Genomic DNA, 144179 nt, shown 5'->3' on the forward strand with positions numbered 1-144179 from the left:
ATTTAAGAGAAATACATGAAAAAACTGGGGAGACCATCCTGGACCCCCCAAAATGAATAATTTTGTTAGCAGGACCATATAGAAGGCTGTATGAGGGCATTAGGAAGGTACTGTAGGTTTTTAAATGGAGTCAAATGGCTGATTTTGTTTCATCATTAAAAGCAGAAAAAAAAATAATGTAATTTTGGGGTACTTTGAGGGCACCTTGAAAAATAAAATATATATATATATATATATATTTAAATTAAAAATATTGTAATTAAATTTGGGGTGCCTAAACTAATGAAAAAGTTGATTTTGCGGTAATTTGAGGCCAATTTTTTTCAGCCACACCCCCCCAAAAAAAACTGACATGCAATTATTGGACTAATTAAGCTAATTGGAAACTTCCAATTGCCTAATTAGTCATTAGGGGGGGGGGGGGGTTGTCCAAGGGGTTCAGCACAGTGTCCCGTCATTTTAACCTTAAAATAAAAATTTTCCTTTCCATCTCATCTCAGGGAGGTGCGTATTGAAAAATGCAAATTCAGTCTCACTGGTTCAGTGTGAGATGCTAATTGGGATTGCAAACTTGATTCACTATACCAATTCGAAGAGAAAATAGCAATTCGCACCGAATTGGACTGACCCCATAGTGCCAGAACCAGGGCCAAAAAAGTAGGGATTTCCCAGAATCGCTCAATTCCCCTTCTGGTAAAGCGGGTACCACCATTTCCTGAATAATATGGTAGCTTGGAACCACTTTAGGCTTAAAAGCAAAGTTTGTCCACAAAACCCCCCGACCATGGTGAAAAATAAGAAAAGGACATCTTTGCAACAAAACAGTTAGTACCAAAACCCTCCAGGTTGAAGAAAAGGCCAGTATGAATGCAGTTTTCCGAGTCAAAAACTGTATCCACGGTTTCCTACGGTTCAAAAATAGGTTCTTGAAGTGACCAAAGCACAAGAACCAAGTCCCCTAAAATGACAGGAAGTTGGATGTGCAACACCCTTGAAGAAAAATCTGGATGTCCGGAATGGATGCGATTTTCCCTTGAAAGAAAACAGAAAAGGCCGACACCTGCACCTTTAAGGAGCAGAGACGAAGCCCCAAGTCCAGAAACCATCTGCAAGAAGGACAGTAGTCCTTGACAACCAGCACACTGAAGGAGAAAACTCCTATTGTTCTCACCAAGAAATATAGGATTTCCACATATAGGCTGTTAGTGCAAGCAATGAGCAAAAGGATTTGCCCACACATGTGACAATGTCCCTTGCTGGTCAGATGACATAGCGGTCTGTTGGTACATTTGGAAGATGGTTGACAGTGGTCAAATGCCAAAACACGGGGTTAGGCAGTGTGATGGTGAAGTTTTGAGATTACATATGACAATATAAAGACACTTTGAAATGATCAATGCAGGCTTGTCCAGCATGTTTATTGAAGGATGCTGCCTGTCAGCCTCTACCAGCCAGTTCACATTCATCTTGAAGGTCAATGTGTTATATTGTTTCCACACACATTTCATAATATTTATATATACACACACAGTACTTTTTTTTCTCATACAGCAGTGCCTAGATATTGTCTTTTGGTCACCTAGGATAGGGAGGGAATGGGCTAGACATATAATTGTTCTCTTCTGAGTCAATGCGTACAAATTTATTATTGACCTTCGGCTATTCAGGTTAGGTACTGTAATCCTGTAGTCCCTGTTATGTAATCATTTGCTAAACGTTTATATGATGAATGGATCAAACGTTTGATTTTTATTCCGACAACGTGTCTATAGCCTGATTTTGCTATTTTGGAAAGTTAAATTGGTACTAAACCTGTAACCACAAAGTGTTTCTTAGAATTTAACAAGAAAAAAAAAACTACATCTATTTACATTCACTTGTAATTTTAATAGAGAAATAATTTTTGGTAGATTTTCTTTGTAGTGTCAGGTATTATGGAGAAACAAAGCCTTTGATATAAATTGTGTGAGTACTGGACAGAAATATTACTAACATTGATGTAGGAAATAGATAGTCTAAAAATATACTTTGCACAGGGGTAAGAAAAAGCTCCGGCAGGGAGGATATCCATCCAAACGTTATCTGCCCATTTTTACCAATCCGTTCCCTTATCTCAGGGGGTCAGCATTACATAGCTGCCCGAATATACAGTGTAATTGCGTTCCTATGCGTACCCCCTACAGCACCTATACATGCCTCTTAGATATGTGCAAAACTGGAATACTCCTAAAAAAAGATTTAGATATTCACAGTAACTGCAAATTCTACACATTAGAGAGTGTAACTAGAGGATCATTTTGGTCTTAAATGTAACACATATTGCTAAGTGAGTTACAAAGACATGGCAGCGCAGTACATGCGGACAAAACAGAGAAGAGCAAATGGCGGTTCCTGCTTTTGGTTAAACATTTAGTTTGTATTTCTTAGTGTATTATCACTGTAAAAAGTACATTGCAATACTGTGTCACAAACATTTTATATGGAGTTGATCAAAATAATTTCTTGTCACTTGAAAAGATTCTGCAAATAAATATTCAAAACATTCCTGAAATCGTTCTATACATTGAAATTCATCTTGAACAAATGGTTCTACTTAAAAAGGATAGAAAACTATTTATTCCCACTTCCTTTCTAAGGAGTCATTTCTAGACAGTGGGGTTAATAGACACAGAGAAAATATATGCAACAATTTCAGCCATAAGACTTGGCCTTTGACAACATTTCCACATCAAATAAGAACATGCTGTGCTGGTCACACACAATTCAAAGGACTTGGATTTATCATGGAAAGCGGAAACGACTGTTTACCAGAAATCCTCATCTGCTTCTCCGGGAGAATGAGCTGTGATACTGGAGAGATAGAGAAAGGATCTTAGAAAAAAGAAAGGAGACAATTCTGACTACTTAGTCTTGTCAATTACAACAGATATACCCTTCATGCAGAGAGCAGGAGTTAGCGATATGGTGGACAGTGAATTTAACAATGTCCCCCCTTTTTTACATGTATGTTTGTAGCGGTATGTGAAGTTCTCTACAGAAGAGCATTCTACACATCAAATACTGCTCTAGAGCTAGCCAAACCACAAACCAGCCAGCTGCCCCACAACTATGAAGCATTCCCACTCACATCCTTTCCTGTTTCTCTGCTCCTAAAATATCCTCTCTTTCAAGGCTAGTAAAATATTCTTTTGGTGGTGGTGGGGAGGTGTATGGCTTAGAGGGGTACTATACATTCTGCAGAAGTGAATGTCTAATATTAGCTTTATGGGAAAAAGGTGAACATTTTAAGGAGGGCATAATTGTTCATTTATATAATACATTTGTACTACAACACCTCTGTTTTAAAAAGGACAATAGGAAATTAGGGGAGTAGTTTGAAATAAAGCAAAGGTGGGCAGCTACTAGCTCTACTCCAATCAGCAGCTGGCTCTCATTTATAGTCGCTGCTTCTTCTGCTCCAGAGACATATGAGTTGTAGGAAGTGAATACAGAGGTCCCGGATATATGGGCTGGGTACCTGCTCAATACCCATATGAGAGGAAAGAGAAAAGTATTGTCTCTTTGTTGGCGCACATAAGAAGAAAGAAAAATAGTATATAAAATTTAACTTTTATTACATTAATGTTTAAAATTCACTGTACCTTTTAAGTGAAATATAAGAACATAAAAAATAAATTGTTGAAACAAAAATATGTTATAAATATCATTATTTTATATTAAATCATTAACAATACTTATATCTCTATGTCTTGTTATATATTCAATTGACCTTATAGTTGAATTTACAGTATTGGTGTATTATATGGTAATCATTAACCAAGTAATATTAATGTATTAGTTTATTAATTAGTGCATCAAACTGGTATGATTGTTATATTTCAATATGAGTACATTACGTGTGCATTAATATATATCCAATCTCCAATAATGTATTATCATCTATTGGATATAGTCTGTAATAATTTCATAAGCTGCTTATCCAAACAGAGGAATTAATTTAGTGCTTAATACAAATATCCTAGTGTCCTCTATAGGAGGATTATTGTCTATCCCGGACTATTGTCACATGGGATCATGTGTCCAGTATCCAATATATAGACACTATCCCTCCATTAGGATAGAATATGGTGAAATTACTTATTATTCCATTCAACATGTATAGGGAATGTGAAGGGTTAATTCACAAAAGTGGATGTAATAAAATTTGTTTTACATCCTACAGATCATATTGTGCAGATAAGTCCCTGCATAAATCCCAATATAATATACTAATCAACAGAAAGATCAATAAACATTCTCTAATAGATATTACATGTTATGTTAATATATTGTAATTAGATATATACATATATCTTTATCCGAGCGTTCCTTGTTGAATTGTAGATACTGCAAATGAACAATCATCTGTTGGGAGTACAGTAATAGCATGTATCAATTATAGTGCCCTCTGTTGATTAATTTACTTTGTGTTGATACAATCTTATATGATGTTTTATATTACCATATAATCAACATCCACTAATAGATATTACACATTTGTGTCAATACATAATTTGGTTCTTAAAAAGCCAAAATGGATTTTATTTGTATATCCCCTATTCAATTATTCGTATTGCAGATCGACAGCTTTTTATTGGGAATGTAATAATAGTTAATGTCAATTATAACACCCCCTATTGGTTTCTCTGCCTTATATTAATGCAGCACTATGATATATTCAAGTTTGTTGTAGCACCCCCTATTGGATAATTCACATTATATTGGTACAGCACCATACATTAATTAGCACATTTACCACAGCACCACCTATTGGATACTTTTGTATTGTTAAGTAAGATTTATGCAGAATTATTCTTACAGCGCCCCCTATTGGATGTATCTGTTGTGCATGTAAAATATTATTCTCTAGCACATCCTGCTCCCACTATGTTAGTTTATATGTTCAGGCTGTTATTTGCCATTTTTAATCCATTATTAAGTGGGATGCAAATAGTACATCAATCGTTTCAGCTTACAACATGAAGCATACGAGAGCAATCAGAATTCTATAGGGCTTGTGCATCTTACAGCGCCCCCTATTGGATGTATCTGTTGTGCATGTGAAGTAGTATTTCTCTAGCACATCCTGCTCCCACTATGTTAGTTTATATGTTCAGGCTGTTATTTGCCATTCTTGATCCATTATTAAGTGGGATGCAAATAGTACATCAATCGTTTCAGCTCACAAAATGAAGCATACGAGAGCATTCAGAGTTCTATAGGGCTTCTGCATCTTACAGCGCCCCCTATTGGATGTATCTACTGCGCATGTGAAACAGTATTCTCTAGCACATCCTGCTCCCACTGTGTTGGTTTATATATTCAGGCTATTATTTGCCATTCTTAATCCATTATTAAGTGGGATGCAAATAGTACATCAATCGTTTCAGCTTACAACATGAAGCATAAGAAAGTAATCAGAGCTCTATAGGGCTTGTGCATACAGTTATTATTGCAGCGCCCCCTATTGGGTGTATATTCTGCACATATAAATTTCACTAACGTATCCTACTCCCATTATACTAGGTTATATACTCAGGCTATCGTTTTGCCAATCCAGTCAATTTTTAATGGGATATAGGTGATACAATAATATAATTAGGTCATGACATAGAGCATGAGAGAGCAGTGAAGACAGCTCACGCCGACGTACGTTTCACAACTAAAGGTTTTCTCAAGGCACTCAATACAAATGGTGATGGATCCGACTAAAAGGACCCCAGCCAATGGCAGAGCAGATGATTTCACTGATACCTATGACTGCCAACAGGTAGGCATAACAGTTCACCATTTGGATGCCAAAGCAGTAAGAGAGACTAATCTCATTATAAATTGGTCAGTATTAATATGTTTACCTTTCATTAAATAGTTTTTCTTCAATGGACACCTCTTCCATGGGTTCCTTGGTAACCTGGAAATTAAAAAATACATGAGATTTAAACACTAGCTGCAGAGATAACTGGCTGATACTTATGATAGATATGATACATAACTGGGTAAGCAGAAGAAACTACTGCTCAGGGCACAAAATATGCTGGTTTCTAGTATTCCAATTTTAGAAAAGCATTGTTGGCCCAACTGTCTGTCAATTGTCATAATTTTCAACTTTTAATCTATGAGCTAACAAAGCATATCCTGTGTGATATATTTACAATAAAAATGGCAAATATCTTCCGCCATGAGACGGGCTGCTCCTTATTGCTGTGCTGGAAGAACAAACCACTTAATATCATTGTGCAAATTACAACTCAAGTTTAAGTCTCATTCATTTTTGCCTGTGCATAGTGGTCAACTTTAATTGGAACTTGGCATCAAAGTTTCCCCCTCTCCAGAAGTCATATGATCAGGACCAACATGTCTAGTTTTACAGATCTCAGTTTTACAGGAATGCACATTAATCATCCACATTATAAAAGAACAATCAGACTAGACGCTGGGCGCTAACTTTGTCAGACTGATCCTCTGCTCCTTTCTGCAGAAGCAACTGCATGTACTTGTCCAAGGGATTTACTTCTTCCGGATTACTACCCCTCCGATTTTCCTCTTGATCTTCAGCAGATGTTTTAGACTCTGCTACTACAACCTAAGAATTACAGAAAAGGAACCAGTAAGGGATATTGTTTAACAAAATGATTTGTGAAAATGGATTGACGGGGATCACACTTGGGCAAAACGCACGTCTGTCCACATGGGGGTCTGTTTGTGCATAAAAGGGCACCCCATCCTCAATACAGCCCAGCTGCTAACCACACTTTCTTCAATTCAGGTACACTCTATGGGGCTGATTCTGGTTGACAGCACAGCAAAAAAGAGCAGTATCTGTGCATCTTGGTAAAACCATGCTACTGCAGGTGGGGCAGAGGTAAATGTGCAGATTTAGATTTGGGAGGGGTGTGTCCAAACTGATATCTAAATTGCAGTGTAAAAATAAAGCTGTCCAACATTTGTGCACTACATGCAAAACCAGCCATTATTTATCCTGCATGCAAAAATAATAAATACATGTATTTGCACCCCTTGTATTGCAACATGGTTTGTCCCAGAAACAGAGCTACTTGTGTTTTTTTGCTTTGCTCCCATCTCAGAATTAGCCCCTGTATCTGTAGTTTTTCCAAGTACTCTCATTAGGAGGATCAACTCAGGAACTCCTACACTGTCCTGACAGCAGATACCTGCACTGCCTTCCACCTGTTGGGGGGTGGGATTAGGACTCGTTCACCCATTGTTCAATGCTATAGTGGACAGAAGCAGCCTTTTCCCATCCAATACACAGACTCTTTATTTCTATCACACAAACACCATTTATATGACATAGTTACAATGTATTGCTATGCTCATATGATATAATGTTTGAAATATACAGGTTGAGTCTCCCATATACAAATATTCCGAAATACGGAATTATTTTGACATGACAGATAATGAAACCTTTGATTTTCGATGGCTCAATGTACACAAACGTTGTCTAAGGCACAAATTATTAAAAATATTGTATAAAGTTACCTTCAGGCTGTGTGTATAAGGTGTATATGAGAAATAAACGAATTTCATGTATGTACACAAACTTTGCTTGATCCACAAAATTATTGAAAATAGTGTATAAAATGACCTGCAGGCTGTGTGTATAAGGTGTATATAACACATAAATGCATTGTGTGTGTATATTGGGGTCCCATTCCTAAGATATTTCATTATAATATGCAAATATTCCAAAATACGGAATATTCCGTTATCCAAAATATCCCTGGTCCAAAGCATTTTGGATATGGAAGACTCAACCTGTATTGATAGAATGTGCATATAGTATACCTTTTTATTGATTGTAATTTTTCAGTAACAGTTATACTTCTCATGTTTACTTGGCTGATGTAATACTGTATTGTGTTACATATTTTTGAGTTATGCAGTTTATATACAGTATGTGCTGATTTTGGACATTTCTGACTGCTGAGGAGCAATTAGCTACATACTTTAAAACTATGGACTGTGATGATGTATTTTAATGCATCAGTGTTTTTCTCATTCATTCTTTCTCTACTCCCCATCACATATTTTGTCACTTTACCCTCACCCACTTTCCTTCTCCTAAGCCTGAGAGACCAATTACAATTTTTGGACTCCCATTCTCAAAGGACTTTGGCCCTCATTCAGAGCCGTACGCTCTGAGCAGAGCGCACGCTCTGAATGAGGGCCGGGCTCCATTTTCATGGAGCGTCCTCCTGGACGCTCGTATAGCTGTGGGTCACCACCCACAGGCTATACGAGCGTGCATTGTGATGGCCGCGATGGTCGAGACCATCGCGACCATCGAATTTGCGAGCCGGAGCCTGCGGTTGAGGTTTTCAACCGCAAGCTCCGGAGTGATTTTGGCTCTATCAGAGCCAAAATCACTCCCACTGACATCACTAGTGATGTCAGTGGGCCGGCTTCTGACGGGAGGCGTTCCCGTGGGAACGCCCCCGGCAGGGAGGCACGCCCACCAAAGGGGGCATGCTGTCAATCAACATTGACAGCACGCCCCCTTTGATCGGACACAACGAGCGAAGGACTTTCCTTCGCTCGTCGCGTCTGGCGCATGCGCACGACGGAGCTCCCTCCGTCGTGCGCATGCTCAGTCCATAACATCGACCCACTTGCGAGCGGACAGCCGCTCGCGAGTGGGTCTGAATCAGGCCCTTTATTCTTTGTTTTTTATAATTTGTTATGTTGAGACTTGTTTTATGCAATTTTAATACATATCTAATACAGGTTATTTTTCACAATGAGTGTCCCGCTGTTAGAGAGTGTCTTCTGCTAATATGCCATGAAGTTTGTTACCAGTACTCAGGACACCTCCATTCCCCTAACATATTACAACTGTATGGCCTCGGATATAGAAAGAAACAAAATAAAATGTCATTACCTCCTGCTGGCAGTCCGCATTCTTAAGGCTTTCAGAGTGTTCTTTATTTGGGTCTTCAGCAGGCTCTTGGTGGTTAATTTGCTTATTCCGCTGTACATTCTTGTCATGGCTGGGGTTGTCAGTTTTATCCTGACTACTGACTAAAATATAAACCAACAGGCTATTACTGTATTACTAGTCATGGGATCATCACACTGGCAATTCTGGCTATCTGTTTGTAATGCATACAAGCCAAGTCTGCTAACTAAATGCATGTGACTGGGATGCAAAGTCGCTCGGTAGGTGGAACATTTTTGTCCATTCATCATCATTAAACAAAAAGGATCGAGGTACATAATCTCTTTAAATAGTAAATTCAGACAGCTGTGACTCTTACAAGTATAACTTGTGGATGAACAATCCATACTTCAAAATGAAAACATTTTTTTAAATGCAACTAGGACGCACTTGTGCTGATTAATTTGATATGTAACAGGACCTGGTGGCTTACTCACGCCAGGCAAGTCGTGCTGTGTGGCATATTGAGGATGGATTTCTAAGGACACCAGACAATGGGGGAGATGTATTATACATATCGTACCACTATAACTCTTCCTGCTTCGCCTCTTTACCAAGGCTAAGCAGGAAGCCCTACCAATGAGATCTATGAACATCTCATCTGCTGGAGTGGTGGAGTGAAAACTCCCCCGTCGGGTGATCCCTGCTGAGTACACAGCTGTGTCTCGCGCCCAGCCAGCTCCACTGGGCATGCGCGGGATCTCGCAAGCAACGCAAGATCCCGAGTGCAGCCCCAGGAGCTGGCAGTACTGTCCCTGCTGTGGTGATAGGGCAACGACTGTCGATATCAATAGCTGCAGCTGTCAGAACAGTCAGTGCAACATCGCTCTCCATATCGGCGCTATCTTGTAGATAGCAGCGCCGATAATAACAGGAACGCATAGCGCCCCTGTCAATTACCGCACAACCCCACCGTAGTACATGAGGGAGAAGTGTATCAGCACACATAACGTGCGCTGATAGCACTTCTTCCCCATATTGACAGTTAATACATCTACCCTTGTGTACCATACAACAGTCAAAAACATATCTGTGCTACTGGATGATTACACAGCCCAACAAGAAAAAAAATAAGAGATATGGTAAGAACTTACCTTTGCTATCCCTATTTATACGAAGTCCACAGGATACCTTGGGGGTATAGGCGATGGTGGAAGTCATCGGGCACCACACAGTTAAATTTCATCTCCCAGGATGCACCGGGGCCCCTCTCCTATACCTTGCCCCCAGGCCAAGCACCTTCAGTTATGTATCAAGCCACAGGAGGAGAAAAAAAAGAGAGAGTAGAAAGTCTAGAACACACAAGGATCAATTCTCATACAGAAGGAGACGGAAAACCGGTGACCAGAGCAAAGCCCATCTGAAGCACGGGTGCGACAGGGTGGGAGTCCTGTGGACCCTACGGACTTCGTAGATATAGAGATAACAAAGGTAAGTTCTTACCATATCTCTTATTTTCTACTGCAGGGTCCACAGGATACCTTGGGGATGTACCAAAGCAGTCCCTTTAAGGGTGGGGATGCTCCTGTGCAGAAAGGAGAATCCGCCGCTCAAAGGAAGCATCCTGAGAGGCGAAGGTATCAAATGCATAATACGTCACAAAGGTATGGACAGAAGACCACGTGGCCGCCTTACAATGTTGCACAGCCGAGGCGCCACGTCGAGCTGCCCATGAGGGACCCACAGACAGAGTAGAATGAGCAGTAACAGAGGGCGGCACTGGAAGGGCCTCATCAGTGTAAAACTCAGAGATCGTCATACGAATCCACCTAGCCAAAGTTTGCTTATTCCACCTAGCCAAAGTTACCACTACCCTTCTTGTGGTAACCATAGAGGATAAACAAGGAGTCAGACTTCCGAAGGGAACTGATACGGTCCACATATATCCTGAGAGCACGTACCACAACCAATGAGGCCTCACCTGCCGAGAGGTCTGGAGAGGAAACTCGACACCACCTTAGGAAGGAACTCAGGGCGAGTCCGAAGCACCGCCCTGTCCTGGTGAAAAATCAGAAATGGAGGGCGACAAGAGAGAGCCCCCAAATCTGACACTCTTCTGGCAGAAGCAATAGCCAGAAGGAACACAGTCTTAGCCGTAAGCTATTTGAGGTCCACTAAGCCCAGAGGTTCAAATGGAGGGCCCTGAAGAGCCCTAAGCACCACAGCCAAATCCCAAGAAGCCACATGAGGGACAAAGGGAGGCTGAATGCGAAGGACCCCTGGAGGAAAGTGCGGATATCAGGAAGAGGTGCAATCCTTCACTGGAACCACACATAAAGGGCAGAGACATGCACCTTCAGTGAAGCAAGGTGGAGATCAAGGTCCAAACCGGCCTGCAGGAAAGCCAAAACTCTGGATATCCGAAACACCTGGGGTCGTACCCTCTTGGACGACACCAATCAAAATAGGCGTGCCACACCCTGCGATAAATCCTGGCAGAGGCAGGCTTTCGTGCTCTGAGCATGGTGTTAACCACAGAGGTAGAAAAACCCTTAGACCTCAGGGGGGATGTCTCAAGAGCCACGCCGTCAAAGACAGATGACCCAGGTCCGGACATTAAGGCAACAGCACCGGAATGTCGATGGAGAGACTATGAAGATCTGAGTACCAGTGACGTCTGGGCCACGCTTGAGCCACCAGCAGGACAGTGCCTCCTTCTTCTTTGAATTTCAGAAGCACCCAAGGAAGGGAGAACGGAGGAAACAGGTATGCAAACTGGAAGGTCCACTTGACCAACAGAGCATCGCAAGTATAATAGACACCAGGGTTTCCATCTTGAACCGAGGTACTCTGAGAAATTTGTTCAGGTACTTCAGATTGAGGATAGGCCGATATGAACCGCTCGGTTTCGGAACCAGAAAGAGGTTGGAATAATAACTCGTTCCCCTCTGGGGAAACGGTACTGGAACTATGACTCCTGCCTGGAGCATAGAGTGTACTAATTTCTGGATCTCCAAGGCCCTGTCCTAGTTTGACTGAAGTCCCGTGGTGGAGAACTGATGAGGAGGCCTTCTGCGGAAAGAGAGGGCGTACCTGTGAGAGACCACTTCCCGTACCCAAGTATCTGTGGTTGTCTGACACCAGCACTGGGCGATTTGAAGAAGTCGGCCCCCCACTTTGGGGTCCCCCAAGGGGAGGCCCGTCCCCTCAGGCTGAGGGTTTATCGTCAGACTTGGCAGCCGGACGTCTGGTGCTCCAAGCCTGCTTCTTGGGCTTGGTAACCTCCTTGGCTCCTGATGGCCTAGGAAAGGACTGAACCTTAGGTTTTCCCTGAGTAGATAGGTCCGAAAAGGACGAGGTCCTAGACCCCGATGGAGTCGGGGCAGACGGTAGACAAGCAGATTTTGCAGCTGCCAAGGTGTCTACAATTTTTTCCAAATCCGGACCAAACAACACCTTTCCACTAAAGGGCAAACACTCCTCCCCTTTCTTACACTCAGCATCTGTTCTCTAAGAGCGCAACCATAGGGAGCGACGTGCCGAAATCCTGGACGTTAAGAGGCTAACATCTAAAGCAGCCTCATTAATGTATGTAGTCGAATCCCTGACATAACCCACCAGTTCTATTTGCTCACTGGTAGCATCCAAAGGGAAAGACGCCTCCAAAGCGTTCGCCCAGTGTTCCATGGCCCTGGCAACCCAGCATATGGCCATAGCTGGCCTGGAAGCCCCTCCTGAAAGGGAATAAATAGGCTTTAAACACACCTCCACCTTCCTGTCCGTAACATCGTTCAAAGAGTACATGGATGGCATATGCAGAGTCTAACTCTTAACCAGGCGTGTCACATGAGAATTCACCTGAGGAGGAGTTTCCCATTTAGAGAAATAATTTTCCTCAAAAGGATAAGCGTAAGCCAAACGTCTTTGAGGTTTGAAACGCTTTCCTGGAGATTTCCAAGCCTCCTCTAAATGATCCACTAATTGATCAGACAGAGGAAAGATTGCAGCGGTGCTTTTAACATCCTCGAAATAGGCATGTTTGGACTTAGCTGCCGGAGGCTCCTCGTCCCCAATCTCCATGGCCACACAGACCGCCCGTATGAGGCCCTGGACATACATTTTTTACTTAGGCTCAGCTTCCCGCTTGGGGGGCTCAGAGTCAGAAAAGTCATGTATCTCCCCTTCATCAGGCGTTCTGTCGTCATCATCATAGTGCGTCGACTGACACGACATAAGTTGTTCTTAGCAGGCCTAAGCGGGAATTCACCCTGCAACATCTGTGTCAGGTTGTGAACCGAAGTAGAGAAAAAGAGTTAACCCAATTAGGCTCCGGAGACACCGGAGAAGGTGTCGGCTGTGGAGGGAGGCATTGCGCCACCATCATCTGCTGGGGGACCCCCTGTATGGGGGTTTGAACTACCGCCTGCTGCGTGAACCCCATCTGGATAAACGCAGGGGGGGCTGCCAACCGTCCCACAATGGTATTCAGAGCTTGTGCAAAACAAACCCAGGGAGGCACCTGTGCAGAAGTAGAAACAGCAGGTGTACATGAAAGGGCAGAACAAGTTGTACATAAGCCCCCATTAAGTACATCTTCCTCCCCAATGCCTGCCTTACATCTGGAGCAGGAATGTAGGAGAGGGGCATCAATCTGTATAGATTTGTCACTCCCAGGCATTGTAGAGTATGGATACTGTATGTGACCCACCACACAGAAAAATACTGTTAACTGTGAGGTAAATTTCCACCCTGACAGTACTGGAACCGTGAGGGCTGTGAGAAGGAAAAGTATAGAGAAAGCAAAATGGCTGACAGAGAAAAGAAAATACAGTCAGACAGCATTAGCATAAGTCACATACAATGCAGAATATCCACCTGCACTAATGGCACTACCATCAACTAAGCAGACCTAAAGTCTGGTAAGTATAGTGCTACATACTCTGACCTTACAGGAGGAGAGGTATGCAGGGGAACCCGGGCTCCGCACCGCTGATGAGACCAGCGTCTAAGCCTTAAGATGGCTGCCGGAGAGCTCAGAGGAGGAGGACCCGAAGAAGGTGTGCTGACACAGCCCGCCAGACAGCAGTGGAAAGGCGCTGTGTGCAGCGGGGGAGGCGCCAGCTGTGCGACAGGAAAGGCGCTCTCCCCTGACCTGCTATTAATCCCCGGGACACTGGAGCTTGTTTGAAAGCTCCAGCCCGACGTCCCTGGTGGTCTAGTGGCAGTGCAGGCTCAGACTCAATGCCTGGCTCAGGGAGCCCCCCTACCCTGGGGATAAATTAGTACTGTGAACCAGCGGGCGTTGCTTACCTTGCAATCCCCGTGATATCCGGCCACAGTCCAGGGATCCCCTGGGGTCCCTGCTAGCAGAGACCCCGGAAGTCCGCCAAGATCCCTGGATCGGTACCGGCGTCTCGGCGCCGGCAGGGTGGCGGAGCGGCAGCACGGACATCTGTTGGACTGTCTTTGCTGACCGCTCTTGAAGAATCTTCTGGGGCTGTTTGAACAGCCCCAGAAGATGTAATAATTTTGGCTCTGTGATCATTCTAGAATATTACTCCTCTGTATATAAGTGATCGGTCACCTAACCAACGGTCAGTCGACAGTTGTCTATTGTGTGTTTCTTGTTTCCCAGGTGTATCTCAAAAATTAGACCTAATCTTGCAAAACCGATGTCATATTCGGAAACAGCACCACAACGTTATCTCAAAATTGCTTAATATGATTGGCAATAAAATGAGTGCTGAACAGTGTTATGCTTGCATAAAAAGCATTATATATAAGTGTGTGTAGATGTAGATAGATAGATATGTTCTAGATCAGTCTTTGTGCTGTTAGCAATGGTATATGATCACCACACTCATTTGGAAGGACACTTTTGTGCCTTGATAAATTGCAGCATGTTTAGCAGTTATACAGGATACTGGCATGTGTTAGAGTATTGCCGCTCTTATTTCACTGTGTTCCACCCACAGAAATCCAAAGCAAATTGACAAAATAAGGATTATTGAGGAATAAAAATAAAAAGTAATGTGGGTGTTATAATCGCTGTATGTATTAGCATTGTTACTTTCTGCAGTGTATTTTCCATATTAAAGAACAATATCTGGTACTCAGATTTCTGTCTGAAACTAGGGAGTATTTTATACAAAGTATATTAAAAACAACAAAAAAAATACTATTTTTATGAGGAAAAAATCCATAAGACTCCACTGCACAAACATATTCCTACTAACATTTAGTATGTTCCCTGTATGACACAGATAGAAGTAATGTATAGGCAGTGACAGAACAAAACTAGGACTATTTTTGGAATCTAAAATGAGACATTGAATATTGATTATGGGAGCATGAAGTTCATGTAACTTACACAAGTCAGGCAGTGAATTAGTTGCCCCTGGTGCATCTGCAGTGACACGGATGTCATGCACATAGTCCTCAGATGGATGAGACCAGTCACTTTCAAGCTGCTCTGGTATGTCCTCCTGGTCTGAGGGAAAAAGAGGAGGGGGGTTAGTTTAACAATGATCCCATTATCTTGTAGGCCAGGGCCTGGCAGAAGTGTCTGGGAATGACTGCGTTCACACACTATGCTGCATTGAGCCCCAATTCTATAATGGCACAAAACTGGAGAGTTTTTTCTTCTTTACCACTTAATTAACACGGACGTCACTGTATGAACAGGGAGTAGTGAAATGTATAGTAGAACTTAAAAAGAATATTGTACATTTGTATTTCTAGCTATTTTTGCATGTCCTAATTTGTTTCTATGTGAAATTATGTTCAGAGCAGGAACACAAAATGTACACTTTACAATTGCTGGTCGGGCCACTTACACTACATCAGCAACATTATGATTGGTTGGTACTTTATCTCTCTCCAAGCTGTGATAAATCTCTTTAGTCGCAACACAATATACATTTGATTGAAACAAACAAGATGTATTATCATGGTGAGGCCTATGAGATTCTCAAAGGAGCCATTTTCTGTGCAATGTCGGATTGGAAAACTCCATTAGAAATGATACCATATTAGTAGTTCATACACCAAGACAGTCTAGAACAGGTTTGCCATTGTGCTTTACTGACGGATGGGGAACAAAATGTAATGGAGAAATCCAAGTTACATTAAACCTACTGATTAAGAATCTTTTAGGTCATTGTAAAATGTTGCTTATAACATTGGAATTCAGACTAAGAACCTCAGTAATACATCATTTATTCTTCATTTCCTGACAAACAATTTCATTGCTGGATAGAAGCATTAAATATTTTGTTTTATAACTTCAGTCATCACAATCTATTATTTGAAACATGACTGTCTCACAAGCATACAGTATATAACAGTGATGTACAGCAGGCGCATAGTAGGACAGTATGAAGTGAATAGAATTACAGTACACATGCTCAATCCGTTTTCCCAGCAGCTGCTGTCATACCATGGAGGAGTGCAGCAGGACCACGGTCTTACTCACTGCTGCCTCCTTCTGGATTCAGGAGGGACTTTTCCCATGTAGCATAATAATATAGATGGTAGAGACAGCAAGACCAATATTACAAGGGTGGGGGATCGAGTTAAATAAAAAGTGTGTTTTTTTTTTTTTTTATCTACTGGTCCTATAAATTTTTAGTCTCATTGTTTTATAGTTCAACAAAATTATTCAACCAGGCCAAACCTGATCCAAACAAAAGCAATTTATTTTGGCTACACAAATACTACTAATACGTGAAACAATATAATTGTATGTACAGTTTAACACTTGTAAAATAAAAGAAAAAAATGATTTTGCAGCGTGCCATATTTACTTACATATGACAAGCATGTAATGTAAATAGTGCTCATGGTATGTAGAAATCTGATGGGGGATTTTTGGCTTGCAAACTAGGATTACAGATAAATTAATGGACAAAATAGGTGTAATCTGCCAGTGTACATACATCAAGCAGTACACTATGGCTTAGACAATACTACTATATAATGCGTTGTTCACTAAGGTACTGACAACTCTAAATGTAGCTCACACAATAAACCGTTTATTACACACATATTTGTGGGTTATGCGATTGTCTTATTATTGTTTATGGTCTCTTTTGGGACATTATGAATACATTTTCCTGTGCTAAGTAGAGAGTTTGTGGTCACTGACATAAAACATTAGTGATTATGCTGAAATATTCCAGCGGTCCTGGATATCATCAAGTAACACTGACAACAGGGGACCTCTGTTGGACCCAAAAGGGTAGTACAACATGTACTTATCCATAGTAACACAACACAGGCCTTCCAGAGACACAGATGTCTGATACATCTTATTTAAAACCGTATAAGTTTGGATTAGCACAACATGGATTTTATCATGTTTCCAACAGATCTGTTTTGAAGTGAGGTGGAAAGCCAGAAAAATGATGTTTGCCATATAGAAAGTGATCGCAGTAAGAGACTGACTTTATGGGGGATTTCTCCAACCAGCTGAAGAGCAAAGGACAAATTCACATAGAAAACGGCTGATCTGGAAAGCTTTGTGTTAGCTCAATAAATCAGCAAATGTTTTACAGATTAAAATGTAGTTATTAGTTCAGGAAATTAGATTGCAGTGACTTCAAAGGTGAACAATTTGCTTTCCTTACACTACACTAGATATACAAGTTCATTGATCAACAGACCTTTAAATGTATGCTATGTCTGTTCTCGCAGTACTGTCCCTCTTTTACAGCATTACAGCATTGCATCTTTTTATTTGTAGCAGCTGTCTAACTGGCAGCCCCAGCAACATCCAAAGACTCTATTAAAAGCCATATTAGATTTAATCCTATTTAGCCCTAAGGCACGTATGCAGCCTGCTTGATGTGAACACTAGGACATCATGTTAAGCTGGATTCGTTTCCTACTACAGATGTGTTATCATATGGAACAAAAAGGATAGGTGTATGAGGAGAGATGCCTGGTGCGATTCACTCGTATCGGACCTGTTATTTTCCTTCTTCACAAAGACGGCATATTTTTCCCTCAGTTTTACGTCTTACCATACCTCCCAACATTCTGCCAATCACATGTGGGACTACTAGCGTGCGAAAGGCGTGTGACCTCTTAGCCCTTAGGCCATGCCCCCTTATGTGTGAAGTTTCTTGTCACACTAGCACCTCAACACCTGCTGGGCTGCCCCCAACCTCTACCGCCACTAAATAGATGTTGTGCAGGAGTACACGCTGCATCCATTCACCGCTGCTCTGACAGAGAGTCACTGGGGGTGGCCCATATTACTGCATAAAAAGTTTGAAGAAAAATGTGAAAAACTGGGTAAAAGACACTCTGCTACAGAGCGTATTAACAAACTACAGCAGCTAGGACTAAAAAAATAAAAACAATGGCTTAGCCTACTTATGAAAAATATAAGAAGTATAGAGATGGACTTCCTTCAAAATTTTACTATTAATTTATGGTATTTCCTTTGAAAAAGCTTTTTATTCCACTGTAAATATAGCAAGTATTAAGAACCCGGAGATAACGTTCCCTAGCAACGGCACATTTTGTGTTGCTGGGCTGTAGCTCATGCAGAGATGGAGGAAAGGCTTATGTCAGATGCCTTGTAGGATATTCTGCACTTCATCAGCTTATATAGCTGCTTACAATTCCTTCCTAGTTCTGGTTCCTTTCTGTTATTTTACATGTAATACAGTTATGAAGTCTTACCTTGTAATGATGAGTCTGAGTGATTCAGGCCCTCAGGATGTATCTTTTCAGGCTTTGAATGGTCGGTTATATCCAAACTCGCAGCAGCTGGCTGGTGAGCACTAGAAAGAAGAAATGAAAACTCGGTAGGTAAAGAATAATTTCCGATACAAGTTACCACAAAACCATGGGCACCACTTCATTCACTGTTGTATGAAAAGAATGCTGGTGGGTCATGGGTCCATCCAGTGTCTGGAATGTATGTGCGTTACATACTCTCCATCTATTGTAGGGATTAGCAAACCTTTTTGTGCTGTATTTACTCTGCAGTCAATATGCTAATAATTGAAGGATGATTGCCTCATAAGCCTATATAATATTGATGTACAGGAGGCAAGGTAGGATAGTCTAAAGTGAATAAAGTTTTGCTATCATTTTTGAAACTATACCAGGAAAATAGCAGACTGTGTGCATGTCATGAAAACATGAATCAGAAGGTAACATATGCAATAACATATTGGTGTCCGAGAAATAAGATAATTTGGATGTGTTGCTAAACCTGGGAAGATGCCCTATTCCGGGTTCCTCTCCAGTATCCGGAACATCACGGCTAAGCATGGGAAGTTGCTGGACTTTAGGAATGGGAGAAAGTCTGTGATTCGGACTGTGGTGTGAAGATGAGATGTAAGAGCCATCATTATCTGTAATGAGGGAAAATATATATATTTAGTTTAATACATAAAATGCAACAATTAGAAGTTTTGATGAAGCACACTGCAATGAAAGCAGCCAGCCAGTAGTCTTATCTCTCTAGGACAAGGGAAACAAATGAAGACAAACGTCTCTTCAGTTGTCACAATGAATATATGTTATCTGCACCATACTAAAGTGCTACTAAATGCAAATTAAATATATGTTATCTGCACCATATTAAAGTGCTACTAAATGCAAATTAAATATATGTTATCTGCACCATATTAAAGTGCTACTAAATGCAAATTAAATATACATATTTACATATGTAATTGTGAATGCTGCTAGTACCTCTTTTATATATCATTCACAGAAATATTCATATAATTGTCTTCTTACCTCGGTGACTTTCTGCAGGTTTTGGCACTGGAGTTGAAGACAGCCTACGGGTAGAGGAGATCTTGGTCTGTGGTGGGGTTATATTTACTTCCGATGGCAATAGTCCTTCATATGTCTGTGTTTTTAGTCTGTTTAAGAGAATATGTTGCTGCGGAGTGAGGTTGTCCTCTAAAAAAGAGACTTTATGCTGCAGCATAGCTGGTTTTGTGCCTAAATAACCTCTACTAGATGGAATCACAGTTTGTGGGTATCTGTCGATGGAAGCAGTCTGGAGAACTCTGTGCTGGTAGTTACGGTAAGCTTCCTCTAAATATTCTGCTTCTTTTTCAAGCTCTTTAATTCGAGCCTTAGTGCTGGCCACAAACTCCAGATCAGAGTCAGGAGAGCTGCTGCCGGTCCTTTCAGCGTAGCGAGGCTTTTGCCCTGAAATGCCACCTGTTTCAACAATAGAATCCATAAGATGTTGGCTTTTGAAGCCAGTTCTCTCAAAAAAAGTATTGGGACGCACAATCTTGTTGGTGGGGAAGTCTAGCACAGAGTGGCTAAGCAGAGATGTCCTGGGGACGCGATACACTTCATTTTCAAGAGCTAGCAAAGGAACAGTCACACAAAAGGAAATAAAATAGAAATATTAGGTAATGTAGTACACGGAATCATTAATGTATCATCTTCTGCAGATTATTACCCTCCAGTTATTATATGATATAGCATGACAAACCGAAAAAAAAAGAAATACCTTCTTATTTATGTTACCTTAAGAGATGGTTCAGGCGATAACTATAACTTTAGTTTTATTTATACTGTTTCAATATAAAAAGAATGAAAAAAAAAAAAGAATGCAGCATATGACACTGCGAATACACTAAGTTTTTGTGCATTTTGATTTGGTGAAAATTTAAAATTTGTCAACACAGACCTTTAACCACTTAACGGACGATTTTTTTTCTACTTCAGGGTCCATAGGGGGCTTGGGGTTATAGCTGGAACAGGATCCATGGGCACCACACAGTTAAGCTTTTAGCTCCCAGGATGCACTTGGGTCCTCCTCTATACCCCGCCCCCGAGCCACAGGCACCTCAGTGTAAGCTGGTGCCTGGCCGGAGTCGGTCACCGCGCAGGGGGGCTGCAGGAGCAGCCCCCAGAAGCTTTTTATTTTAAGTTAGATTTTATTTATTTTTAATCTCTTTTTACTACAGACGGCAGCGAAGGGCTGTCTGTACAGACGCCCACGCTGCCGCTCTGATCCCCGACTGGCGCCGCGACGCCAGTACTGATCTGGGGATCGCGGGGGGGGGGGGGGGGGGGCAGAGTCCGTACTAGCCGGACTCTGTCTACCTCCCAGGACTGCTGCCGGAGTCGCCGGGGATTGAGGTAAGCCGCGCGTCGCTGGCTAGCGGCGGCGCGCGGAATGCCTTAAATGCAGTCCTTTAGCCTCCGGTCCGGGGGACAGACCGGAGGCTGCTGGCAGTGGCGGCGGGCCCCCCCCATAACCCGTGGGACCACTAGACCACCAGGGATAAAGGGGCAAGCGGGAAGCCAGCATCCCTGGGGTTATGGCCAGCCAGGGGAGGAAGCCTTCCCTGTTCAGCGGCTCCTCCCCTCAGCTCAGCGCGCCTTTCAGCACGCAGTCTGGCGTCGCTGAGCTGCAGTTACACGGCCACTCCTCCTCTGAGGTCTCCAGCGGCCATTTTCCCAGTGGCAGCGCAGATCTCAGGGAGCACGCGGACCGGTCCCCCTGTGTACCTCTCCCCTGATTAAGGACAGCGTACACAGCACTATAGCCCTCCCAGACACTGAATCTGGGCAGGTTGATTGTAGTGTAAAGGTGCAGTGAGTATATCTTCCTGCATGGTATGTGACTTTTGCTAGTGCTGCCTGTCTGTGCTTATTTTCCGCTTACTGTCCGCTTATACCTATCCCTTTACTTCTCCTACAAGCCCTACAGGTGTGTGGGGGAGGGGCGTTTCTACTGACCTCACTTATATAGATCACGTATTTGTGAGGTCCGTCACATACAGTTGTGTGCTACTCAGTGCCATATTGTGGGCTGTTGTTCAGCACACCGGTGAGTGCGTTTTACTTCTACCCTGGTGCCAGATATATAATATATTCTGTCATGTCAGACGAGGAGGTTGAGCGCTCAGTGGCTCCGGTGTTGGCCTCCTGTGGACGCTGTTCTGCAGGAGTAGATAGGGAGGATTTGTCACAGGATGGCCTGTGTAGTCGATGCCAGGTGGCTCCTGGCCCATCCAGACCTTCTCTGGCGCAGGAACCACCGTGGGCGATGTTTTCTCAAGTGCTGGTGTCTATTGCGGACCGTCTGTCGGTCCCGACTGCTCTCCCTACTAGTGCGGTGCCCCAGCCGACCATCCCCCATTCCCCGGGTGTCCCGCAGTTATTGCGGAGTCCTCCTGGGTCTCAATCAGTTGGTCCCTATGCGGGGTTGTCTATGTATATACAGGCTTCCCCTGTGCCGCAGCAGCCTGTGGTACCTTTTCAGGCCCCTATGGCGACGCCTCCACCATGGGTGGATGTGCTCTCCAACTCCGTGCAAAATTTGGCGGCCGCTTCCTCGGCTTTTCAGTCAATGTTGCAGACTGACATGCCTTCTAGGATTTCTAAACGCCCACTCATGACACGGGCTGCTCAGGTATCGGACTCAGAGGGTTCCTCAGATGATGGGGAGGTCCCTGATGACACTGACTCGGACGCCTCGGTCCAGGAAATGGATACCAAGTCGTCCATTAATGTGCGAGCACTAGTTAGGGCGGTGCGAGCTATTCTTCTTATAGAGGATGAGGCACCGGTTCCTAAGTCGAAGTTTCCTAGTTTCAAAAAAACTAAGGTGGCTTCTGCGGTGTTTCCCCTGTCGGATCAGTTGACGGATCATATGGCGGTAGCTTGGCAGGCGCCCAGTAAGAGATTCCTTCCTCAGAAGCGGTTGGCTTCTAATTACCCCTTCCCTGAGGCACATTGTAAAAAATGGGAAACTCCACCGGCGGGGGATTCCCATGTCACCCGTTTAACTCGGGGCGCCACCTTACCATTACCGTCGATATCCTCGCTGAAGGATCCCACGGACAGGAAAGTTGAGACTTGCTTAAAGTCTATTTACTCCCTCTCCGGGGCGGTGGCCCGACCGTCCATGGCCATCTCCTGGGTGGCCAAGGCCATTGAGGGGTGGGCCAATGCATTGGAAGATACCTTCCCAGACGACGCTCTGGATGTCCAGCGGGCGTTGTTGGGACAAATGAGGGACGCTGCTTCTTACATTGGTGAAGCTTCTTTAGATGCTAGTCTGCTGACCTCGCGGGTATCGGCTGCAGCGGTGTCTGGCCGCCGATCCTTGTGGTTGCGGTCCTGGAGAGCGGACTCTGATTCAAAGAAGGGTCTGGAGGCCTTACCTTTCAATGGTGAATTACTATTTGGTCCGGACTTGGACAAAATAGTGGACACCCTGGCTAAATACAAGTCGGCCTTCCTCCCTTCGGCGGCACTGCCTGCTAAGGTTCGGAGTTCGGCTTTTTGTTCCTTTCGGGTTCAGGGTAAGGCGAAAGGTCAGTCCTTCCCGAGACAGTCTGCGAGTAAGACTGCCTCTAAACCCAAGAAGCAAGTCTGGAGTGCTCGGCGCCCTTCTTCCAAGCAGGAAGATAAACCTGCGGCCTGATGGGACGGGCCTCCCTCTGGGGGACCTCAGAGTGGGAGGCCGACTTCTTCTATTTGCCCAGTGCTGGCACAATACCACCACGGATGCCTGGGTTCGAGAAGTGGTCTCCCAGGGGTACGCCCTGTCTTTTCGGCACAGACCACCCCACCAGTTTTTCTGCACAAGTCCTTCTCAGGACAGGACCAAGGCGTTACAGGTTCAGGAGGCTATAGAGTCCTTGCTGAAAGCAGGGGTCATTGTTCCCGTTCCTCTATCACAACGTCTCTGTTTCTGGTGCAGAAACCCAATGGTTCTCATCGCCCTATCCACAACTTGAAGTCTCTGAACAGATTCCTCAGAGTTCCCAAGTTCAGGATGGAAACGTTACGTTCCATCATTCTGGCGATGGAACCGGGGGATTACATGGTGTCCCTGGACATCCAGGACGCCTACCTCCATGTTCCGATAGCATCTTCACACCAGCGGTATCTGAGGTTCGCTATCCTTCAACACCACTATCAGTTCCGGGCGCTACCCTTTGGTCTCTCCACGGCACCGAGGGTGTTCACGAAGATTATGGCGGTCATGGCCGCACATCTTCGGAACCAGAATGTACGGCTGCTGCCGTATCTGGACGACCTCCTGTTGCTGGCGAGCTCCCCGGAGGTACTGCTTCAACATCTCCACCTGACGATCGCTTGCCTGCAAGCACACGGGTGGTTGATAAATTGGAAAAAGTCCTCCCTGATTCCATCTCAGCGGATGGTTCATTTGGGAGCCCTGCTGGATTCGCGTCAGCAAAGGATCTTCCTGACTCCGGAGAAGGTCGCCTCCCTACAGCTGCGGATACACAGTTGCCTGAGCCGTTGCCGCCTGTCGGTCCATTCGGCTATGAGAGTTCTGGGGTCCATGGTGTCGACATTCGACATGGTGGAATTTGCCCAGTTCCATTCCCGGCCCCTGCAGGGGCTGATTCTATCATAATGGAACGGGTTACCTCACCGGATCCGCTCTCAGATGCTGGTGTTGTCTCCGGACGTTCGGCAATCTTTGGCTTGGTGGCTTCAGACAGCTCATCTGGTCGAGGGGCGCCCATTTTGGATCCCGGACTGGGTCCTGCTCACGACGGATGCCAGTCTCCGGGGTTGGGGGGCAGTGACCGGCTCTTTGTCGCTTCAGGGTCGTTGGTCAGCGGAAGAAGCACTTCTCCCCATCAACATCCTGGAACTGCGGGCAGTATACAGGGCCCTGCAGTCGTCCGGCCCCGCTCTTCACGGAAGGGCGGTACAGGTGCAGTCCGACAACGCCACCACGGTGGCGTATATCAACCACCAAGGCGGAACTCGCAGTCAGGCAGCGATGTCGGAGGTGTCTCGTATCCTGACTTGGGCGGAGGGTCACATTCCGGCGATCTCGGCGGTCTTCATCCCCGGAGTCCTCAATTGGGAGGCGGACTTCCTCAGCCGTCACGACGTGCATCCCGGGGAATGGTCGCTTCACCCAGAGGTGTTTCAGCTACTCGTGGACAGGTGGGGACTGCCGGAGCTGGACTTGATGGCCTCCCGTCACAATCACAAGTTGCCCGTTTACGGGTCAAGGACAAGAGATGCAGGCGCAAGTCTGGTGGACGCGCTGTCGGTGAAATGGACGTTTCACCTGGCGTATCTGTTTCCTCCGCTATCCCTGCTTCCTCGGGTTCTGCGGAAATTCAAGCAGGACGGCGGCATGCTCATGCTGGTAGCTCCGGCGTGGCCCAGACGTCCTTGGTACTCCGATCTCAGGAGCCTCTCCATCGACGCTCCGTACCTTCTTCCTCAGCGTCGGGACCTGTTGTCTCAGGGGCCCTGCCTTTACCCGGATCTGGGTCGGCTGTCTTTGACGGCGTGGCTCTTGAGACAACCGTCTTGAGGTCTCGGGGCTTCTCCAGTTCGGTTATTGGTACCATGCTCCGGGCACGCAAGCCTGCTTCAGCACGGATTTATCACAGAGTGTGGCACACTTACTTTCAGTGGTGTGAGTCCAGACATTATGATCCTCAGGTGTTCCGAGTTTCTAGGATCTTGGAATTTCTTCAGTCAGGATTGGATCTCGGCTTACGCCTTGCATCTCTGAAGGTTCATGTGTCCGCCTTGTCCGTGTGGTTTCAACGGCGGATTGCAATACTACCAGACGTTCACACCTTTTTCCAGGGTGTTCTCAGGATCCAGCCTCCCTTTGTGCCTCCTGTGGCTCCTTGGGACTTGGCGGTGGTGCTACGGGTCCTGCAGGGTCCTCCGTTTGAGCCTCTTGAGGCGGTGGAGCTCAAGTGGCTGACATTTAAGACGGTTTTTCTCCTGGCAATTGCTTCGGCCAGGAGGGTGTCTGAATTGGGGGCGCTTTCCTGTCGCCCTCCTTTCCTGATTTTTCACCAGGACAGAGCGGTGCTCCGCACTCGTCCTGAGTTTTTGCCCAAAGTGGTCTCGAAGTTCCACATTAATCAGGAACTTGTTGTGCCAGCTTTTCAGTCCCCTGGTCTTTCAGCTGGTGAGACTTCCTTAGATGTGGTCCGGGCGCTTAGAATTTATGTAGACCGGACGGCTTCGGTTAGGAAGTCTGATTCCTTGTTTATCCTCTTTGGTTTTCACAAGAGGGGTTGGCCTGCCAACAAACAAACATTAGCCCGTTGGCTTCGTTCCGTTATTTGTGAGGCTTATGCACAAGAGGGTTTACCTGTGCCAGCCTCTGTTAAGGCTCATTCCACTCGTTCTGTGGGTCCCTCTTGGGCTGCTAGACGTGGCGCTTCTGCTGTTCAGCTGTGTAAGGCGGCCACTTGGTCTTCTATTCAAACGTTTTTGAGGTTCTATGTGTTTGACACCTTCGCCTCTCAGGATGCTTCCTTTGGGCGCCGGGTGCTCCTTTCAGCACAGGAGCGTCCCCGCCCTTAGTTGAACTGCTTTGGGACATCCCCAAGGTCAACCATGTGGACCCCCTATGGACCCTGAAGTAGAAAACAAGAGATATGGTAAGAACTTACCTTTGTTATCTCTGTTTCTACGAAGTCCATAGGGTCCACAGGGCGCCCACCCTGACGCACCTGGCTTCAAATGGGCTGTGTGGCTGGTCACCGGTTTTCCGTCTCCTATTGCTGTGAGTATGGTTTCTTGTGTGTTCCAGTCTTCCTTCTCTCTGTTCCATATTCTCCTCCGGCCTAGGCTGCTTACCAACTGAGGTGCCTGTGGCTCGGGGGCGGGGTATAGAGGAGGACCCAAGTGCATCCTGGGAGCTAAAAGCTTAACTGTGTGGTGCCCATGGATCCTGTTCCAGCTATAACCCCAAGGTCAACCCTGTGGACCCTATGGACTTCGTAGAAACAGAGATAACAAAGGTAAGTTCTTACCATATCTCTTGTTTTTCCCCTGTAAGTATAAAAATGATTTTTAATAATATATTTAAACGTAAAATATTTAGAAAAAAAAATATTATATATATATATATATATATATATATATCTATATATCTATATCTATCTAGGGGGTGTTTTACAACCCCCCATACCCCATGTCCATAGTCCCCCATTATAAAATTATTTCCCACCCCCTATAGGCAATAGACCCCCCCAGGGGTTCATAAAGTCTGAGAATAATACCCCCCACACCCCACCATTAGTAGTAAAAAAAAATAAAAAAGACAAAAATATATATCATATATATATATATATATATATATATATATTTATTTTTTTTTCTAAACCAACCCCCCTTGTAAAAAGACCCTTTTCCTGTGTGCCCCCCCCCGCCTCCTATCCTGTGACCAGTATGTTTTTTTTTTTATTATTTAATCCCCCATTCCACCTCCAGAGTCATATCTCTTGCCCCCCCCACCTCCACTGATGCCCCTCCCATTAACCCCCCAACTGCCATGGGCATATACACTCTCCCCCCTCCCCCATATGCAGAGCGTGTGTCAGGGGGGACTGATCATCAGTCCCCCCTGCTGAAGCTGATCTCTGCACTTGCAGAGATAAGCCAAATCCTCGCACTGTGATCCCCGACACATGCGTCCCGGAGTGTCGTTTGCACAGCATTCTGGGGTGTGATTCTGGAAGTAATGTTGGCGGTCACAGACTGCCACATCACTTCCGGGGGGTTTGGGGAGTTGGAGGAGATCCATTCTGCATTTGTGCAGAACGGATCTTCGCAGCAAAAGCCGGGGAAACAAAGGGTTGGCACGGTCGCATGTGATGCAACGTTGCCAGTTGAAGCACTGCTGGCTGCGGTCGCATCACATGTAACGCCGCGGTTGTAATCCTGCCATTGGAGTGCTAAGTGACAAGATAACTTACAATTGTGTTGAAACTGCTGGATCACATTTGGTGCATTTTTCAATGCACTTAATAACAGGGTAATTTTTACACCCGAGACGATATCTCGATATCTGGTCAACTGCCTATATACAAGGGTGGTTATAATAAATAAGGTAACAAGACCTCTTATTGCGTAAATTTATTAAACTCGTACATATTTCCGTATGATCAATAGTATGGCCTTGGAACAGATTATTTTTCCACATAGTTCCCATACTTGTCTAAGCATTTGTTCCAACAGTACACCAAGGCATCTATCCCAGCATAAAATATCAGTATCAAGTATCAGTATGAAGTGCTTGAAGATGGAAATCACTCAGTGCCAGGTCAGGGCTGTAGGGAGGATGGTCCAGTACCTCCCAATGGTAGCACCCTAACCACTCAAGCGTGCAGTTGGCTGAGTGTGGGCAGGTGTTATCGTGCAACAATGCGACGCCTGTTCACAGCAAACCAGGTAGTTTTCAACGAATTGCCCTCTGCAACTTGCTCAATGTGTCACAATAGCGGTCAGTATTCACAGTATCTCCCTTGGTGAGGAAATAAACAAGAAGCACGCCCTTGTGGCCCAAAAACACGGTCGCCATGATCATCTATGCTGATGGAGTTGTTTTGAATTGCTTTGAAGGTGGGGACAATGTGTGTTTCCATGTCATGGATGCTTGCTTCATCTCCGGTGTCACATGATGCACCCATGTTTCTTTGCCTGTAACAATACACTGCAGGAACTGCACTCCCTCCTCATGGTACAATGTCAAGTGCACAAGAGACAATCCCATCCTATTGGTTTATTGACCGTCTGTGAGTTGCTTTGGTACCCAGTGACACTTTTTCATGAACGATGTTGTGCACAGCACCCACTGAGATGTTCAGTTTGTCAGCAATATCACTAACTTGAATGCATCTGTCCTCATGTATCAGACCTTCAATGCGGCACAAATTGCCATCTGTGGTGGACGGTTTGGGCCAGCCGGAATGCTGCTCATCTTGAATGTCTGTCATGTCATAATCAAACACAGTGCACCAAACTGTGACATGACGTTATCACCATACACTACGACAAGTTGGAGATGAATTTCAGCTGCTGATGTGTCCAGTTGACGCAGAAATTTGATTGCACTACGCACCTCAATGTTTGACCATGTTTCGGCAAGCCCCGTCATCTTACAGTTGATGTGGGACACTATGACTCATTTGAGGTGCTGTCTATTAGCTGTGAGGGGAAGTAGTGGTCTACCTGCCCTGGCATGGCGGGAAATTAGAATGAAAGAGAATGTGAGAGGTCTTGTTAACTTACTTCTTGAACCACCTTAGTAAGTTGCAAAATGTGACGCCAGGATTAGAATTGTTCTTAAACGAGAACTTGCGTTCTTTTAATCATTCTTCAAAGTAAACCATTCTGCTAATTGATTAAATTTAAAGAATGGGGGGTGGGGGGACGACAGCGACGACATCAGTGTTGTGTTACAGGATTCATACATTGTAAAACAGCACAGTATACAATCTGCTGCAGGAAAGCATTCTGTACCATCCATACAATGAAATTAGTGACAAAAAAGATGGATTACAAAGGTAAACAAGCAATAGTTACAAATTAGTGCAGTAAAAGTCCTTATTCTTCAACACATTAATATTAAAACACATGAAGAAGAATATAAAAACACACAGAACACCATATAAAAACATTGTTTTAGCCAATTTCTCTTTTACCTTTACAGTAAAGTACATAGTAAACCTACATCTTTTTGTGAGAGGGGCTAGAGGAGTTGGCATAGTATTGGTCCTCTAACTAGACTCCACACTTTAGGTGGCCTATCTGGGCAGCCTGCGCGTATAGTAAACCTTTTCAGTGTTAAGCATTTGGTTTCTGAAGATTCTTCTATCTCTGCTGCCTCACTTTGTCTGGCAAGGCTGGAGTTACTACCGATAGCTGTGTTTGATCGTATGCTAGGCATCAGGAGTGTGGTATCGGTATGTACCAATTGTGTTGGAACCGATAATATAAAAGCTCTTAGTGAGTGCTCCCATGAAGCTCTCCGCCTAAACCATCTCGGACTTAAAGAAGCTGAGAAAGTTTAGGGGGAAAAAAAACACAAGACTTACTGTCCTGTTCAGTCACAAAACCTTGGCAAAGTTGGGGTTTTCTGTGAATATACATACACTGAGATTGCAGTCTTTAAAATAAACAATACTATGAAACCATGCTTCACTTTTTTTCCTGGAGGTGTGAACCATAAGCCTATAAAAAACATTCTTTACCAGGAAGCGATGAATTATAGGCTATCCAATTATAAAAAAAAAGTCAAACCTTGTTGTGTTTGTCTCAGCTGAAATTCCATTTGCTCTATTTGAGCACTTAGTCTTTTTGAAGATTCCTCACGATTTAACAACTGCACTTTAATGTCCAGACCACGCTCAATCTGCAAATGCCAAGGGTTATACCATCAGCTCATGAACGCATGTTACCCGTCATGTGACAAAGCAAGCTAGGCTATGTAATTTGGAGGGGATGGTTTAGTATCATCATGACTTGTTAATACTTGAATAAAGTTACGCCGTCAACCACACATTTAATTTACATTTTCTTGATAATTCTTATTTGAAGGAAACTGAATACAACAAATAATTAAATTTTTTGTTAAATGCAGGAACTCTATGCGCGCAAACCTGAAAAGGGGGCGTGGCCAGCCAGGGAGGGCGTGTCACCGTAACTTTTCCTAACCGCGGAAAACGGAAAAAGCAGGGTGCGGAGCCCCGCTAAAACAAGCTAGAGGGAACTCTAAAATGGCCAAAGAGGAAAAAAAAGTCTTCCTTTTGGATTCCGAAAAGGACAATCCTATTTTTAAAATTATTATCACATCTATATTCAGAATAATGGATAAGACAACTTCTCTAAAATTAATAATAAACAAACATTCTTAAAGGTATCAAATATTTAAAATCTATTCTGTAACCGACAGTAGTTATTAAAGAAATGGATATACTCATTTCACAGAAGCTAGTGCAAGACACATTTTATGTTAGAAGGTATAGAGCAAATATTGCATTTCATACAGTGTCAATATACCATCACTGACAGAAAGCCATCACATAGGTAAGTTCTCATCATGCCTTTGTCACTTCTACTCATATTAGCATTTATAGGTACAAAAAGACCAATACAAATTTTGTTAAAAATAAGAATACAAAAGAAATATAATAAACTATAAATACATGTAAATGTTGTGTCTTACCTCTAGTTCTAGTTGTTTTTCAAGGATTTCCCTCTGTATTTTGAATTCGTCCTGGTCAAATTTTCGTGCGGTCTCCATCTTTTTTAGCTGTTCTTGAAGAGACAAGAGCTCAGGAAACGGCAGTGATGCTTCTGGATATTGAATAATGTAAAAGTAATCCATTAAGTAAGCTGTATGCTTCATTATAATGTTAGAAAAAAAAAATCAATAAATTTGTAGGTGTTAGCTATCAAGTATCAACTTCCTCATTAGCTACTACAACTCCGCAAGTCCAACAGGTAAGACAACAAGGGTCATTTAGAAACCTCAAAACCTACAGACCCACAATGCTTCTTTATAATCAAAATGCATCTACTTCTATTCTAAATGCATTTCATGCTTCTAACAAATTGAAATAACATCTAGTTATGTAGTATGGCAAATGCTCCAGTAAACGCATATGGTGACACAGTAAAAGCATCATTACATTCCAAAATGAGTCAATGCCTTATTGCCAACACATGGAAAGCAGAAAGACCATCCAGTGTTTCTTCTCTGAGGTCATATATCTAGTGCAGTGATTCCCAACCTCGGTCCTCAAGGCACACTAACAGTCCTGGTTTTAGTGATATCCATGCTTAAGCACAGATGGTTAAATCAAAATAATTAAGGCACTAATTAAGCCACCTGTGCTCAAGTATGGCTATCCTTAAAACCTGAACTGTTAATGTGCCTTGAGGACCGTGGTTGAGGACCCCTGATCTAGTGCATATCCTAAGGCAGAGATTTTCAATTCCAATCCTCAAATACAGGTCATGTTTTCAGGATTTCTTTCTGCAGAAACAGGTGGAATAGTTATTAACAAAACTATATAGTGTTTGAGTATAGAAATCGAGAAAATATGACATGTTGGGGTACATGAGGATTGGAGTTGAAAACCCCTGTACTATGTAGAACAGTGGTGTCAAACTCGGGCCCTCCAGCTGCAGTGGAACTACACATCCCAGCATGCAGTGCCACAATTTTGCTATTAGGGCATGCTAAAACTGTGGCAGGGCATGCTGGGATATGTAGTCACACGAAAGCTGATGGACCACAGTTTGTCAACACTGATGTAGAATATCATGTACCATTCCACCAGGTCTGGGCTCCATGGCTCCTAAACCAACCCCTGCAATCAGTCTAGACTTCCTTAATCACACACCCCCTTTCCCTCAAAAATATAGAGACCACTGCGGTTATTCTGAGTTCTAACACTAATCAGTACATTACACATCTGTAACAAAAGCAGAGCACTTGACTCGAGTCACTATTACTCAGCAAAACTCAAAAAATCTCTGCCTATATATCTAAAAGTAAGTCCAATATGATTGGTATCGCTATAATAACCTGTTCTTCCAAAGTAATTACCGTAATTCCAGAGATTTCTGGACTTTTTCCTATAGTTACACTTCAATGCTAGATTTGTAGTCGATGGTTACCGTAAGTCAACTGATCCTAGCCATTCATTCTAGGTGGACTGTTTCTGCTTTCCATGTAGTGGGATCCTTACTTCCCTACGTAAATTCCTTCCCCCTTCCATATTGTACTCTCATGCATTTCACTGGCTTTATCTTCCATTGGTACTAATTCTGACAATGTTTCTGCACATGTTCTGCCACTGCTTCCCTTTTCTGATGATGCTGCCTTGATAAAGGTCCCAGGTGGCAATGAAATGTTAGTATGTTTAAATTAGTTTGTGTTTTTGGATAATAAACTGGGTCAGCCTGTTCCTGGGTCTAGCCCTGAGAGCGCACCCCAGCAGATGTCCACAATATTAGATGTGAATGCAGGGCCCCGCAGTCATTATCATATTGTTATATATATATACATTTAACCTGCATCATAAGACATGAAAAAGAGTCCTTATACTCTGGTTAACAATCACTACTGCAGTGGTTGGTGAGTTTAATAAATAGCAAGTCTAGTTCATTACTAGTCAGTATAGGGAACACTTGCTCACTTTCTCTAAGCAGTTGATTTTCTCTTTGCAGCTCTTCCAGCTGGTGGTTCAGTAACTTGACTTGAGCCTTAAGTTCCAGCTCCTTTTCCTTTACCAGAGGGTAGTCCACTGTCTCTTTTAGCTTTTCAGTTAAATGGTGATTCTGCTGGGTTACTAGGGACAACTGAGCTTTCAGGGTATCCACCTTTGTCTAAAGGAACAACAACTAGTTAAATGTACAAATATATAGATAAAATGTACACAGGTTTTTAGGAGTCAAGTCAAAAGGAGGTTAATGGCATAAGTGGTACAAGTAAGCTAGTCATGCACATGTACAATTACAGCAGTTTGTATTTTATTTCAGACTAACCAGATCTTGGTCCAATATAGTACAAGGGCAAAGTGTGACAAATGTAGTTATTCAGTAGGTGTAATATCATAACTACGCTATGTTGGCACATGATCAGACCGAAAGGATAACGTGGTCACATAGACAACCTTATGAAAATATACGTTTAAGCTTCCTTGAAAGAAACCGTTTCACTAAACTATGTGGAAAAGTTAAATACTTTAATGCTTGTGGAAAAGTTAAATACTTTAATGCTAAGCAGTATCTTTGTGACCACATATATTTTACTATTATTATTATTATTATTATTATGTTTTGCTTAAATATGAAAAATGTAAAATTTGTAACTGTTATTTTTATTAGTTTTTGAGATGGGCTTACTTTTGGCTATGTTTATAAATAAATGTTGCTGTATTTTAATAATATATCAGTTAATTAGACAAAAATAAGGATTACACTTTTATTTTTTATTAGAATAAGTCACCAAAGATTTGGAAGACACTGCAAATATATTATCATCATGTTCACAAAGCTTGTTGTCTGTCTGACTGGAGCTCACATTTAACGCTAGGTTGAGCAGACACAAAAACAGGTGATTTCTATTTTGTCTTTTCTTTTTACTAAAGAGAATAAATCTGGGTAATTTCAGTTACTCTTGTAAGGTGAACCTGCTTATTATGTGGTCAGTTGGGGTTCCCTGCATATAAATGTACATACTGAATGATTTGCAGTACCGATTCTATGGCTTTCAAGGTTCCAAGGAGTCCTGTATGGGTCATGGCATCCCGAGTCTACAGATGCAGCTATATTTGGTGGCATGTGCCAGCCATTTGTACATTTTGGAAAAAGCATAGGTTTTAGAACTAGAGCACTCTGATGTGTGGCATTTTCTTACTGACTAAAGCACAAACAAAAGACCATACCAGCGCTGACAATCTAACTAAAAAAATTGGGAAAAATTAAATACAAAACAAAGAGTTCCACAATGCTAGAAAACGCAGACCATGGGGTGAACAAATTGTTGTGTTGTATCATGCACAAAATGTAAGGTAGCTTCCTTGTCACGTAGAGGAATTGCCCAGTGGTCATAAGCTTATGGAGAGCTAGAGAAAGGGTTTTATATTACATGCATCAGAATCATGTTAGCACGCGGTTACTTACCTCCAGCTGTTTTGTGCGAGATATGGCTTGCTCTAGTTCTTGCTTCCTCATGTTGATTACAAAGGTGTCTTCGCGTAACCGTGCAGCCTCCTCTGAAAGTAAAAAACACAGTACAGAATAATGATATATTATGAGCTGGTTAAAGCTTCCAAATTCACATAAACACTAACCTAGAATTTTATGAATGGAAATTATACCTGGTACATTGCATTATAAATAGACAACATGAATACCCATTATAAATGTGATATTTATGTAACAGAATGTAATCTGTTTTATGTGTGTGTGTACATATTAGAGACATCAGGAGCCCAGGTGAGGCACTGTGGGCCTGATTCAGAGCCACTCGTTCGCTCCGAGCGATGTTCGCACATCTACGCATGCGTATGGGTCGTAATGCGCATGCGCCAACCAGTCAGTGCGGTCGGAAATCGTGTGTTCGCAAAATAGCGAGTGCCTGCTAATTTAAGTGACAGGATGAGGCGTCTGTGGGTGGTAACAGGGGATGGTGCTTGAAAACGGGGAGTGGAGATCCGAACGCAGGTGTGCCAAATGGTCAAAACGGGCGTTTTAAGGGTGTGCATAATTAACAAAGCAGCGTCATCGACCACGTCACTTGGTTGTCTCTTAGCCTGAACTGTTCGCATGATTGCGGTAGGAAAATCCAACCACAAGCACTGCGAGCAGTTCAGACATCTTTCGATGTACTCGATTAATCTAATAAATAGCGGAGATGACGTAGGATGCGAGCGGCCAGGGGGTGTCTTTACAAAATAGCGAGCGCATGTTTCGTTCGCTCGCTCAGACATAGAGGCGTCAACAGACCGCAAAGAGCGAGCGCTCAATTTAAATAGCCGGCCCCTTTTTCTGAACGAGCGAGCGCAAATAGCGTCCAGCTCTGAATCAGGCCCTGTGTCCGGTGTCAGAGTTAACAGGCACTCTGGTGGGTCTTTTGCTCTCATATACCATTGAAACTAAAGAACAGACCTGCTGTATATGCATCTGGTACCTCCTACATTCGATGTGGATGTGATTTGAGATAGTGGAGATGTATTACAGTGGCACGGATCAGGTCGCTATAGCTCTTCCTCCTTCGCCTCTTTACGTGCTCTGAGCATGGTGTGGACCACAGAGCTGGTGAAACCCTTAGCCATTAGAAGGGATGTTTCACGAGCCATGCCGTTAAAGACAGACGGGCCAGGTCCGGATGTAGACATGGACCCTGAGACAACAGGTCTACTCGTAGAGGAAGTTGAAGAGGAACGTCTATGGAGAGCCTTTGAAGATTGGAGTACCAATGACGTTTGGGCCAAGCCGGAGCTATCAACAGGACTATGTCCCCCTCCTGTCTGAACTTCCGAAGCACTCGAGGAAGCAGGGATATTGGAGGGAAGAGATATGCCAAATGGAAGTTCCATTTTACCGACAAGGTGTCTAAGAAGGCCACGTCGGGGTCCTTTGTTCTGGCTCCATAAACTGGAAGTTTGTGGTGGTATCTTGCGGCCATGAGATCCACTTCTGGAAGACCCCATTTGCCTACCAGAAGCTGAAAGACATCTGGATGTAGAGACCATTCTCCTGCATGCACGTCGTGATGGCTGAGGAAATCCGCTTCCCAATTGAGAATCCCCGGGATGACTGGAAGATTGCGTTCGGCCCATGTGAGAATGCGGGACACTTCTGTTGCTGACAGACTTCGAGTGCCCCCTAGGCGATTGCAGTAGGACACTGTCGTAGCGTTGTCGGGCTGTACTTGTACTGGCCTTTTTTTCATAATGTTCTAAGCCAGAGTAAGAGCTCTGTAGATGGCTCGAAGTTCCAGGATGTTGATTGGTAGCACTGCCTTGACTGGGGACCATCGGCCCTGGAAGGAGTGCTGGCCAGTTACTGCGCCCTGCCCTCGGAGGCTTGCGTCCGTAGTGAGGAGAGCCCAGTCCGTGTTCCAAGAGGGACGACCCTTGTTCAAATGGGAAGTCTGTAGCCACCAGGCTAGGGACAGGCGAACCTCCAAGGGGGAGGCTCATCGTCTGGGATCTGAGCAGATGGGGTAGTCTGTTCCACCTGGTGAGGATCAGGTGTTGTAGTGGTTTGGAGTGAAACTGGGCGAATTCCACCATGTCGAAGGTGGAGACCATTGATCCCAAGGTCTGCATTGCAGAGTGAATCGACATTCGGTGATTGTGGAGCAGTCTGCTTAGCCTGTGCTGCAGTGCTGAAATCTTGTCCGATGTTAGAAAGATTCTCTGAACTCGAGAGTCCGGGAGGGCTCCCAAATGTACCATCCTTTGAGAGGGTGTCAGGGAAGACTTTTTCCAGTTGATCAGCCAACCGTGCATTTGTAGAAAAGCAATGGATACCTGCAGATGGCGGTGAAGAGTCTCTGGGGAGCTGGCCAACAGCAAGAGATCGTCCAGGTATGGGACCATTCTGATCCCTTGACTATGAATAGAGGCTGCCATTACTGCCAGGATCTTGGTAAAGACCCGAGGGGCCGTTAAGAGGCCAAACGGCAGATCCTGATATTGGTAATGTAGATGCAGTGTGGCAAACTGGAGATATTGTTGATGAGAAGGCGCTATAGGTACATGTAGGTAAACGTCCTGAATGTCTAGGGAGACCATAAAATCTCCCGGCTCCATAGCTAGGAATAATAGAATGGAGGGTTTCCATACAAAACCTGGGCACCCTGATAAACTTGTTCAGAAATTTGAGGTTGAGGATAGGCCGATAAGACCCATTGGGCTTCTGAACTAAGAAAAGGGTAGAATAATAACCCTTGCCCCGTTGTGAGGAGGGGACCCGAATTATTACCCCTGAATTCAGTAAGAACTGAATTGCTTTTTGGATCAGCAGGGTCCTGGTTGAGTCCGATGGATGACCTGTGCAAAAGAACTGTTGGGGGGGACGCCTCAGGAATGAGGGGGCGTATCTGTGGGAGACCACTTCTCTTACCCAAGCATCTGACGTGGTTTGATGCCAAAGTTGGGCGAAATGAAGAAGTCGGCCTCCCATCCTGGGAACCCCCAAGGAGAGGCCCGCCCAGTCAGGCTGCAGGCTTGTCCTCAGATTTTGCAGGTGGACGTCTAGTAGCCCAGGCTTGTTTGGCCCCAGGCTTGAAGGTCTTGGCTGCGGTCTGCTGTCGTCGAAAAGACTGACCCCTGGTTTTGCCTTGAGGACGAAAGGACCAAAAGGATGACGTCTTAGCTTTTGTATTATATGCAGAGGGCAGGAACGCCGTCTTGGAAGCTGCCAAAGTAGACACAATTTTATCTAATTCTGGACCAAATAAAATATCTGCCGAATAAGGCAGAAACTCCAGAGCCCGCTTTGAGTCCGAATCTGCTTTCCAGGAACGGAGCTGAACAATACGGCGGGCTGCTACCGCAGAGGCGGATATCTTGGAGGCCAGGAGAGCCATATCCATAGCTGCTTCACCTAAGTAGGAGGCTGCATCTCTACTGTAAGATACGAAGGCTAGTTGTTGCTTTGAAGAATCAGGGAGAAATGTATCTACTAGGGATCTGCCCAACTCTCAATGGCTTTCGCCACCCAGGCCCATAGCCCTAGCAGGACGAGTAATAGTTCCTGTAAGAGAGCAAATGGATTTATGACAAGCTTCTCTACGTCTATCTGTAGTCTCCTTCAAGAAGGTTGCATTATGAATAGGTAAGATGGCATTTTTAACCAGACGTGTTACATTAGAATCCACTGCTGGGGGAACTTCCCATTTAGTGCAATCAGTAGCTGGCAGAGGGCAAAAGGAACTAAACCATTTTGGAATTTGAAACCTTTTACCAGGCATATTCCATGCTTCACTCATGTGATCAGATAGCTGAACGGAGTCAGGGAATTCTGGTAAAACCACCTTTTGTTATTTTTCTTAGGAGCAAGTTCATCCTCTTCTATTGTAAAATGGTGGCTATTTGTAAGGTGGCTCCTCTTCTCCTGACACGAAGTCAGAGTGAGAGAAGTCTGCGTCTTCTGCTTCCCCAGATGATATATCAGAGTCAGATAACGGAGTGGACTGGGAAGATAACAGAGCACGATTACTAGATTTAGTAGGTAAAGGCTTGTCCTTTTGCAGCATTTGCTGAAAAACCATAGAGGTATTAGCCAAACTCTGTACTGAAGTAGACAGTACGTCTACCCATGGGGAAGGCACAGGATTTTTAAGGAGTACCTGCTGTGGCCATCCCACAGGGGGAGCCACTACGGGGACTGCTATGTGGTCTGTAATTTTTGCCAGCATCTGTGAAAAAGCCGCCCAGGGTGTGTCCCGAGGGAGAGACACCGGGGCTGAGGGGCCTGGGGCTGTGTAGCAATTAATACAAATCCTGACCGCCGTCCTCTAGGGCTAAGCCTGCTGAACAGGACTTACATGACAACAGAGTAGGGGCAGCAGCCTCAGGCTGCTTGTTATTCTTTCCCCTGCCAGACATAGCCACAAGAATAGTTCAATACACAGTATGATACAGTGCAGTGAACACCCTGCAGTATGTGTAATATGGCACAATGTAGTGTGTGATAGTCCTCACACTTATATAGAAAAAGTGAGGTACAATGAACCCCCTATACCTTAGTATGTCAGGGTAAAGTAGAATAAAGGGACAGTTATAAACTGACAGTATAGAAATAGGGATTAGCGCTAGCACAAGTCACATACGAACGCAGAAAAACATTACATGTCTGCAATGGGCACTAAAATCAACTACACAGACCGCAGTGGCTGGTAGGATATATCGCTGTATAACCTGCTCCGTGGGAGAAGTGTACAGGGAGACTGGACCCAGCGAGACCTGCCTGCAGAAAATGGCTGCCACGCATCTGAGGGGGTGGAGGGTGAGGGAAGAACAGCTCAAGGATCACCAAGACTGCAGTGGAAAGGTGTCCTGAGCAGGGGGAGGGGCTGCAGGGAGAGCGCCTGTTCCCTGGCCGACGTTAATCACTGGGTGCCCTGGCCATAATAATGTGCCTCTGCGCCACTATATTTTTGCCCCGGTGGTCTAGTGGAGTAGTGGGCGAGCCAGTGTCCACATCAGCGCCTTGGTCTGTCTCCTGAGACCGGAGGCAAGACTAAACCGCGGGTCCCCGCAAACAGGGTTCCGCCTTACCTGTCCCCTGGTTCTGGGCTGCAGTCTGGGGTCCGGGGAGCCTGCTAGCTGGCCCCCGTCGGGGCCCAGACGGGAGTATTTAGCACAGGCTTGGTATCATGCCGCTGCGGAGGGGTGATGGGGTAGCAGCACAGACGTCCGGAGGACAGTCTGGTGCTGCGTGCCCTTTGTAGTAAAAGTAGAAAGTTAAATAAACCATCACATAAAGATTGGGCTGATTAAGCAGCCCTGTTATAGTGGTGATCCTAGCTCCTGCCGGACACCAGTGCACTGTGAACTCCATCAGGTCAGCAGCCTCCCACTGAGTCCAATGGCCATTACACCCCTGGTCAAAAATGGTAGCAATAAATAGTGGGGGTCAGTCAATAAGATGGTACATGTGTACTGTATGTATGAGCAACAGAGAATGATAGAGACATCCTGATTCACAGTATTCACGTATTATCCATAAAGCAAAGTAAAACAACTAGGTTAAAGAAACACAATAGAAGATTTCCTTTAAATTTACTCACCTTTATTTTTCCTCTCATCTTCATTGACTTTCTGAGTTTTCTTCAAATACTCTTCATTTAGTTCATTTTGATATCTAGAATATGAAAACACATGCAGAGAATTGTTTTCTATTATTGTTAATACTGCAAACTAAAGACATTATGAGAAAGACACTACACCCCCTTTATACTGGCCATAATACTAAAGCAAAGGTACAGGTAGAAAAGACTCTGCGACTTTGGAACAAAACGTGTTCAGTCTTGCTACTTCATCAGGCATATAGTCCTCTATATCTGCACTGCAAATTGATTGGTTAGGTGACAGTTAAAGAAGTGAAACTGAAGTAAAAGGTACAGGAGAACCATTTCCTGGTCCTAGAACACCAACATAAAAGATTCTACTAAGGGACCCTTCCTCCCACCCGAAGCCCCTCGGCTGCTATATGCAGCTGTTTTTCTCAGTACTCCTCTATTCCTTTTGTGCTGTTGATGTCGGATTATGGAGATGATAAAACGCCTTCAACTTTTACAAGCATAATGTCTCTCTAGGGATCCTGTTCTTCGCGTGATGTGTCCAAAGTAGGAAATACGCAGTCTTGTCATTTGTGCTTCTAAGGAGAGCTTAGGTTTTAATTCGTTTAATACCAATTGATTTGTTCTTTATGCAATCCATGGTATACGTAATATTCGTCTCCAGCACCATATAGCAACAGCGTCAATAATCTTCCGATCTTGCTTCTTGACTATCCAGCTTTCACACCCATACGATGTTACTGACAAAACAGAGTCTGGTCTTTATATGCAACACAGAAAAACTTCTGGAGGGGTGGTGTTATCAGCGACCACATGCAATCAAGCTGGCACACAGAACTCCGAGCAGCCAGTTTAATGACTACTAAGAGTTCTGTCTGCCAGCAAGCACCCCTCCCTGCACTGCAATGGAAATGGGACATTTGACGGTGGTCCTGCCCCTTACTCTTTGTGTAGGGGACATATACACTTTAAATATCAAGTGCTCTTTACTTAGGGTATAATTTATATAGACTTTCTAGAAACATTATTAGATAGTCAGAGTTTTTCAACTCTGCATATTAATATGATTAGACAGTACTATACTGCATGCTAATAGTTTAAGTACAAATTCATCAAAGACAGACAGAATAGCACTGTACGTCCGGTGTCCATATATTCATTTGATATAGAAGACAGACTATTTACTTTGACCATGCAATAGCTTAAAAAGTCTCACCCACAATCTGGAGGATAGGTGAGGATGTGAATTTAAGAGACTTTGCTTTTAGATGTTTTTTCAGTGTTTCTTTGAAAGCCAACTGTGCCAGACTCTCTATTAAAGTCAGATGGTCTACATGCACTAAACCTCAGTTAGCTGTCCAGGCAGGATTACCAATTATATGTTATAGTGACCACCAGTTTCATATTATTTTTATATCATGACTAAGAAGTATAGAACGATATTGGTCCTGTACATGTAATGTAAGAAGCAAAGGAACCCAATTTTGTAATGTTTCAATCGAACAGCAGATTTAAAAAAACAAAACAAAACACACACAACAAGAACATAGTCTAGGGCTTCTCAAAACCATCTAGTTTACAACCTCTTAATAGCTAGCAGACAACTTCATAAACCTGCTTGGTACTAGATGCCTGTTAATGTGCACCATGTGTTTTCTTTTCTTGCAGCTGCTATTTGTTCTGCAGTGAATCTATTATAAAGCTGAGGGAATTACAGAAATAAAAGTACATTTAATTGTGCACCTCAAAATTACTATTTGAGCATCAGATGTATACAAAGTTGTCTTGTATAGGTAGTAAATTAGTCTTTGGAACACAAGTCTATCTTGTAAAGAATAAAGAGGAACAATTGCAATAAGTAAATGTTTAAAAGTACTACAGAACTGTAGCACATAAACCCTCTAACATACAGGGAGTTATTCTATGTCCACCTGAAGTAGCTCGGTTTGTGTAACATTAATAAATACTTTATACATGTAAACATTTCAAGAGATTATCAGAACTGAAGATCTTTAGGATAAAGATGAGGTGGGGTGGGGAGGGGATGGAGTTCTTTCAGTACACAGCAAACTTCCTATATGTAAACCTATGGACGGTTAATGCAGTAAGCCTCTTTTGGCAGAAATGTTTAAGAAGATAAATTCGCTAATGTTGAACATCTCAAATTCTGTTAAAGGTATGAAAACTTTACTTATATATTTAGAATGCCATGATTTAGATGTGGCATTATGTAATTTAGTTTTACATGTTCTTTAACTGCTTGAATACATGTTTCTGCACTATAATATACAAAAATAAATAGATTTAAAACTAAACGATAAGATAACGGTAGTTTTGATATTCAGGTAAATCGGAAATACAAGCAGAGAAATAGTCAGACCGTAATAGCTCATTTTTGAGCTTCTGTTCATATGTATCTTCAATATTCGTAACTTCCAGCTCTCGTTTCCTGAGCAACTCATTCACACTTTTGTTCTTCTCTTCTTGCAACTTTTGAGAACTAAAATAAAAAAATAATTAAAAAAGTGTTTTGATATCAACTGTATAAAAGAAACATGCACATGTACAGTTTAAAACTATTACTAGAGACAAAATCAGAAATCATGAGGTAAATTCAATTACTAGATTATTTTTCGGGTGGGTAAAATGTGATTTTAATGCTTGAATTGACTCCTGGAATTCTATTAGATCCCGTTTTATTTGCCGAACAATTATCTGTTTTCAGGCAAATACACATAGGATCCGTGATAAATTCAGGGATCCTGTGTGTTAATGCCGACGCCCACCCGAAAACAGATTATTTTCGGAGCCTGCTGAGCTCCTGAAAAGAAATGCCCAATACCTTAGCTATCAGCAGCCCAGCACGTGGGACATGGGAGACTGCTGCCACTGAGCAGCAGCAAGCAGCCTCCTCTCCTCTGCAGACCCCCACCCTGCATTTGCCCCTCACAGCACCGCTGCAAATATTTTTTCTTCTAAGGGTGGCTTGGCCACGCCCTGATAAATGCTGGCTTTGGGGCTAATTGAATTAGGCCGTGGTATCAATTAGCCAGTGGTAAAGTACCGCAGGTAATTGAATTTCCCCCTTAGTGGTAAAAAATGCTGTTCCACATAATATATTTACTTGGGCTCCTTTTGTGCGTCAAACGAAAGAGGAGGGAAGGAAGGTGAGAGTGGAAGGGAGGGAGGGAAGGAAGGCAAGAGAGGAAGGGAAAGAAGGGAGGGAGGGAAGGAAGGTAAGAGAGGAAGGGAGGGAGGGAAGGAAGGTAAGAGAGGAAGGGAGGGAGGGAAGGAAGGTAAGAGAGGAAGGGAAGGAGGGAAGGAAGGTAAGAGAGAAAGGTAGGTAGGGAAGGAAGGTAAGAGAGAAAGGGAGGGAGGGAAGGAAGGTAAGAGGAAGGGAAGGAAGGTAAGAGGAAGGGAAGGAAGGTAAGAGAGAAAGGGAGGGAGGGAAGGAAGGTAAGAGAGGAAGTGAAGGAGGAAAGGAAGGTAAGAGAGAAAGGGAGGGAGGGTAGGTAAGAGAGGAAGGGAAGAGGGAGGAAGGAAGGGAGGGAGGGAGGGTAAGAGAGAAAGGGAGGGAGGGAAGGAAGGTAAGAGAGGAAGGGAGGGAGGGAAGGTAAGAGAGGAAGGGAAGAGGAAGGAAGGGAGGGAGGGAAGGTAAGGGAGAAAGGGAGGGAGGGAGGGAAGGAAGGTAAGAGAGGAAGGGAGGGAGGGAAGGTAAGAGAGGAAGGGAAGAGGAAGGAAGGGAGGGAAGGTAAGAGAGGAAGGGAAGATGAAGGAAGGGAGGGAAGGTAAGAGAGGAAAGACAGACAGACAGACACACACACACACACACACACACACACACACACACACACACACTGGAGGACAGTAAATCAGGGAGTGTAGAAGTGCAGGCAGTGGGAATTTTGAGAGACATTTCATACACTCTGAGCAGCTCCCTCTCTATAGCCCCAGTCTGTAGAGCATCAGTTTTTTTTTTAACTAGGCCCCAAGAACAGAAGAGAGGACAAAAGGGGAAGAGGATGAGGTCCTCCAACAACAGTAACTAAGAAAGTGAGAGTTTCAGAGAGTTAATAGTGGGAATCCAGAGTCCTCCAATGAATTTCCAGAAAATTTCTTGTTAATGCAAATCTAAAAACACCATGTTCTCACATACATACAATTGTGGGACATTGGAACCATGGAGATGTCCAGCTGCACCTAAGGGAGGAGCTGCTCTGAGAAAGATGTGTGCAGAGCCTTCAGTCCTACTAACATCTTTGTATGCAAAAATACAGAAACTGTAAAACTTTATAAGTATGGACAGATGACCAGGTGGCTGCTCGATACAACTGCCTAGTGTGACGGCACTTCTGCCAGATTGGGGTGTCTACATCTGTACAGGTATTTCTGCTCCAATGTAAGCATATCCAATTACTGAAGTAATCCATTTAGCAATACAAGTACTACTGAGGATTGTCCTAAGGCCCCTGACAACATCCAATAAACAAAAGACCAACCTCAGCATAATGTCAGAATATCCTAATTGAGGTGGAAACTGGATACCACCTTAGGCTGAAAGGAGGATTTTGTCTATAGGATAGCCTTGAATTGCACACTGTAGAGAACACCAACAGAAAAGTTGTCTTCCAAGTAAGGAATCACAGCTGTACAAACTCCCAATGATTAAAAAAAAGGGTATGGAAATACTGTCAAGCCTAAGTTCAGGTCCCAGTGAGCTATAGGAGGTACCCTTGCTTTTCAGTTCTCCAACCATGGTACGAAGGTCATGGAGATTGCTAGAATATTTACTTCCACCCAGTGCATTATCGTTTTGGTTTCCTTCATGTGTCTCCTTGAGGTTAATGTATGTAGCCATAGTTGCCCTTTCTTGCCCTGACTACACTGTTTAACACTTTTTTAGGTTCCAGAACACTGATGGAGAAAACCTACATGCTACAGATGATACTGAAGAGCAACAGACCCCAGCACAAAAGGATGACATCCGTCATTATGATTTTCAGCCCCAAATGGTGAATGGTCAATGTGTCTGGGATTCTCACTATAGAGAGATTGCTTGGTGTGTACCTGTAGTTTTAACAAATAAATTAAATAAAAATTAACAATTTACAGCTCAAATGCCTCCACATGTTGTCGAAGATCCCTTTCTCTGCTTCGCACCACCTCAATCTCTTTCAGGAGAGTCTGTCTCTGAGCATATATCTCCTTAGATTCAATCTGTCAACAAAAAGAAAGTCTTGTTAGATTAAAATTAATGTGTTTGCTTAAAAGGAAGCACTCTGCTCAAGTGAGTGCCAGCTATTGGATAAGAACCCACATTTTCCATCACACTGTGGAGCGTTCGCTCGTAGCTGGCCGATTTTCGCCTTCTGCGCATGCGCGAACCAGTGCGAGAGATCGGGAAGTGTTCGCTCGCTGCGCATAGACAGCCCAACAGAGTAATGACAGGAGAAGCTGTTTGTGGGTGGTGACAGGGGCTGGCCATTAACAACGGGGAGAGGAGGTGCGAACGCTGGCGTGCATGAGCGTCTCCACGCCGTTTAAGAGGCGTGCATAATTAACAGACAGCGTCATTGTACACGTCACCTGGTTGTATTTCACACTGAAGTGATCGCAGTGCTTGCGGAAGAATATAATCAACCTCAAGCGATGCGATCGCATCCGATGGTGCTTGATGTACCAATGGTTTCAAGCACTTCCAGAAGATGACGTGTGCAAGTGGGCGTCTTATGAATAGCTGGTGAGCGTCTGCATACACTAAGTGATCACACACCAAGACATAGTGGGCGTGCTAATGCCTTGCCATGCGATCGCCTGCCTTGCTGGGCGTGTGCAGGATTTGCATACGCTGGGTGCGAGCAAACGCATCTAGCGATCGGGTCTGAATGAGCTCCTTAATACAATAGACCTCGTAATATGATCTCTGAGGACAGAGAGTGGACAAAAACTAGAAACACTAATATGAAAGTCTCTTGTTAGGCTTGTATGTACCATGGCAAGAAGCCTACTAATGTCTGGAATTGTGTAGGAGGGATGCAGCACTGTTCTTTCACAGGGAAGTCACACAACTGACATCTGGTTTGTATTTTTGGAGAACGCTGTCTCAGGTGTAGTTTCAGAATATCCCATACAACACCCAAACCGTGCCAGAAAAATGTGCCACACAATATTATGGAACCTAGAGATCCCCTCACTGGAGGAAACAGCTCATGGCTGTACAGTTCTTTAGGTTGGCACCACACATGGACAAGACCTTGTCAAGACCTGGAAGTATGATCCAACTAGATTCTAACCAAATCACCTTCCTCTGGTGCTTGACTGTCATGCATTGCCAGGAGTGAAGTGGTTTACGCACTGTAACCTAACTACAATATCCTGCATTATATTGTTATAGTCTAATGATGTTTTTCTTTCAGAGCTCCAGGCAAAACCTTAGACACCGTTGCTCATGATGCATTAGCATGTAGTTCAAAACTCTTACAAAATCCACCGCAATAATCCCCCCTCTTTCGAAGTCCCTGAGGTCATCTCTTGTAGCCATAATTAAAGGCAACACTAGAAGAGTATGAATCCATCCACACTAATTAGGGATAATGCGCCCGATTCATTAGGGATCGCAGCTGCAATTACTCACGCAGACCCACTGCGAAAATATGCTATTGTTTACAATCACAATGCCGTCGCAGCCTAACATAAGGACGCCCACTTCCCCTTACTCACATCCATAATACTTAGCAAAACAGCGAAACCATTGGTAGCATCCTATCGCAGCCTCACGCACAATTGCATAAAGTCAGACCTTACTCAGAAATTGCTAACCTCTTCGCATGCAGTGGGAGCTCAAGCTGCGTATACCGTCACGTTCAAACGCACTGACACGCCTGCATTTCGCCGATCAACCCCTCCCATGTCACCACCCCCAAACGCTCGATTCTTGTCAATCACTCTGCGATTGCAATGAGAGCTTCGCGCATGAGCACTGCAATGCATACACAGGTGCAGAACGCAACAATCATCTGCCTGCGTGTGTAATTGCAGTTGCAATCCATAATGACTTAGGCCCGATGATAGGGAATAAGAGTAGTTCAACCAACATAATGGCCCATTAACTAAATAAATGTATATAGCACTTGGTTAGTAGCGCTCCCGAGGTTCAGTATAATACAACAGGTAATATCAAATTATGAAGAGGCAAAAGGCAGAACTCTTATTCTGGGGTACACTTCTAGTAATCAGTGAAGTAAAAAATATACCAGATGGCTGGATTTGGGGAAGAAATTAAAGACCCATAGTATATAATAGGCATCATGCTTAAAATGACTGGTGGAGTTAATAGATACTGTGACCAAATTGTCCATTTTGCATCTTAAAATTACACAATCAATCTTGACAAAACTGTGACTGTGATTAATGAACTGTCTACTATTTTGATTTGAGGTGAATTGTTATCAAATGTAGATAACTTGCCTCTGCGATTGTATTACTCACTGCTTGCTGAACTATTGTAACACTGCTAGAAGTGTGTCCATTGCATTTTGCTCTAAAGCATTATTTCATATTGAATTATACTGTGATTTGGCTACTAACAGCTGAATTTGAGTATAATTCTATTTATTGGAGACTATTCATTTTAACTGTTACTTACAGTGATATTTTATAGAGTGATGCATTCAGTTTGTGATTGTGAATAGAAGAGAAGGCGGGTGACCTAATGCTGGGTACACAATGACAGATATATTGGCCGATCATTTGATCGGCCAATATATCTGCTGCCCGTTGGCCAGTGTGTACCTGCGATATGTCCGTGAACGTCGTCGTTCACCGTCATATTGCATTGGCTGCGCTGCACAGCCGATGGACAGATATGTCTGCAGACATATCGGTCCATCGGCAAGTGTGTACCGGCGTTCTGCAGACTGCCCGTACACACACAGCGGCAGCCGTGGGACACGCCCCCTGACCGCCAGGACCTGCAGCCAGACAGAGATGACGGCCGTTCAGTGTGTATGAACGACCATCATCTGCAGATATATGTGCAGATCACTCGATCTGCAGATCTATCTGTATAGTGTGTACCCACCTTAACGCTACACTGTGCCACCTAATCTGGCTTTTAAGATACATTACATCTATTCATTTCTGACTACACATTTTATATTCACTATATCTCTAATAAACTTATAATTGTGCAATTTCACTTCTATTTTTACATCAAAGGAGCCTATTAACTTTGCCATCCATACCTTATCTTAAGTATTCTTTTACAGGTATTTAATATTAAAATGTATGTTTTATTTTCTACTTCACTGAATGGTTTGCAATAAGTGTGCCCCAAAATAAGAGTTCTGCCTCTTCACAATTTGACAATTTATAAGCAACCAGGGCAGACCAGCATTTTGTATACAAGACCCTCATTATGCTGGACTGTTGCTTCCTTAATTATCACATGAGAACACCTTTGTTGAAGCACTCATCACTCAGTTACTGCTTTAAAAGCAGGGACATGTGTTTAGATTTGCCTTTAGCCATTAAGGAGAATGCTTCTATAGTGGTTTTCTACTGTAGTTCAGAATGAGCTGCACTACACTGATGAGTGCAGAGCAGACTGCAACAGAAGCTCAAATCATGCTCTAAAACCCAGAGGCAATGGCCACAGGGTTTTGTTTTCCAGAACTCCCTTTTTCTTTTCTAGAGGCTTCATAAGAAAACAGGTCAAAGGGTTCATGGTAAGTCCTCTTCTGGGGAGCTCTATATCATTTTAGACAGCACAAACTTATTGTCTTATGTGGACAATGCAAGCTATGAAATCAGTTTTGCATCTTCTCTCACTTTAGAGTCTAGTACAGGGCCTGTGGGCCAAATGTGGCCCTCTGTACAGACCACAGTTTGGAGTCTTCGATCCTCCGCTGCACCCCTGTACATGCACCAAGGCAAGTCAGGAGAGCTGTGAGCTTCCTACTTGAAAGACAGGCAGAGCAGAGTCAACAACTACTGAGTCGAAGCAGCCACCGTCTCAGGCATCAAGCCCCTAGGCCGTACCCAACCTAGCCCGGGGGCTCCCATCCAGCAGCAGAGCCAGACACAGGGTGGACAAGAACCAGAGACTGCTTCTGAGGAGAATATGGACTATTCCATGAGGAGGCTAGGGACCTGGGTAGTGAATGGGGCTTTTACCTGAGGGAGGACAGGCACTGGAGGCTGTATGTCAGGTGGAATCCTGTATGATTGGGTAGGGAGCACAAAATACAGGAACAGTATCTTAGGAGGAGGACAGATACCATAACCTGAGGATAATACAGACCACAGTCACTGTCTGAGAGAGGGTATCTGAGAACAGCCCAGAGACTCTCGTCTGCAGACAAAGTCACAACCCCACTGTTTGCATTAGTACAGCATCTCTCCGCAGTGAGTAAAATCGCTTACCTCCTGCTGAATCTGAAGTCTGTCTACAGCATTCTTCTCCCGCGACACTAATCCATCACATTTCACTTGATACGTTTTTTCCAGTTCTCTCCGTATATCAGAAATCTCCCTCTGGGACTTTTCTCTTTCTTCCAATTTTACTTTAGCAATTTCAACATCTTTGAAATGTTGCAACTAAAATAAAAATTGGAATTCAGTTTTACTAACTGGACAGTGTCATTTTTGCTTTCGTTATTTTGTTATGGAAATGGATATTGAATATGAGCCACTGATACAGTAGGCTATAGTGCCAATGTGCCAACAAGATGTATAGCTTTAAGAAAAGAAAACTTGGAGATAAGAGCACACAGTGCCAACATTTTCTTAACCCGTAATAATCTAGGTAGAGATTTTCAAATTTTTTCTATAAACGATCAATAAAACATATCAACACGGATTATTCATTACAAACTAACTTTTGTCTATACACCTCTGGAATTATGAATATGATTGGGAATACTGAAAAGTATATGGTATCTTTTCTGTTCCAAAAGCTTGCCCAGAGACAACATCAAACATAATGGATCAATGTGCTAATACATAAAATGTAGCATACAAAGTAAAATAAAAATCTAGAAATAATGTAATAAAAGAGATATTCACCAAGATAAAACTGACAAGACTTCACTAAAAATCTCAGCTAAAAGGTTTTATACTGTGAAGAGACAATCATAGTATCAAACACTATCTATATGATTTCTTGGTTTTGATGTACTGTAAAGATGCATACACACGTAACGAATTTTTGAACGATTTGTCGATAATGACGTCATTATCGTTAAATCGTTCAAAAAAATTGTTCAGTTTAAGAGTTATAACGATGAACAATAATCATAAATGCGCACTCCCGTTTGTAGTTATCGTTCATCGTCCATTTCAGACTGTCCAACATGACGATATTCATTAAGGGAAGGAACATGGGGCCTGATTCAGAGCCGTTCGCTATTTGCGGTCGTTCGTTCAAAAACAAGGGGTGGCTATTCAAATGATCCGTTCGCAAATTGCAGTCTGTTCACACCTCTAAGTCTGAACGAGCGTGCAAAACATACGCTCGTTTATTTGTTAAAAACGCCCCCTGGCCGCTCGCACCATACGTCATGTCCGCCATTTATTAGATTAATCGAGTACATCGACCAGCGTATGAACTGCTCGCTATTCTTGTGGTTGGTTTTTGCTACCACAATCTTGCGAGCAGTTCTGGCTATAAAATAACCCAGTGACGTGGTCAATGACGCTGCTGTATTAATTATGCACACCCATAAAACGCCCGTTTTGACCTTTAAGCACGCCTGCGTTCGGATCTCCACTCCCCATTTTCAAGCACCTTCCCCTGTTACCACCCACATACGCCTCATTCGCTATATTGCGAGCACATGAATTTCGGCCGCACTGACTGGTTCGCGCATGCGTATAACGATCCGTACGCATGCGCAGAAGTGCGAACATCGCTCGGAACGAGCGTACTGCCGCTAGCGAGTGGCTCTGAATGAGGGCCATTATTCATTACACTTCAAAAAATCGTTCACTTTTTCAAGGGAAATCTGGCAGAAAATAGTTGGTTACAAAATCGTTACGTGTGTATGCACCTTTAGTTACATTTTACTTGATTTACTAATAAGCAGATTGTGTTTATAATATTTTGTTGACTTTGGACAATCACTTAGCATGTGATATATTCTCTTATATACTTTTCTCTGGTAAACAGTGTGGTGTACTGGTACTCAAGGTATGGTGTTGCCGGCTGCCCAAAAGATTCACTAGCCATGGCATTATCGTATATATAAAATTAATTAGTCTGTTTGTTTGCCTGTCTGTCCGGTTATGAATTCGGACACCCCTGCTGATTGGGATGAAACCAACGTGTGGTGGTCCAGTTGGATCCTGGCCAGGATTTAGGGGGGTTAGGGTCCCAGTCGTACGTCCCATTGGTTTACGCTGGGCAGAGCGTTGAGCCGTGGACACTGGACAGAACTTTGACCCAGGGAGCCTGTTCTGGGCCTTCCACTGGATGGATTTGGATGATATCACATAATATGAGTGAAAACTTCAGAGAGCTAACTTTGGATCCTAGAAGATATACTAGGGGGTTGAGGTCCTGGTCGGACTTCCCGTTGGTGTAAGCTGGGCAGAACTTTGACCCAGGGAGCCTGATCTGGGCCTTCCACTGGATGGATTGGACGACATCACATAATAAAACTTAACTTGAAGATATACTATAAATCCGGGCAACGACCAGTACTTCAGCTAGTAACATATATGTTGATCTTACCACAGATGCATTCAGTATATAGCTATAATGGGCACTAATAAAAAAAAAAAAAAGGGGGGGTGTGTTAACTACACTGCGGTTGTAAACATGGAATAGTTAATTAAATATGTTGATAAAAATTACTCCCCAAAAATAGTATATCATAATTAAAAAATATATATATTTTTTCCCTTTCTTTAATGATGTGGAGCACTGTGCTAGAGACTGGCAATGTCACATTGTAGTGATTCTGGTAGAGTGCGCTGTTTCACTGTAGAACATACAAACCTTGTGAGACAGTTCCAGCTGGAGCTGTTCTGCAATTTCTCTGCGATATCCAGAGAGTTTTCCTTCCAGGGACTCAAATTTTGAGCGTTTTGGATACATTTCTTCAAACTGTTCATCAATAAATTTAAGTTTATCCACTATATAAATGAGAAGCAAAGATAATATGTCTATTAATTTAAGGCGAATATAAAAGTGTCATTTCAGAGATCGCTTTGAGTGGATATAAACAAAAATGAACACAAACCAACAGAATAAGCAGCTCCATAGGGTAAGTAACTACCAATGGGTGTGATAACACAAGAAAAATTAGAGATATGGTAAGAACTTACCTTTGTTATTTCTCTTTCTTCGAAGTCCATAGGGTCCACAGGGAGACCTTGAGGTATAGCTGGATCTGGATCCACGCAGTTAAAAGCTTTAGCTCCCAGGATGCACTCCGTTCATCCTCCTCTATACCCCGCCGCCGAGCCACACGCAACTCAGTTGGTAACTAGCTGGCCAGAGGAGGAAAAAAGAGACGGAAGACTGGAGCACTCGAGAATCACACTCACAGAAAGGGAGACGGAAAAACGGTGACCAGTAACACAGCCCATACGAAGCCAGGTGCGTCAGGGCGGGTGCATTATGAACCCTATGGACATCGAAGAAAGAGACATAACAAAGGTAAGTTCTTACCATATTTCTCATTTTCTTCTTCAGGGTCCATAGGCTTCACTGGGAGACTATGGGGATGTCCCAAAGCAGTCCTTTTAAGGGTGGGGACGCTCCTGCGCTGAGAGGAGAATCCGGCGCCCAAAGGAAGCATCCTGAGAGGCAAAGGTGTCAAAAAGTATAAGACCTCAGAAAGTTCTCGATGGAAGACCACGTGGCCGCCTTACACAGCTGAACAGCCGTGGCGCCAAGGCGAGCTGCCCACGAAGGGCCTACAGACCGAATAGAATGAGCTTTAACAGAAATCGGAACAAGCAGGCCCGCCTGTGTGTAAGCCTCTGAGATAGTCATACGAACCCATCTAGCCAAAGTTTGTTTGTTGGCTGGCCATCCCCTCTTGTGAAATCCAAAGAGTACAAATAAGGAATCCGATTTCCGAAGGGAACTAGTCCGTTCCACATAAACCCTGAGAGCACGGACCACATCCAATGAGGCCTCACCAGCCGAGAGGTCAGGTGACCGAAAGGCCGGTACAATAATTTCCTTATTAATGTGGAAATTAGAAACCACTTTAGGTAGAAATCCGGGGCGAGTGCGAAGCACAGCCCTGTCCTGGCGAAATATCAGAAAGGGATGACGACAGGAGAACGCCCCCAATTCTGATACCCTCCTGGCTGAAGCAATCGCCAGGAGAAAAAGAGACTTAGCCGTCAACCACTTGAGCTCCACCGAATCAAGCGGTTCAAAAGGAGGACCCTGGAGGGCCTGAAGAACAACCGCCATATCCCAACGCGCCACTGGGGGAAGAAAGGGAGGCTGAATCCGGAGGACACCTTGGAAAAAAGGTGCGGATATCCAGAAGCGGAGCTATCTGTCGCTGGAACCACACAGACAGTGCAGATACATGCACTTTTAACGAGGCCAGGCACAGGTCCAAATTAGCCTGAAGGAATGCCAAAATCCTAGAAATACAAAACACCTGAGGGTCGTAATTTCTTGAGCTACACCACTGAAAATCGGTATGCCACACTCTGTGGTAGATCCTGGCTGAGGCAGGCTTGCGTTCCCGAAGCATCGTGCTGATGACCGAGCTAGAGAAGCCCTTGGACCTTAAGATGGATGTCTCAAGAGTCACGACGTCAAAGACAGACGACCCAGATCCGGGTAAAGGCAAGGACCCTGAGACAACAGGTCCGGATGTTGAGACAACAGGTCCGGACGTTGGGGCAGCAGGAACAGAGTGTCGATGGAGAGACACCGAAGATCTGAGTACCAAGGACGTCTGGGCCAAGCCGGAGCCACCAGCAGGATCGTGCAACCGTCCTGCTTGAATTTCCGAAGAACTCGAGGAAGCAGGGATATTGGAGGAAACAGATATGCAAACTGGAAGGTCCACCTCACCGACAGAGCGCCCACCAAGCTTGCTTCGGCATCTCTTGTTCTGGAGCCGTACACTGGCAACTTGTGATTCTGACGGGAGGCCATGAGGTCCACCTCTGGGAGGCCCCATTTGTCCACAAGGAGTTGAAACACCTCTTGGTGAATAGACCATTCCCCTGGATGCATGTCGTAATGGCTGAGGAACTCCGCTTACCAAATGAGGACTCCTGTAATGAACACTGCCAAAATGGCCGGGAGGTGGCACTCTGCCCAAGACAGGAAGCGTGACACCTCTGTCATCGCTGCTCGACTTCGAGTGCCCCCTTGATGGTTGATGTACGCCACCGTGGTGGCGTTGTTTCACTGAAGCTGCATGGCTTTTCCCTAGAGAACTTGTCAACTGGAAAGCCCTGTACACGGCCCAAAGTTCCAGAATGTTGATTGGGAAAATTGCTTCGTCCACTGTCCAACGACTCTGAAGTGAGTGCGGACCTGTCACTGCGGCTCAACCCCGAAGACTGGCATCTGTTGTCAGAAGAACCCAGTCCGGGATCCAAAAGGAGCGATCCTTGGTGAGATAATTTGTCTGAAGCCACCAAGACAGAGACAGGCGCACCTCCGGAGACAGCACCGGCATCTGAGTCCTGAGCCGGTGCAGTAACCTGTTCCATTTGGATAGGAACAGCCCCTGCAGGGGCCTGGGATGGAACTGGGCATATTCCACCATGTCGAATGTGGATACCATAGATCCTAGAACCCGCATTGCCGAGTGAACCGACACCCGGCAGCTGCTCAGGCAACTGCGCACCCGCAGAGAGATCTTTTCTGGGGTTAGAAAGATCCTCTGCTGATGAAAATCCAGAAGGGCTCCCAAATTAACCATCCTCTGTGAGGGAATTAGGGAGGACTTTTTCCAGTTTATCAGCCACCCGTGCGCTTGCAAACAAGCAATCGTCAGGTGCAGATGCTGTAGAAGTACCTCCGGAGAGCTTGCCAGCAAGAGGAGGTCGTCGAGAAACGGGAGAAGTCGTATACCCTGACTCCGCAGATGGGCTGCCATGACAGCCATAATTTTTGGTAAATACCCTTGGAGCCATGGAGAGGCCAAAAGAGCAGTGTCTGAAACTGGAAGTTTTGCTGCAGTAAAGCAAACTGCAGATACCGCTGGTGGGAAGGAGCTATGGGAACATGTAGGTATGCATCCTGAATGTCCAGTGATACCATGTAATCCCCAGATTCCATAGCCAGAATGATGGATCGCAAAGTTTCCATCCTGAAATTGTGTCTACAATTTTGTCCAGGTCTGGGCCAAACAATATCTCCCCATTGAAGGGCAAGGCCTCCAGGCCCTTTTTGGAATCAGCATCGCCCTTCAGGAGCGTAACCACAAAGAGCGGCGGACACGGCTGCGGCCGAGACTATGGAGGTCAGTAGACTGGCATCCAAAGCCGCCTCACCAATATAAGCGGCTGCATCTCTCATGTGGCCCACTAAAGATCTTTGAGCCTCAGGAGCCTCCTCAGGGTAGGTATCTTTTAGAAAGGGAGAGGGAAAGTATTGTGTCTTTGTTGGCGCACGTATGGAAAAGATTTTATAACAATTAAAATATAACTTTTATTATGCAAACATTAAAAAATTCACTTCGCCGTCTTAGTGAAATATTCCATGAAAAAATAAAAAATATTGAAACAAACGTGTATCATAAATTATTATTGATATTAAATTATTGATAGTACATGTGTCTCCATGTCCTTATTAAGTTGTGTTTCATTTAGCCTCACATTTGCCTCATACAATTACAATCTCAAATGCACCATGTCTGTTTAATTGTGAACGAACCATTCACTCAGTTAGTGGTGTTATATTGCCATCTATTAAGTATAGTATGTAATTGCACTGTATCAGTCTTATGTTTAGAAAGCAATTGCAACTGATTAATACTACAACATTCACAGCGCCCTCTATAGGAGTAAAGTGTCTGTATTTGTAGAATTTTGTCACATGAGAACATGTATACAATTCTTAGTACAGAACATTATGCCCCCTATTGGAATGAAATATATTCAACCATATAATTGCAAGGGCTGTGTATATTATAGAGATGGTTCATTATTCAGTATTCTTTATTACAGCGCCCCCTATAGGGATATATAAAAATTGTATTGTAGGTACTGTTGTTTCAGTGCCCCTATAGGATTACTAGATTAGTTAATGAGCCATATCTCAATTACAGATAATGGGTATTATCGTATATGGTAGATTGTAAGCTTGCGAGCAGGGCCCTCTTACCCTTATGTATGTCTTTTATGTATGTACGTATGTCTTTTACAACCCAGTATAATGTTAATTCAAATTGTAAAGTGCAAAGGAATTTGCTGCGCTATATAAGAAACTGTTAATAAATAAATAATAATGAAGTTGTGTAACAATAGGCGATCCCACCACAGCACCACCTATAGGAAAATCTAGGTGTATTAGTTATTGTATATTATATAGAACTGCAGTATTAATGTGTTGAGAGCAGCCAACTGTTACAATAGCTAGTTAGTATGGTTGTCACTGAATGCTAGGAATATTTATGGGGTACATGATGCTAGGAATATTTATGGGGTACATGAAATGCACAGTTACGCCATAGATCGCAAAATTGGTCGTAGCTAAAACAGATAATGTGTTGCACAAATTAACTATACCAATAAACTTTGTTTATGATAATATAAGAAGTATTGCGCGTTAGTTGTAACACCTCCTACAGGAGTATATATGCTCTGTTAATAGTTTCCCCTATAGGGCTGCAGAATTTCTTCCTAAATTACAGTGCTGGGTTAATCGATGTGCATTCCACTAATTACTCACAACAGGTTGGTTATCACACATAACAGATGGTCTATTACACAGTCAACTTTGTTGATAAAAATTGTTATAGCACCCCCTATAGGAGTACATCAAACTCAGTACAGTTTAGTAATGTTATTATAGCTCCCCCTATAGGGCTGCAGAGTTTATTGCTGAATTGCAGTGATAAGCTACTTAGTATACATTTCACTTAATACTCAGGCTAATAATGCCAAAATAGTAGTGCAGATGATAGAGAGTTTTGCCTTGGTTCATGTCATTATTTCCACTGTACAATATCCTAATCTCTTGGTACAAAGTAATGGAGGTAACTCATTCTGTCATTTCTATCACAACATAGACAACATTAGCGGCAAGGCCGCACACGCCGACGTACGTTTAACTAACACTTGAAAGAAACATAAGTAACTGTGCATTTCATGTACCCCATAAATATTCCAAAAACTGGATAACATTCAGTGACAACCATACTAACTAGCCAACTGGGTCGTAACAGTTGGCTGCTCTCAACGCACTAATACTTCAGTTCTATATAATATACAATAACTAATACACCTATATTTTCCTATAGGTGGTGGTGTGGTGGGATCGACTATTGTTACACAACTTCACTATACAGGATAATACCCATTATCTGTAATTGACTCATTGACTAATCTTGTAATCCTATAGGGGGCACTGAAACAACAGTACCTACAATACAATTTTTATATATCCCTATAGGGGGCGCTGTAATAAAGAATACTGAATAATGAACCATCTCTATAATATACACAGCCCTTGCAATTATATGGTTGAATATATTTCATTCCAATAGGGGGCATAATGTTCTGTACTAAGAATTGTATACATGTTCCCATGTGACAAAATTCTACAAATGCAGACACTTTACTCCTATAGAGGGCGCTGTGAATGTTGTAGTATTAATCAGTTGCAATTGCTTTCTAAACATAAGACTGATACAGTGCAATTACATACCATACTCAATAGACGCAAAACATAACACCACTAAAGGTGCCCATCCACTACAAGATCTGAAAACGACTGCACGATTACGACATTGTAATCGTGCAGTCGTTTGTCAGTCTGTGATGAGCCTGCACTAAATGAGCAGTCGGTCAGTGTAGGCACAATCAATCATCCGCAAACATGCTGAACCTGACGTTATCGTTGGTTTGTCCAGCATGTTTGCAGAATGATAGATGTCTAAAACTATAGCGGGCAAACGATATATGAACGATAACGTTCAATCGCTCACATAAATCGTCTAGTGGATGGACACCTTGACTGAGTGAATGGTTCGTTCACAATTAAACAGACATGGCGCATTTCAGATTGTAATTGTATGAGGCAAATGTGAGGCTAAATGAAACACAACTTAATAAGGACATGAAGACAAATGTACTATTGATAATTTAATACCGATAATAATTGATGATACTCGTTTGTTTCAATATTTTTTATTATTTTTCCATGGAATATTTCACTAATAAGGCAAAGTGAATTTTGAAAGTTTGCATAATAAAAGTTATGTTTTAAATGTTATAAAATCTTTTCCAAATGTGCGCCAACAAAGAGACAATACTTTCCCTCTCCCTTTCTGTAAGCTTCTATTTATTGTCCTTGGCAGCACCCCCACAGACTGATTTCATATGTGTTATAAATTATCTAATTGAGGCCAATACTTAAACATTTCTTTTGCCCTAAGCCTAGTGCAGAGGTGTCTCCCAAGACCCTTATCCCTAGTTTAATAAGGCATCTTTTAGCACATTGACCCAGCTCTCAATGGCCTTGGCCACCCATGAGATAGCCATGGACAGACGGGCCACAGCTCCTGAAAGAGAATAAATCGATTTCAGGCACGTCTCCACCTTCCTGTCCGTGGAATCCTTCAGGGACGAAATGGAAGGCATAGGGAGTGTAGCACTCTTGATTAGACGAGTAACATGAGAATCTACCGCAGGTGGCGATTCCCATTTCGTGCAATGACCTGCAGGGAACGGATAACTTGAGGCCAAACGCTTTTACGGTTGATACAGATTACTAGGTGATTGCCAGGCCTCCGCCATGTGGTCTGTCAGCTGGTCAGAGAGAGGGAAAACTGCCGAAGTCACTTTTGCCTGTTTAAAATCAGGGTATTTGGATTTAGGGGCAGGAACGTCATCCTCTATATCAAGTATGGATCGAACCGCCCTTACCAAAGCTGGCACATTAATAGTTGATTTAGGTTCCACCTCCCACCAGGGGAATCAGAATCAGACCCCTCAGGCATTTCCCCATCATCTGATGACACGTCCGTGTCTGAAAGTTGCGTGGACTGGGATGACATAACAGGGCATTTAGAAGCCTTCTGAAGTTTTTCACTCCGTAGTATGGTCTGAAAAGCCATAGACAAAGCTGCCAGACTCTGTACTAAACTAGAAAACACATCCACTCAAGGTGGTTGGTCCAGCTTGCGGAAGCCCCTGAAAGGGAATGACAGACTGTTGAGGTACAGGAGGAGACTGCATATAGAGCGGTAACCCCTGATCAGGAGTAATAGTCTGAGGCCCAGGAGTAGACTGCACTAATTGCGGGATACCCTGAGAGGGGAGGATGGCTGGTTGGGGTAACCCCATATGGGGCAAAATGTCCGGGACTGCTAGGTGATCCGCAAAATATAGGCCAGCACCTGAGAAAAAACCTCCCATGGAGGGTCCTGTCCCATTGAGGGACAAGGCAACTGATAGCACCTCACACATAGCCCATCCTGAAATAAGTCCTCCTTTCCAACCCATGCAGGAGAGCAGAATGGGTGCAGCGGAGCGCTCGACCTCCTTGTCAGACATGTCTGACCAATATATATATATATATATATATATATATATATATATATATATAAAATCTGGAAGCGCCAGACTGGGTACCCACAAGTATACAACACACTGGTCGAACAATATGGCACCATGCAGCACACAACCATATGTGACAGACCTCACAAATACTTGAGTTTATATATGTGAGATCAAAGAAACCTCCCTACACACACCTGTCAGGGCTGTAGGAAAAGGAAAGGGTTTCAATGCTAGAATGATGGACCGAAGGGAATCCATGTGAAATATGCGAATCCGAAGAAATTTGTTCAGGTGGTTCAAATTGAGGATGGGTTGAAAGGAACCGTCCGGCTTTTGAACCTGAAAGAGGATTGGCGTAAAAGCCCAACTCTCTCTGGGACGGGGGAACAGGAATAAAGACCCCTGAGGCCATGAGAGAGTGAATAGACTCCCTGAGAACTTCTGCCTTTTCTTGCTGTGTAGGAAGGCCGGTGGAAAAGAACCAGGAAGGCGAACGATGGCGAAATGTGAGAGCGTAGCCTGGGGACACGACTCCTCTGACCCAAGCATCTGTATCCACACTGCTGAAAAAACGAAGAAGCCGGCCTCCCACTCAGAGGTCCCCCGGAGGAGGCTCTCCCCATCAAGCTGCCACTCCAACGTGTGCAACCATAGTAACCGAGTCACCTCTGTGTGCACCGGAGGAAAGTCCTTCCTCCAAAGTGACTGCCCAGCGGCCCACAGCTTTAGTCACCCAAGCTGATGCCAGGGCTGGACGAGACAGAGCCTCTGCATTCATATAAATGGTTTTTAAGAAATTCTCCAGCTTCCTGTACGTCGGATCGAGATGCCGTGCTAGGGATATATAGGAAAGATGACCTAATTAGCCAATTAATGTGGGCATCCACTGGGGGAGGAAACTCCCACTTAGCCCTATACGATGTGGGGAGAGGGTAAAAAGGAACAACACGCTTGGAAACCTCCTAGTTCTTCTGCGTAAAGACGGAAATTCAGCCACTGCCTTTTTAGGTCGGCGCCTTGGATCTAGGAGGTTGCTCCGAGTCCTCCACTAGAAAAATAGCTTTCACTGCCCTGATAAGAGCCTCTATGAGTAATGGGTAACAGAGCCTCCTCTGGGACAGAAGATATCTCCACATCTGAAACAATGGCAGCACTAGCCTCACCATCTGAAGATATCTCTGAATCCAAACCTCCGCCAGATAACGTAGGGGAACTTTCTCGTGGAGCATGTCTATGCCTAGGATCCCTATCCTTATCAAGCATCTGCTGAAAGGACATGGACCCCTGAGCCAACCCCTGTACTGACTGTGCAAAAGTCTGCATCCAGGGTGGTTCAGCCATGGGAAGTTGTGACACAGCAACAGGGACAGTCATGCGGTCTACAAACTGTGACATTACCAGAGTCAGTCATGACGCCCAAGCCGGTTCTTGACTAGAATCCATGGGCGCAACCACCTGTTGCAGGGCCCCAAAGCAACTGACACACAGGCCATCATGCTCTGGATCCTGTGGAGAAATTACATTAAGACACTTATATGCTGTACTCACCCCTGCAAGGGATGTCTCTCAGTGATCAGTAACAGCAGGTACAGACACACAAGTAAAAGTACACTTACTCACAGGCACGCAGACCTCTCAATGCATATAAATGTGGGTTAATTAAGCTCAACAAACCAGCCCAAAGAGCAGGAAGCAACAAAGAATCAAGCACAGCTGCTGGGAGCAGGCTGTCAGAGGAGACAGGAGCGCAGCTTCTCTCTCCAACGCAGGGGCAGGCAATGCTGCAAAATGGCCGCTCAGCGTCTGGGAGGGGGAGGAGAGAACGGAGGATCTGTTTGGAGCTTACTGGCCGCAAAGGGAAAGCGCACCCCAGGGATGGGGTACAGGCAAACAAAGAAGCGCCAGCCCCCCCCCCGTATGGCATAACCATCAGGGAACATGACCACCGCTGCTATGAAGCAGCCCCTGCACCATATAGTAATCCCTGGTGGTCTAGTGGTGAGCGCGGTTTGACCAGAAGCCCCCACCACCAGCGGTCTCCTGCTCTGGTGGTGACAGCCGCGAACCCGTCATTTCACCTGGTTTTTCCCGCTGAGCGCCAGCTGCGGCTTGCGGCTCCACATGTGTGGGAGTCCGCGGCCAAAGTCACTGACCCAGTCACCAGTGCAGCGCCCACTCAGGAAAAACGAAGTTAAAATAAAATTAATAAAATAAACTGCGGGGGACCACCTAAAACAGCCCCCCTATAATCTGGTGCCCAGCAGACACCAAACTCAAACTGAGCGCCTCTGGCTGGGGGCGGGGTAAAGAGGAGAGGAGCCTGGGCTTGTGAGTATTTACACTATTTGGTGCCCAGACTCAACTCCAAGCTATACCCAGTGTCATCCCTGTGCCCCCTAGTGGAGGAAGAAGAAAATATTTTTTCCTAATAGGTATATGGTATATCTGATCCAGAAACCAGTTATCTATGAAGGTGTGAAAACCAGAAACAAAAGAAATAAAGATTTGCTGCTGTTTGTTAGTAATAACAGGCATACAGAAATGGCTACAGAAGGTTTCTTCTTACAAACACTGTGGGGAGTAATGTTAAACATCATACTAAGGACATACTAAAAGCAATGCAAGGTGACGAGTGGAAATATAAAGGTCACTTTTAAATTGAATCACAATGTATTTCGGCATGGTGCTGGTGGAGCTGCTTCTGAGTAGGGAGCAAAGCAAAAAGAAAAACAACAAGTAACTTTGCCTTTGGACAAACCATGTTGCAATGGTTTTAAACAGGGTAAATACTCGCTGCTTTTGCATACAGCCCACACATTCTGGGCAGCTTTATTTTTACACTGCAAATTAGATTTGAGTGCTGACATACCCCTTTCACATCTAAATCTCTCTGCACCATTTAAATCTCACTCATCTGCATTACATCATGGTTTTACCAAGGTACAAAGGTACTTGCTGTTTTTGCTTTGCTCCCAACTCTGAATCAGCCCAGGCATTATATATAATAGATCCCAATGTTGTAATTATAGAATACAAACACAAAAGGGATTGTCAATTTATAATAATAGTCTGACCACAGGGGCGTATCTTTAATGGGTGCATGGCACACGGGCCCCTGGGTCCAGGGGGGCCCCACACCGCACACCCTGCACCCATAGTATTACTTACCTCTCCGGAGTCCCACGTCGGCGCGGGGGTCCGGCGCTTTAAAACGACAGGAAAATGTCTGCTGCTGCCATTTTCCCGTCATTTGCGCATGCACAGTACATGGTAAATGGCCGCCGCAGCCATTTTCCCGGTGATCTGCATGTACTCTATAGACTCTTGGCGCACTCTAGTGCCCAGAGTCTATAACTCCGGCGCAGGCCGCGCACAGCTCAGTGCACTGCCAGCCGCTGGACAGAGAAGAGGGGGCCCATGTCGGAGACTGCACCCAGCCCCTTCCACTCTAGAAACGCCCCTGTCTGACCACTTCATTATAGTTTATTCTATATGGTTTATTTTCAGTTTATGCTTTCGCTCTCTTTCACAACAGAAACAGGAAATACCGATTGAATCTTTGTAGGGAGATGTTGTGACTGTTTGGGTATCAGCATCTCTGCCATCTTTATCCAGGTAGTAATCTATCAGCTCTTTCAGGATTTGTAAAAGGAAACCTATAAAACATAATAAATAACAAATGATTATATTGTAAGTTGATAGGGGATTGACTACATATGTTTTGGGACTGCCCAGCCATAAAACTTTGTTTTCATAGAAGGGACCAACTTCATAACACAAGTAACGTGGTCTATATGTTATGTGTTAGAGTTATCCCCCCAAAGTACAGAGAAAAACAAAAAATGGAATAATCCCAAGGCAAAAAGGCTACTATGCAGCCCCTTGTATTGACTAAGGACTACTAAATCCTCAAACTACAGTACACATATACCAACACTTACAAGATGCAGGCCCTCAGGAGTGTTCCCGATTGGTATTAGGACACAGTCTGCTACAAAAGAATGTCCCAAATTCTCTGATATAGATGGAATAGAATCAATCTCTCTCCACATTTGATGATGGTGGCTAACAATCACCCTCAAGTGCACTAGAAATAGTGTGAAAATAGTGAAAATAGTGTGAAAAGACAGATATATGATGAGTGCTGTTTGTGCCTTTAAGTATTAAGCTTACATCATGCAACCTTGCTCAATACATATAGCAGGTTCTTTACAGACACAGAAAAAGTAAAGCGACAGATGAACAAATGTGACCACGTCCCTTAGGTATTCTGCTTACTAATAATAAACTTGAATCATGGCTCAAAGCAGGTTCTTTTTTCAAAGCACGCAATCCAATACTCCAAAGATCCAGACAAGTCATATAGCGGGTAAAATAATTATTGAACACATCAACATTTTTCTCAGTAAATATATTTGTAATGGGGCTATTGTAATGAAATGTTCACCAAATGTCAGCAACAACCCATGCCATCCACACATGCAAAGAAATCAAACCACAGAGGTCCATAAATTAAGTTATGTGTGATAATGTGAAATGACACAGGGAAAAAGTATTGAACACGCTTAATGAAATTAAATTTTTCATACAAAAGCATTTGTTGGTAATGACAGCTTCAAGATGCCTCCTGTATGGAGAAAGTAGTCGCATGCATTGCTCAGGTGTGATTTTGGCCCATTCTTCCACACAAACAGTCTTCAAATCTTGATGGTTCCGTATGTCTCTTCTATGAACTCTGATCTTTAGTTCTTTCCATAGATTTTCAATTGGATTCAAGTCAGGTGACTGACTGGGCCATTCTAGCAGCTTTATTTTCTTTCTCTGAAACCAATTGAGAGTGTCCTTGGATGTGTGTTTGGGATCATTGTCCTGCTGAAATGTCCACCCTCATTTCATCTTCAGCATCCTGGTAGATGGCAGGAGATCTTTATCAAGAATGTCTCGGTACATCTTTCCTTCAAGCATATGAAGTATGCCAGTACTGTATGCTGAAAAACAGCCCCACACCATGATGTTCTCACCTCCAAACTTCAGTCGGTATGGAGTTTTTGGGGTGATGTGCAGTGCCATCATAATTTTGGCCCCGCCCCCTGCTTCACAATGCATATATTATCGGCATTGTGTAGCGGGGTCGGGGTTAAACCGACGCGATCACGTGACCCCGCCCCCACCACAAGTGCCCGTCACCCGCCTGGCCACTCCCCCTTGTCCCGGCCACGCCCCCGGCAGGTATGAGTATATTACAATGTTTAATAGACCAACATTGATCAAAAACAATAAAAATATGTAAGTAGTAATAACAGAATGATTCACTTCCTACTGGACACTTCCTAATGTACAACAATCACAGTGGACTCAGATGGAGACTCGGGTGTAAGTCACTCTGTGGCGTAGCGATAGAGTTCCGAGGTAGGTGTAGCCCTTCAGCCGAAGCCTTTTGACTAATAGTTTTTAAGTCTATTATTTGTATTTAGCCACAATCATCGAACGTGGAGAAAGACAGAGGGCCTGATTCAGACCTGCTCGCAAGCGGGTCGATGTTGCCCTAGTGCGCATGCGCACGACGGAGGCTGCTCCGTTGTGCGCATGCGCGAGACCCGAATAACGACGGCCAAGCCGTCGTTATGAGTCTCGCACCAAAGGGGGCGTGCTGTCGATGGTGATTGACAGCACGCCCCCTTTGGTGGACGTGCCGGGGGCGTGGCTGCCCAGAGGGCGGCGTTCCTATGGGAACGCCTACAGTCTGGGGCCGGCCCCACTGACATCACTAGTGATGTCAGTGGGAGTGCTTTTGGCTCTGACAGAGCCAAAAGCACTCCTGGGCTTGCAGAAGCGAGACCCTACCGCAGGGTCTCGTCGCAAGCCCGATGGTCACCATGGTCTTGACCATCGCTTCCATCATTTTGGCCGCTCGCTATAGCTGTGGGTGGTCACCCACAGCTAAGCGAGCGGCCAGGAGGCCGCTCCAAAATGAAGGAGGGACGGCCCTGATTCAGAGCGAGCGCTCTGTCAGAGCGTCCGGCTCTGAATCAGGGCCTGATTCTATTTCATTTATAGCAGAGGATTTGGGACATTATATTGCTTCCAACGGTCATAATACTACTCTGGAACACTACTGAGCCCCTGCTTTTTTCATTAATTATATATGTAAAAGTACACAGAAGGTTTGCAATGGAAATAGAAGGGCTTGTATACTCAATTCATAGATTAAATTGTCCATATATTCCTCCTATGTATTTTGTGTAAACTGCTGGATTACTGTATATATATTACATTATTGTTACTGATGCTATACGTCCCTTATCATCTGCTTTGCTCCCCTCTTTCCTATGCTTTTTATAATCTTTATCTACATAAATTAATAAACCAAGGGGAAAAAAGTTATATAAAACGATAAATGGACAGAAAATTATGTTTTATTATATATTTCTAAACATTAAATATAGACAAATAACTTTACCTACTCAAGCTTCTTATATTTCATTGGGTATCCAAAATTAAATTTTTGAAGATTTAAACTAATCACTTTACTCTAACAAGTAGAAAAAGAAACAAAGTAAAAGAGAATTTTTGTTACTCCCAATTAAATACATTTCTATGAATCCATCTGGGAACACTGCTATACCTTGGTCTGTAGAGGGCGCTGTGTCCTTGAGCAGGCACTACCGCAAACATAAAATTTCTTTGCCGACATCTCCTCCCCCTCTACACCCCTCCACCAATCGGCCTTCAGTTTATAGTTAATAAACGCCATAGGAGAGCATGCAACTATCAGAACAACACTCAGACAGAGTGAAAGAAGTGACGTGAATGCAGTATCCCCCAGATTAATTTAGAGAAACTTATTTAACAGCGAGTATCCAAAATCTTCTTTTCCCTTACATCCTATCTGGGGGACACTGCTTTACCTTGGGGACATCTCGTCCAAAACAGACATCTTTAGGTACAGAAACATTACAATTGCAAACTTAGTAATGGTATGAATGGATGATCAGGTGGCCGCCTTGCACAACTGGTCCATAGAGGCGCAATGCCGCGCTGCCCTGGAAGAGCTTGCCAATCTGGTAAAGTGAGCCACAATGCGACGGGGAACTGGAGCACATTCCCATAAAGAAGTCTGTCAGATGGTAGCCATGATACATCGGACCACTGACTTTGGCACTGTTTTGTCACCAATCATCCTCTCTTATGTGCATCATAAACCACCAGGAGGCTAGCAGTCTTCCTTAAAGGAGCTGAGAAATCAACATGGATCAGTAAATCTCTAAATCACATCAAGAAGAAGTACAAAGTCACCACTTCTAGATGCGCAATCTGGACCTTGAGCGGGAGTAACAATATCCTGGTTAAAATGGAATCTGGAAGCATCCTTCGGCTGAAAAGGCCAATTACGTAGGACATTTGTATCTGCATAAAAGACCAGGTAAAAGACAAGGTAGCCAATTTAGATACCCATCTAGTTGAGGCAATAACCAACAAAAAAGGATATCTTCTCAATAAGGAATTTAAAGTCAACAGAGTCAAGTAGCTCAAATGGAGATTTCTTTAATGCAGACAGGACCAAATTTAGGGCCTGATTCAGAGCCGGACGCTATTTGCGCTCGCTCGATCAGGAAAAAGGGGTGGCTATTCAAATGAACCGTTCGCTCTTTGCGGTCTGTTCACGCCTCTAGGTCTGAACGAGCGAACAAAACATGCGGTCGTTTTTTTGTAAACTACGCCCCCCGGCCGCTCGCATCCTATGTCATGTCCGCTATTTATTAGATTAATCGAGTACATCGACCAGCGTATGAACTGCTCGCTATTCTTGTGGTTGGTTTTTCCTACCGCAATCTTGCGAGCAGTTCTGACTATAAAATAACCCAGTGACGTGGTCAATGACGCTGCTGTATTAATTATGCACACCCTTAAAACGCCCATTTTGACCTTTAAGCACACTTCACTTCCACTCCCCGTTTTCAAGCACCTTCCCCCGTTACCACCCACATACGCCTCCTCCTGTCACTCAAAATAGCAGGCATTCGCTATTTAGCGAACAAACGATTTTCGGCCGCACTGACTGGTTCGCGCATGCGTATTACGATCCGTACGCATGCGCAGTTGTGCAATCATCGCTCGGAACGAACGAGCAGCCGCTTACGAGCGGCTCTGAATCAGGCCCTTAGATCCCATGGAACAACCGGACAAATATGGGGTGGTTGAATGCTGACCAATTTCCATCTAAAGAAAAATAGACAGAGCTGAAACTTGAGCCTTAAGGGAGGCTAGCTGCAAGCCACTGTCCACATCATCCTTTGAGAAAGACAAGAGGCAAGCCAATCTGGAAGTAGTTTGAACCTTTATCCTTTTCACACCAAGAGATGAAAATCTTCCACACTCTACAAATGTTTTTGGAAGAGCCTTGATTGTGGTCTGAATGATTGGTTCAGAAAACGATTTAGCCTAAAGAATCATGGCTTCAACAGCCAAAAGTAGCTGAAAAAAAGGCCCTTGCCGAGAAAGTCCTTTTTCAGAGGCAGCTTCCTCGGTGGTCCTACCACCAGGTTTATGAAATCAACTAATCCAAAGTCAGTAGTATCACTGGACCCCCTCTTTCTTGACCTTCTTAAGCAACGGGGGAAGAATGGGTATTGGCGGAAAAAGATAGTAGGTCCAGCAATGTAAGCGTTATGGCATCCAATAGGACTGCCTGCAAATCCTGTGTTCTCGCACAGTACTGTGCCCCTTTGCGATTCATGCAAGAGGCCTTCAAGTCGGCTTATGGCAGACTCCACCTGTCCATGAGCTAAGCAAACACCTCTGAGTGGAGACACCACTCCCCATTCTCCTCATCAGTTTCATGCAATAGAGAGGACTTACACCACTCCATAAAAAAACAGATCTGTCACCTGCCTCTGGATGGCACAAAGCTTCAGGGAAAAAAATCCTGTGACATTTGGTATAAATGAGAAGACCCAGGAATATCACGCGTTGGTCCAGGACAAGCTAGACTTGAGAAAATTGACCACTCAATTATGTGCTTCCAGCATCTCCACTGTTAAATGTAAATAGATCCATAGAAGAGAGGTCAAGCTCGCGTTAATCAGAGGGTTGTTCATTTACAGAATAACCCTCATCCCTTTGGACCATAAAGTGATGCAATGATAAAATAAAATCACAAAGCTGCTCCAGCAGTACAAACAAACAGTGCCCACTTCACAGGCATTAAATTAAAAACTGAAGGACAAATGATGGAGAACTGTAAAGGGGAAGACAGCAGCAAAAAAGTAGATTTGCAGACGTGCCTACTCCTGGACACAGCAACTTCTACAGCCCAAGGTACAGCAGTGTCCCCCAGATAGAAAACCTCTTTCTCTTGCAACCTATCTTTGGATGACTTAATATTTATTGTCCTCCACAGACTCTCCAGCAACTGTTAGCTTTAAAATTATAGTTTTTTTATTTCTATATTGTTTTTGTGTATTTGTTTTAGAATGTAGAAATCCCCCTTTATATGGAAATAGTCACTTTATACAAACATTCTAGATAACGTGTAGTTAGGGCTGAAAATTTGAAAGACAGAGAGGTCTAAAAGGTGCATACACATTAGTCGATATTTTGCACGATTCGCCCGATTTTGACGCATCGGAACGACAAATCGTGTAAAATGTGTCCAAATCGTGAGTGTCCACTCGCAATCACTGTGCAGATGCGCGTACCCGCGATTCGTACATTGCATCTTCAGATCTTGCCTACAGTAGGCAAGATCTGCTAATCTCATACACAATGCACTGGAAATCGTTAAGGACACACGACAGGTCGTAGGTCAGATTGATCACTTTTAAGCACCATATCGTGTCCTGGAGTGCCGGGGAGAGTTCAAGGGAAATCGCTCACAATATCGCATTGTCAGCACATTGTCTAGTGTGTACGCACCTTTAGAGTACAGTTGCTGCATCTGTTAAATCGCATGCCATCACCCCACTAATAGGTCTCACACCCCTGGCACCAATATCTAACAACACGATAAAATCTTTATATTTGTAAAAGATTTTATACACTTTTGTGGTCACTGCTATCAGGAACAAACATAATTATACCTTTTGCTTTGCTATTCTGAAGGGATGATGTCTGCAGGAAATAACAAAAACAGGACAAGTTATTAAATATGTAAACCATTCTGAAACATAATATACAATATAGACAAATACAAATATACATTACCAAAGAGTTGTAGAGTCTAGATTTTGGGTTGATTTTCATCAGCTGCATTAAGTCATTTACAGTGAAAACCTTTATAAACAAAGTAAAACAGATATTATACAGCAGTCACTGATATTAAAATCTAATAGGTTATAAATCTATGGGTGAGCCTTGTTCCTGTGTAATGTGTTGGGTATTAAGTAGATCCATGGCCAGTGAGGGTTACAAGGTTTTTACACGGTGAATACCTACATTTTGAATAATTTGTAGACTAGTAGAGTAGCGCAGTTACCTGAATTGCAAACATTCCAGGTGCACAAGTATTTGGACGTCCATAAGTGCAAATAGTGTAATTTGACACTTTCCCATAATACAGGGGTCTTCAACCGGGCCCGTGGAGCTGTTCCCCGTGGCCCGCCGATGGTTAGAGTAGTGCGGTCCGCATTACACAGAAACAAACACCACCGTTGGTGCAGGGTACTACACTCGTACTACCCGGCGGCTTTGTGGATGTTTTAGCAGCCAGTGAGAGTCAGACAGACTCTCATTGGCTGCTGCACCCACAGCCGGAGCTGGGCTGGAGCTCACTTATGAGCTCTACCTTCCAGCTCCCGCAATGGGCGATGGGAGAGACGTCATAGAGCAGAGCGGGCCGAGAGTACAGAGGAGCGGACAGCGGCAGGTGCGGGGATTCAGGTAAGTATTGTTTTTTGTGTCTTTGTCCTATATATGTAGGGGGCACTGCATAGGGGGGGAATACTACTAGGGGCTCTATATAAGGGGCAGTGCATAGGGGGTCCACTACTGTGGCACTGCATAGGGGGACTACTACTGGAGGCATTATAGAAGGGGCACTACTGGGGACACTGCAGAGGGGGGCAGTTATGGGACATAAATGTTTGAGGATGGGGCAACTATCTGACATAATTAATGGAGGAGGGACAGTTATGGGGCATAATTATAATTGTGGGTGGATAGGGGTCGTTCTGGGACCTAATTAAAATTGTTGGAGGGGGCAGTTATGCAACATAATTGTGTAAGTGGTGAGAGTCTAAATACCGCAGTATAGCTTAGTGGCCCTTGAGCTTCGTTTAATTTTTTAATGTGGCCCACACTGTCTTAAAGGTTGAAGACCACTGCCATAATAGATCATTATATTCAGTGTTCTCCCCAGGATGTTTTTTGCGGGTGCACCACCCGGCACTTTGGGAGCCTGCAAGTGGGACAATATCTGGCAGCTGTATAAAAAGGACCAGATCCTACAGATGTAACTTTTTCATAATCAGACGACTGGGCCTCTAATAAGAAGAGCAGAATTAATATATAAAATGTTATTTCAAGTTTAAATCATTATAAAGTCAGGGTTTAAAACATTTTATAATTGCTATTATTAAGGCCCCCACCCAGTTACTTCTTGATGCCACCCGGCTGGAAAATTTTTCTGGGGAGAACACTGAATATAATTACAAAGAAATATATTTAAGTAAAAAGGTTTATAGAAAGTCTTCTGTACACTGACAATGCACACTATAAACAGATATTAGAAAGTCCATTTGAAACAGCATCATTGTTTTTTGCTTTTTGTCTTCTTAGATAAGACCTCCTATATGTGGAAGCTAAACATTGCTGCCCTCAATTCTTTCCTAGACAAAAATACATTCTTATCCAGGGCCGGATAAAGGTTTGTGGGGACCCCTTGGCACCTAACTTGTGGGGCCCCCTACGAATAACATTGGCAATTATATGCTCTAGATGTTTTTAAAAAGTAGAACATTTAAATACTCCCAGCACCACTAATGTGTTAAATACACTGTAGTGCCCCCAATTCACATTATGCCACAGTGCCCTGCATGCTGATTATGTAGCTATGTGTACCCGCCCCGGCTGTCCTGTCTTTAATCTGGATGTGCTCTTTTCAGACAGACAATTTCTTTAGCAGGCTGTAGGGATGAGAGAAAACATCATTGTCTCCCACTGAAATGTCTTTATCCATACCTTTTATTTTACTTTTTCACACAACTATAGCCAACATATAATTACCGCAAACACTATAAATACACATAACTATCTTGTCTCCTCCTATCACATATAATGCTGGTCCATGTCCCATCATATCAAATCTATTATGAGCTTGAGCCCCTCATTTTATCTAAACTATCAGTTTCCGGAGAAAAGAGCCACCAATGCACATGTGCTGATACCTATAGCAGAAATGGTCTATAGTGATGCCTCTCTCCAATACACATACTGTAACTGCAGTTTTTTTACCACACTACCAGGCAGCTGAAATTGACGGGGACCTTCTCTACAGATATTTTATTTTTACAACTATAAATTCAAATTTGGCAATGACAGACCATGTTTGTGTGTGTGTTATATATATATATATAACACACACACACACACACACACACACACACACACACACACACACATATACACACACACAGTACCAGTCAAGAGTTTGAACACACCTGCTCATTCAATGGTTTTTGTTTATTTAAATTATTTTCAACATAGTAGATTAATACTGAAGACATCAAAACTATGAAAGAACACATATGGAATTATGTTGTAAACAATAAAAAGTGTTAAATCAAAATATGTTTTATATTTTAGATTCCTCAAAGTAGCCCCCTTTTGCTTTGATGACAGCTTTGCACACTCTTGGCATTCTCTCAATCAGCTTCATGAGGTAGTCTCCTGGAATTGTTTTCCAACAGTCTTGAAGGAGTTCCCAGAGGTGCTGAGCACTTGTTGGCTGCTTTTCCTTCACTCTGCGATCCAACTCATCCCAAACCAGCTCAATTGGGTTTAGGTCGGGTGATTGTGAAGGCCAGGTCATCTCACGCAGCACTCCATCACTTTCCTTCTTGGTCAAGTAGCCCTCACATAGCCTGGAGGTGTGTTTGGGGTCATTGTCTTGTTGAAAAACAAATGATTGTCCCAGTAAGCGCAAACCAGATTGGATGGCATGGCGCTGCAGAATGCTGTGGTAGCCATGCTGGTTAAGTGTGCCTTGAATTTTGAATAAATCACCAACAGTGTCACCAGCAAAGCACCCCCACACCATCACACCTCCTCCTCCAAGCTTCACAGTGGGAACCACACATGCAGAAATCATCCGCTCACATTCTCTGCGTCTCACAAAGACACGCGTTTGGAACCAAAAATCTCAAATTTGGACTCATCAGACCAAAGTACAGATTTCCACTGGTCTAATGTCCTTGTGTTTCTAGGCCCAAACAATTCTCTTCTTCTTGTTGTTCATCCTCAGTAGTGGCTTCTTCGTAGCAATACGACCATGAAGGCCTGATTTACGCAGTCTCCTCTGAACATTTGATGTTGAGATTTGTCTGCTACTTGAACTCTGTGAAGACTTTATGTGGTCTCTAATCTGAGGTGCTGTCAAGTAGCGGTTTCTGAGGCTGGTAACTCTAATGAATTTATCCTCTGCAGCAGAGGTAACTCTTGGTCTTCCTTTCCTGGGGCAGTCCTCGTGAGAGCCACTTTCATCATAGCGTTTGATGGTTTTTGCAACTGCACTTGAGGATACATTCAAAGTTCTTGAAATTTTCCGTATCGACTGACCTTCATGTCTTAAAGTAATGATGGACTGTCGTTTCTCTTTACTGAGTTGAGTGGTGGGTGCTATAATATGGATTATAACTGTAGTCAAATAGTGGTGTCCACTGTGAACTAACCCTACCTCTGCACAACACAACTGATGGTCTCAAGCACATTAAGAAGGCAAGTAATTCCACAGATTGACTCTTGACAAGGTGCACCTTTTAATTCAAAACCATTCCAGGAGACTACCTCATGAAGCTGATTGAGAGAATGCCAAGAGTGTGCAAAGTTGTCAATCCAAGCAAAAGGGGGCTACTGTGAGGAATCCAAAATATAAATATAACAGATTTTGATTTGTTTAACACTTTATTGTTTACAACATAATTCCATGTGTGTTCTTTCATAGTTTTGATGTCTTCAGTTTTAATCTACTAAAAGGTGTGTCCAAACTTTTGACTGGTACTGTATGTATATATATATATAATGGATTCTCGTCCATGCAGTATACATAAGGAAGAATCAAACTTACCTTTTCTTTCTCCAATCCGCACTCAGGATAAAAGACGGAAAGGGAGTACTCATAACCACATCTTCTCATGTGATCTGCCACTAGGCTATTACAGGCCCTGTGTAACAGAGAGTCACCAGACACATCGGAAGCCTGAAGCTGATCTCCACTAAGTGCACGGTGTTTCAGATCTTGGATAAGCTGGTTTCGCAGTTGTGTCTTGTTAAAATAATTAAGAAAAATTTGAATGGTGGAAAATATAAATAGTTTTTGCTCAAGCATGTATAATGTTTTCATATGACAGAATAGAAGTCTATGCTTCCTAGTGTTCCCATCAATGGAAGAGGGAGTAAAGAAATTGTAATGTGATCAGCTCTCTCTATTACTAAGAGACTTACATGGGAAGGGGTAAATTTTAGTATAATACATAACCAATAAAAATAAAATTTTTGTTCCAATAAGTGCAAATGTTTACTTCGAAAAGATCAACATATTCCTGCAAATGGTGTAAAAGTGAACACAGATTGTGACGGGATTGTTATAATGACTAAAAAAAAAACAATAATTAAAAGTACAATTATTAAACAGCGGGAGATGTATAAAACCTTGGAGAGAGAAAGTGGAGTGGTTATAGACTGTGCTGGATAAATGATAGCTAGAAAAGGATTGGTTGCTTCATATACATTGCCCCTTCCCCACAGTACTAAAATGTAGAGACAAAAAAAATCACCTTTAGAGAATCCAAAACACCCTTGTTTTTAAATGTCTGATAAAGTCTTTTACGTAGTTCCTCTTGTGACAAAGATTTAAGCTCGCTGTGAGACATCATACATTTAGAAGGTAAAAATCACTGTAAAAAGAGTAAAGTAAAATTAGAAAAAGAAAACATACAAGCAATTTTCACCTAAAATTTTGTACATAGTTTAGCTACTCTATGGGGTCTATGTACTAAGCAGTGATAAGAGAGAGTGAAAAGTGATAAGGAAGTGATAAGGTGCCAGCCAATCAGCTCCCAACTGTCATTTTTTAAATACAGCCTGTGAGATGGCAGTTGGGAGCTGATTGGCTGGCACCTTATCACTTTTCACTCTGTCTCTTATCACTGCTTAGTACATAGACCCCTATATCTTGTTGTTTTTGAACCACTTTCGCTCCAAACCAGTGGCTGTTTATCCTTGTTTCCTCCATGTGCCGTTAGGAGTCACAGACAAGACGTTAGCCGTCACCCTTGGGGATGCAGGCACTAGATGAGCAAGTAGTTCTCGTTCTCAGAACCACTTGCTTCTCCGTTTTTATAGCGTAGATATCCAGTCTAATGTCTCCTAATATGTGCAATTCCCATATTTTTATGTTATGTGTGTGTAGTTCAGTAGAAGAAATGAGTTTTAATTATGTATTAAACATAAAAAATATATCAAAAACTCCATTCTATTGGAATGATGCCCAAACACTAAATACAGTGCCTTGCAAAAGTATTCACTCCCCTTGGCTTTTTACCTTTTTTGTTACATTACAACCTGTAATTTTTTTTTATCTGAATTTTATGTGATGGATCTGCACAAAATAGTCTAATTTGTTGAAGTGAAATGAGAAAAATATATTTCAAAAGAATCTTTATAAATAAAATTCTGAAAATTGGCATGTGCATATGTAATCACCCCTTTGTTATGAAGCCCCTCAAAAGTTGTGGTGCAACCAATTACCTACAGAAGTCACATAATTAGTGAAATGAAGTCCACCTGTGTGAAATCTAAGTGTCACATGATCTGTCAGTATAAACACACCTTTTCTGAAAGGCCCCAAAGGCTGCAACACCACTAAGCAAGAGGCATCACACCATAAAGACCAAGGAGCTCTCCAAACAAGTCAGGGACAAAGTTGTTGAGAAGTACAATTCTGGGTTGGGTTATAAAAAAAATATCCAAATCTTTGATGAATCCCCAGAGCACCACCAATCCATCATCATCAAATGGAAAGAACATGGTACCACAACAAACCTGCCAAGAGAGTGCCACCCACCAAAACTCAGACCGGACAAGGAGGGCATTAATCAGAGAGGCAGCACAGAGACCAAAGGTAACCCTGAAGGAGCTGCAGAGTTCCACAGCAGAGACTGGTGTATCTGTGCATGTGACCACAATAAGCCGTACACTCCATAGAGCTGGGCTTTATGGAAGAGTGGCCAGAAAATAATGACTACTTAGTGATAAAAATAAGAAGACAAGATTTGAGTTTGCTAAAAAGCATGTGGGCGACTCCCCAAATGTATAGAGGAAGGTGCTCTGGTCAGATGAGACTAAAATGTAACTTTTCAGCCACCAAGGAAAACTCTATGTCTGGTGCAAACCCAACACATCCCATCACCCCAAGTACACCATCCCCACAGTGAAACATGGTGGTGGCAGCATCATGCTGTGGGGATGTTTTTCAGCAGCAGGGACTGGGAAACTGATTTGAGTCGAGGGAAAGATGGATGGTGCTAAATACAGGGATATTCTGGAGCAAAACCTGTTTCAGTCTGCCTGTGATTTGAGACTGGGACGGAGGTTCACCTTCCAGCAGGACAATGACCTGAAGCATACTGCTAAAGCAACACTCGAGTGGTTTAAGGGGAAACATTTAAATGTGTTGGAATGGCCTAGTCAAAGTCCAGATCTCAATACAATTGAGAATTTGTGGTCAGACTTCAAGATTGCTGTTCATAAGAGGAAACCATCCAACATGAAGGAGCTGGAGCAGTTTTGCCTTGAGGAATGGCCAAAAATCCCAGGGGCAAGATGTGGCAAGCTCATAGAGACTTATCCAAAGCAACTTGCAGCTGTAATTGCCGTAAAAGGTGGCTCGACAAAGTACTGACTTTAGGGGGGTGAATAGTTATGCACTCTGAAGTTTTCTGTTATGTTGTCCTAAATGTTGTTTGATTCACAATATAAAAAAAACATAACTTCACAGTTGTAGGCATGTTCTGTGAATGAAGTGATGCACACCTTCAAACAATCCATTTTAATTCCAGATTGTGAGGCAACAAAACATGAAAAATGCAAAGGGGGTGAATACTTTTGCAAGGCACTGTATGTGATATCTCCATTGTAAGGCCATTTTGTCTCCTGTACAGACTTGCAGCATAAAAAAAATAAAAAACCTTTTATATGAGCGTTATTTGTACACAGAGAATTGTCTGCTCATTCTATGGATAGATTACTATGCTGGGTACACACTAGACTATGTGTACCCAGCCCGTCATCGGCAAGAGCATACATACTTGCCGATGCGGGCAGCGACAGCCGGCGCCATGCTGCGGAATGCAGCATGGCCCCCGCTAGCGACATCCCTCGTCGGCCTTACATGTAGGGCTGACGGAGGATGACGCTGACGACCCGCGGGAGCGCGTATCATCAGCTACATAGCAGGTACACACTAAACGATGTGCCCGATATGTTTGTCTGATCTGTCAGGTCGGATGACATATCGTCTAGTGCAGGGGCGGGCTATAAGCGGTGTGTACCTAGTCTTTAAACATATATTGCTTTTTTGTATAGCCATCTTAATAGCTGGATGACCAGTCACCAGGGCCCTTGAGACAATTGCGGGGCCCAGGTACTGAAGGGGGTGTGCTAAAATCTGTCAGGCAGGACCATGTCCCCTCTGGAATGAAAACAATGGAATATGCAGCATCGGGAAGCAGCTCCGCGCTCTGCAAAGGGAAATATTGGTCCCTATCAGCAGCTGGCCCGAGCCCCTGACAGCGCCTCCAATGGGCCTGGGTAATTAGTACCTGCACCCCAATCCCACCTAGAGCCCCATTGCTCTTATCTCTACTTTGTTTTGTTTTTTTGGTGTTGTGTATGTTTTGTTAAACTAGAATATATTTTGGTGTCCTTTAGTTTTAAATTATGTAATTTATCCTATTAGGAATCACCAGTAAACTGACACTCGAGATCCCAAGGCAAGGGCACAATGATGTTCCATTTAAGAAAACAACAAAAATCAGTGTACTGTATACAGAAGTCCTCATACAGCCAAACTCGCAGCTGCTCACATAATACTGAATCATCTGCCGTGTAGCACTGAGCAGCATATATATAGAATCAGTACAGTGAGTGCGATATATAGAGGTGCAGAGACACTCACCGCACCTGGGAACAGAGCAGCGTCTCCAGTGCCAACCTCCACACACAGAGCACAACAACACATAACCGCCGGGATAGCCGCTACTCACAGGACAGCCAATCACACGCTTAGGCAGGAACCAGTCCACCAATCACATGCCACATGTCTACCTCCTAATGTTACCAAGCGTGAGCTTCCGCGTTCCAGGCCTCGCTTGTAATGGCCAGTGTTACACTGTTCTTTTTAAATAAAGTATAGTTGTTCAGTGAAAGCTGCTATGTATGACCTGAGGCGGATGGCGTGACGTCATTTTGGGGCGACCACCTGACCGGTGTCCGGATGTTATTTACAGAAGACGCGATAACTATAGTGACAGCGGGAACAGGTGAGCCGGGCTGTGAGAGGTGCATGGTCTCAAGGGAGGGGGTGATGACTGTGCCGGGGATCAGCTACCACTGAGTACACTGCAGAGTCACCTCATACACCATCCTCTATGTGTAATACCATAGCAGTGCCCAGAGGTGCCGACTCCACAGCAACCACACAGGAGGTCATCGCTGACATTTCTACTTCTATATATAGAGGATGAAAATAAAATATATTTTTATGCTCTGGTTCAGCTTACTTAGGCCATGAAATCCACATTTGCTTCTTTTTTTGTTGTCGAAAAAGGCAAAGCTGGTGTTACCTAATGGTAATGTCTATTGTGTTGTCCTGGGGTATCACACAACAAGCAAAGCAATGTGCAGACCAATAAATTATAGTAATTTATGTGGAAAATCATTTTAAGGATTTTAAGTAAAGAATACTGGGATGGTTCAAGAAACCGACAATATAGACACATATTTGGCCTTTATAGTTTAACACTTTTTTTTCTATTTTTTATGACTTCGGCTTTTTTTTTTTTTTGCAGCACTTGTAATTTTGTTATATTAGCATTGGTTAATTTAGAGATACTGTTCTCAATAATTGTTCTATATTCTCTATGCAGTGAAATGTCCACTTGTATCTTAGCAATTTTTAGGTTTGAAGACCATGTCGGGTAGTTTCTATTTTGTCATTGTGGGACATCATGACAATCCAGTATTTGAGATGGAATTTCTGCCTCCAGGAAAAACCGAATCTAAGGTACTGAGCTGCAGACCCAGTTCATTGTTTGTTTTATATCACTGTTATTCATAAAGTCTGTGATTCTTAGATTAACCACTAGCTCTAATAAGCTTCTTAGTATTGGCTTTAATGTCTCTCACAAAATATAATAAAAAATATGAAATTTAGGCAGCTCTGTCTTTAATGATCCTTCTGCTCAGCAAGATCAAAATAATATATTCTACATTTGCAGAGGCATGTTAGTGCAGCCAGTAAATAACTGCACACTCAGGCCAACAGTAGTCCATTTCCTATTGCATTGACCAATAACCCCAATAATATTGTGATCAGTTTCAATTATTATTCTTATCCAACTTGTTTTGGGGGTCCCATGCTGCAGTATTGGGCCAATTATCTTATAATGTACACCAGGGCCGCAACTAGGGGGCGCTAGAGGTGCACATGCACTGGGTGCCGGAATGCAGGGGGTGAAAAAGGGCTGACTCAGCCCCTGCACACCCCACACAGTCTTGTAGTGCGCGGTGATTTGGGGGCTGCAGGGCTCTGCTGAAAACGGCCCTCCAAAATTGGCCGCCGCCAAGTAGGAGACAGATGCTAGATGTCCTACTGGACCTCTAGTGTCTGTTAGGCCAGCGCAGCTGCCAGGAGAAGATGCAGAAAGCTGCATCTTCTCCCGTGAAACCCCCTGGTAATGAGCATAAAACCCCTGACATCAAGCATGGAACTCCTGGTAATGAGCATAAAAGCCCTGACAATGAGCAGGTAATTTTAAAGTAATTAGAAGCCTTACTGTGGGGCATAAAATGGTGTCAGGGGTAAATATGTAAGTGGCACTTTGGTAATAGTCATTACAGTGTGTGGCATAAAGTGTAATGGGCATTACGATGTGTGGAATAATGTAAGTCACTATACCAGGGACGTCAGACTAGTGCACTGCCTTATGGATGAGCAAGGACAAAATCCAGGTACGGGAAGGGAGGGGGGCACAAAATTACTGCCTTGCACTGGGTGACAGATTTCCTAGTTTCGGCCCTGATGTACACTACAGTTAAAAAGTTTGGGGTCACTTAGAAATTTCCTTATTTTTGAAAGAAAAGCACGTTTTTTTTTTTCAATAAAGGTAACATTAAATTAATCAGAAATACTCTATACATTGTTAATGTGGTAAATTACTATACTAGCTGCAAACGTCTGGTTTTTAAAGGAATATCTACACAGGTGTATAGAGGCCCATTTCCAGCAACCATCATTCCAGTGTTCTAATGGTACGTTGTGTTTGCTAAGCTCGTTAGAAGACTAATGGATGATTAGAAAACCCTTGTGCTATTATGTTAGCACAGCTGAAACGGGTTTGCTCATTAGAAAAGCTATAAAACTGGCCTTCCTTTGAGCTAGTTGAGTATCTGGAGCATCACATTTGTGGGTTTGATTTATACTCTCCAAATGGCCAGAAAAAGAGAACTTTTATGTGAAACTCGACAGTCTATTCTTGTTCTTAGAAATTAAGGCTATTCCATGAGAGACATTGCCAAGAAACTGAACATTTCCTACAACGCTGTGTACTACTCCCTTCAGAGAACAGGCTCTAACCAGAGCAGAAAGAGAAGTGGGAGGCCCCAGTGCACAACTGTTCAAGATGACAAGTACATCAGTCTCTAGTTTGAGAAATAGATGCCTCACAAATCCTCATCTGGCAGCTTCATTAAATGGTACCTGCAAAACGCCAGTGTCAACGTCTGAGTTGACTCCGGGATGCTGGCCTTCTAGGCAGAGTGGCAAAGAAACAGTCATATCTGAGACTGGCCAATAAAAGGAAAAGATTAATATGGGCAGAACACAGACATTGGACAGAGGAAGATTGGAGAAAAGTGTTATGGACAGACAAATCGAAGTTTGAGGTGTTTGGATCACACAGAAGAACATTTGTGAGACGCAGAACAAGTGAAAAGATGCTGGAAGAGTGCCTGACGCCATCTGTCACACATGGTGGAGGTAATGTGATGGTCTGGAGCTGCTTTGGTGCTGGTAAAGTGGGAGAGTTGTACAAGGTAAAAGGGAAGGCTATCACTCCATTTTGCAACGCCATGCAATACCCTGTTGTATGATTGGAGCCAATTTCCACCTGCAACAGGACAATGACCCAAAGCACACCTCCAAATTATGCAAGAACTATTTAGGGAAGAAGCAGGCAGCTGGTATTCTGTCTGTAATGGAGTGGCCAGTGCAGTCACCAGATCTCAATCCCATTGAGCATGTTGTGGGGGCAGCTTGACCGCATGGTACGCAAGAAGTGACCATCAAGCCAATCCAACTTGTGGGAGGTGCTTCAGGAACGTGGGGTGGAATGTCTTCAGATTACCTCAACAAATTAACAGCTAGAATGCCAAAGGTCTGCAATGCTGTAATTGCTGCAAAAGTAGCATTCTTTGACAAAAGCAAAGTTTGAAGGACAAAATTATTATTTCAAATAAATATCATTATTTCTAACTTTGCCAATGTCTTGACAAATTGTTCTATTCATTTTGCAACTCATTTGATAAATAAGTCAGTTTTTCATGTAAACACGAAATTGTCTGGTAGTGTACATGCCAATTTGGGAAACAAAAACAGTAAATATCTATTGCTCATGTACTTACAAATATAGGGCCTGATTCAGAGTTGTACGCTGTTAGCATTGCTGCTGCATCCTTGGACTCAGCAGTGGTGCTAACATATGCTAATGCAGCAGGGTCTGTCTGGTGTAAATAGACGCTTCCCGCCGCTGATTCCGAGGACACTGCCATCAGATCATTTGCAAGGTCATTGGCCATCTGAGTAACCCTCAGTTTATTCAGATGCCCGTCTCAGAACTGTAGCTGAGGCCGGCTAATCTGTGTCGGAAGACGCAGACCCTGGCCTCAGCACTGCCAGAAAACGGTAGTGACATGCCGCCATTTTCAGGAACACTAGCCAGCCCTGTCGATTCCCCACCACCTGGATTTTAATAATGGGGTTTGGCAACCTCTGCCTTGAAACAGTTAACAGTAGTGAGGATAGGGAAGCATCCATTGACCATTGTGAAATGAAGAGTATTAATCTTAGAAGGACAGGAATATGTCCCCATGAAACTAAATAGTCATAAGGGAAAAGTAGGTCATATGACACTTAGAGCAGACCGGTAGCAAGTGCCGCCTATGTAGTTGCACCTAGGAAGTTTCCAAAAAGAGATAATTTGTGCTCTGCAGCGATTAGTCTACTGTTTCAATATACAAACACAGCAATGGGGTAGAGGAGAGATGAGAAAGCAAAGGCCAATAAAACAGGGTTTGTATCTGATTTCAACATTCCATTGTAGTGTTCACTCTAGCTCCGGCGGCAGGCAGGGCGCCGGAGCCAGACAGGGCACCTTTGTGCACGTGCCGAAGGCGTGCGCCCGAAAAGGGGGCGTGACCATTGAAAAGGGGGTATGTCTATAAGACGCGTCCCCTTTTCGACACTCTTGGGGGCGTGCCCGGCACTTACGGACACGCCGGGCAGCCCCCAAGCGCTGCAGACAGGGAGAATAGATGCCGGGCGCATGCGCCCGGCGTCTATTCTCCGGCGTTGACCGGGTCACCGCACATTTCTCCACCTGTGGGACACTGCGACCCGCGGGTGAAGACGGCACCCGCAGGCTGTGAGGGCAGGGCGCTTTTTGCCCTCCTTCTGGAGGGCAGGGTGCTTTTTGCCCTCCAGAAGGAGGGCAGAGCACCGCGCCCCGCTAAAACAGCCTAGCGGGAACGCTACCATTGGGAGGCCCCAGTGCACAATGAGCACCGTACATTGGTGATGCTCCAGACCCATAATGTAGTTCCAAATTTTCTAAGGGTTGAGAATTAGGGCTCTCATCTAAACTAAAAAATGCAAAACAAGGGGAAGGTGCCGGAGCAGAATTAAAGATGACAGCCTCGTAAAAATGCATGGGTATGGAGGTAACAAACTCAGGGGTGCAACCATTAGGGACTTGACAAATCTCAGTATTGCTCAGTTACTGAGGTTCGATGGGTTGAACAGGTGACAGGGTCTTCCAGAGGGACTGGATCAGGATCTAAATGAGTCAACAAGCTGTTTAAACCTCTCATCTATGTAGGGTATCATGTTCTGCAGTAGCTCAATTGCCAACTGACTGACTGTTTTAGCATTGGACACTGAGTATACATGATTTCCATCACTGATGAATCAGGAAGATGAGGGGTGTACTCTTTCCATTGAGAGATCCCATATGTGGACATAGTACAAGATTAATTGTACCTTATATGATACTACAGGTGAGAGAATAGGTATACCAAGCAAAGCAGAGTCCAAAATTGTATGGAAGTGTACCTTTGTTACTATACTTCCTGCAAATAGAAAAAGAAAACGGAACACCATTCTATAGCGTGAAATAGATAACTTGCATAGTAATTACAGTGAATAGAACAATAAATCACAATTGAGTAGCTCCAACATGGCAATTATGGAGTAATGTAAAGGATTCCATAACAGATAGTGCTGCTCGAATGTATTAAAGAACATAGATCTTCACAAGACGTGAGTCACCGCCAAGGTGATTCAAGTCAAGTTCTATCAGTACAATAGGGAAGTTCACAGGTGATAACTCGGATATACAAGAAGTTCAATAAGGTGAGCACTGATACATTGTGGAACCACCACCTTTAAAAAATAATTAGAGGGCTCCCTGTTAGAAGTCCGAGAACAGCAGAATCAAGAATACACCATCAGAGTCGCCACTGAGGGGCAGACACTGGATCTTTCAGGAGAGCAGCTGAGACGGAAGAAGTAAAGTAGGCTGAAGAAGCAGTCGGCAGAGATGGGCATCTCTCAAGATACAACGGGAAGCAGAAGAAAAATATAGGACGATGACAGAGCAGTCCAAGTCCATAGCAGGGGGAAAGTAACGTTCAGTACCACTGCAGGAGGGGTGTTCACAAGGGAGATGCAGCCACTCCAGGTAAGGCAGACGGGAAGCAGCAGTGCAGCTTGCTGGCAGCAAGATGAGCGCAGGAGACTGGCGCCTCTCAGTTACAGAGCGGAAGCCCTCCAGGCAGGGGTGTATCTAGGGTTCTGAGCACCCCTGGCAAAGTAATGGACTGGCGCCCCCTCCCTCCATATTTTCTGAATAATTACATTCTGTTTCCTCAGCCATCCCCCTTCTTTCTTCCTAGCCATTCCCCTTCTGTGTCACCAGCTTACCATCTCTTCTGGACCTGGCTGTGGCTGCGGCAGAGAGGCTCCCCAGTGAGTGCAAAATCACTGCGCATGTGGCGTCATGATGTCACCCGCTCCTTGTGTCAAAAAAGTTTTTTTAATTGCTTGTACCAGACAGCCGCTGGCAAGCGCCTGCGGCTACCCGGCCCTAAACATCTGCCCCGGGTAGCCGCAGGGTACTCGGGGAAGATACACCTGAGAAATGCATGAGACTAGTTTCTCCATACTGGAGGCGTCTTGAAGCTGTCATTACCAACAAAAGGCCTTTGTATGAAGTATTAAATACATTTCAGGTAGCGTGTTCAATACTTTTCCCCTATGTCATTTCACATTATTACACACAACTTAATTTATGGACATCTAGGGTTTGATTTCTTTGCATGTGTGGATTACATGGGTTGTTGCTGACATTTGGTGAAAATGTCATTACAATAGCCCCATTACAAATATATTTACTAAGAAAAATGTTGATGTGTTCAATACTTATTTTTACCAGCTGTATAATGAGCATTGCATAAAAAAACATGAGAAGCGGTATTGTGCAGTTGCCCCACATTCAGAGCAAATACAGATACTGAGCATTGCATGACGGACATAAGTGGTGTTGTTCAACTTACACAGTTGTCCCACATACAGAATAATGAGAAATACTGAGCACTGCATAAATTATATGGAAAGTGGTGCTGTGCAGTTGTCCCACATACAGAGTAATTACAGATACTGTCAGGTTATATATGTGCAGTGCAGATGTCCTACATGTGTACACACAGAATAAGAAGTGTTACTGAGGATGTATGCAGCAGCAGGGATGAGGTAACATCTTCTATTACATGGATGCTCTGCCCCTGTATTCAGCCAATGCCTGCATAAATGTCACAGTCCCCTGTCTCTGTGGATATATACAGTATGATCATTGCACTCCCCCCTCCCCTCCGTGTCCTCACACTGTGGCCACATACAGCAAGAATAGCAGTGAGAGAGAGAGAGAGACTCCCATCCGAGTAACTGCACACGGTATAAATCCCCAGGCAGCAGCCGCCACACGCCATACTCTGCAGTGTCACGGGTGGGAGGGTCTGTCCTGCAATGAGTAGCAGGGCGCCGGGCTTTGTGTGAGTCCGGGTAGCATCTCTGAGGTAGCAGCTGTGAGGACGGATATTCTGCTGCTGACGCAGGGTAGGAGCCAGGGGCGTACCCAGGAGCCGGGACTCCAGTCCTGGCAGTCTTGGTCTGATTCTACCCCTTGGCCGTGGGTGGCACCGCCGGACGGCGCCCCCCCCTCGGCCGGCGCCCCTGGAGAGTGCCATCCTGGCCAATGGGTAGATACGCCCCTGCCTCCAGGTACTGTACAACAGGTTGGTCAGGAATTTCCCTAGTCATGCCGCTGAGATGCGGTCAATCGTGGGCTAAAGTGGGGTTATTCCGGGCTGCGTCAGCCAACGGGAACAGAAGGCATCTTAAAGAAGAGCCGTCGCTGGAACAGCCAGAGGACAGCCAAAGTGTAAAAGCTCCCAATTTTCACCCATACAAGGTGGGGGGCGATCATGCAACTCTTCTGTGTGGGCCAGACTACGACAGAATATACGTAGTACTCAGGAATAAATCTTCACACTGTGCCTAGAGAACGGTACAGGACCCGTAGTAGGCATCCAAATGTACAGAATATGGTGGAAATGAGCCAATGGTAATAAATGTCGATCTTAAGTCCTGGAGCACAGTTACAATGCAGCCACTCTAGGTGCCCTGCATACCAGAAGTCTCTATTGAATAGTGTCTTGGGGAAAGGCAGGTATCCTTTGAAAATGTTATTTAATATATTTTAAGCATGATGCTCCACACTCAAGAAAAACGTATCCAAAACTCATATTGGCACTCACTAATTTGCTGTACCAAATCACAGTACTATTTTATTAACCACTTACTTGGCAAATAATTGTCAATTAATGAATTAGGTTAATAACCACTGTTTTTAAAAACGTATTTAACGCTATTTTAGTAAATAAAAAGAGGCCCGGGCTGCAGACCCCTGTAGCATTTTACCATCCCCCTCCCTGTAGGTGCATCTTGTGTAGCTATGTCAGGTAAGTGGTTAAAGCCAGGATGGATACGGAATGTCTATTATCTGTAATTTAAGGGCTCCCGTACTTTGCCAGAATTTCAATGAAAAACTATGTGTTTCCTTTTAATCTATTAACTTTGGCAGAAAGTGTTTCCCTGCTGTATTGTAAAATAGTCTTATTGTGTTTCACATATCTGGTGCCTATATGTAGCATGATTGTTGCATATGGCCTTTCCACATAGTATTAATGGTGTTTTAATGTTGTTCCCTGTAACATGTTTATTCATGTATCTGACCATGTAAAACTAAATAATTTTATAGTCCTTTCCATGACATGTCCTGCAATGGGATTTATTTGGGTACTATGTGAAGTGTATTTGCCTGATTTTCCTCATGATGTTCCTTGTCTCCTCTAAAGGATGATCATCGTCACCTGAACCAGTTCATAGCACATGCTGCACTGGACCTGGTGGATGAGAACATGTGGCTGTCAAACAACATGTACCTCAAGACGGTTGACAAATTTAATGAATGGTTTGTTTCTGCATTTGTAACTGCTGGACATATCCTTTCAAAAAATAGAAAGTATAAGTGAACTTGATATTTTAAATAAACTTTCCATATAGACAAACAGCTGTGCATTTTGCATCAAAGACAAATATTACACATGTAAGGGTAACTCCTTTCCAGAGAAGACTAGTGAAGGTGAACCACATGGCTTGTTAGTTTGTTGTAGTTGATCTGACATGTTATTCATTTCCTTTAGTCTATTATTTTCCTTAGCTTTTATTTTTCTTACATATGAGATTTATCATGCTGCATGACGTACGGCAAGAAGATGGAATAAAAAACTTCTTCAACGAAGCGTATGACTTATACATCAAGGTATGATCTATTTTGTGTAGTTTGTATGTGCCCATTACATTGTACACTATACTTTTATCAGTTTAGTGTAATAGATTGGGTATACTGTGTATATAGCTTCCTGATAGAGTTTTAATAATAAAGCAATAAAAAAAGCAATTGGCCCATTGTAATTATGTCAATGATATGCTCATGCTGACCAGTCCCATGTGGTTTTATCCAACAGATCAGTACAAATCCTTTTTATTGTACTATATAAAGTGGGTCTAAACAGAATAATTTTGTATGTAAATAAGACATTCTTTATTGGCTGAAGATTGAGTTATTCAGCAATCTTTAGACATAGTCCAGAGTGCTTCTCATGAAATGCAAACTATTGTGCAAGTACTGAGTAAATCGGGACTTGCTATTAAACTGTGACAATATAAAGGTTGTGACAGTTTAATTCTAGTGATTAAAGGAGTTTTATATAAAATTGCTTAGCACACTGTCTTGAATCACTGCACCCTAGAGCGGTGGTTCCCAAACATTTTTGAATCACTGTGCCCTAGTGTTTTCACGGCACCCCTAAGCCAATAGTTTATTTAGAAATTCAGAAAAAAATATAGTAAAGTGAAGTAAATTGTGCTGACCTGTCATCCTTAGGTTCAGTTATGTGGTGGGGACAGGTTTGTGCTTCTGTTTGTCCACATATTTACATTACATTGACCATAAATGATTTGATATGGTGCTGGACCACCAACTCGAGGCACTCCTGCAAGTGTCCCAAGGTACCCCAGGGTGCCATGATGCACAGTTTGGGAACCACTGCCCTAGAGTATCAGCATTTTTTCATAGCACCCCTAGGCCAAAGATTTCTTATTGAGAAAGTCGGAATAAAATAATAAATTAATTGTGCTTATCTGTCATCCTAAGGTTCAGTTATGGGGTTGTGGACAGGGTTGTGCTTCTGTTTGTCAACATATTTTTTGATAGGCGAAACCAGTGCTTGTGGATGCCAAACGCACTGATCATAAATAATTGGATTTGGTCCCAGACCACCCTGTAAGTGCCCTGAGGCACCCAGCTTGGAAACCACTGGTTTAGCATTTAGAAAGTTATATATACAGGTTTCAGCAATTTATCTGTACAAAAGATTAGAGCTGCATATGTAAAAACTGTAAGAGCAGGAGGAACCCTTCTGAGCCTAATATGGAAGAGAAGAGGACGTGTATTTGTCTGTTATAAATAAAGTTACATGTCATATCAATGGCCTTGAGTTAACTTGCTAAAGAGCAATTTTTAAAAATCACAGATTTTATATGATTTTTGTGGCTGGTTTTAAAAGGTACATTTTCTTTCAATGCAGAAACCAGTGTTGTATGTTGGAAAATATATATATAACACCAGGTTTTAAACTGTCGCTTTAAATCCCGCTACAAAAACTGCACCTTATTAAATAAACTTGGTAATCTTATCTCCAAATATATAAGATTCCTTTCGTATTGCAGCAATATGTATTTCAGATTTTGTGGTCTCTTACTGTTTAATATATTTACCCGTAAGTCTGGTTGTTCTTGTAGTACTTTCCTATAAAAATATTTTATTCATCTTCATGATCTTTACCAGTTGTCTTGTAAACAATGCTGGTACTTAATCTGATTATCTTTATATTTACAGTTTGCTTTGAATCCATTTTATGAAGCAAATTCTCCCATACGTTCAACTGCGTTTGATCGAAAAGTACAGTTTCTGGGAAAGAAACATCTGCTGAGCTGAATAAGGACATAAATTATAAGGCACTTGTGCTAAGGTTAGAGGTGCGCTCTGCAAGAACTTTGGGAGTCACCAATCTATTTTAAATGCCTGCTGTACAACTTTTGGCCTGCTATACAACCTTTGCTGGGATGGCTCATCAGCGAGTGACTCTATTACTCTGTGGAGATCAGCACATTCTCATACAGATAGGAGAGAGGGGTTTTTCTTATATTATAAATGTAAAACTTTATTTTATTATTCGGTTTACTAGAGCATTCATGGAGTTGTAAATGTTTCTTCAAAGAGTTCAAAAGCTAGTGACAAGTTTCTATGGGATCGGCTCACAGCTCAAGTGAGCACATATGCCGCACTTCAGTAGCCCCGACCTTGCTGATTTATGTTCGCAGCCCCATAGGCCTGCATATAAAAACTGCTGTCATTGGGGTGAGAGGAGGTGTGATTGCCGGCGTTCCACGCTGCTGCAGCGGCACTTCATCACGCTCACAAATAATTGAATCTACTCTTAAATGTGAATATAATCTCTATCACAAGCAGAAGCGTTGCTGTAGCTAGCTAAAACATCTGTATATCTATTACTACTTTTTTTTTTTTACTGTTATCTCTCTATTGTATCTTGTACAGTGTATTTAACCTTGTTAATTTGATTAATAAAATGAATGTTTAAATAGTAAAGTTCACTGTGCAGCTTGTACTATATATATTCTGATATTATGCACTGACCAGAACGTTGTAATTTCTTGTTTTGTTTTGTGAGCGTGATTCACATAAATCAACTCTGCAGTAATTATAAGGTTACGATTTATGAGGAATTACACCATGAATCCTAAATTATAAGCGATAGCGTAACCTGCTAATTATAAATTGGTTTTGATGTCTTTGTTTGAGGCCTTGCATTATTATTATTGTTTATTATGAGTATGGGTAGCATACTTTAATATGATGAAGATATTAAGCATACTTAGACAAATTTTGAATCAGACACCCCATTACTAATGCAATATATACAAGTCAGTATGTACACCGGAGATCAAGTCCTACCAACTTGTATATTGCATTAGTAATGGGGTGTCTGATACAAAATTTGTCTAAGTATCCTTAATATCTTCATCATATTAAAGTAGTATGTGATATCACATTTTTAAATAACTATAGGAGCTGCAAATAAATTACACTGGCTTTCAATACAGCTAAATTGCATTATTGGGCGACAGGTACTAAGATGCACCAACTCCAGTGCAATTTCTAATTTTTAATGGAAATGGTAGAGTTTGCTTTACAAAACTTTTTTATATTTTAAAGGCTATTTTCCATGCAAAACTAAACTAAGTTTTGGATGGTCTAAAATAAAGATCTCAAAGATAGTGGGGTGTATTTACTAAAGTACGAGTTTTTAGAAGTGGAGATGTTGCCCATAGCAACCAATCAGATTCTACCTAACATTTATCTAGAAGATAATAGCTAGAATCTGATTGGTTACTATGGGCAACATCTCCACTTCTAAAAACCCGCACTTTAGTAAATATACCCCAGTGACTCTGGCTGCACTACTACATTAGTGGGTAAAAAAGGAGCCAGGAGATGTTGCCCCTCTTTCTGGCAGCATCTGGATATCTGCACTTATTACAGGGTGTAATATAACAGTCTGACAACCCTCTTTGACAAGCTAATTATTGCAGTGGTCAACGCAAACCCTTTCACTGCCTCCTAGGAATGTCTGGACAGACCTCCCTGGCAGCTCTTTATCTCCTTTCTAGGCAGCAGGTTGAGGAGAGAATCTCAGGCTAACCTTCTGCTTATTATTGCTGATGATCCTGTAAGAAGGGTGCACTGGTGATGTCATTGCTGCACGTGTTCACAGACCATTAATAACCTGGGAGTGGCAGCATCATTTGTCATGCATGAAATGTCCAATCTTGTGCCAGCTGCTTGTAGCCTATAAAGGAGAAAGATGTAGGAGTGAATTGGCTGTATTACAGAAGAGGGCTTATAAAGAGAATCAAATGTCAGGAGATTCAGGGGCAAACACAAGTTTGTGGGGGGGGGGAAGGGGGGCATATCTGAGCAAATGTGTATGTTTGTATCTCACACACATATATAATGTGCATATATATACATACCCGTTGCTGAGGTTAGGAAGAGACTTATCACCAAACAGTATGTGAGGAGGTGCTGTGGCTGGGCATGCACAGCAGCTCCCCCTGGGCCATCTGTATGCCGAAAACCCAGAGCTCTGCCGATCAGTGCTCTGTCTGAGGAGCTGCCGCACATGCACTGCCGTATAGAGACGCAAACAAGTGACTTTCTGGAAAAAGCTTGAAAAAAAAAAAAAAAACAGTCTGCCACACACCACCTATAAGAGCATTAGCGCTGTCATCCGCAGGGACCGTGCACATTAACTGCACTAGCCAGCGTCCATTCTACTGTTAAATTCCACACAGTCAACACATGTATGTTGCTGTGCATATGTGCAGCCCCGCCTCCCATTGCTGGCCCTCATCTCACCACTTAAATGCGTCTGTATGGTACACATTATGGTAGAGGGCCAATAAAGGAAATGATCATAGACCCACGTCTATTCCAAGTCCAGCTCACATGGTACCATCTGTCTTACACCCTTCACAGCACATCCCTCCCCTGACTCTTACTTCGCTCACATGTTTGTATCTTATTTGTTTCCCCATTTCTCTAGCCCAGAGATTCCCAAACGCGGTCCTCAAGACTCCCCAACAGTTCAGGTTTTAGAGCTATCCATGGTTGAGCCCAGGTGACTTAATTAGTACCTCAGTCAATTTTATTTAACCACCTGTGCTCAACCATGGCTATCTCTAAAAACTGAACTGATGGGCAGCTTTGAGGTCTGCGTTTGGGAACCTCTGCTCTATCACCTTTCTTGTTGTTCCTTCTCAAATTATGTATATGTATCTCTTTTGGCCTGTCTCGGCAAAGTCGAGCGTACCCTCCCCTAGGTGTAACTTTGGAACATCCCCATGGAAGCAGTGTCCCCCAGATTGTATGAAGGAAAAAACAAGATTTTTGGTACTCCCGCTTAAATCAACACTGTTCCATCCCTCCCCAGCCTCACTGGGGTATATTTAACAAATTTTGTGGTAAAACCCAGAAAGTTATTATTCCTCATTGCCACACATTGTGCCTATTTGAAATGTGATACGGCCTCTGATAAGAGCACGTGCAGGAGACAGCTAGATAGTAAAGTGATCACTTTGATTCCGTGTTCAGAGCTATCTAGTTAGTGGGGCCAAGTTTCAAAAAGTTAAGATTTTCCAAGCTTTGTAAATTTAGCCTTTACTCAACCCATGTAGAAAGTGATGAGGATTGCTTTTGCAATATTTAATAGGGGGAAAGGATCATATAATCTGCTACGTTACCCCATTGTTAAATAGTCCCCTCTGAAAACTATTTCTGGTGTATTGACCAGTTTTGGGCTTAATAAATAGGCCCCGAATCTTTTAACAGATTTAGGGGTATTCAATATGGAGCAAAAACGCTGTTTCTGCAAGGTTTTTCGCTCGGATGACGTCATTTTCGCCGCTTTTACTTTTACACCGTATTCAATTTGAAAAGTACATTGCATTCAACCCTGCGAAAAAGTATCACCAAGGAATGGGTGGCGAAAAAAGTGCAGAATTGGGGTTGCAACATTTCGGAAACCACCCTGCAACCTTCAGACAGTCCCACAAAGGTAAACTGTGGCAAAAATTTTGAAAAAAATACCTCAGAGGATCCCAAAAAAAACACTTTAATTTTGGGGGCGAAAAAAAAAATATTGCGGGGTACAAAGTTAAAAACTAGTGAACTACAATCTAGGGGGGTCCCCAAGTGTGCCCCAGGTGTTTTTTTTCATTGCAGGTGTTTGCGGAAGGTGGAGTTTTCACATTTTTTAAAACTTCACTTTAGCAACTTTTAAATATGCTCACCCCCATTTTCAAGTACCCCAAGTTTGCTGGGACTACTTATTTTCAGCAAAATTTTTTTTCTAAATACTATTCTTCAACACCTTCCCAAATCCGCATAATAGCAGCTATTGAGCCCATTTAAAGACCCCAAAAACCTTAAGCAGGGCTAATCGGGGGTATCCAGAGTGATCCCCCAGAGCATCTTTTTGGGGGTTAGGGTGATTTCCCCAAAAATCAGCGAAGTTTTCGCTGATTTCACATTCGCCGGGTGCCGTTTTTATCGATTTCACTTTGAATACAGGTATAATCGGGGGCGCGCGCGATACTTTTTCCCCGGCAAAAGCTCTGAGTGCGGCGAAAACTTCGACACACATAGACGGCGAAGTTTTCGTTTCATATTGAATACCCCTGATAGTTTAAGGGGGAGCAGGTGCATTTGTGACTTTTGGTTATTTACTTAGAAAGTAGAGAAATCACAGTTCTAGAATACAGCACAGCAATAGTGGACATTTGAAGACAACCAGAAATAATCAGCAATGTGTACAAACTGCAGCTCACAATTTGTTGCCCTGGATAAAGTAGTGCTGGATATACACTGGCAGATATATTGGCCGATCAATTGATCGGCCAATATATCTTGTGTGCGTCGGCCAGTGTGTTTCAGCGATTTGTCTGTGAGCGATGTCGTTCAGACATATCGTGTCGGCAGTGCTGCACAGCCGATGCCCAATATATCTGCGTATATAATGGGGCATCGTGCTGTGTGTACAGGCGGCCAGATGACCGCCTGTACACTTGTAGCAGAGGCTGCGGGGAGGGCAGCAAGACCCTGGACAGATGACGGTTGTTCAGTGTGTATCATCTGCAGATATATCTGTTAGGTGTGTACCCAGTTTAACTTAGTGTTTTGTTTTTTCTCCAAAACCCTGTTGCTTTATTTCAAATGGCAGAATGTTTCCCAAATAGCTTTTCTGTCCTCCTCTGGCATAATTCTTAGGACTTTTTATTGACTTTTAAGAGAAACATTATCAAACTCTCCTTGTCCCTCCAAGCTTCTATTTCCAACGCTCCTCCCTAGGCCTCTCCCAGTCAGTTGATCCTATTACTCATCCTGAGGGTTATTGCTTGATAATATTTTCTTCAGACTTTGTTCAGTGTCTAAAACACATTTCTTTAGTACTCATTTCTTTCTGTCTGCTTTCAGTTTAATCCCTCTACTGTAAAACTACCAAAATTATACCATCGAAACCTCAGTTATTCTAATCAGTAATTTACAATTTCAATTTCTAAAGTTGCCTGTCCTGAGTCGGCAGTAGTGTATTTAACTATCCTATAAATTCCTATTTATAGGGGTATTCAATATGGAGCGAAAAGTCAGTTTTTGCGATAATTTCACACCGATGACGTCATTTTCACTGGTTTTGGTTTTACACCGTATTCAATTTCAAAGACGTTTCGCAGGTTCGAAAAGTTTTTGAAAAAAAAACGGGGATAACTTTTCACCACTGAATAGGTGGCGAAAAAAAGTGTAGAATTGGGGTTTAGGGGTGTAGGCTTAAAAAAAATAGCCTGCATCCCTTGGAATGTCATTTTAAAATAAACTGTATCAAAAAAAGTTTTTTAAAAAATAGGGACACCCCAAAAAAATTATTTAAAATTTGGGGTGAAAAAAAAAAAAAAATGGGAAAAAAGTGTTTAAAAATAGGGAAATAGGTTCAGGACTATTCTGCAAGTATGCGGCAGGTGTTTTCTAGAATAGGCTATTAGCGGCAGGTGCATATTTGCAGAATGTTTAAATAAAGACTTTAGGGACTTAAAAATATGCTAGTACCCATTTTCATGTACCCCAAATTTGATGGGACCACTTTAAAAAAACCTAAGTGCTCTTCTGCAACACTTCTTCAATGTCGGGAAAAAAACACCTGCAGCCGCTATTTAAATCCCCGACTTTCATTTGCAGGCTAAAACGGGGGTACCCATATTTGTTTTTGCAGCTTTAGGGGGGTCCTAAAATTTATTCCAGGAAAATTTAAGCTTTTTTTCGCAGATCCCACTTCGCAGGTTCCCGTTTTCATAGCTTTTATATTGAATACGGGGATAAAGTGGGCGCGCCCCCGGTACTTTATCCCTGGAAAATCTCTGATATGGAGCGAAAAGTCCAGCACGGACTTTTCGCTCCCATATTGAATACCCGTTCGCTCTGAGGAGCAGAGCCCGTTTCCCTCCCCACTGTCCACAAAGGCACCAACTTCTTGTGTTCTGCCCCCTGCTGTTTATTTGGGTATTACAACTTCTGATGCAGCAATGTTTATAAACCTTGTCCATGTTCTGTACGTCACTTTTTTCATTGTTTTGGTCATGCGTTTCTGTATATATACTTTGTTAGGCGCTGAGGACCCCTTATGGTGTCATATAAGAAAATGTAAAAAAAAAAGGGCAGAACCGAATTAAGGGGGGGAGGGGTGGCACAGGAGGTATGTGCCCTGGTCCCCCAACAAATACACCCTTATGCCAAGTCTGCCATGCAAGTTCAAATCGGGTAGCCATCTGAAGGAGGACAGAGCCAAGGGTGGATCAACCCTGTTTCAGATAGTGAGCAGCCATCCGGGTCACGCCCCTAACCTCTCCCCACCTAAGTGGAGTGCTGCAGCAAAGGGGAGCCTGCATCACCAGCACAGCTATGGAGCAACACACAGACCTTCCACCTGTTCAAGCCTCAGTCCAGGTATCATTCCAGGATCTCTACTGCTACTTATTGGAGCTCAGCAAATGCTTCACTGACCTCTTCTGAAGAGCTGAGATGACCTGAAAAGTTAAAATAATTAATGTATGTTTTAATTTAATGTTACCTGTAAGGACAGAGCAAAATATTTTTTTTCCTAATTCATACCCAAAAACAGTGTGCATCTATATATGATCTCTCCCTTCAGAAATATCTCTTTATATAATAAATAATATACACTGCTCAAAAAAATAAATGGAAGACTAAAATAACACATCCTAGATCTGAATGAATGAAATATTCTTATTAGATACTTTGTTCTTTACATAGTGGAATGTGCTGACACCAAAATTACACAAAAATTATGACTGGAAATCAAATTTATTAACCCATGGAGGTCTGGTTTTGGAGCCACACTCAAAATTAAAGTGGAAAAACACACTACAGGCTGCTCCAACTTTGATGTAATGTCCTTAAAACAAGTCAAACTGATGCTCAGTAGTGTGTGGCCTCCACGTGCCTGTATGACCTCCCTACAACGCCTGGGCATGCTCCTGATGAGGTGAAGGATGGACTCCTGAGGGATCTCCTCCCAGACCTGGACTAAAGCATCTGCCAACTCCTGGACAGTCTGTGGTGCAATGTGGCGTTGGTGGATGGAGTGAGACATGACGACCCAGATGTGCTCAATTGGATTCAGGTCTGGGGAACGGGCGGGCCAGTCCATAGCATCAATGCCTTCGTCTTGCAGGAACTGCTAACACACTCGAGCCACATGAGGTCTAGCATTGTCTTGCATTAGGAGGAACCCAGGGCCAACGGCATCAGCATATGGTCTCACAAGGGGTCTGAGGATCTCATCTCAGTACATAATGGCAGTCAGGCTACATCTAGCGAGCAAATGGAGGGCTGTGCGGCCCCCCAAAGAAATGCCACCCCACACCATCACTGACCCATTGCCAAACCGGTCATGCTGGATGATGTTGCAGGCAGCAGAAGGTTCTCCTTGACGTCTCCTCTGTCACATGTTTTCAGTGTGAACCTGCTTTCATCTGTGAAGAGGACAGGGCACCAGTGGTGAATTTGCCAATCTTGGTGTTCTGTGGCAAATGCCAAACGTCCTGAACGGTGTTGGGCTGTAAGCACAACCACCACCTGTGGACGTCGGGCCCTCATACCACCCTCATGGAGTCTGTTTCTTACTGTTTGAGCAGACACATGCACATTTGTGGCCTGCTGGAGGTAATTTTGCAGGGCTCTTGCAGTGCTCCTCCTGTTCCTCCTTCCACAAAGGCTGAGGTAGCGGTCCTGCTGCTGGGTTGTTGCCCTCCTACAGCCTCCTCCATGTCTCCTGATGTACTGGCCTGTCTCTTGGTAGCGCCTCCATGCTCTGGACACTACGCTGACAGACACAGCAAAGGTTCTTGCCACAGCTCCCATTGATGTGCCATCCTGGATGAGTTGCACTACCTGAGCCACTTGTGTGGGTTGTAGACTCCGTCTCATGCTACCACTAGAGTGAAAGCACCGCCAGCATTCAAAAGTGACCAAAACATCAGCCAAAAAGCATAGGAACTGGGAAGTGGTCACCACCTGCAGAACCACTCCTTTATTGGGGGTGTCTTGCTAATTGCCTATAATTTCCACCTGTTGTCTATTCCATTTGCACAACAGCATGTGAAATTGATTGTCAATCAATGTTGCTTCCTAAGTGGACAGTTTGATTTCACAGAAGTGTGAATGACTTGGAGTTACATCGTGTTGTTTAAGTGTTCCCTGTATTTTTTTGAGCAGTGTATATACATATACACACACAAATGTCCTGAGTCAATGCCCTGCCGAAACCCTGGACCTAAAGACATGTAATTTGGCGAGTATATTCCTTCCATTATGTAAAGCACCCACTAAGCAAGGATTTATTTTTTTATTTATTTTATTTATTTTATTTGACTCCTACCGGGTTAAAAAGGGGTAAAAATGTTTCCTCCAAGGTGATTGGATGATAAAGCACCATGACCAAAGTGCTGTGGACTGTAAGCTCATTGTCTGGGCAGAGTGTCAACTTTAAAAGGTGGGACTGCAGCGCAGTCCAATATTCAAATAGGGGAGCCACACCAACTACCAGTGATGTTTGGCAGCAGTTGGGGTAGCTCCCCTATTTGAACATTGGACTGTGCTGTAGCCCCACCTCTAAACTGACCACTGCTAAAGACTGAAAAAAAATAAAACTTAAATTTCCTTCATCTTGGTACTAGCACACTCCTTTACACCAGAGGCAAAAAATAAACTAATCATACAAGTTAAGATAGTATGAAGGAAATTAAATATCTAAAGGTCAACCTGGGTGAAACAGGATACATCAGCTAGTATATTATATATATATATATATTCATTGTGCCACACTCCCAATTCACCACACTTAGAGATGCTGGGCTTCCCCCAAGCTCTCCCCTCATGGTGAATAGATGCCTGATTTTTGCCTGCTTCAACTTCAAAACTTTGAAATAGTTTATTTACAAACTAGGCATGCTCCATGTAGCATGTATAGTTAATTAAATTAATTAAATAAGCAGACTACACCCACATAAGTAATGCAGAGAATCTATAAAAATGGTGCAGTTTCAAACAAAGTTTACCATTAAAAAAATTGTAAGAATTTCATATTACAGCAAATTCATTTAAATATGCCCTAAAGTTAGGTCTAATCTAACACGGAGGATACACTAGATAGCAGTGTGTTATGATATGGCAAGTCATTATGACGATATGGTCATAATGTTGACATTGACCATGTAGACAGTGATATGTTGACATTCTATCAACCCTTGTGGCCCAGGCATGACTAACCTTCTCTTGATGGTCGCAGTGGCTACCGAGTGTCATGTGACCAACTTACGGGTCAGAGCTTTGTTCCTCTGGCATTCTAGTAATTAATTCTCATCTATCCCTACCTCTAAGCCACCCTTTAGTGCATATCCCTCCATCCACATTTCACCATTGGAAATTCTGAGAAGTGAGGTTGCCTGTCGACATTTTAACAATCCCAAGATCATAACTGCCGACATGTCAACATTTTACTACATCCCCTAGATCACAGGTTCTCAAATTCTGTCCTCAGGACCCCAAACAGTTTGTTTTCCAGGTCTACTCACAATCACAAGTGAAATAAGCAGCTCCACCTGTGGATCTTTTAATGTATCAGTGAGTAGTGAATACACCTGTGCGCCTGCTAGGTGATCTGGAAAACATGGACTGTTTGGGGTCCTAAGGACAGAGTTTGAGGGCCACTGCCCTAGATAAACCATGTGGGAGATGTATGACAAGACATTATGGGGTTTAGTGGTTGCGCCGATACAGCATTTCCTCCATGTATTAATGTGGGGTTGGATGCTGAATGACAAGGGTGCGATGCATTCCCATCCAATGTGCCAGCCAATGTATGAAGGTCAGTGGAACTGACCGTTCAGACAGCTGTCATTGCCCCACCAAAGCAGACAGCACTGTCCCTGGCTGCAGCAGCTGCTGGGCCCTGGGTGGTGCACGGGAGATCTTGCGATGCTTGCACAATCTTGCTCATGCCCACTGAAGCAGACCGGAAGGTGGGAGACAGCGCATCAGCAGCAGGCTGATGCGTTGAGAGTTCTTGCAGGGATCGCCAAAGGGGAGAGTCTTTACTCCCCCACTCCGGCAGACAAGATGTTAATACATATCATTGTACTGCTTCGCCTCAGGAAAGAGGTGAAGCAGGAAGAGCAATAGCGGCACAATCCATGCCACTATAACCCATCTCCCCCATATTCAATCTTTAAAATAAGCACTTCACACTTTTCAATACTGTGCATTGACAGATATTCAACACATACTGTATTTAGGATTGTATTTTTTATAGTTAAACAAGATTTAGCAGGCTGTTTCTATTGTGCGCAAGTTGTAATGCTCAGTACTTGGTAAACTTTGTTACAGAGAGGTTTTTAGAACCTGCTTTGTGCTGTTAAAAAACAAGGTTCTGGCTTGCACTTTTAAGAGCTCTATTTTTCAACACCTGTGCGTACAGGGCTTTATTTAGTCATGTACTCTGGTGGTGCTGGACAGTAGCTTTTGATAGCCAATAACTCAGACATTAAAAGCAACAGCACTTGGGGAATTGTTTAAAGGTTACCTAGAGCATTTCCTGCTGCCTTCTGCAATCTAGCATGAAAAAAAATCTGTGAAATAGTGAAGACCATTTTATCCTGGTTGCTGTACTGCTGCGAAAATCTCCCTCCCTCCTGTAACATCAACCTTTACGGAAACTAGCTGGTTTAGTTAAATAATGCAAAGTGTAACAATCTGCTGTAACACACAGCAAGTAGATATATGCTGTAACTCATCTCCCACCATTATATTAAATAAATGTTAACAGATTTATCAGTCTTTGATCAACACTTTCCACAAACATTATTAATGAATTGCTAATATAGGCAGCAGAATTCTAGCTATATTTCTAGATCAAAAGTACAACTACTTCACAAATGTTGGTTATGTAATAAAACTTGGAGTTACCCTGTAGACAGGAAAGTGCCAGTGTACAACGGGTGGGGAACCTTTTTTTCTGCCAAGGGCCATTTTGATATAGAACATTTGCTGGGCCGGTGCACGCCAAGCCCCTCCGTGTGCCAGCACATGGAGGCGGGGCCACAATCGCCGGTGATTACCGCAATGCCTGGAGCATCCTGAGGATGCTCCGGGGAGCTGTAAGGGCAGCGGTGTGACTGTCTGAAGCGTCCTAATGACGCTCCAGGCGGCACTGCTGCATAGATTCTGGCTGCAGTGTGCCATTCTAGATGAGGCTAGCTGAAAAAATCTCAGAGGGCCAGACCAAAAATTATTCCGCGGGGCTTATATGGCCCCCGGCCCTGAGGTTCCCCATCCCAGGTGTACATATGTAATGCAGAATATCAGTGTGAGGAACACATACAGATCACACCAGGTCTCAGTTACTAGTGCTTTATTGTTAGCATCCCATTTACTGTATAATTACCAGCAGCAAAGCTGAACAGAAATGATATCATACAGAGCGAGAAAACCTTTTATCCAGAATTTATTCTCAAACGTACAGAACAAAAACAAATGAGCATACTAAGCTGTTGCAGACTTTCTATTTTCAAATATGCAGATTTACTGGGCAACAATTTACAATTAAGAACTAAAAATAATTTATTAGAAAAGTAAAAGTCTGCTAATGAGAGTACCTGTAAAAATGTTCATTTATTTTTTAAATTACACGTTTTCCCAAAGGATACATTTGTAAACCAGGAATGGAATGTAGATATCAAAATATATTCAGATACCCTTCTATATTTAATTAGTAATTAAAAGAAAAAAATATATTCCCAAGTAGTGCTAACACACGTCAAGTTTTTGTATATTTTTTAAAGTTATGCCACATATCCACTTGGCGACAATGAATGACTGCACGATAACGATATCGTTTTCATTCAGTCGTTCATTGAACTGTGCAGTGCCCACACTGAACGATATGTCATTCAGTGCAGGCACCCTCCCTCTTCCCTGGACATGGGTCAACGTAACAATATCGTCAGGTTGACAGTCATGTTCGGGCGATGAGCGATGCCGAAAACGACCAGCGGGAGCACGCGTTGCTGGTCGTTTGTGACATTTTACTGGACGATTTATGAACGATTAATAAGCTATTGAACGAGAACGATGTCGTTATCGTTCAATCGCTAATTTTAATAGGCAAATGGATACGCACCTTAAGTCTTAGTTATTTAAAATTTGAAAAACAAAATAGATTGAATTAATCATTTTACTATAGCATAGCTGTTTTTATTACATGATTTCCCAGAAGTGAGTAAGATGCAATTGGACTTTCAAGTTTAAAAAAAGTATGGTTTAGTGCTTGTGACAATCTGATATAAAAATGCAGGTTGCAGGAGTACCAATCTAATAACACAGACCCAGGCTTTCAAAACACAATGTTCCGACAACCTAATTAGCAATTCATTAAACATCACAATAATTGTGCTCACTAGTTTTTATTATGGCCAATATTACTGGATTAGTAAAATCAACAGAACGTTAATGTAATGAAAGTCTGCCTCTAAATACAACTATGCAGAATTGTCAGAAGGTTGTAAACATTCTGCATTACATGATTAAAGGTCAAAGAAACGCCTTCGACAAACTAAAAATTTGATGTAAACAATTAAATAGGAGGTGACTATGAAAAATTTGTTCACACTTCCTTACATTTACTGATCATAACCTATTTGAACAAGTCCAAAATGATCTGCTCCAAATATTCTCACCTGTCCTTCTGCTGCAGTACGTAAATTTGGATGAATACACTGATGCCAAAATACAGCTCACAATTATTCAGCCTATATAGCTGCAATAGGAAAATTAGTGGGATGTTAAGCAAATAATTATGTACCCAGTACTGGGAAAGATATCTATTGTGAAGGGTGACCCATTGGCAAAAACAATTGCATTATTTGAAAGCCATGCATTTTATCAGATTAGCTTCTATTTGCCTGAAGGTGGCTCAGCCAGGCTGAACAACTCACCAAGGCAGTAAACGGCAGACTATTATTTATTTTGGCTATCGCCAATTGATCACATGTTGATGATCAAAGGTCTCTTTAACAGACAGAACAGTGATTCACTTTAATGCTGTATTCCCCTCAATGTCAGAGATGTGCCGCCCTGAGCTGATATGTACTGCTTCTGTATACAGCAGAGAACACACTTGTGTTCTTCCTTCCTTCATGTAAAAACAGTTGAAAGCATGGATAATGAAGTGGCAGATTAACAGAAGCATATTAGAACAGCAAAATCTGATATCTATGAATCCGTTAAATGAACACAACTCTGATAGCATTTCATCATATGTTCAGCTGAGCATCAAACAAGATCCTAGTGCTTTCACACTAAGAGATAAGGCATACAGCAGTATATTTTCATAATCTACTGCAGTGGTTCTCCAACTCGGTCCTCAGGACCCCACACAGCTCAGGTTTTGCAGGTCACCCAGCAGGTGCACAGGTGTATTCATTGCTCACTGACATTTTAAAAGATCCATGGGTGGAACTAATTATTTCATTTGTGATTCTGTGAGGAGACATGGAAAACATGTCCTGTTTGGGGTCCTGAGGACAGAGTTTGAGAACCTGTGATCTACTGCAAAGAGAAAAACTTTCAGTGCTTCAACAACAAAGTGTCACCCAAATGCTCAGTATGTCATTAGCACTTAGCGGACAGTGAGGCTACAGGGCTAGAATACTGACAGCTGCAGAAGGCGATGGTGGTAAGTGCAATCTGATGTTGGACAGCCTTCACTACTAGTGACAACTAATACGGCCACTACTGAATGATGGAAAGGAATTATTTTATACATAAAACAGTGACATGTGGCCTGTAAAGTGTAATGTTATGAACTGTTACTCATTGTTCATGGCATAGTACATATATGTTAGTTATATTAATAAGCACATCACTTGTAGTAAAAACTTTGCAGTTTGTAGAGGAAATAATATCCTGGCACCACAGGGGATACCATTGTGAGGTCTAAGGATTTTTTTTATTTGCATTAAATAATCCTACACCAATGAACATCTTGAGTGAAACAGCCTGGTCTGTTATTTATTGTCTGGGCTCTACAAGGCGGAAGGGTCCATCTTGCACGATGGGTGCTAGAGGTTGATTACTGGGAAAAGTCTAAAAAGTCAACAGCAAGCTGAACTAGACTTCGGTTTTCTATGTAGATTGACAGTATCATTGTGGATCAGCTGGTCCGATCTTTCTTCAATAGCCAAAACTCTCCTGACAGCCTCTTCAAATGCTGCTGCTACATTAGTGGCATCCTTGGCACTGGTCTCAAAATAGGGATGATTCCCATTGTCTCTGCACCAAGCCTGAGCTTCTTCCAGTGATACTTGACGATCACCGATGTCAATTTTGTTTCCCAAAACAACAAATGGGAAACTATCTGGGTCTTTGACATCTGCATAGTAGATAAATTCTTTCTTCCAGTTGTTTAAGTTTTGAAAGCTCTGAGAGTCATCCACACTAAATGTAAGAAGACAACAGTCAGATCCCCTATAGAAAGGGGTCCTCAGACTCCTGAAGCGTTCCTGACCTGCAGTATCCCAGATCTGCATGGTTACTGAATGGTTATCCACTTCCAACTCCTTGTTCAGAAACTCAACTCCTATTGTGTGAAATAACTGGGTGTCAAACTTGTTGGTAACATATCTGTTCATGAGAGAACTCTTCCCCACACCTCCATCTCCCAAAAGGATCACTTTTAGCAAGGAAGACTTGGCTGCCATTGTAATACTAACAAATTCAACTTCTCGTTCTGAAAAAAAAAAAAAAAAAAAATACATTATATAAAATAACTAAGTCAATCAAATGCTTCAGGTTTCTATACAGTAATTTAGCTGGGCACCAACTGATCATCTGGTTAGGAAACAGCTGATTAAACAGGACTACACCTGGATCTCTTATGTCCTGTCTTGTGCCTTTATAGATCACTGAATTTTGAAAATATAAGTGGACATTTTAACCACTTAACTGGCATGGTTGCATAGGATGAGATCGTAGTCAGCAGGGCTTTCTATGACATAGCTGCATCCCATGCGACCATGCGGTCTGCTCTGTTTCGGTGTTTAAAGAGGGATACAATACGTATATGGTGACATATGCAACTCTAGATCTATTACCACTAGGAATGTTGGAGTAATATCCCTAGGCATATTTTTGAACACTAAAATAAGTAAAAAGAGGTTAACTTAAAAATAGTTATATGGCTAAAGACATTTACCTCGTAACATTTGACTAAGCATTGCTATAATACAACAGCAGTGATTCATGACAGAATTCTTTCGACAACCAGGAAGTTTAATACGTATAGACATCAGTGCACAGCAGGAAAAAAAATGAACCCAGGCACTAGACTTATTATAAGAACGGATATGAGAGTGAATTGCATGAAACAGAGCAAAATACACGATTTTAAGTAATTAGCCAATAATGATTTACTGTAGCTGTCAGCATTCCAGATGATTTCTACTGCAAAAACAGCACAGGTTTAGTGATATACTGTAATACCAGTAATGGTCTATATTTGTATCCAGTCAAAAGGAAATAAATCTGGCAATTAAGTGGGGGCATATGGGACTTTAAAAAAGAAAAAAACAATTGCTAAAACGCTCCTTATTGTTTACACTCCCTATTATAAGTGTCATTGATCCTACTGCTGATTAGCTACCAAAATAGAAACCACAGAATGCAATATAGCAGCACCAACTCAGCAATAACGTTTACAAACAAATCTGTTGCTTCCGGAGTCGGTACTGCTCCAGACAATTTAGGGCGAAGCATGAATGATCCTGCATGCTACTGGTCTAGTAGTCAATATACGTGGAAAAAAAGAGCATTCAAAAGGCATGCAACATGTGAACAAGCCCCTGTTCAGCACAGAGACCCAACATAGATAACACATAGAAAACATGTTTAAATTCTGTTCTGTGTGTAACTAATACAAAAAGGTGATGTCAAGAGCAACCAAACTCAAATTTATTTCTGTATATAGCTTAGAATATAAAAGCAGTCTGATGGGACACAGAACATAAATGTTAGCACAAAAATCATACATGGAAATATTTAATTGCTTTAAAACCAATTGTACATGAACGAATTGTAGATACTGTGTACTGTGTAATTAGTTCTCACAGCTCTCACTGGCTGCCTGACTCACACAGCCCCTCTTCTCCCCCAGCACTGTACAGATGTAAGGAGCCAGACATGCATACACACGTAAAGATTTTCTGTCCAACCATCCAACTAGTTGACTGGTTGGAATGAAAATCTGGTAAGGTATGAAAGCAAATGACAATCAGCAATTTGCTCCAAAATGCCGGAAAATGGACAAAAACTGTTTGAACAAATTGTTTAGATCAAACATTTAACAAATTTGTCTGACGACCATTTTCATCTGTTTTCTGGTATTTAGGAGCAAATTGCTGATCATCAGTTACTCCCATACGCTACCAGATTTTCATTCCAACCAAACAACTAGTTGGACAGAAAATCTTTACGTGTGTACCCAGCCTTAGCCACTTGTAAGCGCCAGGAGCCAACTCCCATCCAATCACAGGGGGTGGGCATTTGACAGATGAGAGACTGGGGGGACAGAGATGAGAGAGACAATGGGGGAGGCACATGACACAAAGGACAGATATTGTTCCCTACTGTCAGCGACTGAAGCCCCTCCCCCAACACTGGACATAATGGCTAGCGACCCAGGAAATGAAGAGATTTTAAATACTAGAATTTAAAATGGAGGTATTGTGTATAAAATACAGTAATTGTTCTGCTTACAAATACAGACCAGAAAATTCAACTAGCTTTCAAATTGTAGTTTAAAATGTATTTGCTTCCTGTATAACAATGACCATGTAAACTGTGATGTCTCTATTATACCTATTTTCTGTTTGCGAACTGTGGGAATGAAGACTCCATGTGCTCCTGTAAGATTTTAGGTCTTTAAAACTTTGAGAGGCCTATAAATAAGACAACATTTATCAAAAAGTTATCAACTTTACATTCATACCTTCTTGTCTCAATTTTCAGCATCGCTCAGCAACTAAAAAAAATAAAAAATGACAGACATGATTTAGAAACAACTCTATGTTAAAGTGGATTGAAGGAGTACTAGCCAAACTTGCCCCATGTAGCATAAAGGTGATGGTCCCTTCCCAGTAATATAGACTACAATACTGCTGCTTAACACCACACACATATGAATCATGGAATGGCTGAAGGACCAAAGGAACACAGACAAATTCAAAAGCATTTGAAAGAGCAGAATCAAGGAAACATCTAAATGGCATGCAACCTCTGACCAGTCAGGTGCCAACTGCTCTGACAGTAACTTATCTTTGCACTTAATCACCTTTATGTGCCTGGAACACAAAACTTGTCAAGGTCATTGAACAGGAATATAGAGATAAATGCAGAGGTGGTAAGGGAAGAGATGATGCCTACTGACCAGTCTCTGTCCCTATAAGATTAGTAACCAAAAGTAGTATTTCATAACTTTATTTTTCTTCAAATTTGTCAAGGTAGAAAATATTCAGGTAGAAATCTTAACTATGCCACTTCTTTCTGGGGAAAAAACAATGCACTCCATTAAGGCGTATTTATTTTCCTGATGCTACAGGTCCTCACTGCATCAGCCCTAGACAGTGACCCAGTGAAGCACTTCCCTCTTGCAGCTGCTGACTCACTTTCCTTGGTTATAAAATAGAAGTGCTAAGACACAGGATATTAACTTTCATATCAGCTTTGTCAATTCACCATAGTAATTTGCTACACATCTCTGCAATTCACTTTGTATTGTTGCTTTTCTACACTTAAAATAATTTTCTGAATAAAAATTGTGCTAAAGCCACTTTCTTCAAAATATTAGTTGTTTTTGCTGGTGGTCTCTGCCTTGCAATTCCCTCTGCCTGCTCTAATTAGCAGGCACTCTGGACAGTTTTAATCCCGGCTGTCGGCGCTCAGAATGGAAAGTAGTGGGGTTAGGTTTAGGCTGCGGGGAAGGAGGGTTAAGCTGGGTACACTCTTGTCCAATCCTCGGCAGATTCGACTCCCCACTGACTGGTCTGCCCGACATTGGACAAGTGTGTACCCACTGCCGACCGACCCGCAGACCCGATTCTGGTCACCTGGTTATTAAAAACCAGGAGACCCGACCAATATTGTAGTGTGTAGGCTGAGAAGACCAGAGCGGACGACCGATCTCCGGTCCCAACAGCCCAGCACACTATCAGTGTAGCGGCGGTGCGGGATCTGGAACTGTCTGCCACTGCTGTGGGACATGACGGGAATCGGTGTAGGGTGAGGCGGTGGAAACTATGGCGGGTGTATAGCGGCAGGACTTTAAATATTTACCTGCACAGAGTTAGTCAGCGGGCATAATAGCGGTGGGCGCAGCTTCCAATTTCAAAAATGTTGTTGAGGAGCTTTACAGGCGGACTACAAGTGACAGTGGGCACTTTATGTCTGGGCATACTAGCACTTATAGTTCTCCAAGTGGTGGCATGCCGGGGCTGGCCTGCTGGGACCTGTAGTCCACATTTAAAGAATAATATTTAAAATTTTACACAAACTGCTATCAACTCGGCTCCTACAGGCCAGGGATATCCCCGTGCTTCATCCCATGGGCTGACTAGTTAGGGGGCCAGAAATTCATTTTCCTGTATGTTAAAGTGCCATGTAGCATTGCCCCTTATGAAGTAAATTTGTGTGTGAGTGACAGTCTCTTCCAGCAGAATGTTTCAGCAGATTCAGATTGGTCTGCTGAAAAATTGGACAAGAAGCAAGGTTTGGATGTAGAATCTGCGAGCAGATCTGTGATAGGATTGTATAGACTATCTGATCTGTGTTGTGATCTCCCACAGATTGGACAAGTGTGTACTCAGCTTTAGGGTTAGGATACTTACTGACAGGTGTTGGTATGCTAACCCTGTCGATGCCAGCGTCGGGATTCTGACCGTCGGGGTCCCAAGCGACGGCATCCCGTACCCAACCACAGGCACTCACATAGCCAACACTGCTGTGTCACATCTCTCCTGCTCTGAACTGACCTGAGCAGTATGAAGGTGATCAACAGAAATCCCAGCTATGTAGGAGTGCAGTAGACTAATCCCCAACAAAGTACTGTTAATGGATGGAGGGAATTTAGTATAATGCTTTTTGAAGTTTAAATTGTGTAACAAAATCTTGAGCAAATAGGTAGGATTATTATAGTGTTTCAATGGGGTGTGGTACATAAGGTCGACATTCATTTGTGAACACTGCTAAAATATCAACATGATAGAATGTCGACAAGCCACCCCTGGTGGTCTAGCGGTGACTTACATGCTCTGGGCTGCAGCGGCATTTCCATCTTCCAGGTCCCAGCAGTCAAGTGTGGAGCAGTTCCAGCTCAGACCTTTGATGGAGCAGCGGCTCCAGCAAGTATTCTTACCCTATCCCTAAACCTCTCTAGTGCCTAACCCTAAATACAACATTCTGAGAATGTTGTGATTTCACGTGTCGACATTGAGGGTCAATATTTCTAAAATGTCAACGTTGTGGCTGCATCCCTTTAAATGTACCCAATCAAAATGGGTTAATGCAATTGAACAGAAGCAATTTGGAGTTTAAATCTAAACCTATTATATTTTCTTTTTAAATCTTGACCCAACAAGTTTTATTTTAATACTAATGCGGACCATACACCTACCACCCCAATTACCCATTTTGCTGATCCGACCCGCTAATCGGTGGCCATTGATGATCGGAGATCCATCGGTTGAGATGGGGGAACATGTTAAAAATTCCCAACTTGCCGATTCAGACCATTTTTAGGTCAGGATCAGAGAATCGAGATTATTCAACATGTCAAATATCCCAGATTACACGACCACTGCAGAATGGGGAATTACAGTAATTAGTCACAGTTGTACAGTATAGGCCCCTTCAGTAAAGCTCAGTAACTGCTTACCACTTCTGTTTAAACTTAAAGGGGTTGTTTATCCTCAGATGACTGACTTGAACAATACCTCCTATAACTTTAAATGTAATACTTTATAGTTTTGCCTTTTACTGTGCATTTAATTTCGGTTAAATATGTACATTATCAGACAGAATTGTTTATTTGAATTGCCCTTGGACATAACACAGCTCTGTCATCTCTAAATTTGGTCACGTGTATCCAAAGAGCAGCTTTGTGTTGTTATCCCAAATGACGAAAAACAACTATATACTGGAAGATAAAGACATGGCGAAAAAAGAGCAGTTGCTTAGAAGTAAATGTGCTTGCAGGAGGGCATGTACAATCATATTGAGCAAGATTAAAGTTGTCTGTTTCACTTGTGGCTGTAGAACAACCCAGAGGTTCCCGAACGCGGTCCTCAAGAAACTCCCAACAGTTCAGGTTTTAGAGATAGCCATGGCTGAGCACTGTGGTTAAATCAAGTTGACAGAGGTACTATTTAAGTCATCTGTGGTCAAGCATGGATATCCTTACAGCCTGGACTGTTAGGGTGCCTTGAAGACAGAGTTTGTGAACCTCTGGCTAAACCACTATATGCTTACTAAAAAAAACAAAAAAAAAAAAAAACAATGTTCCAGATACACTGCCCTTGTCAGTTTGCCTAGTTCATCATCATTTAAACGACCTTACAGCAGTGCAATGATTCGTTACATGCTGCATGTAACTACACTGCGTTATTCATTGAATCGTCCCAGGGAACATGCAGCATATCCAACTGGACGATTCAATGAACCCACTATACTATGTGCACGATATAGCAATCCGATCCGTGTTGGGGCAATATATCGTATGGTGTGTACCCAGCTTTACAGAGCCATGTTTAACTACAATGTGGCAACATTTTGCATGTATTTATTTAGTGATGTACAGTAGGGAAATAATAGGACTGCAGGAGAAAGGTTGTAGGATGGGGAAAAGCCTCTTAAAGAACTGAAACGATCACTTTATGGAAAATAATCAGCAGACAAACGGTATGTAAACTTCAAGACCATGAAAGCTCTGTTTGCCTCCTCATTGAAGTGTGCAGTACCACTCATGTCATATGACTGCAACAACAAACATCAGTAATAAAACAGACAGAACAGTGCAGCCAAGCATCACACAACAGAAGCTTGTTGTAAAACACCCATCTGCTAACTGGGACAATTTAGGTAAAAGCTGAAATATGTTGAATTTTTTATGAAATCACCAAGAAATTTGCATTACAAATATAATACAAGTAATTTAAATTTGACTTGTTAAGCTACTGGTGCACTGTTGTATAAATCGGGGTCATGTATTCAATTCTCACAAAGATCCTATCTGCGTGGAGTCTACATTTTTGGACTCGTTTGCATGGGTTTCCTCCAGGTGCTCCAGTTTGGCTACCTCACCCTCTGCTATAATGTAAAGTACTTGCATTCCTATTGGGAGAAAAGTACTATATAAATAAAGATCTATTATAATTATTTGTAGGAAGCACCGAATTTCAAAATTCTCCTAACAATGGCTGTGGAATAACTATGAGACAGGTTCTGAAGGGAACAAGAACCTAATGGCTGGGGTCCCATGCATTGGACAAGGAAGTTTAATATTAAAACATATTTATATGAAGGTCTCCTTTAGAAAGAACTATTTAGGGCAGGTGTTCTTAACTCGAATCCTTAAATATTGCCAACAGGTCATCATGTTCTGTGGATTTCTTGAATCATGCACGGGTAAGATGATCTATTTTTGCCGGGTCAGCAATTATCCCACCTACTTCCACAGACATAAATTGTGAAAACAAAACCTGTTGGGGAGGGCTGAGAACCACAGATTTTGGGCATGCAGAAAGACATGTTAATTCATTTCTGCAAAGAAAGTAGCAATATTGTGGCTGGTCTCATTTCCATTTCACTTTAATAGCAACAATGGTGACAAATTAAAATACATTGTTTATGTCTGGATTTAAGGTCTATCGTATATTAAAGTCTATTATTAATAAATCACCATGAAAGTGCAATTATAAACAAACTATTAATTATTCTCTTATGAAAGAGCAATTATGTGGAAAGTTGCAAATGCATCATATTTAGTAGTGACTTTAAACTTGCTTAACCACTTTGTTTCTTGGTTTTAATCCAAAGTGATAATACACCAATGGACAGGGTGAAAAGAAAAGCACTTTTGATTGAATTAAAGTTGCATAGGAAGTCGTTTTAATGTAATTCTTACATGTACTCTAGTCAAACAAGAGTCATGAGGCAAATTATAATGAGATGGATCATGCCACGAATTAATGATGGGTAAGTCATGTGCTTTCTGCACAAGCAGAAAATGGGAAGGAAATTTATCTTATTATAAATTATAAAGGCACAACAGTAGGATTATGGCATGTGACCAGTTTAGATGTACCAAACATAAAGATCACCTTCCACCTACCATACAAAGTAGAGAGCTGCAAAGGAGATGAATTCCATCACTATGAAAGGACTCACTGTAAATAGACTACTTCAATGCAAGTTCCTGAAGGACAATAAATATGCTTTCTCCATAGTAACACAAAATGAATAAGAAACAAAGCAGACTTTTTTTTTTTTTTAAGACAATCATATTGCAATGCATTTTTTAAGTTTATTTTCAAAGAATAAATAATTATAAGTAGGGAGGATGAAAATCCAATAAAGATTTGTGGATGGTCTATTCTGGAATCAATTAGCATATCATTATTTTATTTAGATTATTAACAAAAAAAAAAAAAAGAAGGAATTTACCAATTGTATCAGTATTGAATTACTTGGTTATTTTGGTTCCACATAAGGAGCAATGCACAGGACATGTGTACATAGCTCAGTGTGGGGCTTGCTACAGTACATTACAAATGAATATCAATATGGGAAATGTGAACAAATGTTATTTGTTGTATGGCTAAATGGCCGCTTAACACCACGTTGTACCAAGATTAAAACAAAAGCAACATTGTACTAACAAGAGTCACTAAAATTAGAAAAGGGAAGGAAAAGCTTGTCCACTATGATATAAAGCTATCAGAAATGGGCAAGATACCTTTATAGATGTATAGCAATTCAAGAGGGAATGCACAAAATTCTGTTCATGATTAAATTCCTAACAGCAAGTCCATCCATATAAATAGATCTTGGCAGTCTGCACACCAAATACATGAAAGTTTATTGCAAATGACAAATTTAAAAAAAAATGGAATTCATGATGTCGTATTATATATTTTCCATGCCTCTGACGACACCGCTTGTGCATTTTGCACATGCACCAAACCACCCCAATGTAATACATCTTTTTCATACAGTCAAACAATATATTTTATATTTGTTTATTTACATCTTATGTAATTTCTGGTTTAGGCTACATCATGCCGGGAGGTCACAGTTGTAGTTGTGACTCTTACAATCCTGTTATATATCCTCCGACAGCGATTTATTAGTATCTATATACAGGATTGTTGGAGATGCTGTTATGTAAGTAGGTGGTGATGGAGTCGGTATCCCGGCAGTCAGAATCCCGACATCTCGACCGTGAGCATTAAGGTTAGGGAGGGTTAGGCTGCGGGAAAGGTGGGTTAGGGGGGAGGGTTAGGATACTTCAATTCTGCCGGGATTCTGACTGTCGGGCTGCCGCTGTCGGCATCCTGACCGCTGGGATCACTTACCCGACCCGTAAGTTGGCCTCACTTGTTGATCTCTTTCTTAATAAAGCATATTTAGAAGAATCGTTTTGAATGGGATGCGGTCAATATCCCGAGCGCGAGGATTCCAGCGCCAGCATCCTGAAGGTCAGTAGCGGGGTTGGTGGGGAGGGTTAGGCACAGGGTGTGGGGAGGGTTAGGGTTCGGATACCTACAGGTATCTGTGTCCTAACTCTGTCGGGATGCCGATGTCCGCTTCCGCCTACCGACTGCAGGATAGAGATGGCAAGATCTCTCTCCTGCTTGTAAGCCTCCATAAGTTTAGAACCTTTAACACCACCTGAAGATTAAGTAAACTAATGGGGCCAAACTCCAAAAGCAGGGGTCAGAGCATAGTCCCCATTGTGAATAATGGGGACAGCGATGTGCAGTGCTAATGCTCCTGCATTGTGCTATTATTACGTAGAGCAACAGTTTATAAAATTATGCAAACTGCAGCTTCTACATCATTTTATTAAAAAAAAAAAAAAAACACACACCATGATACATAGGCCCCTTAATCTGAAACAATCATGTTTTCATTTTTCTACTTGGAGTTAAAAAAATGGAAAGCAAATATCTACTTTGTAGTTAGTTCCATTATCTTCTTCCTTGATTACCTGTGCACAAGTTCTAATAAACATGGGAGAAAGGTCTAGTTTATGTACTTATTATACATTATACTTTCCTCCTTAACTCTTAGAACAAATTATTTAAAGAATCCGACACATTCAGGTCCATCTGAGGACAGACATTGCAAAACCTACTTCCTCATGAGGCGACTAACAGTATATAAAGCAGATTATAGGGTCACGCAATATACAGAGTCATAGCAGTAAGCGGGACATGTCTTACCTGCAGGCTGAGCATCGTACACCTGGGGTCTTGTAGTGCAGAGGCTCCTGTAGGACTGTACACATAGGTGTGTATACTGCCAGCACTACAAAAAAAAAAATCAAAGTAAGCAGTTTTTAATTCTCCATGGCAGAGTCCTTCCCAGCATACACCAGCACCCATTAGTGTTGCTCACTACTGCCAACCTGTCCTGCGCATCAGTCATACACTAAGCATGGGTCTCTACAGTAGTAGAGGAACACTACACACACCGTATATGCATAGTTCATGTAAGTATGCGTCACTGGAGCCTGCACGTCCCGCAGATCACACATAGGCATCAGAAACCTGTCCATGCATCACTTTAGTACACACATAGCCGGCGCTGCACATCTACCGGGCTAACGCAACTGCCACCCCCCTCCCGTGAACCGCCGCCGGTACCTTTCTAACCCCAGCAGCTCCTGTATATGCCGCAGCAACTACAGAGGAAACAATATGGCGGATGTCGGCGCCCAGTCACGTCTCTGTTAGTGGGCGGGCTCTACAGCGGGAGTGACAGGGGAATAAGCCAATGGGACGGGCACCGCACACGTGACTGCTGTTGACATTTGTGGTGTGTCAGCAGGGAGGCGTCATGTGACCGAGTTTCTCTGGGAGCTGCTCACTCTGCAGTACTTCGTTATCTTCTGTAAAGCCCAGTTATCATATGTAAATGAGATGACTACTATACTGCATGTATCTTCACTAAACTTTTAAATCATAGATCTGACTAAACCTTGAGCAAGCAGATACTAGCTCTCATTACTCTGACCACAATAGAGTTCTAATCTAAACTTTGCTCCCCATGCCAAAAAAGTTAAGGCCCCCCCCCCCCCCCAAAAAAAAAAATCTAACACCCAAAGACAACGTCTAAGGTGTGTGGTTACAGTAATGAGACTTACACATTATGACACACTAAGTAATGCCACTTATAACACAGTATGCCACACCGGAATGCCCCTTTAACACATTATGCCACACCATAATGCCCCTTACAACATTATGGCACACAGCAATGCCCCTTACACATGCAACACAATAATGCCACGTATAATACAGGACATACAGTAATGCCCTTATAACAAATTATGCCACACCGTAATGCCACATACAACACATTATGCCACACAGTAATACCCCTTATAGCACATTGTGCACACAGTAATGCCAAATACACATTATGCCAAACAGTAATGCCCATTACATCACATCCTGACAGATCTACTTCACCAACCCTCCTCTCTGCTTCTGCCAGTCTGTCACCTCAGCTCAAGACAGGTTGCACAGTTTCTATGTCCGTGTAGATCCAAATTATTTGGAACATAGTTTATAACCTGTAAACTGCGTGTATCAAGTTAGTGCCCCATATACAGTGCCCCCTGTAGTTGTGCCCCATATGCAGTGCCCCTGTACTAGTGCCCCTTATGCAATGCCCCCTGTAATGGTGCCCCATATGCAATGCCCCCTATAGTAGTGCCCATTATGCAGGGCCCCCTGTAGTTGTGCCCATATGCAGTGCCCCCCGTAGCTGTGCCCATATGCAGTTTGCCCCTGTAGTTGTGCCCCCTGCAGTTGTGCTCCTTCAAGTAGTGCCCCCTGTAGTTGTGCTCCTTCAAGTAGTGCCCCCTGTAGTCCTGCCCCTCCCAAACCTCTCCCCCCCCGTACTTACCTGACTCCACGCAGCTATCATCCGGGCTGTCTCTCCTGCTGCCACACTGACTGAATCTAAATTGATCCAGCAAACGCTGCTGCTCAGGTTCCTCAGCGCGCTCCCAGTTGCAGTGGCAGAGTAACTGTCCTTGGCGCCACCACGCCACCCGGCGCCTCCAATCCACCACGCGGGCTGCAGGAGCAGTAGTTACGCCACTGGTTCTAATCCCATTTGCTATGTGCGACAGTAGGGATGCAGTCAGGATACAACATTGCTGCTTATTACCACAACTATGACATTTTTACTCATACCACTTTTTCTGGTAAAACACATCGACCTGCACTAGAGAATAAATGTGCACTGTTAGAAGTAGAGATTATTAAAGTAATATTTCTAGACTATCCCACAAGAATGTATATTTAATAATGTGGTGTTAAATTAAATAATATATTGTTAGCCACAGCAGCTAATCTAGTTACAACTTTCATTAGTTTTACTACTTGCTAAAAAGAAATATATCTTGTTGCCACAAGTTGCAGCGCATAACTGCTTTGTAATAAGTTTAAGGAGTGGTAGTCATTAATGACAATGCCTGAAGTTATTGTGACTAGTAGTCAGAGGAAAAAAGTGCCTTGCCCGGGAACAGATGTATTTTGATTATATTTTATACTGTTTAATCCAATTATAATATATTTTACTTTATATTGTAGTAATCACTAATGCAACTCCTTTCATTTAATTTTTAGCTAATACCAAATGTAGTGCTTTTAGTCAGAATACCAAGACATTGTACAGTATGCACTTCTATCATAGGTAAATCAGTGGGGGCAATAAAATAGTTTTCTCCGGCGGTTGGTAGCGCCCAGGGGCATCTTTAGAGAGGAGGGGGCCCGTGTGCATCCCCCGTCACGGGCCCCCTCCTCTCACCAACTGACGCGGCTGGCCGGCCAGCCACCGCAGAATCAATAGACTGGGCACTAGAGTGTGCCCGTAGTCTATTGCGCATGCACAGATCGCTGGGGGAAATGGTGCGGACACCATTTTACCAGCAATTTACTCACAGCACATGCGCAAAATGCCGGAAACATGCCTGCGACGGCCATTTTCTGGTGTTTAAGCAGCGCTGGGAGAGGTAAGAATTACATAACATGGGTGCAGGGTGTGCAGTGCGGGCACCCTGCACCCATTATAGATACGCCCCTGGTAGTGCCACATGCCCAACAGGGCAATTACACTTTTGCTTCGTTAGAGCGCAAACAGGTGCCGGCATTTATGCTCGTCCCAGGAACAGGAATGTGCAATAAATCCTAGTTTTGGCACCCTAACCTGGACTTTAGACAGGTTTAGCCATTTTTTCTGCTAAACCCGGTCTAATTACCCGCGAAGAGCGACATAATTAATGGGCACCCAAAACAATAGAATTACAAAATTTGGTGCCCATTAATTCCCGTGATAAGAAAAACAATTGAATCACCCCCACTTGATGTTAGTTGTTTTATACATAGACAAGCTTTTATTAACAAAAGCTGCATACATAATGGGTATTGATGCATACAATGAGTAATCTATCTGTAGGCTGCTGGGTGAACAACATCATATTCAACACAAGCAACCTATAATAAAACTGTGGTAGTATGTTGTTAGTTAGTGTAGATTCTTGTTAGACTCTGACCTTAACCACTATTTCCCATGATTGCTTTTACTTTGTAATCATTAAAATTGCAAAATGTTTAAAAATCCCATATTGTGAAATAGCCCAAATCTTAGCTTCAAAATTCTAAAAAAAAATACGCATGTACGTAGTTGGCAAGCAGTTTAGTATTTAGTTATTTAAATTGGTGATCAGTTGAAGTGGTTGTATAGAATGAGAGATTTATATTTATAAGGACTTTGATGGAAATACACAAAAATGACTTTTCATCTATACCTTCTGCAACTGCATAGATTCAAATTTAGACCTTATAGCGCTGTGTAGGTATATCAGGTATTGACTACAACTACATTGTAGATGTGTTATCACTATCTGGATGACCCTTGGCTCCATACTCACTCAGACTTTACATAAACCAAACATTTTTGTTGATTTTGTTAGATGAATTGTAGAATAATGGTAATTATCCCCAATTATCTTTAAAGTGCACACTTTATGTTAATGATTTACATTAGAAAGGTGGTAGTGTAGCGGCTTCCCCACCCCCTAGCCAAGTACTAGAGGCTGCAACATGTAGCAGTTTTTTGGGGCTTCACTAGTTTGAACCACCAAATTCAGTTTGCTCTGCTTTGAAATGGCAGTGTAGTAGGTGTCACGACCAGGGTTTCCTGGCATAGGGGACGACAGGTATTACCTGTGAGGGCGCTGTGGCGTGGACCTTCCGGTGGAGGAGCTGGTGCCTGGCGGCAGGCATTGGCTGTGCGAGGTGTTCTGTGGGCACTGTGTAATTTTAGCCGGGGTAGGCCTGGTGGTGTTTCCATTCCATTATAGTATGGGCGCCGCCATCTTGCCTCTGGTCATGTGACTTAGCTGCTCCAGTCCTGGCATGTCACATGCTCTTCCTGACCTATCACGATTCTGCACTGGGTACTTAAGGGAGTCCAGAGCTTCCCATAGTTGCCAGTGCAATGTGTTGCACAGCATATGCTGTGAGAAAGAGTGGCTTTGCTCCAGTACCTGGCTGTTACTTGTGCTCCTACTGGATCCCAGCTTCCAAGCAGCCTGCATTGCTCTGCCTGCACCCAGTCCCCTGCTGGAACCACCCTGCACCTTCCATTAACCCTCTCCCTGCCTAAAGACCTGAGTGAGTAGTTAACCCTATCCCTACTCCGCCTCCAGTTACCTAGCTCTCTGCAACTATCTTGTTTCTACACTGAACCATCTCAGCCTGCTCCCAATCTCCTGCTGGAACCGCCCTGCACCTTCCACCAGACCCACTTCTGCCTGAACCTGTCTTTTCAGTTAACCCATTTCTGCGCAGCCAATACCACAGCATTTTTGGATTACCCTTCAGCCAATACCACAGCATTTCTGGATTACCCTTCAGCGATTATTACTGGATTTCCCTCTCAGTTAGAGTCCAGCATACTTGGATATTTACTTCACTTCCACAGCCTAATTAGACTCACCTGATTCATCAGTCACTGATCTGGACATTTGTTTACTCCCATCCACCTCAGTCTTCTTCAGTCACATATTACTCTGTCATTACTGGACTTAAGTATATAATTGTTCATGTCTACCAACAGTCACATTAAACAACCCACCTTTCCGTTTAAATCAGTACTGGTGTCTGCTCCTGTTTCCACCCCGAGTCCACAACAAACACAGGTCCTAACAGTAGAAGGGGGCTGGAGAGTGAACAGGAGAGCCAATCACATGCTGCAATCTCAGCCAGTCTCTCACCAATTCTCAGAAGGGTTACATAGGAACCTTGAGGATCTGTCTAGACAGGAATTACTGCACTATCAACTTTGTACTAGGCGGTAGAGCTGCTTGAATATATTGGCTATGCAAGTTTTAAAATACTCTAAGCCAGTGGTTTCCAAACTTTTTTGAATCACGGCACCCTAGAGTATCAGCATTGTTTTCACGGCATGCCTACGTTTTTAAGTTTGTTTATTGAGAATTTCAGAAAAAAATAAAGTAGTAAAGTAAATTGTACTTAATTGTCATCCTTAGGTTTATGTGTTGAACAGGTTTGCGCTTCTGTTTGCCCACATATTTACATTACATTGACCATAAATAATTTGTTTGGTGCTGGACCACCAACCTGAGGAGCCCCAGCGTGCCACGGCGCAGTTTAGGAACCACTGCTCTAAGCTATTCTTGTACAGCAGGGATGGGGAACCTCAGGCCCGGGGGCCATATAAGGCCCACGGAATCATTTGGTCTGGCCCTCTGAGCTTTTTTCTGTTAACCTCATCTGGCTAGCAGGGTGCCTAAATTGGCACCCTGTAGCCAGAATCTATGCAGCAGTGTCGCCTGGAACGTCCTTAGGATGGTCACACTGCTGCCCTTACAGCTCCGCGGAGCATCCTTGGGATGATCCAGGCATTGCTGTAATCAAAGGCGATTGTGGCTCGTCCCCCTTGTGACATCACACAGAGGGAGCGTGGTCAGCTTCGGGCCAGTGAGTAATGATATATATATATATATATATATATATATATATATATATATATATCTCTATCAAAATGGCCCTCGGCAGAAAAAAGGTTCCCCACCCCTGTTATACAGCAAGCTGCGAGTTTAGATATTTGGCTACACCGTTCTTTTGTCCCTGTACCATTGTTGGTCATATGAATTTTTAACTTAATATTTAAAATAGCAGATACCAAAACACGATTAATATACTGGGAGCTTAAAAATTGCTGCATTTATAAAATTGATTGCATAACAAACAGCAAAACGGTCTTATGCTGGGTAGACACTTGGCAATATATCACTTGTTCTATCAGTGAATGATATATCACAAGTGTACACTCGATGTATGTGAGTGACGTCTTTTTACAGGCATATCAGGCCGGCCCTGCAACACAGCCAATGCAGATATATCTGAAAGATATATTGGTGCACCCTCCGATCGCCCCTATACTTGCTGCAGGGACTGCCGACGCTGACATCTCAAATAGGTGGGCAAATTTCAATGCCTATCCAGTTTTGATGTCAACCCAGACACATCGAGCGCCCAATTGCTAAGTGTATATAGCTTACCAATCGGACGGCAGATTGATCCATCATCAAAGTGTGTACCCAGCATAACATTCCACTCACTGTCAGTAGCCAATAGAACAGTCCTGGAAGACTACACTATATTTACATAGCTATACAAAGTCCTTTTTTTTTTTTCTATGAAAAAAGGTGTTTGTACTTACCTAAGGTCACCTAAAGTTGATACGAGGTTTACAGTAGCTTCCATACTCTGCATTAGCCTTCAGACACTTTTATTCATTTCTTAGGTGATTTAAATAATTTATTCATGTTACTGGAACTAGTTATAAGAAATATAAAATATACAAATAAAAAAAAAACTACAGTGTACTGTTGCATACCATCAGAAAGGACAGGAGGATATCCTGATTGGGGCTGGTAAGTATTCTAACCCTCCCCTCACTTCCTTCCTCTAACTCTCCCTTCGTGGTGCCTAACCCCGAAAACTCCCAGGGTGGTGCTTAACCCTAAATCTCCCCAGGGTGCCTAATTCTAACCCCCCCTTCCCGCACCTTAAACCTAAACCTCACGGGGAGTGCCTAACCCTAACCTCCCCCAGTGGTGCCTAAACCTAACCCTCCCTGGGGGGGGCTAACCCTAAGTCCCCCTAGGGGTGCCTAATCCTAACACTTCCCCCCCCCACGGCTAGCAGGATGCACCAGACTTACCTCGATCAGTCTGGTGTCTGTCTTCCAGCGTCGAGATTAAGATAGGCATCAGTGTTTCGATGCCTCTCATGAGTCCCGTCGTGGGCTTTAGGTGTCAGTATTTAGACCGGTGGCATTCAGTCCGCCAGTCTAATAACTGCATCCCGTGGAATACTTATTGATTTATTAACAACTGTAGGGCAATATAGCAGGTTTTCCTCATCACTGCTTTATGATATAATCCAAAGCAGAGAATACATCAGAGGTGAGCGGTTCGTTTTTGGCTTGGATCTTCCTGCCAAATTAGGATCTCAGAATGAGGTAAAACATCATCCTTCACTGACAAAACATCATCTTTCTCAGTGCAAGATGATATTTTGCCTCGTTCTGAGACATGAACTTGGCGTGAAGATCCAAGCCAAAACCGAACCGTTCACCTCTAATTATTTTGAGATTATTAAGGTTTGTCTTCATTATTTTTATTATATGGCGCCACCAATGGTCTCTAACACTGTACAGGGAAAAATTACAAAGTTACACACAAAAAATACAATAAACAGGTTCAAACAGACAGTGTTGAAGTCAATGCAAATGATTTATTACAGCAGGCAGATTAGTTCACAGGCAGATCCATCTACTATGATACCATTTTTCTCCACATCCATTACAAGTTACAAATGTCATCATCTCTTCATCTGGGTTCCCAGAGCGTACCCAGCCCGGAAGGAAAAGTGTCCCCCTGGAAATCATGGTAACTGTACAGTCAAACGTCTCACATTTCCTACATTTAATCTTATCGGTTTGGGTGCCATCAACACATTGGGGAAGCTGGTGCTCCTGAACACATGTCTGAGTATAACTAGCCCTAAGTTTTCTGAGCTCATCACTTGCCATCTCCATTGCATTCATTCCAGCAAATGTCTTTGGGCTCAGCGATCCGGAACAAATTAGCTCTTTCAAATGCAAATTTTTAGGATTTTTCAGATTGGAGATTTTACTTCGTATGCAGCTTCTGTACTTCTTGTCATTTCCAGCATACATACTGTAGATACTCTCCTCAAGCTCCCTAACAAATGCTTGGTGTTTTTCCTGCTGACCCTCTGCAGACTTAAGAGTCAAAGCCTGATACAATAGCTCTCTGCATTTTGTTCTCATATCCTCTATAGTCTGTTCCTGGAGACCCTGGTTTTCCACACTGATCTGATTACAACACACTGCTTGACTGATTGGCTTTAGATTTTGATCCTCTGAGGAATAATCATCACTTGTGCTATCCAGAACTGACTTTTGTTGCATGTTTGGGACAGCTGTATTGTCAGAACCTTCTTTGTGGTCACCTGCACATTTGTCATGAACCTTGCTGGTATGCAGATAATTGTCTTTGTACAAGAATTTCCATTTGCATAGTAAGCTCTTTGCTTTTCTTTTCAATGCTCCTTCTGGACAGCTCTTAAGTACTCTGTACACAACTCTGATTACATCAGTCTGTTGCAGGGTTTCAAAGCAAACCTTTACTGTTTCAAAGTAAGAGAGGTGGTATGTAATTTCCTCATAATTTCTATCATTTAAAAGCCTCTCCACTTGTAAAGCTTTGTAGATCAGCTGCTTAATAACCTGTGCAGCTAACATTCCTAAGGTTGGAAAAGGATACATAATAAATATGAGACTTTTAGTTAAAGAATGAACAGACGTTCAGATATTTTGCTGTATATGATCTTAAGCAAAAATTTGGTACAAACCACAAATATATAAAAAAAAACCTCCATATAAAGGGAGCTGAACGCACAGAGGTTCTCAAACACCGCCATTACAGTCCAGGTTTTAAGGATATCCATGACTGAGGCAGTAATTAAGTCACCTGTGCTCAAGCATGGATATCCTTAAAATCTGGACAGTAATGGCGGAGTTTGGGAGCCTGTCTTAATAAGTTTTATCTTAAATATGTAATTAATTAAATAAATGACCTCACTTTAGATATTAAAACTAAAAATATCTTAAAAACATTTACAATAGTTTCACAATACCTCTGTTTAAGTACAGTATAAAATATATAATACTGCTAATCACAGTAAGTTAAATTACAGTAGATAATTATGTAGCCAAGCTCTATTCTGGTCAGGTCAGCAGTAAACTATCATTATTATTGGACCTGATTCAGAGTTGTACGGTAATGACAACGCATTTGCGAATTTCGCTGCTTAGCAATTGCTATAATATGATAATGCATCAGCCGGTGGAATTTGTATTGAGACTCGCACCGGAGCCCTCGTAGCTGCCCGCTACTGTGTACACACATGCAGCACTTGATGCAGATCCTGAAAACATTGACTCCTCGAGTGAATCTATGGTCACTCAGAATGGCTATGGTAACTGAGATGATGAAGCTTTGGCAGACGCTGGCTGGTACACACCTAGGTAATAGCCCCGTCACGCCCGCGTTTTGTCCGGAACTCCCTGTAACCACCCACAAAACGGTCTCTCCCTGGCAATCAATTGCGAGTGAATCCTCACAGCGAGCTCAATCGCTATTCATTTGCTGCATGTGCGCAATGCGCAGACCACCAATAATCGCCCAACTGCGTGAACATTGGCATAGTGTTCAACTCTGAATCAGGCCCATTATTTTTGAAATAATAATATATAAATGCAGATATATTGTGTGCATCTGGCAGTGTGTACAGGCGACCGACCGTCCTGTTATGCTGGCCACAAGAACCAGAACTGGATGGGCAAATATAAGTCCCCACCAAAGTTGTGATGTCTGGCCAGATACTGTATATTGAATGGCTGATTGGTAAGCGTGTATGCTTACCAAATTGGATGCACGGTCAGCTGACTGCTGGGTTGGCAAGGTGTGTACCCCACATTACAGTACATTGCAGAACATGGACTACGAGTTTTATAAGCTTGCTGCATCAGCAGTCATAATAAACAAGCAGTCCCAGCTGAATCCAAAGGTTTGGAGCCCTTTGTTGGCATGGTATAAGTGAGGAAAAGAATATGAGGGAAGAAGGCCCTGCTCTTGAGAGATTACAATCTAAAGGGAAGACAGACCAATGGGTGACACAAGTGGGAGAGACATTGAGCGAGGAGCATGTAGGTAGAGAGCATACATTTGAAATAAAGGAAGTATGTATTGGAGGGTGATTTCTTCCACTGTCACTTGGTGGTTCAAGAACACTTTTGCAGCTATCTGGTGCATTTGGAAGGTTGAGGCATGTATCTGCATAGATGAGCAGTAACCGCTGGAGTGAAAGAGTCCAGAGCACAGGTTCTCAAACTCTGTCCTCAGGACCCCAAACAGTGCATGTTTTCCATGTCTCTCTCATAATCACAAGTGAGATAATTAGCTCCACCTGTGGCTCTTTTAAAATGTGTCAGTGAGTAATGAATACTCCTGTGCACCTGCTGGGTGACCTGGAAAACATGAACTGTGTGGGGTTCTGAGGACCGAGTTTCAGAACCCCTGGTCTAGAGTAAAACGGAGACATTGTACTGGGAAACAGCTTGGGCAGGGCAGGAGAGGGAGACAATGGGGTAGAGGAGTGAGCGGAGCAGAGAGGATAAGGACATAGGGGGTTATTCAGCCTTAGGGCAGTATTCAATTAGTTTCGCACCCGCAATAAAGTTTCTGCGGAAACTTATCGTGCGCCCCCCCCGCTATTTGCATATTCAATTCCAAAAGACGTGAAAACGGCGACACGCGAAGTCAGAACAGGCGGAAAGTGGTGTCGGAATCGGGGAAATTAGCCTATACCCCCCCATAAAGATGCAGAAACATTGGGGATCAATGTAGTAGTTCCCGATTAGCCCTAAACTTTTTGGGGTACTTAAGTTGGTACAAATGCCTCCAATTAGAGTCTTTGCACAAGTGGTGAAGAATGGCATAATGCAAATTTTTGGGGAGTAAATAAGTAGTCCTGTCAAATTTTGGGTACTTGAAATTGGGTGCAAGCATCTTTTAATGTCTCTAAAGTGAAATAAAAAAAAAAAAATGAATTCCTCCCCCCAAAAAACACCTGCAATCCCCAAAACACTAGACCCTTTCTTAGAGCACCACCAGAACCTTATTTCACTAGTTTGCGAACTTGTCCCCCCACTTTGCACTTTTTTGCCCCTAAATTCAAAGTACTATTTTGGGGTGTTCTTAAGTCTTTTTCTGGAATCTTTTGATGCAGTTGTCCTTTGGGGGGCTGTCCCAAAGGTTCTGAGATTTCCCCACCTTTGCACCCCAAAATAAAAATTTTGCACTTCTTTTCTCCACCTATTCACAGGCAAATCTTTTTTGCGTATTACATTGCATTGACTTTCCGCGTACGCGAAAAGCGGATGGAATTGAATACAGTGATAATTCTCTGACAGGCGAAAAGTCGCAATCGGCGTTACTTTTCAGCGGATCTCGGCTTTCGCGGCTAATTGAATACGGCCCTTAGACGGTATTGCTATATCAGCTACTACCATGATTATGATAATCTGCGTGATCCTCGGCCAGCTGAGTGACCATGAAGTCAATCAAGCCTGCGATCGTAGATGCACAAAAGAGGCCAGGAAATCTTCATCAGCTGACGGAAATCCTGGCCTCTTCCCTCCTCCCAATGGCAGAGACATGCCTCTGTTTGGGTAAACGGAGGCCATCGCCTCCCCATCCAGAAACTGCAGCAGACTGTTTTTTTTTTTTTTTACAGACTTTTTTTTTCTTGACATCTTCACACTGCGACTCCCATCGCTGATATTATCGGTGACACGGCACCTACAGAATGTTATTTTATAACACAGTGCCACTCCCTGGCCCTGAACACAAACAAGTTTTAGAAACTTTTTTTCTTTATTGTTTTAACAAATTACAACTTCACATGGCGACTCCCAGCGCTTATATTAATGGTGGCATGGCACCTACTGAACGTTATTTTTTAACACAGTGCACTGCCTAAACAAGTTTTAGGACAATTTTTTTTTTTTCCTTTTAACAAATGACACAAGTTCACACTGCAACTCCCAGCACTACACTGGCATGGCACCTGCTGAATGTTATTTTTTAACACAGTGCACTGCCTAAACACACAAGTTTAAGTGCAAAAAAAAGTTTTCTTTTTTTTTTTTTTTTAACAGAACTGTGACTCACAGCGTTATTATTTGACAGTTTTATTTTAGTTTTTTTTAACATGCTTTCACTGAAAACAGTGCCTCACAGTCAGGGCCGGATTAGTAATGGGGCTGACGGAGCTACAGCTCCAGGCCTACAATCAGAATAGGCCCACAGCCCTGATTTGTGTGTCTGCTGCTGTAGAAAGGAATTTTTCTTTCCTTCTGCAGCAGCCTTAGGGCCAACCATGCCCCCCCCGCCGCGCTTTACCCCCCCCATCCCGACTGTGACACCGGAACGCCGGTGAGCAAACATACCGTAAGGGCAGCGTAATGGAGGGCTGGGCTTCTCTAGCCCTCCCAGCGCTAGTAACAGCGAATTGGCAGCAGCGGAGCCTACGTGTCACTGCGTGTGATGTCACACGTTCCGCCCGCCGCCACCAGTGCACCGCGTCCTAATGTAGCCTGTCCAAGGCCAGGCACCGTCCTTCTGCAGCAGCCTGAGGGCCGACCAACTCCCCCCTGGCTTGCTGAGGGCACCGGAGCGAGTTGTCTCATACAGGAAGAGCGCCGGACCGCAAGAGTTTTTGTGCATATATATATATATATATATATATATATATACTGTGTTTGTGTATGTGTATATATATATATATATATATATATATATATATATAAACTGTATGTGTGTGTATATATCTAAATAAATATTTACACATACATACACATTGGCCGATGCCCTCACAACAAAAGCAAAGCATGCAGTAGAGTGAGGTGCGGCACTCGGCGCAATAGCAGGCATAGACAAACGGATATAATCAACGTTTCAGTGTTAGTAACGCTATTGTTAGTATATATATATATATATATATATATGGGATGTGCAGGCTCGGATTAGTTCGGACTTCCCGCCAAATTTGGATTTTTTTTCCCTCCAAAAATCGGGTCTCAGAAAGAGGCAAAACGTCATTTTTCATGGGCAAACATCATCATTTCTTGACAAAAGTCCATGAAAGATGATGCTTGTCCATGAACGATGACATTTTGGCTCTTTCTGAGACCAGATTTTTTGCGGGAAAATCCAAACTAATCTGAGCCTGCACATCGCTTACATATATATATGTAATAGGCGATTAATATCTCTGGTAATATGATTGAGTTCGTCATCATTACTAGAAATATGAAGCAGAATTACCTTATACATTACCCGTGATTTTGCACACTGCGAGGTCGGACTGAGACAGTGAGCTTAATTAAAGCACAGGTCACTTATTTTGCAGTCACGGTTCACATACTTTATTTTAATATTTAATAATATTATTATTTTTTTTTTTATAGGACAGGTGTATGCTTCATATAATCAAAAAGGGGAGAGAGATTAAGATGGTTCAATGTATGTGGGTAGCTATTCCCCATGATGCTAGCCACACCCCACGACACAAACCACGCCACCACATTACTGGTCACACCCCCATATCAGTAGTCACACCCCCTGCGATAGTACACAATAGGCCCTTCATAGATTTCAGCTCCAGGCCCATGAGGACCTTAATCTGGCACTGCTCACAGTGCTGCAACCCACAACCCTTCACAGTCTGACAGCCACAGCAGAGCTTGCAGCCCACAGCCCTTCACATATACCCCTTTTACACCAGAGCTAAAACCCGGGTTTTTGATGGGCTAACCTGTGCAGCTCCCTGGTGTAAAAGGGGAGAGGGTTGGATCGCCGGGTCGAGTGACCCGGCAATCCAACCCAGGTAACTAGCAGGGTTTAACACGGGCGTAGAACAGCGCACTCCGGGTCACGATGACCTGAAGTGCACTGCTAGCCGGCCGATTGGTCCGACTTCAGTGGCGCTTGGAGATGACATCTGGAGCGACTGTTTGCCCGTCGCTATCCGGGTCTCGCGCATACGCACGACTGAGCCGGCTACGACGTGCGCATGCGCACTGGGCCACCATTGACCCGCTTGCGAGCACTCAGCGCTCGTGAGCGGGTCTGTATCAGGCCCACTGTGCTTGCAGCCCACAGCCCTTCACTAATACCCCTTTCAGACATAAGAACTGGGAAATACACAGTTATTTCCCGGGTCTATCAACCCTGGAAATTCCCAAGTCTTAAGCAGCGTACACACTTAGTGATTAGGAAAGACAGTACGATTACGACATTGTAATCATACAGTCGTTTCTGATCCCCTGTAGTGCCTACACTGAACGATATGTCATTCAGTGCAGACATCCTCCCTCATCCATGAACATGGCCAATCTGTCGTTATCGGCAGATTGACCTGCATGGTAAGGTGATGATAGATGGCGGAAACTACTTGCGGGTGCGCGCATCGCTGGTCGTTACTGACATTATAGTGCACGATTAGTGAGCGATTGAACGATTACGATGTTGTAATCATTCAATCGCACATTAATATCGCCAAGTGTGTACGATGCTTATGTCTGAGATCCCCATTCACACCACACCAAAACCTGGGAAATTCCAGGGTCGGAAACGTTCACACTGAACCCGGGTATGCCCTGGAATTTGGTGTGGATTTAAAGGGGTCACAGTAATGACATAATATAAAGGCCATAAAGTTTGTTTCCAATGTTTCTTTTTTATTGAAGACCAATACATTTTTACATTCCAATTTAAGAAAATTATGAATATAGCCTCTATAAAGTTTCGGTCTATTCAAAGACAAAATTTTCACATAAAAAAGTTAAACATAAAACGGGCGTTTCGTGAGAGGAGGGCGCTGTTCTCTTAGTCCGATGGCCGGCAGCGCACAGAGCGCTGCACTGGTAGAGTCTGGGCCCAGAGTCTATAGCACATGCGCAGGTCACCGGAAAAATGGCCACAGCGGGCATTTTCCCTGTACTGCGCTTGCGCAAAACAATAGAAAAGTGGCATTTTGCAGGTATTTTTACAGTGCTGACACCGGTGCCGACATGGAATTCCAGAGGGATAAGTATAATATGGGTCCTAGGTGTGCGGTGCGGGACCCTACACCAATTATAAATATGCCCCTGACATAAAATAATACACACTTAAATTGGTTTGCTCCCCAGTCACGTGGTCCGGGTGACTGCAGTTGATGTTATCTGCAGCTGCACAGAACAGCCAATGAGAGCATTTCTAAAAACCTGGGTTGGATGCAATCACACTAGAGACTACCCGGGTTGCGCCCGGGAAAAACCCTAGTACAGAGCAGGGTCACTGACCCAGGACTTCGACCGGGTCCTCTCTGTTCACACATTGCAATAATCCGGGTTGATGCACGTTCACGGACAAAAACCCAGGTTTTTGTTTTATGTCTGAAAGGGGTATGAAAGGGGTATAACACAGTCTGCCTTTCAGAGTCTTTGCTTTGTTGCACCCCACAGCACTTCACTAAAGGCGCGTATCCACTTGCCGATATAAATGGACGATTACGACATGGTTATCGTTCATTAATTGTGCAGTAAAATGCCGACAACGACCAGCGATGTGCACTCCCGCTGGTCACTGTCGGCATCGCTCGAACATGATGGTCAACCTGACGATATTGTCAGGTTGAATATGTTCGGGGATGAGGGAGGGTGCCTGCACTGAACGACATATCGTTCAGTGTGGGCACTGCACAGTATAATGAACGACTGAACGATAATGATATCGTAATCGTCAGTCCTTCATTGTCAGCAAGTGGATATGCGCCTTAACACTTAGTGCTGCAGCCAAAAGCCCACCCTAAACCTCCGGTGTACTATGCGAACTTACGCCCTCGATCACTAGGAAGGGACTTTTATCAAATCCCCATCATGTGAGATCCGACTGGGGGTAGATGATGTTTTACATTGTTTTGGATTCCCGAGTCTGGGGAAACTGAGCTTGAACTCGAAAGTACTCAGATATGCAAAATTCGGAACCGAACCCGCTAATCTCTAATGGGTAAACAATTGTCCAATCCTCTGGGGATCCAACTTCAGACCAGACTGTTGACATAATCCTGCTGGAGACCTGGACGCAGATTCAACACCCAATATAAACCTTCACACCTATTCAATTTTGCAGCAGGTTTCAGATCTGCATCTGCTGAAACCATCTACAAAAAGGATTGTACCACCGTACATACTTTTTCAATCTTTGGAAGACCAGCTGCCACTCACTGGCACGAGAGTAGCTACAGTAGGTGCAGAGAATGAGGCTGCTATGGGGCCCAGGCCTCCTCTGGGGCCCGGCCTACTCCCTGCTCCGAGTTACACTGCCATCTCCTCAGTCACGGCTTTTCTATTCTCACCAGAGTGCTGCTGCAGGGCATCTGGGCCCAGAGCTGATCTAAGCTACAGTCATCTCTAGCTGCTGCTGCATGACTTAAGGTGGGTACATACTTGTCCAATCCACTGGGGATCCAACTCCAGTCCAGACTGTTGCCACAAACTACTGGAGACCTGGATGCAGATTCAACGCCCAATATATGCTTCCATACATATCCAATATTGCAGATCTGAGATCATTATCTGCTGAAACAATTTACTAAAAATCATTGTGTCATTGTACGCACTCTTCCAATCTTTGGCAGACCAGCTGCCACTCGCAGGCAAGGGCGTAGCTACAGTAGATGCTGATAATGGGACTGCTATGGGTCCAAGGCCACCTCTTGGGCCTGGCCCTCTCTTTGCACCAAGTTACACTTCCATCTCATGAGCGTCAGCTTTTCTATTCTCCCCAGACTGCTGCTGCAGGGCATCTGGGCCCAGAGCTGCCAGTATGCATTGTGATGTCACAGCCCTATATAAAGAATTTCCATCTACTGGCATATTTTGTGGTGACATTTTGTCCCACATTGATAAAGTAGGCCCACAGCTGATCTAAGCTACAGCCATCTCTAGCTGCTGCCTGCATGCATTGTGATGTCATAATGCAGATCACAGCTCTATAAAGGATGCCGAGCAACTGGCAGCCATTTTGTGGTGACATTTTGTCCTACAATGAAACTCTCTGAGTAGTTCCTTCTTTATTTAAGCGACTTTGGATAACGACTGCTGATCTGGACTTTGGATTACATTTTACATAAGGTTCTCAATAGCAACATCTTCAGAAAAAAGAATCCAAATAACATCTTCAGGTAAGGACTATATAAAAATTGTTGGCCTGTCACCCTTACCCCTTCAGACATCTCCCTCCATTTTATCTGCAGTTTTTGCACCATCAGCCGTGGGCGAAAATAATTAAATTCCCCCCACTGTCCAGATTTATTATATTGAATATTATATATTGTATTGTATTGAATCGTCCCAATAAGGAGCAGTTGGCCTTCACCTTAGGCAGGAACCCTTTTCCCTTAGAGCCATACATGCTTACTAGAAGTCTTTTGCCCCCAGGATTTGCAAAGGTAAAAAGGACAGAACCATTAACCAGCGAACAATGTAAGAGAGTTAGTTAGCCCAAGCCTTGGGTCAACAGTAGGCGCTAGCCAAAATACAGAAGTTACAGGATCAGAGACACGAAAATACATCTCCAACTGCCTGATAAATACTTGCTTAAGTAGCCCAATAATCACAGTGAATTTATCAAAGGTGGATGTGGGTGAAATAGGAATTAGCACCGCTCATACTATGGGGGTCTTTCTATTTATTCCCAGGATCTCCTCTTTTCTTGATAAAGTGACTTATCTTAAAACAAACAAGAGTATTTGCGCCTCTAATCCATGAACTTTCATTTGCTCGATCTGAGGGGAAAGCCAAACTCCAGCCAAGAAATATTTAGAATCATTTGTTAAATTAACAACCCTCTAAGCCAGTGTTTCCCAACCTCGGTCCTCAAGGCACACTAACAGTCCAGGTTTTAGTGATATCCATGCTTGGGCACAGATGGTTAAATCAAATAACTGAGGTTCTTATTAAGACACATGTGCTATCCTTAAACCTGGACTGATATACCGCTTTTATAAATTCCGGGTTTGACCCAGAGGTTGGAATAGGGTTCCAAACCAGATCAGACTCGGGTCGGTGCCATTCACACCGGAGCCGGGTCTGCATTGACCCGGCTCTTCCAGCATGGAAGTGGACGCTTGGAGATTATGTAATCTTTAAGCGCCACTGAAGCCGGACAATTTGCCGACATGCGGCGTGCTCCAGGTCATCGTGACCCGGATCAAGCCGTTTATACTGCAGGGTTGCACGGGTCATTCCTGTGTTAAATCCTGCAAATTACCTGGGTTGGATTGCCGGGTCACTCTACCCGGGAAACCAACCCTGTCCCCTTTTACACCAAGGAGCTACCCGTGTTAACCCTGCAATAACCTGGGCTTTGGCTCTGGTGTAAAAGGGGAATTAGTGTGCCTTGAGCACCGTGGTTGGGAACCTCTGCTCTAAGCTGAATTTTCAATTTTTGGTGGCGTTATATATTTATATATATTTTTTTAGAACACAAGGCAATGGGCAATCATGTGCTGGCCTGGTGTAGTAAAGCTATTCATAGCTAATGTCTGATTGGCTGCCATAAGTTACAATATGTGTTTTCTTTGCATTGTTTTACTAAATTATATTTAATGAATCTTTCATGTTGAGGTTTGTGCTTAAATAAAGCATAGGCTTTGTCCACATAGAGCAGTGATTTTCAACTTTTTTCAACTGCTCCCACTACTCAATTACTTCTATTTATATTTCACCTTTGGAGCTGTGCTCATATATTAGCAGCACTGTTCTTTTACCTGTATTTTGAACATCTAACCACATTTATCCACACTGTCTCCACATCACACAGCCTCCACTCCAGTTTTCTTCTCACTTATTACCTCATCTACAGCATGAACACCTTTACTTCAATCACCCCCCTTATTCAGTGTCTACATAATCCTCTGCTTTACTTACTTTTTCCACCCCTATCCTCCCCTTCTAGCCTGCTCCACTTGCAGTTCCCCCTTTTTTTCTCTCACCAGTCTCCCTTCCAACCCTCTAATTCTTCTCTCAACCACCCTTCCCGTTCCTCCACGGACTTGCTACCCCACCACTAAGCCCTATTACCTACTGTCTCTGCCGGTCCCCTCTAGGGCTGCCATGAGAAATCTTGGACCCAAGTATAGCAACATCCTGGGGGTCCCCTCCTGGAGGGGGCGGGGCCACTGCATGTTGGGGATGGCTGCACCTCTATGGGTGGGCCTAGCATGTAAGAAGCACCCACTAACAGGAGCAGGGAATAGCAACCAGCAGCCGGGACTATAGTACTCACTATTAGGATGGCGAGGCAGTCCCATATAGCCACATTTTTAGCTGGATGTATTTACAGTAGATTCTAAAATGTAACAGACAAAAATTTTAGGGCAACTACTTTATTTTGTACATTTCTCATGCAAATAACACATAAATAAAATCTATTTTTGTCATATAGATGAACGAAGGACTTAATTTTGACACAACACAATGTCATCTTATAACATACACATTCTGCGGCATATATCCTAACACACTGCTCCATGCTCCTTCCTCGCTATCTACCCATCTGTCTCGCCCCTGTCTGTCTGCCCCTCCCCTTTAAAATGTAAGCTCTCACGACCAGGGCCCTCGTCCCTCATGTGCTTTGCCTCCCTACTTATACTATCATGTACTGCTAACTCCCCAACTGGCACCTAACACTTGGTTGCTGATGTCCTGCTGCTTGTGCTATGCTGCAATGTTTATAAACCATGTCCTGCCTTGTTTTGTACTACTATTACTGTTTTTTCTTGTGTGCTCATTTACGTTCTGTGTAAGGCACTACGGAACCTTTGTGACGCCATATAAATAAAGGATTATAATAATAACTCGAGGCACACTACGCAAGATTTAAAAATTGCCAAGACACATATGCAGTTGCTGACTTGCGTATGTGACAGACTAGGAATAGGTCACAAAGATTAAACTTTTTTTTCGGACAGGGGGCCTGATTCAGAGCCGGACGCTCTGACAGAGCGCTCGCTCTGAATCAGGGCCGGGCTATTTTTTTTTTTTAGAACGGCCTCCTGACCGCCTGCATAGCTGTGGGTGACCACCCACAGCTATTGCGAGCGACCAGGAAGATGGTCGCGATGGTCAAGACCATCGCAACCATCGGGCTTGCGACGAGATCCTTGTGGTAGGGTCTCGTTGCCGCAAGCCCCAGAGAGCTTTCGGCTCAAACAGACCTGAAAGCTCTCCCACTGACATCACTTGTGATGTCAGTGGGGCCGCCCCCAGACGGAGGCGTTCACATGGGAACTCCTCTGTCTGGGCAGCCACTCCCCCGGCCCGCCCACCAACATCGACAGCACGCCCCCTTTGGTACGAGATCTGGAGCGACCGATTGCCCGTCGCTATCCGGGTCTAGCGCATGCGCACGACGGGGCCGGCTCCGTCGTGCGCATGCGCTCTGGGCCACTATCGACCTGGTTGCGAGTGCTCAACGCTTGCGACCGGGTCTGAATCAGGCCCAGAGTTTGCAATTGCGTTTGCATACAACTCTGAATAAGGCCCAATATGTCTACTATAATAGAAGCAAATAAATGATAGTTACTTTCAATATTTTTCCACTCTACAATGTGGTTACAAATTTTAGGAATAGTAAACAGACATTACCAAATGTACACTGAAATGCCTTCAGAGCTTTAGCTTAAAGAGAGCAAGGGCATGGACTGATGCTAATTTAATAAGTATAATTGTACCATGGGTTATTCAAAAATAAATACATAATAATAAATAATAATACCATGGCTCCATATAAACATGCATAAAACTACAATTTACATGTCAGCCATTTAAGTCTATGCCTTACCCATTGGATACTCAGAACACTATTTCTGCACTTATCTATCTACAGAATAATGTTTCACCCTCACCAGCAAACATTATATATGTAGATAGGCATCCAAAAAATGTATCTTGATAGAAGAGTGAAAGATCTATTATCCTAGGATGCAGTGGACTAACACAAAGGAATGTGGGTGGTGGTGGGTTTGCAATTAATCTAAATTTAAAGCTGTATAGCAAAACTAGACAGAGTGGCAGACATAGTAAGAAAAGCCTCAACCCACATTTACCATCAGAGGGAGATCTCTCACAACAAATTACTATGGTTTAGTTTGCTCATGGAGTTTTCTAACAAAATGCAGTACAGTAGTAGTCCAGCATTCTGGAGAAATTTCTATTTATGTTATACATAACAATGCAAAAAAGATATATTTTCAATATGTTAAATAAGAAAAAAGGCAGAAAAATAAATGAAAAATAAATGTAACTACAGCATTATTAAAAAAATTGCTTTCCATAATTTCTCCACACTTATGCAAATATGCATATAACAGCCCTTTGACTCAATTTAAGTACCCTAATTACTTGTATTAGGGTTATTAATACACTTCTATATTGATTCTCTGGGTGTGTTAGGCTTTATTGGGGGTACAGACAGATTTCCCCCAAAAAAACTGACCTTTATGCCAGTTCGCTATTCGCTGCATTCGCCAATATGCGTTTTTCGTCTGTTTTACAATTGACCAGGGCGAAAAGCATGTGCGGGCATTTAGATAGCAGGCAAAAAATTCACCTCAAAACGCGAATGAGGCAAAAACATTGCGCTTTTCTCCGATCTCGGCTTTTCACTGCTAATTGAATCCGCCCCTTTGGCCCATATTCAATTTGAGGCGAAAAGCCGGAATCGGCAAAAAAGTTTCGCCGATGACGTAATTTCGCCAGGCGGAAAAGTATCGCTGTATTCAATTTGAATGCAATGCAAAGAAACTGTTAATAAATAATAAATAGGCGAAAAAGTTTCGCCTATGAGTAGCAGGTGGTAAAAAGTTCACAATTGGAGTTTTGAGGTGCAACGTTGCGAGAACCCCCGTGCAGCCTTCAGACAGTCCCCCAAAGATAAACTGTGTCAATTTAAAAAAAAAAACAGTTAACACCCCAAAAAATCACTTTGAATTTGGGGGCGAAAAAAAAAGTTGGGGAACAAAGTTAGAAAATAGCGAACTTGACTCTGGGGGGTCCCCCCAAGTATGTCCCATGTGTTTTTTTCATTGCAGGGGCTTGCGACAGGTGGATTTTTCACTTTTTTTTAAACAACTTTAGCAATTTTAAAATATACTGACCCCCATTTTCAAGTACCCCAAATTTGCTAGGGATAAGCTATTTTCACAACAAAAAAATTCAGAATACTATTCTGCACCACTTATTCAAAACGCTATTTAGCAGCTATTGAGCCCATTTAAAAACACCAAATCCCTTCAGCAAGCCAAATCGGGGGGTACCATAGCTATCCCCCATGTCAGAGCATCTTTTTGGGGGTGTCAGGCTGATTTCCCCAAATCTGACAGTACTTTCCACTTGTTTAAGTTTTGCCGGGTCCCGTTTTCGCCTACTTTCAAATTGAATACGGGGATACGCGGACACGCGATGTAGGCTGGGAGGCGGAAAAGTATTGCAGGTCCGCTCAAATTGAATACGGCTATTAGGAAGCCCAGGAGCAGAGCATTTTTGTCCTTGGTGGAAGATGTTATGTTGGAGGGTAGGCTTTTGTATGCTCGGTGTTGTTGTTGCCACACAATAACTGATCGTTATCAGAAGCTGCAGGCTGCACACCCCCGCACACGTTTTGTACACACAATCCTTATCCGAGGCTGTTAGTACATAGCGCCGTTCATGCGCGCAATTTATAACCCTCGCACATGACGCACCGGTTAGTACACAGCGCCGGGTGTGCTGCGCATTATACCCCTCCCCGTTCATGACGCATGGCTGACCCCGGCATGAGGGACATTATTACCTGGTTACAATCTGGGTAACGCTGGCTGAACTGCTGCAGGCCGCCGGTGACACTGATACACGTCACTACTACAGGAACCCCTCCCTCCCTGCTTCTCCGTCACCGTCACCCCAGCCCAGGACGTCTAATCATGGCAGACAGCGGGTGGCCGATCGGTCCTCCAGCAACGTATATGTGTATACATGACTGTATGTAATTGTTAAAGGCTCGTTGTAACAGGCATGTGACTGCTAGCTCGGAGCAATACACATAGCATGCATTATTGTTTTCTTTTTTAATTGGACACTTTTCCTGATGATGTTGCTGCTACTGGTATTTACCCTACAAACAGTAGCGGCTCCAGATATGGGCAAGCCGGTACGTCACCCGGAGCGCTACTGTTTCCGGAGGGAGCAGGAAACGCCCATCACCCGCCCCGGCGGTATAGGACATATTTAAGCACGCGGAGGAGGGAAGGGGCGGCAACACAGGACGGCGCTGGGCGCAGCGCTGCCTAGCGCCGGCCCTGCCTACAAAATATGCCTGACATAAGTGCATAGATAGGCATTGTCCGCCAGCATTTAAAAGATTGAAGCTCACGACTGCCCAGTTAGGGAACTTTGGAACCATTCACTAACCAGAATGCATTTAGGCCCTCATTCAGAGTCGGTCTTAACATGCAAGCGGTCGCTCTGAATGAGGGCGGCTGCTTGCATCTTGAAGTGCGGCCTCCTGGTCGCTAGCTAAGCTGTGGGTCACAACCCACAGCTTAGCGACCATCGGGGGCTTGCGACGAGACCTTAAGGTTGGGTCTTGGCAAGCGCAAGCCCCAAGGAGCTTCCTGCTTGGATCGAGCAGGAAGCTCCCCACTGACATCATTGCTGATGTCAGTGGGGCCGCCCCCAAACGGGAAGCGTTCCATCGGGAACGGGTTTGGCCGGCCACCCCTCCTGCCCGCCTCCAAAACGGGGCGAGCTGTCATTCAACATCGACAGCTCGCCCCCTTTGGTGCGAGACCCCTAGCGAAGGAGCGCCCGTCGCAAGCCGGGTCTCGCGCATGCGCACGTCGGAGCCGGCTCCAACGTGTTCATGCCCAGTGGGTCAACATCGACCCGGTTGCGAGCGCTCAGCGCTTGTGACCGGGTCTGAATGAGACCCTTAGAATCAAAAATTACGATATAGAAAGCTGTGATATACTGAAGATGGGCTTACATATACAGATTAAAATGTCCGACAGACATGCTGGCAACACCCAATACCGTTGTCATACATAGTCATGGTACGATTTTAATGAACGATAATAATATCGTTCACTTTTTTGCAGTCACCAACCTGACATTGACCAACGGTGTGCGTTTGCACATGGACGATAACGATATCTATGGTCTTCCGGACATGCAGGCCAACTTGGATGATTTTAACACGATTTGCATGTTAAGAGATGACTTCACTGAAATATCTATCATAGATAGCTCAGTGTGTACAACCAAAATCGTTTGCCCTGCACTTCAGAAAGTTGAAGGGAAATATCAGCGATATCGTTGGTTATGCAGGTTGTACTGTGTGTATGCACCATCAGATTATGGCAACGATATTGGATACTGTCAGCATGTCAGATAGTTAAAATGGGACCACCAGTTATCGGATCTTTAAGATGATTTTTCATGTCCGACAGACCGACAATTGCTGCTCGGTCATGGTAATTGATCAATTATCGGGCTGCTAATTGAACATAATATTGATCAGATCAATATTAATTTATTAGAGAGATTGCGATCTCGTATCAATCTAAAATATCAATACAGGATCGCCGATAGGTTATCCCTTACATAAGTGTCAGATTAAGACCCCATAGGGGAATAGGTATTAGTTTGCCAATTCTTCCATAACACTCTGGGCTGAGCACTCGCAAGCGGGTCGATGTTGCCCAAGTGCACACGAGGGAGCCGGCTCCGTCGTGCACATGCGCGAGATCCGAATAACGACGGCCAAGCCGTCGTTATGGGTCTCGCACCAAAGGGGGTGTGCTGTCGATGGTGATTGACAGCACACCCCCTTTGGTGGGCGTGCTGTCGATGGTGATTGACAGCACGCCCCCTTTGGTGGGCGTGCCGGGGGTGTGGCTGCCCAGATGGAGGCGTTCCCATGGGTCTCCGCCTACCGCAAGGGTCTCGTCGCAAGCACGATGGTCGCGATGGTCAAGACCATCGCGACCATCATTTTGGCCGCTCGCTATAGCTGTGGGTGGTCACCCACAGCTATGTGAGCGGCCAGGAGGCCGCTCCAAAAGATAGGAGGGACGGCCCTGATTCAGAGCGAGCGCTCTGTCAGAGCGTCCGGCTCTGAATTAGGTCCTCTATCCACTTACATTAACCCCTTTGCCATTGAGGGTTTTCTCTCTATCCTGTGCTGAGCCTATTTTGACACTTTTTGAGCTGCCCACATACCAACATCAATAGCTGTAATTCATACAGTAACCACATAAATTATACTTGTTTTTTTATTTTAGAAAAAAAACCAAAACTGTATTTACTTGTTTAACATTCCAAACAAGATGTGCTGAAAATAGTCAGAAAAAGGTGTTTTTTTTTTTAATTAAAATTGCAAGAAAGTAAACTAAAGTGAAATGCACCAAGAAATATATTGTGGTTCTTGCTAAGGTATCAATTCATTACCGAGACTGCAGAGAGCATTATTTTACACACAGGTTTTCATACTAAAATCTGCACTTGAAAATTCTGATGTATTTATTTTTGACAGCTTTTGCAATATTAATTGATACCTGTGGTAGAACTTAAGTCCTGGTGCCCAGAGGAAAGCATGACCCAGACTCTCCCTCCCAATCCAAGATCGGACCATCCCCAACCCAAGATTGTAAGGCTGCCTATTTCCCCTGTGCTTAAGGGCAGGAGAAAGCAGTGTGAGTGCAGACATGCATAGGTGCACATAGGGCCTGATTCAGACCTGGTCGCAAGCGCTGTGCGCTCGCAACGGCCAGTGCGCATGCGCACGACGGAGCCGGCTCCATCGTGTGCATGCACGAGACCCGGATAGCGACGGGCACTCCGTCGCTCCGGGTCTCGCAACAAAGGGGGCGTGCTGTTGATGTTGAGTGACAGCACGCCCCCTTTGGTGGGCGGGCCGGGGGAGTGGCTACCCAAACGGAGGCGTTCCCATGTGAACGCTTCCGTTTTTGGCCGGCCCCACTGACATCACGAGTGATGTCAGTGGGAGAGATTTCTGCTCTGTTAGAGCCGAAATCTCTCTGGGGCTTGCGGCAACGAGATCCTACCACAAGGGTCTCGTCGCAAGCCCAATGGTCGAGATGGTCTTGACCATCGCGACCATCTTCCTGGCCGCTCGCTATAGCTGTGGGTGGTCACCCACAGCTATGCGAGTGGCCAGGAAGCTGTTCTAAGAAAAAAAAAGACCGGCCCTGATTCAGAGCGAGCGCTCTGTCAGAGTGACCGGCTCTGAATCAGGCCCATAGTATGGTCTGTGTAAATGGGCACTCACTGCCTCTGTAATGTTACAGGCAGCTGTTACGGATTCCTAGGTTCCGTGTTAACCTCTAGAACCCAGGCTTCCGCCACTAACAGCCATCCGCTGTTCTCTTAGAACTGGCAGACGTTCACCGGTGCTTAAGTGGCCACCTGGACTTAATACTCGGAGTAGTAGAGGTTAACACTGGTTACCGTCGGCAACCAGAGAGTAGCAGAAAATACTGGAAACAGGGAGAAGAGTCCATAATACGGCTAAAAGCCGATGGTGTGGCTAAAGCCGTAGTACAATTAGAAGAGTAATGCAGTGGCTTGGAGGCCAGTGATGCAGCTTTGGGAGCTGGTAGTGTGGCTGTAGAACTGGTGGTGAGATACGGCTTTGAGCCAGTAGAGTGGCTGTGGAGCCGGTGGTGAGATGCGGCTTCGAGAGCCTTTAGTATGGCTTGTGAGCCGGTGGTGAGAAGTGGCTTTAAGCCAAAATACTGGAAACAGGGAGGAGAAGAGTCCGTAATACGGCTAAGAAGCCGATGGTGTGGCTAAAGCCGGTAGTACAATTAGAAGAGTAATGCAGTGGCTTGGATGCAGTGGCTTGGAGGCCAGTGATGCAGCTTTGGGAGCTGGTAGTGTGGCTGTAGAACTGGTGGTGAGATGTGGCTTTGAGCCAGTAGAGTGGCTATGGAGCCGGTGGTGAGATGCGGCCTTGAGAGCCGGTAGTGTGGCTTGTGAGGCGGTGGTGAGATGCAGCTTTGAACTGGTAGAGTGGTTTGTGAGCCGGTGGTGAGATGCGGCTTTGAGAGCCGGTAGTGTGGCTGGCAAGCCGGTGGTGAGATGCGGTTTGAGAGCCGGTAGTGTGGCTGGCAAGCCGGTGGTGAGATGCAGTTTAGAGCTGGTAGTGCGGCTTGTGAGATGTGGCTTTGAGAGCAGGTAATGTGGCTTGTGAGCTGATGGAGTGGCAAGGAAGCCGGTAGCAGCTTGGGAGCTAACGGTGCAACTGGGAAGCCAATGGAGCGCAAACGAAGCCGGTAGCAGCTGGGAAGCCGATATTGCTGGATACAATGCGATGGAAAAAAACAACTGGAATGCTGACCATGCAACAGAGCCTAGAGATCCACTGAAGAACGCTATAGTCGATGAGGCAGCAAGGGGCCAGCGTGCAGAAATAGGGGCAGAAACCAATCAAGTCGTGCTGCGGAGAACACGTGACGTCCGAGGGCGTCCAGATCGCCTAGCAACCAACGGAACAGGAACAACATTGCTAGAAGGAGACAAGTCATGACCGCGTCTTGTAACAGCCGCGAACGGCTAGACTGCTCTCTTCTGCCCACATACCTTGCACCTTGTAGTGAACGCTTCAAATGCTTCTTGAAGTTACACCATCAAAATTTATAATATGTAGAAACAATATTGTAGTTCATTCAAGCTTGCCATGTTGGTAATTGGAAACTCCACATCTCTGTAAAACATAATGTTTTCTATAATGTTTGTTTTCATTAGTGATCACATAAACTTATTGGAACCAGAACATATGAATATTTAATACACCCCTGCAACAAAAAAATTAATATAGGATACTCATAGATTTAATATAAATTTAGTTATTTTTTCCTTAATAGGGCGTGGGGGGGCTCAGTACTATTTATTTCTGTACTGTTCTGCAAAACAAAATGCATCAGTATGCCTAGTACTACTTCACAAGGAACATCTTTACTTCACCAAGTTCTCCCCCCATACACGGTGCTATATGCAAATGATTCAGTGATCCAGTGTCCAATGATTGCAATCTCCTTGAACTCTCTCCGGCAGCTGAAGTGAACGATGTGCAGCAAAAGCTGCACGATGTTCATCAAATCTATCGTGCACGATCTAATGATTTTCATATTCATTAGATAGTGTGCGATATGACACAGTTGCAGGCTCGGATCTGGGAGAATCGTGTCATTGACGCAGAAGCACGGATGGGATCAGTGAGACCCGTCTGTGCTGCTGTGGTTAAAAAAAAAAAAAAAAGGATAAAAATGGCGTACCCCTACCCAAAAGAGCAGCCAGCACCGGGCTTTTATTGACTCAGTGCTGGTTATGCAAAATACAAGGGACAAACGATGTAGGGGTCCCCCATATTTTGCACAACCTGCACTGGGCTCTGATCTGGTTCTGAAAATACAGGAGGAAAAAATTAGTAGGGTACGCTAGAAAAAGCCTGGTGCTGGTTCTGGATAATACAGGCGTATTATCCAGAGCCAGTACCAGACTTTTTCTAGCGGGGGGCTAATGCCACAGCTAAGGGAGCCCTTTCACCTGGTCCCCCAGCCGAAGCATTAATCCTGACCTCTGGTCAGCCCAGTCCTTAGGCTGATTCAAGGCACCCCAGGCCTAGGTGGATAGCCCGGGACTATCCCCAGCACCCCTGGGGCGGTGGGTGCCGAGTTGATAGTGTAGTGACTTTGATAAAAGTAAAAATATTGTCTTTTGCTGTGGAACTACAGGTCCCAGTAAGCCTCCCTCACATGCTGGTACTTGGAGAACCACCAGTACCAGCATGCGGGGCATTACGGGCCCACTGCTACCTGTAGTTCCACAGCAAAAGCAATTTTAAATAACCACAGAACACACACACCGTAGAAAGTAACATTTTATTAAAACACACATGCACACACTATCTCACATACTCACCTACAGTATGTACCCCTGAAGCCCATCGGTCCTCTTCTCCATGTAAAATCCATAGGGTACCTGTAAAAAAAAAATACTATACTCACCTGCTCCTATGCGTGGATCATGTCCTCTTCGGTCCAAAGCAGGCAATCCAGGGTCTTGGCAAAAAAACGAATATCGCGAAGCATACAGACACAGCACTGTCCTCTACGGACGGTACTTCCCGAATGAGAGCTCAGCGGCGGGATTTCACTTTGGAAACCCACCTGCTGAGCGCTCATTGGCCGAGAGAGGCGAGCCTTCCGCCTCTCAGCCAATGAGCGGTTCCCACCATTGATGGTCCGGGGATTTCCGTTTTTTTAGTTTTGCCAAGACCCTATGGAATGCCTACATGGAACGAAGAGGACCCGACCTTCGCATAGGAGATGGTGAGTATGGATATTTTTTTTACAGGAACCCTATGAATATTCTACAGGCGAAGGGGACCGATGGGCTTCAGGGATACATAGGTGAGATAGTCAGGGCTGGCCCTAGCCCAAATTTTTTGGTAAGCAAGTATATTTTTGGCGCCCCCCTATGCAGTGCCCCTTTTACAGTGCCACTGGTAGTGGTCCCCCCTGTGCAGTGCCCCTTGTGCCCCCAGTAGTATTCCCCTTATATAGTGCCCCCAGTAGCAGTTCCCCTATGCAGTGCCCCCAGTAGTGGTACCCCCTATGCAGTGCCCCCGGTAGTGGTTCCCCCCTGTGCAGTGCCCCTAGTAGTATTCCCCTTATATAGTGCCCCAGTAGTACTCCCCCCTATGCAGTGCCCCCAGTAGTGGTACCCACTATGCAGTGCCCTTTATATAGTACCCCCAGTAGTGGTCCCCCCCTTGTAGTGCCCCTAGTTTTAATCCCCCCTTGTAGTGCCCCCAGTAGTATTCCTCCCCCCTTGTAGCGCCCCCAGTAGTATTCCCCCCTGTAGTGCCCCCAGTAGTAATCTCCCCTTGTAGTGCTCCCAGTAGTAGCCCCCCTTGTAGTGCCCCCAGTAGTAATCCCCCCTTGTAGTGCCCCCAGTAGTAATCCCCCCCTTGTAGTGCCCCCAGTAGTAATCCCCCCCTAGTGCCTCCAGTAGTAATCCCCCCCTTGTAGTGCCCCCAGTAGTATTCCCCCCCTGTAGTGCCCCCAGTAGTATTACCCCCCCTTGTAGTGCCCCCAGTAGTATTACCCCCCTTGGAGTGCCCCCAGTAGTATTCCCCTATGCAGTGTCCCCAGTAGTGGTACCCCCTATGCAGTGCCCCTTTTACAGTGCCCCCGGTAGTGGT

At 43.5% G+C, this 144179-nt stretch overlaps 4 protein-coding genes across 11 annotated transcripts; 1 reads left to right on the forward strand and 3 right to left on the reverse strand.

Annotated features, from left to right (window-relative positions):
- Window positions 1-1412: 1412 nt before the first annotated feature.
- Window positions 1413-78287, reverse strand: OFD1 (OFD1 centriole and centriolar satellite protein). Of its 3 annotated transcripts, none has more exons than XM_088481162.1 (23): window positions 78221-78287; window positions 74732-74851; window positions 74023-74220; window positions 69945-70013; window positions 69821-69851; window positions 63290-63397; window positions 52021-52157; window positions 49446-49619; window positions 45133-45239; window positions 42403-42522; window positions 40011-40084; window positions 34388-34479; window positions 32899-33088; window positions 30918-31048; window positions 29993-30104; window positions 19700-20287; window positions 19167-19308; window positions 18629-18729; window positions 15309-15428; window positions 8942-9081; window positions 6485-6622; window positions 5895-5950; window positions 1413-2850 (listed from the first exon to the last, which is right to left on the reverse strand). In XM_088481162.1, exons 2-23 carry the CDS (start codon window positions 74828-74830, stop codon window positions 2805-2807), a joined length of 2973 nt encoding a protein of 990 aa, XP_088337288.1. In that variant the 5' UTR covers window positions 74831-74851; window positions 78221-78287; the 3' UTR covers window positions 1413-2804. The 3 variants fall into 3 exon arrangements, with proteins under 3 accessions (XP_088337288.1, XP_088337287.1, XP_088337286.1); XM_088481161.1 differs by having other exon boundaries at window positions 78138-78221; XM_088481160.1 differs by lacking the exon at window positions 78221-78287 and adding an exon at window positions 78133-78205.
- An 81-nt stretch (window positions 78288-78368) lies between these two features.
- TRAPPC2 (trafficking protein particle complex subunit 2) lies at window positions 78369-89800 on the forward strand. Its single transcript, XM_088481164.1, has 5 exons — window positions 78369-78496; window positions 79126-79239; window positions 86925-87067; window positions 87304-87391; window positions 89030-89800. Exons 2-5 carry the CDS (start codon window positions 79147-79149, stop codon window positions 89126-89128), a joined length of 423 nt encoding a protein of 140 aa, XP_088337290.1. The 5' UTR covers window positions 78369-78496; window positions 79126-79146; the 3' UTR covers window positions 89129-89800.
- A 10940-nt stretch (window positions 89801-100740) lies between these two features.
- RAB9A (RAB9A, member RAS oncogene family) lies at window positions 100741-118169 on the reverse strand. 5 transcript variants are annotated; one of them, XM_088481166.1, is made up of 5 exons: window positions 117907-118079; window positions 115580-115795; window positions 113890-113974; window positions 106383-106415; window positions 100741-104126 (listed from the first exon to the last, which is right to left on the reverse strand). In XM_088481166.1, exon 5 carries the CDS (start codon window positions 104095-104097, stop codon window positions 103492-103494), a length of 606 nt encoding a protein of 201 aa, XP_088337292.1. In that variant the 5' UTR covers window positions 104098-104126; window positions 106383-106415; window positions 113890-113974; window positions 115580-115795; window positions 117907-118079; the 3' UTR covers window positions 100741-103491. The 5 variants fall into 5 exon arrangements, 4 of the variants coding, with proteins under 4 accessions (XP_088337292.1, XP_088337294.1, XP_088337291.1 ...); XR_015880123.1 differs by lacking the exon at window positions 106383-106415 and adding an exon at window positions 106253-106332 and having other exon boundaries at window positions 104108-104126; window positions 117907-118169; XM_088481168.1 differs by lacking the exons at window positions 106383-106415; window positions 115580-115795; window positions 117907-118079 and adding exons at window positions 106253-106332; window positions 114313-114403.
- Window positions 118170-121489: 3320 nt separating this feature from the next.
- On the reverse strand, window positions 121490-136858 carry TCEANC (transcription elongation factor A N-terminal and central domain containing). Of its 2 annotated transcripts, none has more exons than XM_088481196.1 (2): window positions 136746-136858; window positions 121490-122544 (listed from the first exon to the last, which is right to left on the reverse strand). In XM_088481196.1, the coding sequence occupies exon 2, from the start codon at window positions 122540-122542 to the stop codon at window positions 121532-121534; it is 1011 nt and encodes a 336-aa protein (XP_088337322.1). In that variant the 5' UTR covers window positions 122543-122544; window positions 136746-136858; the 3' UTR covers window positions 121490-121531. The 2 variants fall into 2 exon arrangements, with proteins under 2 accessions (XP_088337322.1, XP_088337321.1); XM_088481195.1 differs by lacking the exon at window positions 136746-136858 and adding an exon at window positions 136657-136717.
- Window positions 136859-144179: the final 7321 nt, after the last annotated feature.

Source organism: Taudactylus pleione, unplaced genomic scaffold (assembly GCF_031769625.1).
Source record: "Taudactylus pleione unplaced genomic scaffold, aTauple2 ptg000265l, whole genome shotgun sequence".
NCBI classification, from domain to species: domain Eukaryota; kingdom Metazoa; phylum Chordata; class Amphibia; order Anura; family Myobatrachidae; genus Taudactylus; species Taudactylus pleione.

Excerpts from the sequence above, each read along its gene's own strand:
- OFD1 (XM_088481162.1), bottom strand. The coding sequence starts at position 74,830 with ATGATGTCTCACAGCGAGCTTAAATCTTTGTCACAAGAGGAACTACGT. Across the intron at positions 63,398-69,820 it reads TCAGAATAGCAAAGCAAAAG|GTTTCCTTTTACAAATCCTG; the intron begins GTATAATTATGT and ends TATGTTTTATAG. Across the intron at positions 45,240-49,445 it reads GACTTCAGATTCAGCAGGAG|ATTGAATCTAAGGAGATATA; the intron begins GTAAGCGATTTT and ends TTTTGTTGACAG.
- TRAPPC2 (XM_088481164.1), top strand. The coding sequence starts at position 79,147 with ATGTCGGGTAGTTTCTATTTTGTCATTGTGGGACATCATGACAATCCA. Across the intron at positions 79,240-86,924 it reads CAGGAAAAACCGAATCTAAG|GATGATCATCGTCACCTGAA; the intron begins GTACTGAGCTGC and ends TCTCCTCTAAAG. Across the intron at positions 87,392-89,029 it reads CGTATGACTTATACATCAAG|TTTGCTTTGAATCCATTTTA; the intron begins GTATGATCTATT and ends TTATATTTACAG.
- RAB9A (XM_088481166.1), bottom strand. The coding sequence starts at position 104,097 with ATGGCAGCCAAGTCTTCCTTGCTAAAAGTGATCCTTTTGGGAGATGGA.
- TCEANC (XM_088481195.1), bottom strand. The coding sequence starts at position 136,708 with ATGAACGGGGAGGGGTATAATGCGCAGCACACCCGGCGCTGTGTACTA. Across the intron at positions 122,545-136,656 it reads CCGGCGCTGTGTACTAACCG|GAATGTTAGCTGCACAGGTT; the intron begins GTGCGTCATGTG and ends TTCCAACCTTAG.